Consider the following 116,444-nt stretch of genomic DNA (forward strand, 5'->3'; position numbering starts at 1 on the left):
AAAGAAGAAATGATTCCACTCGACCAGAGCAGGTTCAGCTCTCTGATGTGGTCAGGTTTGAAACGCCGGTGTTACAACCCCGAGTGTGAGCTCTGATGGCTAAGTTAGCTCTCCGGATTGCCACAATCCATTGTCTCCTTAACTCCTAATCAACAGAAAAGTTGAAAAAAATAAAAATAAATAAAAAATTGAGACCACTGCTATTCACTGGTCAAACAGAAACGTGCCCAAAAACAGAAGAGGTGGAAGCGGGCGGCGCGTTGGCCCAGCTGAAGGCTAGGAAGCCACCGATTCCAATTCTCTTTCTGACCAGTGTCCGCTCACCAGATTACAAAGTTGATTTATTTTTATGTTTTCAGCAAAAATGGTCTTTGGTCAAACAAACCTTTACAACAACCAGTGACTGGTGATTTAAAATCAGCCACAAAGTTCTCATTAGTGCATCTCTACTTCTAACCAAATTAAGTCAGCCAATGCACAAACAATAAGGATTTATTTCAAATGACTTATGAATGAAATGACAACTATGCTAAATATATTAATACTTTCACAGTGAAATATAACCCACTAAGATGAATTGCATAAAATCTAAACTATAACAAAAAATCTATAGGAAATTCAAATTCTAAAGTTCTTTATTAGTAGAGTCCAAAATTAATCAAGTCTGACATAACTTTGCATGAAGCTGATGAAGTTCTAGATTGGATACATTTGGTATTGGCAGGACAAAACTTTACAAACACACATCAAATGTGTCATTATGAATTTCTTGTTTGAAGCATATAAAGTCCGAAGAATGTTAAGTTACAACATTACATTTTTACTGTATTAAATCAAGTAAGTATAGCAACAAAATATGAAAGAATTTCACAAAAATAACTTTCTTTACAGGAGCAGAACTAATTCATGAAGATGTGAAGCTGCATATGGTTTTGTATGTAGCTAATGAAGCCTTGGTGAGTCTGAATGATGAGCAGGGGGGTTATCCTCTAACAAAGTCCCACAAACTACAGCTGCTGCTGCTCCCAGATGGTTCCTCTGGCTCCGCTGCAGCGTCACTCATCAGCGAACAACGTCTCTCCTGCTCCAAAGGAGCAGGAATCTGCAGAGATCCTCAGCTCCTCCGTCATCTGTCTCCCCAGCTCCTGGATCAGCTGCCTGCAGCCCTGTGAGTCTGAACTCACAGTGCTCGCTTTCCTGTTTACCGATGGGGAGAGCGCAGAGGAGGATAAGTGGGGGATGGGAGAGGAGGGGGAGGAGTTGGGCTGCGAGGGGCTGTCTTTACATGTTTCTCCTCCTCCCTGCTTGGATTCAGAGCAGCCCTGTTCTTCAGCTTCAGACTCTTCGCTCTCGCTGGATGAATCACTGCTGCTGCTCTCTGTAGAAGCTTGTTCTTCTTCCTCCACCACCATCCTTGCTGCACTCTCAAGTTCATCAAGCTCCAGCTCCAAATCTTTCTTCTGAAGCGGGGTGTGTTGCAACATGCTGGCCAACTCCAACATCTTCTTGGAACTGAGATTACCAAGAAAAAGAAAGAAAAAGCTTTTTAAAAGGAGAGTTTCTGCATTGACAGTGCAGATTGAGAAGAGAAAGAGACATCAAACTACAAACTGATCGGTACTGCCGCCTCACTTGGAAAGAGGCATGGCGGCTGACTTATCGACCGGCTTGGCGCACTAAAGACACAGCCACAGGATAACCATCTACAAATCTAATACTCATTAAGCAAATCCCATTCTTGTACGGATGCTAACTAGCCTGTGATTTGCAGAGGCGGTGGAGGCTCAATGAAATATGGAAATATGAATGTTTAATAATGTAAGAAGATGAGCTCTGCTGATACAAGGAGGCTGGGGACCTTTTGTTCCCCAAACCGCTGCTTTCTCGGCGAGAGGTGATAAGAGACTGCAAGGGATTACACAGAGAGGCAGATCAACCCTGCCCCCCCAACTCATCCTGCTCTGAAAAACACGTACACACATGTACCTCTGAGTACGGGGAGATTAAAGCAGATGTTCGGGGCTGTGAACAGAAAGAGACGGAACCAATCAGACTGGAGCTATGGAGGCTGATGGAATCACTTCATACTTTACAAGATGCAATTCCCTTATTTCAAAGGTTGGCGTTTGAGACAGTATTCACACAACTTGGACTGTTTAACATTTTTCTCATGCTACAATCACAAGTGTTGGTGTATTTTATTTGCATTTTTGTGTGACAGAACAAAATCGCACCTTCCCAAAGGAACCAGACTTTTTAGGCAAACGAACTAGAGACCGATTACAGAGGACTACACAGAGCTGGTGTTAATAAACCCTAATCAATCAAAGAAGAGCTTGTTGCAGTGTGTGCTTTCTGAGAATGCAGCTGGGATTGACGAACAGAGGAGATGTGGCTTAGAACTCACTGGATGCACATGCATGAGATACATGGTACATGTGTGTGGGAGATTTCTTCTTCATCTGACAATAAAACTGGTTCTTTAAATGCAAGGAAAAATGTTGTGTGCCATCCTCAGCATGTGTCTACATCACACTGCTGATTGATGTATTTCTCAGATCAAATACATAGAGTTTTCTATACGATGAAAAATTGGGTCCAATAATGTAACCAGCAACTGCAACACATGAAAGTTGATGGGGTCTCGTAAATGATTCCCCAAGACTGCGTCTGGGATTGTCAGACCAAGACATACCTCGGGTCACATACGCATCAATTTTCAGGGTTGTATTTATAAAACAATTTTAAAGCAAAATCAACTTAACATCCACTTTCCAATAATGACATCTATCACACAGAATACCAACAAAACACATAGAAGCTTGTGGTTGTGAGTGTGTGAAAACCTTGTGGAAGATCTATCACTGGCTCTCCTGAGTGTGTAATGTGTGGCAGACAGAAAAAGGCCAACCAACCATGATCGAAACAAGCCATTAGTCTGAATAGATTATGCGGAATGAAAGCTGAAAGCCAGCTGAAAAGACTGCAGTAAAGTCCAGTCTGACTGCAGTCCAGATAATAAAAGTCCAGACCACGAGTGACTCCAGGCTTCAGCCCTGCTTCCCCAGAGATTAGGATTAGAAGAATGCCCTCATTAGGTAGTACATTAAACAGCATTCTTGTCCTGTCACTTTGACTTTACAGTGGTGTCGCCATGAACTGTAGCAGACCGCTCTAGGTGTTAGACGATGTGCTGCTGATGATTGTCCTCCTGCATGGGCCCTCTTTTTGTAAAGGCACTACCTTTGTGTGGAGGAGCCCAGCTGCACATTATCTACTCTGGGAAAGTCCACTGAGCTGCCAAAACCTAAAGTGATTGCAATTTGTCCCCTGGTGCGGTTAGCCCATGTGTGCCGCCCCCATTGCCGTGGTGATTACTGAATGGAGACCTCTGTGGATCACCACCATTCAGGATGTGTCCATTCAAGATTGGAGAAAGTGTGCGAGAGCAGAGCTGGAGGGCGTGTGTGTGTGTGTGTGTGTGGAGGGACTACTGTTCTGCCATTCATATGCACACAAACTCTACCCCTCTTGCCCTCTCTGGCCCAATTAAACCACTGCTGAGTGGCTCCTCATTTTGATGCAGTCCTAATGAGAGCCCTGTTCTGGTGAATGGTGTTTGTGGAGGCTGCACATTCATTTAAGACCTAAGGAGGGGCTGTGTAAACAGATCTTATTCTACCTCTGTGTCTATTGCACACACATTCCATTTTGAAGTGTGAGAAAGAAGAAGAAAACAAACAGGCAGTGGGGGTCTGTGGGTCGGAACACTGTTTGTTCTTGCACACAAACACTTCGCAGAAAATGTGTCAGAAAAATCTGAAGACAATTTGGATGTTTAGAAGCTCGTGACAGACTTCTAGAAGAATATTTGAGCCATTCCAATTTCTATTGGTGTATATGCAGATGATATGCTTAAGATTTCAGGCCTCAGGCATACTTCATTCCATTCAGTCCATGCGTCCTTGAAGCAGACCTAAAGCGGATGTCTGCTGGACAGGTCTGCGCAGAACTACATTTTTATGACTGCATGCATAATAAACTGTCTGACAAGAAAAAGTGTTGACATCGAACACTTTTGTATGCAACACCGAGGTGATAATGTTGACAGCTGGAGCAACCAGTTACAAGAATGTGCAGCATGGCTGCCCTTCTGTGCTGCACTAACAGGTGTGTGATGGCTAACCTGCTGGAGAAGAAATGGGGCCAGGTACCCAACTAGCTTATCAAACTTTCTAGAATCCATTCGGCTTGTGGGGAATTTGTCATGAGAATTGTAGGAAATTAGTACACACAAAAATTAAATCTCAGCTGTCTGACAGTGCACATGGAATCTGCAGAGCTCACAGAATTTACACAGTACACTTGAGTAACATCATCAAACATCACACAAAAAGTCTGAAATGTACTCGTATTGGAAAGCACTATTTAGAATACAATAATTGTTGGAAAATATATTCCAAGTGTTTTAAACTTACATTTTCCATGCTAATGTAACTTTTTTCTTTAAAGGTTTTGTTGGCTCTTGTGGCCTTTATTTGAAAGTAGTTTGACAGGAAACAGGGTAATGAGAGAGGGGGAAGACATGCGGCAAATGTCGCCAGCCTGGGAATTGAGCCTGCAACCACCGCCACAAGGACTAAGGCCTCAGTATGTGGGTTGTGCTTTGCCCCTGCGCCACCACAGCAACCCCATGCAAATGTAACTTTTAGCTAGTTATATAGTTTCACTGTAGCAGATGTCCACAGAAATGACATTGTAAAAACTACTAAAGGTCGCAGAGTGATGGAAGAACAGATGAGAGAGAGGTAAGGGTTTTGTCGTCACAATATTTACTAATATTATCGCCATGAGAACATTTTGTCATATTATGCAGCCCTACCTCTCTTTAGCACAAAATGGAACACTTCCATGCAATCTTTTAATATTACTTCATTCATTACATACATTTGTAAATTTTAAATTTAATCTTCGTAGTAGGTCAAAGATGGCTCCTAACATCTTACACTGCTGCTTTCTGTTTACTCTGAACTAGTCTGACATGCATTGAAATCTCATTTCAAACTGATGCCCTCGTCTTTTCCATGTCAAAATTTCAGTTTTGAAAATTCAAATTATAATTGTCCTTTGGAGGACAGGTATTTCTTCAACAATCAGGATTCAGTGTAAAATATACCAAAAAAAAGAGAAGAAATTCAAGGAATGGAAGAATTGACAAATGGCACAGATGGATATCATATGGACAAACAGGTGGATGGATAGGAGAACAATAGAAACCCCGTAACATTCATTTGAAGCTTTACTGCCCACCATATCTGGAATTTTCTACACAACCTGGGTATCAACTGATAAAAACACCAGGAATGCCAACGGTAGGACAGAAAAACACTCCACCTCCAGTTCCTTAGCTGTCTGCTGAAAAACTGATTCACAACATGTGTAAATAAAAATCCCTCCATTCTCTGGAGACGGAGAAAATCCCTGCATCCGAGAATCTTAAACCACTGTAGTATAGGATTGTGTTTTCAAAGAGCCAATGGGAGGCGGAGGGTACACTGATATATAACGGTAACCTTTGCTGATGAGGACGAAGAGTGAGGGAGCCAATAAAATTTCTGTTTAGGTACCTGGCACTAAGAAGCCTTTGTGAGAGCATCCTGCAGTGACGATGGGCCAGAGGGGCCTCCTGCAGTAGAGCCACTTCAGTCACGGCCCTGTATTCTCTTTCCCCCCGTGGGAAGTCATTATTGAGATAGCAATGGAGAAGGGGGGTGCTTGTTTTCACTCCCCTCCCTCACTCTGTGGTGGGAGAAGCTCTGTTTGTGGTGGATACAAAGGCTCTGTCCGGAAGGAGGGAGCGATAATGTTGTACACAATCCGGTCATTACCACACTGCGGTTGTGGCTTGCCTTCATTAAACTGTGGAAGGGAGACTTTTTTATTTCTCCAAGGTTGGAAAACTTCTGCTGAGACAAAGATGCCTCCATTTGCCAAAGTATTTGGCGAGAACGGGCAGAGAGAGCGTCTCTGCGTATGTGAGCCGCCTGTGTCTGTGAAGCCAAGTTAAATTACAGTCTTGGGTTTCTCTCATCCAGTTCATGTTTGCTCAGAGAGTGGCTCATTCAGTGAGCCCATGGTCTTGAAAAACATGTCAGATAAAGCTTGTCCTCAGATGTAGAAATCTGGGTAATAGAAGCACTGGAATCCCTTGGAGAGACTTGTGGAGGCTTCATTCACTAGCTCAAGGAAGTGTGTGGGGCGGGGGGCTGACAACTAGGAGATGCAATTCTTCAGTGTGACTAAACACCGGAATGCCCCCCCAGACGCTGATAAGTATTGCAGATATAAGAAACACAGATGACTTTATCCAATAAGACATTGTTTGAGTTTGGTTTCACAGCAGCCTAAAAAAGGCTTTACTGTAGCTTTGAGACAATGAGACAGGGATCAATCAACTGTCTGATGCCAGTCTGAGGTGATGTTATGTGGAAGGATAACAGATTTGACTTTGGGAATCATTCTTGTTCAAAATAATTTTAAAGCTTGACATGTTTTTCAAATATTAGTAATGTAAACTAAAGACACTGTTTGATCTACCCACTTCCTTTCACAAGCAAATGTGTGAAGCTTTCTTTGTTGTTATAGATTCACATACAACAGGGATGGATGGATAGATGAATGGATGGATAAATGAATGGATGAGTAAATGGAAGATGGGGTTGATCCAGTCCCTATGATGTCTATTGAATAAAGCTCAACATCTGTGTTGAAGTTTTATATACTGTTTAGAATTCAACAGGTAGATAGATAGATGTTAACATTCATGCTCTTATTTTGAAGAGGTTGATGACTGTTTATGGAGCAGTTCCATTTTCCTCTCCTCATGTTCCTTCTTTTTTTCAAACAAGAAGCATACAGGAACAAAATAAAAACATAAAAACAATATCTAAGGGCATAATAGAACTAGTAAATTATAACATCAAATCTAAATCGGTGCTTGAGAATTGTAGTCTTCCAAGGGAAGAAATAATTTGAATTGAATTTAGCACATTAACTTCTGTTAAATAGACTTATTTTATTGTTGTTGCACAAAGACACAACAGAAATGTCACTGCTTGGCTCACTGGAGCACACAGAGGGAAAAAAAATAAAATTATATATATATATATATATATATATATATATATATATATATATATAACATAGCATTTTCAGACAGTAAACACCATAACACAACAAATACTGTGTTGACTGTATTTGTATGCGTTAGCTGAAATAATGTTTATCATTGGAGCTGTTGGGTTAGCACAACATACATTTTAGTGTTAAAATGAGAACAGAATTATTGACTGAGGATTTTGTTACGTTAGGTAAAACTCATCCCATCCATTTTTGTCTGATTAAGAAACACTTCATTTTTGTATTATACTGATATTTAATTCAAACATTGTAAAGATTTGGCTCTTTTCAGTTTCAAGCCTGTGATTTCTCTATGCTTCAGAAATCATGGAGATTCCTAGTTTTATAGGGCTCCTCCTCAAAACATCAGCCTGTGAAGCCACAATGACAAGAAAAAAACAACACACATAATCAGTTGTATTAACTGGAATGCTCTCCAAACATGAGAGGAACAAATTATGCAGGCTCAGTTATCTGTTTAAAATGAGCATGTGTATTCAAGACAAAATCTGGAGTGGCCCCATGCTGAGAGGAAATCTGCACTACTTATCCCTGTTAGATTAGTGACATTTGTGTCTTTCTTCTTCCCAGTGGGACCCATCAGGATCTCCATCACTCCTGAGACAGAGCAGCTCCTTAATCTCCTTTATTTTAAAGCATCCAGGATGACCATTTGACAGCTGAGTGATGCAGCCCAAAGTGATGCTCATTATTAACAAAGATCTTGATAACACGCCTGGGCCAGAGCCCACTGTTCGAGTCTTCAAAGGAGGATTTAATTTCTTGGCTGAACCTTACAGCCCCAAACACAACATCTGTATTGTTCGGGTTTTACATCTACGACTCACCATGACAGAGTCTGTAGAGATAGGTTATTTACAGGGTAGTAACCTGCAAATTTTCTTAAATACTGTCAAATTTAAGAAACACGTCATATCAGACTACAAAAAATACCATACTAAAAATATTCACACCCCACTGAGTATTTTAGCCATTTTATCATGTTAAAAGCATTAACTAAAAACTTGACCTCACAAAAAAGTAGAGATCATTTTACCAGAACCATATATAGTCGAAACCATAAGTTTACATACAAGTAATAATGAGAAGAATAAAAAGACTCATACACCTTTTTCTATGTCACAGTCCAAAGTTAAAACTTTTATTAATGTCTTCTAAATCAGAAGTTTACATAAATTTCTACTGTATTTGGTATCATTACCTTTGAACAGAATGACTCGGGTCAAACGTTTTGAGTTTTCTTCCAAAGGTTTCTCACAATACTTTGCTGAAGTTCTGGCCCATTCCTCTGGGTTGAATTATACTTCCAACTTTTACGTAGTTGGAATTATATAAAAGTCTGGTTTCAAACTGTGCTCATAGTGATCTGATCTGTGGTGTGCTGGGGAAGCAGGCTGAAGGTGGAGGACACCAACAGACTGAACCACAAGGCCAGCGAGTTTGTTGGAGAGGAGCTGGACACTGACAGTAGTGTCAGAGAGTAGGATCCTGTCTAAGACGCAGGCCGTCTTACACAAGTCTCATCCACTTCATGACGTGCTGGCCAGATACAGGAGCACCTTCAGCCATTTTTATCTAAATGCACCACAGAAAATCATTTCTGCCTGTGGCCATCAGACTTACAATGCCCAACTCTGAGTAACTTACATCTAATTTTCTCACAAGGTTTTCAATGGGGTTCAGTATAGTAGTCGCTTAATTTTTTCCAGAGTAAAATATAAATTTTATCGCTTATATTTGCATTATTAATACTTGGCACCTTTGGTGTAATAGCAAATCCCCAGCAATATCAATAAAGTATATTGATCAAAAAAGTATATTCTATTCTACTCTACTGTCCTCTTTGTTGTGCAGAATCTCTGCAGGGGAACCTTTGGCCTTCAAAATCTCATCCTGGAACTAATGAATTGAAAAGGCACTTGGTGTATTTGGAGTCTTGAGATAATGCTGATGTAAGTATGTGCCATGTGCTTTGGGCACATTCTAATCATTTTTGTCTATTTTTCTAAATTGTTTTGTTTATAGACTGACTTTCTGTTTTTTCTTAATATTTTGGAGTTTAGATAATCTCTTATTTTTGGTAATTAATTTGATTGCATTAATTTGTTGGTCCGCATATATATAGGCTGGGTTTCGACGTGATTGGGAGACCCGCCCTTCCATTACCACCACCGGGGATGTGTCCTGACGCGGTGCACGCACGTCTCCAGTAGCTGCATGCTGCAGTTAACGTCTCCAGCCTGCCATGCAGTAGTTCTGTTAGGTTTTGTTTGTTTGCTTTTTCGTTTGATGTTGGCCTGGTGGGACCAGTGGTTCTGTTTCCGATCTTTCTTTTGCAGTAGATTATTTTTGCTTTAGTCCGGTATTAGTAGGGGCTTTGACGGCCCTGTGTAGGGTTGGTCCCCTGCTGTACCATTTTGTTCTTTTTGATCGGTTCACCAGGTCCAACTTTCTGTTAATACTTTAGGGGTTTTGTTTTTTCCTCTCTTTTTTGGGACACGGGGGACTCAGGGTATTTAACTCTCTCTCTTTTTTTTCTTCACAGAAAACCAAAGCAGCTCAACCAAAAGAAAAGTTCAAGAGAGTTTTAATTTTTGAACCCTCATTCTTGCCTCCGTGTCCTCAAATACGGTGTGCCCTTTTTGGACGTAACAGTATGATCAAACAAGCTCATCAGGAGGCAATCTGAAGGGAAACTGAGGTCTGGAGCTACAAAAAAAGAAGACAAACAGAACAGCAAAAATCAGGGTTGGTGTGCAACATAATTTGCTAGGAGGTCACACAGTTAAGCGCTGCTCTCACTCACTGTGTAAGGGTAAGGAAGATCGCATACACTGGGGTCTTAAATCATGTTGAAGTCTTTGCAAGGCAGTAAATCTGAGACAGACATCCTGGCAGTCGGTGGAACTTTAGAAGGAGAAGTGCCCATGGGATGGCTGGGAGATTAGATAAATCAAACAGCCCCCCACAGTGAGTGTACATCCATTAATCGCATATCCATCATGCGAAGATGATCACTTCTGCTTTGTAGGCGGCAAGCAATGACAGGATAGAGGCGTCATATAGCCAAGAATCCATTACGTCTCATCTTGCCACGAAGAGGAGGTGAGAACTGATTTCACTCTGGGGAATGTGTCACGGTGCAGGAAACAATGCCAACAGCCAACATGATCCATCATCGAACCAAGATCCACTGAAGGAAACGACAGGAAAACCTCTGAAGAAGACAACTTCCTTCTTCCTTCTAGCAAATGTGGTGAAGCCAAGAGACATGGTAGAGTGAGGGGATGAGCAGAGGGATGGGGGTGTCATCAGGATGAAAGAAGGACTCATCAACTTATTCACTTTGTCGCTATGTTTATTGATTTTTCAATTCCTCTAGTGACTTCATTTTTTTTCAAAACAATAAATAATAATAAATTTAGCTTATTCTGTTTTGTGTAATGTATGTATATTGTGTAAAATATGAACACAGCGAGAAAAGAGTTAGCTCTAAGTTTCTGGTTTATTTAAGTTGACATAAACAAAACCAGAAGTGCTATGGCACCAACAACTGCTAACAACTGTCATGACAGTTGGGTACAAACATCAAGTATGGACATATAATAGAACAAGTACTGTGTACGCACTGTTAGCAATATATTACATGTTGTTGGAGAGTTTTATGGGGTTTTTATGGGGACAGGCTGGACTGCAGCCTGTCCTGAGCAGCATTGAAAGTGGCTATTAGCCGCTATTAGCTTCTCCTGCTTCTTCAGCACTGCAGTCAGTTTGACACAGTCATCCGTTCAACATCAAACCTTCACAGCAGAGCAGACTCATTTCACTCGGTGTCCACATTGCAAATAAATCACATATGTAAAGCTGAGTACCACTATGGATCAATGCTCGCCAGTTGCCGTGACAACCTTTACTACTTCAATTTCTGACTGGGGAGGAGGGAACAGAGGTGGGGGTGGAAGGAGCATTGGGACACCCACTGGAAGGAAACAAACTCACCCAGTATATCACTTTCATTCTATTGGCTGAGAGGTTGCCAGGTGACGGTGCTCTTTTGTTCCAAGCACTAGCAGAAAATGTTTCCAAGCGGAGATTTGATTTGAGCAGAGGCAAGTTTTGAGTGTTAGGAGAAATGTTTGAGAAAGAACAGTGAATATTGGAAAGACAGCAGAAGTTTTGAGTACAAGCATTATAAGTTTTAAAAAGACAGACATGAAACCTGCTTTAAGACTGAAAATTTAAGCACAAGTTTTGAAAGTTTTGAGAACAAAAGACATAAAATCCTGCTTTCAGACTGAGAATGTGTGCTCTCAAATTATGGCAGAAAAATTCCCCCATAGTTTGGCAGATTTTGAAAACAACTTAAACATATTTTTCATTAGACCCACATTTCTACATGAAGGTATTTTTATTGGTCTGTGATCTAATCAGAAATGTTATGTTTTCATTAGCTGTTACCAACAAATCATCATCAGTAACAAAAAGAAGCTTTAAAGCAGTTTGTAGGGAATTCATGTGATGAACTGATGAGTTTAACTTTTGAGCTGAGTTACTGAAATGGATGAACTTTTCATAGATATCCTGATGTATTGAAAATGACTTAAGGACTGCTAGAAGTCATCCGTGAAGTTCTGATGCATAGAATCACAAATCTAAATCTAAACTGTCACAGAGAGTAAACACAAAAAGCATGCTTTATCTGCAGCATTGCTCATTAAAATGGCACATTAGAGGTGTATTAAAATTAAATGTGATAGGTACACTTAATGATATTGTATTAGCCATTAGGTAATACATTCAGCAAGTACTTTTACTTTTAATACTTTAAGTATTTTAAAAAGACAGTACTTAATTACCTTTACTCAAGTAAGAATGTTAATGTGGTACTTTTACGTTTACTCGAGTACATTTTATTTGTTTATTTGCACTTCTACTCAAGTACATTGTTTGCGTACTTCCTCCACCACTGCATTTTGGAGCAATTTCCGATCGGCTTGGTGTTCACATATGCTTTTGAACTGCGCTAGAATTCACTTCAGCTGGATCTAGGTCAGATCTAGGTTTTTAGGCAGATCAGAGTTAGTTTTTTTTGTCTGCATCAAACTGCATTCACACTGAAGCGGACTAAACAGGGCTGGTATGAATGCGCCCTTAAATCACAAGAGCGGATTGTATGAAATATCCATGGAGTGTGAGCCAAAATACATATCCTACAGGAGAAAAAAGGCAGTCAGGCTTAGTGTCTCTCTCAAGTGGCTGAAGGTGACAGAAGCTCTGTAACCTGGATGTCTTTTTCCCAATGCGACGGCCTGTAAGGGCTGATAATAAAAAACGCATCTCTATCAAAGAGAGATGTAACAATAGAATCTGCGCTTGGGGCTGCCACAGAAAGGGCTAATCCATTTAATAATCGATGTAGAGCATAGCTGGAATCACCCCGTCAAGCTGACATTGAGTTCCAGAGTGCAACGAGGAGGAGCAGCAGCGCTCCGGTCGGTGCCCCTCAGCAGATAAGAGACTGATTGACTTTTCCTGTGAGCTGACAGAGCTTAAGCAGCTCTAGGGACTCGTACAGCAGCTCCGTGTGTGTGTCAAAAAGAGAGAAAAAAAGAAGGCATGTTCTTATGGCAGAATCATTATGAGGTTGTTAAATGAATGTTCATGAATGATTTAAAGATATAAATCAAGCTCAGATGCTGAGTGAAAAAAAATCTCTCAGAAATTCAATACCAGTGTTTGGGTGGAGAAGATTTAAGATTCTTATATCAGCAAAAACTCCAAGTGTTTATATGAGATAAAAAGTAAGTAAACTAATCTTTAACTTATTTTTTATCTGCTTCTGTCAGAAAGCACTGGACCGACAGAAGCACTGTTCCTGAACCCTTGTGACAGTATAATGGCCAGTGATAATCCTAAACAACAAAGGTTTTCTAATTTAACCAGGAGAACGAATAGCCTAGCTAGCAAAATAGCATCAATGGCTGCCTCCAACATGGAACCACTTGGCAAAAGTAAATGCGGAGATCTTGTTTCCGTGTCCCAACTGATCACAGAACTATCTTGGCAGTGGAACAACTTTAAAGCTGCAGTATGTAACTTTTTCAATACCATGGACTTAACCTGAAAATTTGAACAAGCTCCTACAAGCCCCGCCCCCTTGCTCACTGCTGCGTCATGCAGCCCTCCCTCAGCAGAACCTCCCACACAGAGAAAACTAGAGTGAATGCGCAGTCTAGTAAACAAAGCTCCACTACAGCAGTTAAACAGCTATAGCATTGGGTAGGTATCAACGTTATGATTTGCATTTTAAAAATAGTTGGCTCATATTTAATTTTAACATTGCACTCTTTTTAGAAGTTATAAATATCTAGTAAGCTAACATACAAGCAGCTACGACATGTACTTACTCCATGTTAGATAAGGTTTGCTAACGATCTAGGCAACATGTCAAGTTAATTAGCAACTCTTCATTTTGCAAGGTGTGACATTTCATCTATATGTTATTAGGCCTGTCGCGATAAACAATAAATCAATTAATCGTATGATAAATTAAAACTATCAACCTCATTTTAATTATCGGCTTTATCGTTTCTTCCGACCTTTTTGTCTTTCTGTTGATGACACTGAATGACAAAAGGCTCAACTCCGGTGCTCTCCACTGACAGACTCCACTGACATCTCCCATCCTCATTTTCTTACTGTAATGCCCAGTGCACACGACACGATCTTGGAGCTGTCGGCCCATTTTCAAAACCTGAGAGACCACAAACTAGCCGACAGAAATCCTAGGTATAACGGTTTGATCGGGTTCAAGCCTGCCGTGTGGTGTCCAACAATGGGCACAAAATAATTGCTATAAGTTCAGTTAACTAATTTTAAAACCAGGCATTAATCAATGCTTTACTACAATCTACCTGCAATGCATGTGGCTAGTGTCAGTCCTGACTGAATGAAAATCATGTCACGTTAACGAAGAACAGCTGAAAAGTTACCGGGTTTCTCAACTGCAGTAGCAATTTTGCTCCAACTACTTCCCTTGTCATTTCTATATTCTTTGCATGAAATGTTGAATAAACATTAATGTTGTTTCCTCATATAATCTCCAATGTCCGGGATTCCCCTCTGTAATTTCCCCTCAGAAAGCACGGAGGAGAATCCTCACTTTCTGATTGGCTACCTGTCACATTCAACAGGCTGCGTTAACTCCCAGTCGGGGAAAACCCCTGATTTAGATCAGAGCGGCCACCATGATCTACCGCAGGGTTGCTCAAACTTTTTGAGACCAAGATCTACTTTTTCTCTCACCAGCCGACTGAGATCTACCTCATGACACAAAGACATAAAAATTATGGAAAATCGATCTTGAAGATCCAATCTATGCATAATTACTAGACCTGAATGCAGTGAAGACAGCTAGGATCCTACTAAGTTAATCTCCAAGATGCTGAAGGATGTTGTGGGGGACGGCACATTCCCGTCTCCCCCGGAACTAGAGTGCGTACAGCACACAGCTGGATCCAAGCCCTAAGCAGGACGACCTTCATCCTTGCATTCCTTCGGAACTGGAGAAAGAAGTCATTATAAGATGGTCCAGGCAGCACAAACTAAAGTATCAGGGAACCACCCTGAGAATATATCCAGATCTCAGCATCACTCTTGCAAAGAAATGGTTGGCATTCAATGATGTTAAAGGGGCTCTTTACCAGAAAGGTGTGACATTTCATCTTCTTTTCCTTACCTGTCCTAAATTTACGTTTGAGAAAGCCACTTATTTGAAATGGCAGAAAAGGCCCAGGAGTTTTATGAATGCTGCATTGCAAAATAAACAACCTGCAGACTTTTTTTGACCCAGGATGAAACAGATGGGGAGAACGAAAAAAGAGGAAAAAATTATTCTAAAATAAGCAGATTATTGACTTGTATCCTATTGCACCTGTGGACTCTGCAGTGAACGACGCATTGCCGAGAAGGGGGAAGACGGATAAAGAAACCATTTGTCCCTGGTTTTAGTTTCACAGAACTTAGTGGGTAAAACAATTCAGCTTCAAGAGGATGCAGCGTTCATATGTGTTCATCCATATGTGCTCTTGGGACCAGGACATCCTAGGCCACAGTTCGATGATCGACTTTGTCTCACTGAATTTGCGGCCGTATGTCTTGGACACTCCAGTGAAGAGAGGTGTGGAGCTGTCCACTGACTACTACCTGATGGTGAGTTGGCTCCTAGGGTGGGGGAAGATGATGAGCAGACCTGACAGGCCCAAACGTATTATGAGGGTCATCTGGGAATGTCTGGCAGAGTCTCGTGTGAGACGGAGCTTTAACTCCTACCTCCGGAAGAACTTTGAACACGTTTTGGGGGAGGTGGTGGACATTGAATTTGAGTGGATCATTTTCTGTGCCTCCATTGTAGTGGCAGCTTATCAGAGCTGTGGCCGCAAGATTAGCAGTGCATGTCAAGTAAGTAACCCTAGAACCCGCTGGTGGACACCTTTGGTGAGGAATGCTGTCAGGCTGATGAAGGAATCCTACCTGGCCTTTTTGGAACCCCAGAAGCAGCTGATCAGTACCGGCAGTCTACCAAAAGACTACCACACGGCTTTGAGGCGATTCTCACCATAAAGCATCCCAGGAAAGGACAGCACCAACACTGTTTATAGTGGGAATGATGTGCCTATGACCTCGACTTGGGACATTGTGGTCTTTTGGGCAGAATACTTCAAAGTCCTCTTCAATCCTACTAACATGCCTTCCATTGAGGAAGCAGAGCCTGGGGACCCTGGGTTGAGGTCTACAATCTCTGGGAATGAGGTCGCTGAGTCAAGAGAGGCAAGGCCCCGGGGTTGGATGAGATTCGCCCAGAGTTCCTTAAGGCTGTGAATTTTGTAGGGTTGTGTTGGTGACGCGACATATTGCATGGAACACTGAACCAACTCTACACCGACGGAGTTAATTAATCAAAATAAATGCATTAAAGTTCTGGACCTTTCCATAACATATTACTGTGCAATATCAATACTCTGCTGACCGGAAATTCAGCTATTAGCATATCATAAAACTGATACAGAAACAGTCTTCTGTCAGAGGTCTTTTTAAATGAACTGACTTATATAGCACTTTTGAAGACATTAAAAGACACTTTTCATTTTTCATTCCCTTTCAGGCACACACTCACACACTGATGATGGCAAGCTACTTGATTGTAGCCAGAGATCCAACCATTCTGAACATACTTGGATGATACCAGTTACAACAACATTAAGTTTCTCTTTGAGATAAAATAATTTTTGAATTGAATTTAAATGGGGAAAAAACTTACTTATGTGTTTATGCAACTTTTCTACACATGAAAAATTGTCTTCAGCTCATTTATATGTAGGGAATTCTCAGGCAGATTTCTTTTACAGGGTGACAAAGCCATGGTTCACAGCTGTAAGTCTTTGGAAATATTCACAAATATTAATTCCCAATCCTACAGTCCAGATGACTCTTCAATTGAGGAGATAAACGCAAGCCATCAAGCTTAAACCCTGCAGCTGATTTCTTACATTCCAGCATTTGAACCGTTCTCAGAGCAGAACTTCAGATTCGGAACTGGAAAAGTCTTGACGTAGGGGGAGCGGTGGTGGTGGTGGGGTTGCACTAAATCCCCGTGGACCTGTTATTGTGTCTACATCTGGGCACAGAGCCTACAACATCAGGCACACATTTTTCAACTGGGCTTCTTTCCAGATGAGCACATCACTCAGCTGAACTTTGGCCAAGAGTAAAACAGAGCTCATTACTGAGAAATGTGCTTGCAGGCTCACATTTAAAGTGTGTGAGTAATTTTTAAATATGAACTAGGAGGAGGAGAAAGCGGATGACCTGTATCATCTGAAGAACAAAGCACAGATTCTCGATGTTAGGCTTGAAGAGCTACAGTGAATTGCACACCCTAGACTTTTTTGTCACATTACAACGCCAAACCTGAACATACAGTAGCACAGAACTGTAAAGTGGATGAAAAATTATGCAATATGAAAATGCATGGTGTGCAATCGTATTCGATCTAAGTCAATTTATTGTGGAAGCTCATAATTTTTAAGTACCGTACTACTACAACGGTACTTAAGAAGGTGGTGTATGAAGCTGAGCACGGATTTGTGTGCCTGGATGGACTTACCTGACCCTCTGGATCCAGATGCAGTAATCTGTGATGTACAAGTCGTTCAGTATGTAGGCTGGGTCGTTCTCTCTGAAGACTTTGTGAATATCCAGCAGGCATTTGAGGACACAGGCTTTCCCTTGGCACGGGAACACAGTGTGGCAGGCAAATGGAAAAACAGTGTTATTTGAAGTCTGTACAGAGGATGAGAACGTGCTGTGGCTGCTGGCAGATGCAGCATCCATCTTAAGGCTCGCACTCTTTGTTCCATACATAAAAGCCAAGGTATGAGATGAGAGGGAAATCCTAGCATGCAGCAGGGTAATTTGATCCATATGTTTCAAGAAGAGTTCCTGGGTAAGAAGGGACTCATTTGAGGCATAGGAGACAAAGAACCTGGGTGTGTGTTTAACAACCTTGACACTAGAAGCCTATTTTGGATTCGTTTTGCATTCTATTTAATGCTGGTTCTATCTGGAGTGTGTAACTTTAGTATTGAGGCTACATGATGTTGGTGTTTGTTGTGCGATGAGTTGTAAGGATTGCACTGATATAAAAATTTGGCCCAATATCAAAATCCAATATTCTCATTGCAGCTGTGGCCGATAACCGATATTTACCAATATTGTGTATATATACAGAATATATATATACACTGCTCAAAAAAATAAAGGGAACACTCAAATAACACATCCTAGATCTGAATGAAAGAAATATTCTCATTGAATACTTTGTTCTGTACAAAGTTCCATTTGCACAACAGCAGGTGAAATTGATTGTCAATCAGTGTTGCTTCCTAAGTGGACAGTTTGATTTCACAGAAGTTTGATTTACTTGGAGTTATATTGTGTTGTTTAAGTGTTCCCTTTATTTTTTGAGCAGTATATATATATATATATATATACTGTATATATACTTCCCAGTCCTTTCTACACCTTGAAAGAAAACAATCACAGTGCTGAGTTCTCTGCTTCAGTTTAACTCCCCACAATAATGCAATGCATCACTGTCACTCCAGAGACAAACAGCAACAAGATGGAAATAAATGCTGTTGTTTTGTTGTTGTTTTTAAAGGCTTTATTGCTTCTAGTGGCCTTTATTTGAGAGTAGTCTGACAGGAAAGTGTGTTAAGAGAGAGGGGGAAGAGAGGGTCATCCATATATGGGTTGTGCTTTACCCCTGTGCCACCACAGCACACCCAAATATTGATCCCATTTTTATTTATTGGACCGATATCAATAAGTTAAAAATAACTAGAATATGTGCAAATTCTCGTCTTGACACTGTTGACCTCCGGATGAAGAAGGCCCATACCAATGTATAAGTAGATGTTAGTACAAAAATATTGTGAATCCCTAAAAAAATTATTAAAGTTTGCCGCTATTAATATTAGGGCAGATATATTATGCATCCCTATAAAACAACTACAACTGACCAATGCTGATGTTAGTGCCAATATATTGTGAATCCCTATAAAAAAATCTGTAAAATAGGTCCATATTGAGGCCAACTCAGCCACCAAGTGGTAGGCCACGTAAACTGACTGAGCGGGGTTAGCGGATGCTGAAGCGCATTGTGCAAAGAGGCTAACAACTTTCTGCAGAGTCAATCACTAAAGATCTCCAAACTTCATGTGGGCCTCATATTAGCTCAAGAACAATGTGCAGAGAGCTTCATGGAATGGGTTTCCATTCCATGGCCTGAATGAGCTGCATCCAAGCCAGGATCAGGGATGCTTTACATCATCATGTGATGTAAAGCATCAGATGCAGTGGTGTAAAGCACGCGCCACTGAACTCTAGAGCAGTGGAAGCACGTCCTCTGGAGTGACAAATCGCGCTTCTCCATTTGATAGACGAGTCTAGGTTTGGCGGTTGCCAGGACAACGGTACTTTTCTGACTTTTCATTGTGCCGAGTGTAAAGTTTGGTGGAGGGGGATTATGGTGTGGAGATGTTTTTCAGGAGGTCCATAAAGACATGGAGGGGAGAGTCTAGTGTTTGTGAACTTGGCTGGCCTGAACAGAGTCCTGACCTCAACCCAATAGAACACCTTTGGAAAATCTTTCTTTTTTTAGGTTTTTCTAACACTAAGCTCTGCACACATTTCTAAAGATTCAGTTTTGATTAAGTTCATAAAGATATTTAATTTTCATGCTGTCAGGAGATACAATCCAATTAACTCACATGTCTTTCATACTTTATAATTACAAAATATCCTCACCCCACAGCTCGGGAGTTGGCATAAAGGCTTGTTAAAATACATTCAGCTGGACAGATACTGGAATGGAAGACACTTGACATATAGGATCCTACCAAATATTGCATCCAAGATAATTTGATGATAATATTGATTTCCATACAATTACACTGCGATATCAACTATAATTCAATATATTATGCAGCTCTAATTCAGCTCATTGTCTGACTGCATTGTGCCACGGGTACAAGGGCAGCCTCTAACAGCTGCTCCATCCTGACATTTGATTCCCATACAGATGAGAGATCAATATGGCTGTTAGTTCTACAGGAAAATAAAACACACTATATTCTCAAAGTATTTGCTCATCTGCCTCTACAACCTAGGTCACGTAAACTTTTAAAACACAGGAAGTCAATGAGGTGAGTGAATGCCAATTTGGATGTGATAAGTAATATTTTGGCTCATGACATATTTCAACATGGTCTTAAATTTGTGGAAAAAACTTGAAGGAAAGTGCTGCAAATGTCACACGTTGCTTCATACATGACATTTAATAATTAGTGGTTCAGCTGTTTACAAAATTGATCATTAGGTCAGCAACATAATGTAGAGGCTCTGTACAGTTCTGTGAGCTGTGCACACCAAATTAGGCCATCATTTTTCAAGGTTAGCAACGCAAAACGAGGACGCATGACGTGGTTGGGCTGCTGTTGACTTATAATCACAGTCAAAAGACCCACAACAGGTGACAGGAGTTCATCTATGTTATAAGTCAAGTGCAGTGTTGTATAAAGTACTGAAATATCAGAGTCAAGTAAAAGTATATGTACCTCTCCAAAATATGACTTTGGTAAAAGTCCAAGTCACTGACTGAAATGTTACTTGAGTTAAAGTCTTAAAGTATCTGAAACGTCTTGTACTTAAGTATGGAAATTACTGTAAAAATGGATGTACTCAAGTAATGCAATGAAAAGTACAAGTAAAAAGTAAAACAAAGCAAATGCAGTTTGAATGACATTTTTTATATTTTGGTAAACTTCTCAAATACACTTAAAATAATGTACACAACCAAGTGCAGGCAAAATTAAACCTGCTAATAGATATACCTGCAGGCATCATTTAGTTAAGAAAATGAGGTGCTTTACCTATAGCACAAGGTTAACTTAACCTGCTTTACAACTGAACCAGCTTCTTAGTAAACCCTCCAGGACAGAAAATACAAAGTTTTTGTAAGCCTTAAGTTTTCCATTCAAGTAAGGTCAGTGCTGAAAATGAGAAAAATAAATAGTACAGAAAATGCGGCCAACATGAAGAAAAAAAAGCTGATACGATTACTCTACTTCACAAATCAGTGAATCAGTCAATCCTACAATCAGTAGGTGGTGTCAAAACACTTTGTTTCTCTCTCGCTTTTTTGTAACGAGTAACTAAACCACACATTGAAAATGTATCGGAGTAAAAGTACGCAATTAAGTTCGGAAATATAGTGAAGTAAAAGTGAAAGTTATCAAAAATTTTCCATACTCGAGGAAAGTATGAAGTACTCCAAAATATACTTAAGTAAAGTAGTGTTTTTACTTCGTTACTTTACAACACTGGTCAAGTGCAATGAACTTGTACATGTCTGATTTGTGAACTGGATTTTGTTTTATGACATTACATTAAGAAGGTTTTTGAAATGGCAAATTTCCTAGAAACCAAAAAATAGTCATTGTATGCCATTTTAGAAGTCTTAATAATCTTTTACTATTTTATTAAAATGGCAAAATACCCTTAAAAAAATAAGGGTAGTTTTATTAAGTGCTTGGGTTGTTTTCAGAAGCAGTAGCGACTCAAATGGAAGTACAAAACATGTAAATTATTAATTTTGCATAACATGTCCCCTTTAATAAGCAGTTGTAAAACAGCAGCCTTTTACAGGTTATTTCATGCATAAACTTTTTAACTGAAGAAAATTAACTAAAGTTTAAAAAGTGAATATAGAATAGAATAGAATAGAATAGAAGTACTTTATTCATCCCAGCAGGGAAATTACTTTGCAGTTACAGCATAGAGACAAGACACAATAACAACTACCACTGAGTAGTAGTTGTAGATAAAATAAAAATAAAATATAAAATGCTATAAATTGTAAAAATATGAAATGCTGTTAACATAAAAGCAACTTAAGAGCAGTCCTTGCAAAGATAAAAAAAAAAATGTAGATGTATATGTAAATACGTATATGTACAGCAAGTGTGCCACAGTGCAGTTGTGCAAAATCGGACTGATTAGTGCAGAACAATGATTTAGCTTTTATTGTATAAGAAAAGATTTTGCATTAAAATGTTTAGAAACTACAAAAGCCATTTGCTGTAAGTGCAAAGTTTCCCCACACATGCAGTGGGGCAGGTGAAATGGTGAAATGGTTCGGGTTTTTACCTCAGGTTTGCAGAACCACAAAACATCTGCTCCTACCATTCTGACATATGCCTTTTCCAAAAATGATCCAACAAAGCGAACTGCTCCAGCCTCCTTTCCAATCAACCATTTAAATAGCTTAATGGTGTGGCCAACATCTCCATGAGGGTCAGAGAATCAGCTTTTCCCAACCTCCTCTGAACTGGTTGGCATTCTCCTCTGGCATTCCGGACCAATCCAACTAAACAGCACACGAACAGTGAGGAAAAGCTTAAAGTAACATTTGGTTCTCATTTAAAACATGGGGTTATACATGGGGAGCTGTGCCCTAAGACGAATTTGGATCATATGAGGCAAAAGCACATATGCTTGCAAGACTTGGCCTTTTTTTTCTCAACAGGAAGACTGTGTCATTTTCTCAGCTTGTGGAAAACTAGAGCAAAGGTTACACTTTGATTCTAGCTAAATAGAAGTAATCAAACTTTTTAAATAAGTAAAATTCAGGTAAGCTAAATCTCTTTACCAGCTGAGCAGATCTACAAGCATATTTGCCTATTTTTATTTGCAGAATTGAAAAACATCTGTCTGGCACTTTAAGTTGACTGAGCCATTCTAACACAACCCAACCATTCTATCTTTGGCAGGATGTTTTGGTGCTTCTGTCCTGCCTGTAGGTGAATCTCTACACAAGTCTTAAGTGTTCTGCAGACGCTAACAGGTTTTCTTGAGGATTCCTCTCCAGCAACCAAAAGCCTAACACAATGTTTCCCAACCCTGGTCCTCAAGGCACACTGCTCTGCATGTTTTAGATGTTCCCTTCCTTCAGCCCAGATCATATGTTTTCTGATTGGCCAAAAATTCATCCTGAGAAATCCAGCTCTATGACACAAAACACAGATGGAGAACTGAATGGCGATGACAATTGATCAGAATTGTGTAGGAAGACAATGGCCAGGCTTCCAGGGTTGAGGAGCACATGAATAAGAGATGTGCTGTTGATGGAGTCTCATACTGGAGCAAAATTTCCACAGTAGTCTTAAGTATTAGAGAAAGGTGATGTTTTGAAGCTTATCTCACTTTGGTCAGGGCAGATTCAGTTTGTGGCCTCCACAGTTTGTTGAGATTTTGAGGTGAAAAATCATTGGATCATGGAGGGAACATGAAACCTTCATTTTTCTTTGTAAGAGCTTCAGTGATGAAATGTTATTTCAAATGAACATCAATAAAAAAAAGGTTTTTTTACACTATTTTGCCAATGTTCAATGCCTAAAGGGTATAGAAAGTTCACTCCCTTGGATGCTTTAACCCTTTTTATTGTTTTTACAAATCCGTCATGATCAACAAACCTTTTTTTTTTTTAAAAGAAGCTATAAAAACATTCCAAGTGGTGAAACTTTTTACTGGCACTAAGAGCAGCAGCAGGTTTTGTACAAACCTGCACAAAGTGTTCTGCGTTTGTCAGATTTTTTCCAGTATAATGAAAGCTTGGAAGGTCTGACAGACACAGCTTCCACCAGGTCAGGAACATTTTATCTGTGACGGAACTATTGGTAAAAACAATCCATCCATCTTCTTCCGCTTATCCGAGGTCGGGTCGCGGGGGTAGCAGCTTCAGAAGGGAGGCCCAGACTTCCCTCTCCCCGGCCACTTCTTCCAGCTCTTCCGGGGGAATCCCGAGGCGTTCCCAGGCCAGCCAAGAGACATAGTCTCTCCAGCGTGTCCTGGGTCTTCCCCGGGGCCTCCTCCCGGTGGGACGTGCCCGGAACACCTCACCAGGGAGGCGTCCAGGAGGCATCCTGACCAGATGCCCAAGCCACCTCAACTGGCTCCTCTCAATGTGAAGGAGCAGCGGCTCTACTCTGAGTCCCTCCCGGATGACTGAGCTTCTCACCCTATCTCTAAGGGAGAGCCCAGCCACCCTACGGAGAAAACCCATTTCGGCCGCTTGTATCCGCGATCTCGTTCTTTCGGTCATGACCCAAAGCTCATGACCATAGATGAGGGTGGGAACGTAGATCGACCGGTAAATCGAGAGCTTCGCTTTTTGGCTCAGCTCTCTCTTCACCACGACGGACCGGTACAGCGCCCGCTTGACAGCAGACGCTGCGCCAATCCGCCTGTCGATCTCCCGCTCCCTTCTTCCCCCATTCGTGGAGGAGTTTAAGTATCTCGGGATCTTGTTCACGAATGGTAAAAACAAATTTAAAAAAAATCACTACCCTGAGCACACTCAGACTCTGTTATACACTTTTTTGACTTTTCAATGACTATTATACAAGTAGGTCAGAGTTGTTTAACTTCTCTCTGATCAGATGCCTCAGCTTTCCCAGCCTTCTCAACATTCAGGAGACTACAGCATCTTCTGTAAAATATCTGGATGCATGAACAAAGACGTCTGTTGACTGGATCCTGCTGCAGGTAACATTTAGTTTTCCTATCATGTTGGTAAAAGAATGACAGCACTATTATCCTGATGCTGGCCTCCATACCTCCTAACTCCAGTGTCCCCTATGCTCCCTGCTCCTCCCTGCATTTCTGATGGCTCTTGATTTACACTTCCGATACAGGTGGAGGGCCTTGTTGGGAATACTTGCCATCATGCCTCAGGGCTGCTTAAATATTTACCACTGGATAGCATTTCCTCTGCAGCCCTAACCTGTCTACCATTGTTGAAAGGTTAGTTTTGCTAATACCTATGAGTGATTGTTTAAGCAGCCTTGTAAACAGAGTGGCTAAAACTGGACTGTGCATTAGAGTTTCCCTCACTATGACAAATTAATGAGGATGCAGTGTAATTCTGGGAGGAAACACTCTCAGACACAAGCAAGGCCAAATTTCAGTTCATTAGGGAAGAGCCACATTACTCATTTGAGCATAATGCTTGAACTATGAAGGGGTACAGCAAGAAACATGAATAAACAGAGTTCTTAAACAATTCTATGTTGACTGGCATGTTTGCTTGCTTGTTTGTTTGTTGCCTGGCTGGTTTATGGATGGACAGATCAACAGGTTGATGGATGGATCCAAAAGCTAGACTTTTATTTGCACCAACAGTCACAATTATTTAACAATGGAAATGAATAAATTCAAAAAGTATTTTTGCATACTTGTTCCTTTTATTCAATTTCCAGACTTTACGAGGAACCCAGAACAAAGCAGTAACTCTTACCAAAAGCTGGGCTTGAGTATTAGATTTTATGAAATATTAGGTTGAAAACGGAAGTAGATGTTCGAACATAAGAAAAAGACAGTGCGGGGAAAAAGTGACTGTCTTTTCTCTCACACTCCTGAACACTAATCTTCCTACTCGGTGAGTTGATGAAATGCTAATTAGGGGTTTAAAAGGCCTCTAATTTGCTGTCATTTACCAGTGTTAGAATTGTCCCCAGCAGGACAATCTCAGCCTTTACATGTACCAAGTGTGTTTACATTGTTGACTCTTCACAGTCTGCAGGGGCTTTTCCCTTAAAGACTAAAGATATCAAAGTCAACAGCTAATCCTTTCAGCTAATCCATGTTTCCCTCCATGGGCCAGGTGAAAATAAATATACTAAGTATATAATATTTTAGATTAGTCAGACTAATGTTGAGTATGCTTCAAGTTCGCTTAGGATTAGCTAACTTGAAGTGTGTCATTTTGGAACAACTAATTTTGTGCTTAGTGTATTGTAATAGTAATCAACTTGTAGAAAAGAACAATTTAAAGTGTACTAAGTGTACTATCACATGCTTTTTTGGAACAAATATTTCACCAAGGACAGAGTATTATACAATTTATTAAAACAATTTATTCTCCTTTAGGAAGGAGAAACTGACATTTCTCCTTCCTAAGAACATAATATATATTAATATAGTTTTCTTCATTAACTTAACCTGGTTTTAATTAAGCTCAGTATGCCAAAGAGACTTTGATATTGTGAGGCTGTTATAACTCGTTCATCATTGTTTTTATCTTCAACATATTTTTGCAGTCTAAGCAAATGAAGATGAAAGAGGAAGCCAGGGATCAGGAATTAGAAAACCTAAAGACTTTCCTGTCTCAGAAGAGGCTCTGGCTCGACCAGATCACCAACCAGTTCTGAGGATGAACCTCCACATCATCTTCATGGTGGAAGGCTTTACTCCATGAGTACTAAGCAGCTGGCTACATTTTTAACAACAGCGTAAAAACTGTTGTGTTTCCAACACTAAGTGCTTAATAAACATGATTTGATTTTAAAATATTTATTCCCCTTGTTAATCTACATTTCTCTTTCATATATTTTATTCTTTGTTAGCTTTGAGGGCCCTGTGATGGACTGGTGACCTGTCCAGGGTGAACCCCGCCTCTCATCTGATGACAGCTGGAGATGGGCACTGCCAGTCCCCTCACCACTCTGCAAGGGTCAGCATATTCAGATCATGTATGGAAAGATTTTAAGGTAGTTTGTGAGTTTTGTTTATTTTTCCTGCACCACTCTGACAAATTCCACTCCTCAACGCTAACCACCTTCCTGCTTCTGGTCTCTCTCTAAGGACTAAGAGTTCTTCGTATCCGAGCCCTCCTCCCCGGCTTCATGGCTCTTCTTCTTTTTATGGCACTTTTTAAAAAAATTGAAAGTGTGCATTACCGCCACCATCTGGTCTGGAGTGTGAACTGGAGCTAATGCAGTTCACTAATAGATAAATCTTACATCATACATCTGAAAATGAACTCGGTAAAGACAGCTTCTGTGTTTTAGTTAAAAAACTAGGGGCGTGCCGTGGTGGCGTAGTGCGACCCGTATTTGGCAGTGGTGGAGAAAGTACTCATACAATGTACTTAAGTAAAAGTACAAATACACAGACAAAAATTTACTCAAGTAAAAGTCAAAGTACCACATTATTATTTTACTTAAGTAAAAGTAAGAAAGTACAAGCTTTTAAAACTACTTAAGTATTAAAAGTAAAAGTACTTGCCGACCATAATACCTAAAGGCTTATATAATGTCATTAAGTGTACCTATCGTATTTAGTTTTAATAAATCAGTAATGTACCATTTTAATGAGCAATGCTGCAGATAAAGCATGTTTTTATTGTGTTTACCCCCTGTGACAGTTTAGATTTAGATATTTTATTCTATGCATCAGAATTCCAGGGATGACCTGCAGGGTTACATGTAATTAGGCAAAATGAGAGAAATTATTATACCTTTGAAATGTTTTATTTAATTCAAAATAAACACGTTCAAAAGAAAATTGTTTCCCTGAAAAAAGGGACTTTAAACTGACCTAACAAACATCAAGCGATTTGGAAACATCTAGTCTTTCGTCCTAACAAAACATGAACTTAACTTTTCATCTTCTTGAGGGAGGGCCTAATGGTTATTTCCCGCTTTGGATTGGTTCAGCGGACTGATTCTGCTCTCGCCATTGGATACTTTCAAACTAACGAACAAATCAAAAAACTGAAATGCGTCTTGGATGTAACGAGTAACGAAACGCTATATAGAAATGTAGTGAAGTAGAAAGTACAGATACTTACTGTTAAATGTAGTGGAGTAAAAGTAGAAAGTACCCATTATTAAATCTACTTAAGTAAAGTACAGATACACGAAAATTGTACTTAAGTACAGTAACGAAGTACTTGTACTTCGTTACTTCCCACCACTGGTATTTGGAGGCCTTGAGTCCTCGACGCGGCCGTCGCGGGTTCGACTCCCGGACCCGACGATATTTGCCGCATGTCTTCCCCCCTCTCCTTCCCTATTTCCTGTCGGCCCACTATCATATAAGGGACACTAGAGCCCACAAAAAAGACCCCCTGGAGGGGTAAAAAAAAAAAAAAAACTGAAAACAACAGATCAAATTCAGAGAGATGTAGAACTGAAGATATCTGCTACATTTAGTGTTATGTGTTGTTTTTGTTGTAGAACCTCTGTCACTAAACTGTCAATGTTTGATGTTTTGAAGCATGAACACATTATTTACTACTTTGTTAAACAACATTACGTCAAGTTCCATTTTAAGGGTTGTTTTTTTTTTTATTCTTTGCCATTTTAAGAAAATAAGAAAATATTATTAAGGCTCCTAAAATTGCATACTTTATTAGCCTAGAGTATACACTGAGAGTATACACTTTTTTGAGTATGACCCAAGAGAAATAGTATTTCATTTTAATGTCTGCTGTCTAGAAGATGCACCAAAACTAGCTGTGTTTCCATGATAAATGTGCACAAAACTTTATCGGTATTCGGCTAACATAGAAAAACCACAATTTTGCAATTTACAATAAATAAGAAACACAATTAAAATCACACATAAATAAGTTTGTTCATGCTATATAACATTAAAAAACATGTTGCACCATCATCCTCCTTCCACTTCCTGTTGCCTTCTTTGATTTTTCTACCAGTAGTAACATCCGTTGATCACAACTCATTCAATAATACAGCTAATTTCAATACAGCTGAAAAACTAACTCCTTCTATTTAGAATGAGTAGCTAACTCATTCTACTTACTCATTCTGGTTTTTGATAAAAGCACCAAAACCTTTTATCAACAAATTAAACATTTTTTGAAATTGCCATGTTTCCATTAAGCAAATGTTTTTGTAATTTCAAATTTCACATTTCACATTTACATGGTCAATGGAAACCAGTGGCGTGCCATGGGGTTTCAGTCAGGGCCTTCAGTAGGCGTTAACTATATCTGAACAATACACACATTGTGAAGGACAATGCAAAAACTATTCACCACACCAAGCTACAGCCATCTAATAATAGGCAAATAAATAAACATACTCCAAGTTAAGCAAATATATATAACTGTATACTTTAACAAAATACACAGGCAACACCGCACATAATTGAACAGTCAGCAATTTAGCAAAACCTTTCTATGTTCCCCAGTTAAGCTCAACATTAATCCAAATTGCTCAAATAGCACATGTAAACAATTAAAAGAAATAATGTTTTGTAAAGTCTGTATGGGAAAATAATAGAAAAGTAACACTCACTCATTACTTGTAAATAAAATCCATGCATCTGTGTTAGTTTTTAGCCACTCGTAGCACTCATAGGTAGTCTTTAAAATGCCTTACAAAGTTCAACAAAGTATGTAAATTTTGATTGGCTGATAATTCTGTCAGTAATGCCAACTATGGTGTATTTCATGGCATTTTTGTCAAAAGGGTAGCTGAATTTGTACAGAAGGTTCTGAGGCAGAGCAGCTAAGGCACTTTTTAAAGAAGGAATTATAGTGAATATTTAATAATACCAATAAGCAACATGTTTGTAAAATAAGAGAATTAAGTTATAGATACAATTAAATATGAATAAGACATTTTACACTTTTTCTTTTCAATTTTCTAGGGCTAGCAGAGAAGGCCCTGCTGGCCCTGACTGATGGAAACATAGATACTGATTGCTACTGGCTTTCTAAAGGTAACAGGTGCATTACTAGTCCCTTTTAAACTTTTATGTTGTGTGGTGCTCTTTGGTGACTCACCTGATTGTAAAATCTTAGCTGCGTCACAAACTGACGAGGCCACTAAAGCAAAGTGTCTGTAGAGGGGGTAGCACAAAACCCTTCGTCCAAAGGACACCAGGACGTCTCGTGAGCAGCTGTAGGTCTGCAGGAAACAGAACATGACTTTGTAAAAATGTATCCCACCTTAAAGTTAATATCTACTAACAATTCAGCTGACAATTGGAATCAGAGCTGGCATCCTGATCGGTCACTAGTATGGAAGTTGTTACTGAGAGAAGAGGACTTAAATGTGAAGTTAGATCTCAATGTCCAAAGTGAAGTCACCATTATTCCCTTTGTTTGTCTGTTTCAAAGTGTCCAGCAGGTGGCACTGTGGAGTAATTCTAAGCGTTAAGTAGCATATTTGTGCCGACATATCTGCGGAACAGCCGTTGATCCCGATCTGAAGCTGTAAAGATAACAGTAAAAGAACTTCATAAGTTGGTAAGATGACCTAGGTATAATCTGTAATGTTAGTATACAAATAATAAATATAAGCTTCATACTGTAAAATGTACTGGTCGATTTTCTTGTTTTTGTAGAGATGAGATTTTATTTAGATTGCTTTACGCCCATGACCAGTGAGTTCTGGCTGTTGTAACCGTTGAGGGATAGTACATGGCTCTGTGACAGCGTGAGTGTTTAATATAAAATGTAAACAGACTTCTGAGGTTGTGACCTCAGTATATTGTTTGTTTGACCTGTTTTGTGTATTTGTGTTGTTCAGAGGGGAGATAAATCGTATAGTGTTCAGGGCGAGAATCTGCTTCATTCTGGACAGGCTGTTGGCCGTTTTGAAGTGAGTTTGAGTTTGTTGATTTCTTTGAGGTACTTAAATGTTATACATGTTTAAAGCAATGCTTCTTGCAAAATTTTATTTTTTTATTTTTATAAATGTATATAGAATGCTTATGTAGTGGTGCTTTTCTGTATTTTTATTGAAGGATCCATTTAAGAAGCCCACTACAGTTGTCTTTTCTGGTGTCAAAGTTTTATTTGTAATTATAAATTTAAGGAGATTGTATTTTTTTTATTTTAAAGCTGTTTGAATTAATTGTTTTAATAACACATTTCACAAGTTTCTTTCTTTTGTTTATGCCAAATCAAACCCAAATTAATGCGGTTCCATTTGAGGACAGTCGGGATATAAAACCCACCTATGTAGGCCTGTCACGATAACAAATTTTGCTGAACGATTAATTGTCTCAAAAATTATTGCGATAAACGATAATATTGTTTGAAGACCTTTTTACACTGATGTAATGGAAATGACGTAATAATGCATGCGATTTTCTGCCAAAGATAGATACACTTTATTTTCAAAAGAACACTAAACACTGGAACTGATAAACAAAATAAACAAAACAACCAAAAACAAAAATAAAATGGATTCTCAGTCTCCATTAACAAAAAATTTACTTGAATAAAGACTAAACAACATAAAGCCAAATTGGAAATAAATACTGCATTCAACCAAAACAGTGCAGATTATGAAGTCTGTATACTATGTTGCCCTTCAGTAATAATTAGATTTAAATAGAGAAAATGGGCACATCGACTACCTGATGCAATAGTTCACACTACATGATTTTTTGCTCCTATTTTTCCCCTTAAGACAATCTTAGAACGCCAGCCGTTCTAAGATTGTCGCTTACGATTTCGGTTTTGAGTTGATCTCGGCAGTAGGTGACAAACTGAACGCCGACAGAACAATGAGAGCAGCACTTCCTCTTCTGACAGGCTTATCAAAATATTCACTAAGATCCTAAACGTTTGTAGCTTCATTAAAGAATTATATATATATATATATATATATGTAACCCTGTCCGTGTGAGACGACACCTCGCTGTTCCTTAGACTCTGCGTTGTGTTTTCTTTAATGGTGGTTGCCGGAAGGAAACTTGAGGCATAAATCGGACACACACGGCGGTTGAGATCGTGGTTCAGACCGTTTATTCGGACCAACCGACAGCGCAGCGGCTTCACCTTCAGAATTCACAGCAAATACTGCGTGTCAATATAAGTCTCATTAACGCAGTTATTATTATCATTCTTTTCTTTTTTTTTTTGTTTAACAGATACAGCATATATTAAAAAAAAGAGAAGAAAAAGACAAAACGATACAAAACTAACTACTTGGACATTAAAAGTAACATTTGGCTACATTGAGGAGCTGGCGGTCAGCTTTGCTTACCTTCAGAATTCACAGCAAATACTGACCGTTGTACTGCCAGCGCACCGTAACAGACGCCAAGTACGGTGTCCTTCAACGGACACACTTCACCGACTTCCACAACTCAAAGAACAAATCTAACATTTTGGTGGCATCTGCTGACATATTTAAGCCACTGCCCTACATCTACCCGTTGTTTCTTTGATGGCGTCCCAGTCATCAGACTAGACCCAAAACAACAATGAACATATAAATAAAAAAATAAAAAAACATGACTGTGTGCTGTGTCAGTGTAATGGCCAGCATGTACTCCATTAAGTGGAATTTCCTAAGTGTTTTACTGCTTTTCTGGCTTTAGCTTTCTCCCACAGCTTTCGTCCTCTTATTATCTTCTGTTGAGTGTCTTCACTTTCCACTACTTGTGACTCACAGGAAAATCTCTTTGGGGGTTGTCGATTCCTCTGCATGTTCCTTCTAAGAGCACTGGGTGCAGGGGCTGCAGTGATACCTCCATCTGTTATATGTTCCGTCCATCCATTGAATTTTCTGTCTGGTATATTCACTCCTTCCATTTCAGGCTGCTCAACCTGTTTATTTGTTGTCTCGCCTTCAACCTCCTCCACAATTTCCTCCAACGTTTCGGGCTCCAAGTGCTCCATCCCCTGCACGGTCACTCCAGAGGCTTGTCTTGTCATATCCTCTGTGTTCTCCACTATCTCTTCTGCCTGCTCTACTGGGAGGAACATACATTGTGTCAGAAGGTTCTGGTGGACCACCCTCTCAGTATCGCTGTTTTCTGGTCGCACCACGTACACAGGTATGTTGGGTTGCTTTTTCACCACTATGTAAGGTTGCGACTCCCACTTGTCCCCTAGTTTTTGCCGTCCCTCTACATGGCAGACTTTAACTAAGACTCTGTCCCCTTGGTTGAAAATTTGACCCTTTGCCTTCTGGTCATAGTACTTTTTCTGTTGACTTTTTGCCTGGTGAGAGGTCTGGTTTGCTTGGGCGTATGCCTGTGACAGACAGTCATGAAGTCTCTGAACATATGCACTGTATTCTCCTGGTTTATTAGCAGTCTGGAGCCCAAAGATGAGGTCAACTGGGAGTCTAGGATGTCTGCCAAACATCAGAAAGTATGGCGTATACCCGGTAGAGTCATGGCGTGAACAGTTATATGCATTTGTCATTGCATCTAAGTGCTCGTGCCACCGAGGTTTCAGATGTGGCTCTAATGTCCCGAGCATATTCATGAGTGTCCGGTTGAACCGCTCAGTGATGCCATTGCCTTGTGGGTGGTAGGGGGTTGTGTGGGTTTTGGTGATGCCCATACATTTGCACAGCTCCTTCACTACAGCACTTTCAAAGTTGCGCCCCTGGTCAGTGTGCAACTTAGCAGGAAGCCCAAACCGGCAGAAGAAGTTTCTCCATAGCACCCTGGCCACTGTGTTGGCCTTTTGATCTTTAGTGGGATATGCCTGTGCGTAGCGTGAGAAATGATCCGTGACCACAAGGACATTTTCCATTCCACCCTTTGACTTTTCCAAAGTCAAAAAGTCTACGCACACTAGTTCCATGGGGGCATTACTGTGAATACTGACCAAAGGGGTCTTGACTCCCGATGTTGGCGTTTTCCTGAGGCAGCATCTCTCATACTGCTCACACCAGATCTTGATCTCCTGGAACATCTGAGGCCAATGAAATCTCTCTTTTAACATCTGAACTGTTCTCTCAAAACCCAAGTGTCCGGAGTCATTGTGAAGAGCCTTCATAGCTCCCTCACGCAGCTTCTCTGGTAGCACTAGCTGTTCCACCACTCCTCTTTGATGATCGCGGCTGCGACGGTACATGATACCGTCTCTGATCACTAGCCTCTTCCACTCTTTTAGGAGAAGACAGACCTGTCGGCCACCACTGACCCTCTCACTCCGACTGGGTGTCACATTCCGACTTTTGTAGTGCCAGACAGGGCCAATAACAGGATCATCCTTTTGTCCTGCGCGGATCTCTTGCTTTGTCATGGCGGGAAGTGACTCCATACCTATGTCTCTGTATTGGTCATTAGGTCCTGGTGATTCTGGGTCCAAGTTGGCTGAGGTCATTGTGTTCTGGTTCGAAGAGTTGCCTGGATCTTGTATTGACTGATCAGCACCCTGTTCGGGCTTTTTAATGCATACCCGCAGAGGGCATGAGTGCAGAGTCTCTGTGACCTCTTGATTGGACATACGGGACAGGGCATCAGCATTTGCATTGCTTTGTCCTCTCCGGTACTGGACATCAAAGTCAAAAGCAGCCAAACGGGAGACCCACCGTTGCCCCGTGGCATCCAACTTTGCAGAGCTCATGATGTACTTGAGGGGGTTATTGTCTGTTTGGACAGAGAACTTACGCCCATAGACGTGGTCGTAGAATTTGTCTGTTACTGCCCACTTTAAGGCAAGGAACTCTAGCTTGTGGGCGGGATACCTTGCCTCTGTTGTACTCAACCCTCGGCTGGCAAAGGCTATGACTCTCTCTATGCCATCTTGAACCTGGACCAGGACAGCACCTAGTCCTTCCCCTGATGCATCTGTCTGAAGCACAAACGGTAGGTTGTAGTCCGGGTATCCCAACACTGGCGCAGTCGTAAGTCTGTGCTTTAAGGCCAGGAATGCCTCCTCACATTCCTCTGTCCATAAGAATGGTGGGTCAGATGCCAGGCCTTTTTTTCCCCTTCTTTTCTTCATTCTTGGGTCACCACCCGTGAGCCGGTATAAGGGAGCTGCCAGGACAGAGTACCCACTGACATAGCGCCTGTAGTAGCCAGCAAACCCTAGAAATTGCAGTACCTCCCTGCGGTTTGTTGGCCTGGTCCAGTCTTTGACTCTACGAATCTTCTCTGGGTCAGTCTGGATTCCCTCAGCAGATACCAGGTGGCCTAGGTACTGCACTTCTTTTCTCATCAACTGGCATTTAGAGGGTTTAAGTTTTAGACCGTGTTCCCGGAGCCGATCGAACACCAACTGCAGTCTGTTTAGATGCTCATCAAAGGTTTTAGAAAAGATGATAAGGTCATCCAGATATATTAAAAGTTGGGTGAAGTTCAGGTCTCCAAAACAGCAAGTCATGAGTCTCTGGAAGGTTGATGGAGCATTCTGTAACCCAAAAGGCATTCGGTTGGCCTCAAACAGGCCCATTGGTGTACTGAATGCTGTTTTGTGCTTGTCCTGCTCCGCCACCTCCACCTGCCAATAGCCTGAAGTGAGGTCGAGCGTGGAGAAAAACTTGGCCTGACCCAATGCTTCCAGAGCCTCTTCTATTCTTGGCAGGGGAAATGCATCTCTTGTGCTACAGGAGTTCAATTTACGGTAATCGATACACAACCGTAGTGAGCCGTCTTTTTTTGTCACCACCACTACAGGTGAAGCATATGGACTCTTACTGGGCCTTATTACCCCTGCCACCTCCATCTCAATCAACATCTTCCTGACATCTTGCCACTGTGATGGGGGAATCTTGCGATAGGGGAGCCTGAATGGCTTAGAGTCCACTAGTGGAATTTCATGTTGCACTGTCTTTGTGTGACCATAATCTAGAGGATGTTGGGAGAATACATCAGCATTCCTCTCTACCAGCTTTTTAAGAATGGAGCGCTGGTTCTCATCCTCGACTGCAGCTTTACTCAGGTTAACACAACAACTCGATATTACCTGAGTCAGACTCAGACATGTGTCTTTGGAGCTGCCTTCATAGCTTTGGCCCTGCTTTTTGTCTGAGAAGTCCAGGACACCATCCACTAGGGACACATTGGCTAGTTGTGTGTGCGGCTTGATGGTGACTGGATGTTGAGACAGATTCATCACTCTGACAGGGGTGCATCCTCGTTTCACATTAGCAAGGACCTTGGCAACCAGAAGGTCTTGAGGAAGCTTCAGGGAATGGTGGCCCTCAATCAGTGCTGTATAAGTCCTTCTCTGTGGGCCAGCTGTCACCTTGCACATTAAATCCATTTCTTTTCCCCCAGGGATGTGTATTTTGTGACCTGTATACACAGCCGGACCCACTCTGTCCTCCACATTATAATGTCCTGTGTCACCCACCTCCAAGAGGGAGGTGTACCATTCTGGATGGCTCTCTTTGACATGCTGGAGAAATTGTTGGCCATAAGTTGCTTGCAGATGGGTTCTGGAGGCCCGAAGAACATTAGTTCCTATCAACAGAGGGACAGACAGGCGATATTCTGAGTCCTAAACCACAAAAGCTGGCACATTTTTAAACTCTTTTTCCAACACTTTCAGGTTAATGCGTAGAACACCATGGTGGGTTACACTTTGACCGGCTGCACCTTCTATAGGTATCCGAGGGGGCTGTAACTTCTGTTTTTGAAGGATAGGGTGGCTGCACCAGTAGCTGTGGGTAATACTGGTTACCTGAGAACCAGAGTCAATGAGCGCTTTGCACTTCATTCCACTGATTTCCACCTCACCTTCGTTTCTAGGGCCCACTAGTGGAGTGCTCTCCCCTCCGTCAGTTATCTTTATGTCTTGTGGCTGGGGGTCTGGCTGCTCTCCCGTGGTTGCCCCGGTGACCATGGGCTCTACTCGTTTAAAGCCTGAGCAGGGTGGGAGTTGTTCCCATTCACCTTACTGGGATCTGGTAACACTGCCCTGCAGACTCTGGCTATGTGCCCTTGTTTACCACATCTGTGGCATGTCACAGTTGAGATTTGGGCTCGGATTGGAGGCCCTATGGGTGCCTGGACTTGTGGAGCAGGCAATGGAGCAGTAACTCTTGCTTCAAGGTAGGTCAATTTAGTCATTTGCTCTGCTTGGCAAAGAGCTAACTTTTTAACCAGTTCAGTAAGCTCTGACAACTCTGACACATGGGTGGTCTCTTCCACATTCACAGTTGGGCTGCTGCCAGATGCAGTCTGAATCTGGGTGTGAGCTCGCTTTGATTTGTGGAATGACTGGAACTGTTAGGTTTCTTTGGTCATGTCTCTGAGCTCAGCCTGCAGCTCTCGAAAGCTTAAGAACCTGGGCTTAAGTGGAGCGATCCTCATGTATACCTCCTCATCATTAAGACCCCTTAAAAACTGCCGGGTGAGTTTGCAGTCCCGGTCTGGAAATGGCTTGCCTCCTCTTTGACTGTCCTCTACCGCTCTCAGATTAGCTTCCAGCGATATGGCATATGAGCAGGCAGACTCCCCTGGTCTTTGGCTGCGCTCATAGAAGTCAGCCAGTGGATCTAGGGAGCTCTGTGTGTCCCCATACTCAGCCCTCAGTTCTTCAAAAGCCATCTCAGGGGTTTGGTTATGCAGAGGTAGGTTCAGGACTAATTTCCTGGCCTCGCCACTCAGATGACGCACCACAGTGGAAAATTGCAGGTGTGGCGGGAGCTCAATCGCTTCCAGGAGATATTGCATGTCCCGAATCCAATCCTCCACCAGCATCCTACTATCAGCATTACCGGTAAATATAGGAACACTTCTCACCTGGTGGGTCTGCAGGAATCCGCCGTACGCAGCCCGGCCGTGTCCGTAGAACGGATCTGTATGGTTGTGAGCTGCGTGATTCATAATTTGAGGGTTGGGCCTGTTTGAATGAACGCCCCATCGACCACTGACCGATGAATACAATGGAGCTTGGGGCACAGTGGGAGAGCCAGCATAACCGGCGGGGTGCTGGCTCACTGGCTGATAAAGGTCTGCTGGGTGTGGATAGATGGTTGCAGCAGCAGGTTGCTGCATAATCCGACTTCCTGTCATAGCCTGAGGTGGTAGGGAAGCTGCAATCATATGTATGCCAGTCCAAGGTGTAGAAGTATACTGATCCACATAGGGTGACCGAATTGGGGTTGCGGGGGTGTGCTGTGTGTTTACTCCTCCATCATTGGCCTGGGGAACTGGGGTGTGGTACTGTAGCTGCTGGCCATAAAGTCCTGTGGGTTGACTGGTTGGCTCTGGCCTCGCTGCTGGTGGCTGGTTGCTGGCATCAGCTGTTGCTCCTCCTCCAGGTAGGTAGGTGTGTGGCACCCCTGGGGAGTCGAATCTGTGGCTCAGTACTGGTTCAGGGGTAAGTAGGTGGCTAGATGTTACTGCAGAGGGCATCTGCCTCATTGGGGTAACTGCATAGTCATTCATTATTTTCAAGGATCTCTTTTTTTTTGTAGACTGCCAAAATGTATGTTTGTATGTGTACGTCCCCTTTTTAAGTGTTTATGAATAAATAAATAAATAAATACACAAATAATTGTGTGGCACAGTTATTTTGAATCACTCCCCAAAATTCCAGTTAAACTTATATAAATGATCAGAACAGAATCACAATATAATAAATATTTCAAACAAAATGTAATTATTTACTCTTTTTTTTTCGCTATGAATTAAAGATAAATAAATAATTAAATTATCTTAACGCACTCCCAAAATTCTAACTAGACAAAGAAAGGATATGATCACAATAGAATAAATATTTCAAACAAAATGTAGTTCACAAACAATTTTTTTTTTTTTTGACTACCTTAAACAGTGCAATAAAAGTGACACTAAAATAATATGTTGCAGCTTTAGCTTCACACGCTAACTCAGATTGCCATACACTCAACAAACTACCAGAACGAAACCGTTGGGTAACCGGGCTGCTGGCGTTGTTGCCTGGGTGATCTTGAAGCACCACGATCCGGGTCACGGCACCAAAGATGTAACCCTGTCCGTGTGAGACGACACCTCGCTGTTCCTTAGACTCTGCGTTGTGTTTTCTTTAATGGTGGTTGCCGGAAGGAAACTTGAGGCATAAATCGGACACACACGGCGGTTGAGATCGTGGTTCAGACCGTTTATTCGGACCAACCGACAGCGCAGCGGCTTCACCTTCAGAATTCACAGCAAATACTGCGTGTCAATATAAGTCTCATTAACGCAGTTATTATTATCATTCTTTTCTTTTTTTTTTTGTTTAACAGATACAGCATATATTAAAAAAAAGAGAAGAAAAAGACAAAACGATACAAAACTAACTACTTGGACATTAAAAGTAACATTTGGCTACATTGAGGAGCTGGCGGTCAGCTTTGCTTACCTTCAGAATTCACAGCAAATACTGACCGTTGTACTGCCAGCGCACCGTAACAGACGCCAAGTACGGTGTCCTTCAACGGACACACTTCACCGACTTCCACAACTCAAAGAACAAATCTAACATTTTGGTGGCATCTGCTGACATATTTAAGCCACTGCCCTACATATATATATATATATATATATATATATATATATATATATATATATATAAATCAACAAAACCTGTTAAAATTTATTCTCAGTAATTATTGTTTCAACAAGGTGTTGCGCAATTCAGTGCGTTTCAGCTCCATTAACAAAAAAAAAGGCGACAAAGACAGACTGACTAGCAGAGCAGGAGTTTAAATTAGCTAATCAACCAATAATCGAGAAATAAATATCAAGTCTGGAAACTTGACATCGTAACGGACTGAATGTTATGTTTTTAACGTAATCGCTGTTCCGCTTGCGGGGCGCAGGCGGTTGCCACGGCAACGGCTGTGCTTAACGACAAAAAGAGAGTGTAAAACGGTAGGAGAATCTCACTGAGGAAGAAATATACTGCATTATGTTTTCTATCACTTTATTATTTCTGCTATAACTGATGTATATTCGCATATAAAATAAGTCAATAGAGTTTAATTTACAATTTTTATGTCTTCGTGTCATGAGGTAGATCTCAACCGGCTGGTGAGAGAAAAAGTAGATCTTGGTCTCAAAAAGTTTGAGCAACCCTGCGGTAGATCATGGTGGCCGCTCTGATCTAAATCAGGGGTTTTCCCCGACTGGGATCGTTAACGCAGCCTGTTGAATGTGACAGGTAGCCAATCAGAAAGCTGGATTCTCCTCAGTGCTTTCTGAGGGGAAATTACAGAGAGGAACAGCTGACACTGCAACCCGAAGTCCAGCGGACATTGGAGATGATATGTGGAAACAACATTAATGTTTATTCAACATGCAAAGAATATAGAAATGACAAGAGGAGGAGTTGGAGCGAAATTGCTACCGTAGTTGATAAACCCAGTAACTTTTCAGCTGTTCTTCGTTAATGTGACATAAATAGGTTCTAATGATTTTCATTCAGTCAGAACTGACACTAGCCACATGCATTGCAGGTAGATTGTAGCAAAGCATTGATGAATGCCTGGTTTTAAAATTAGGTAACTGGACTTATAGCAATTATTTTGTGCCCATTGTTGGACACCACAGGGCATCTGTCATCACACACATTGCCATCTCAATAATTTTCAATTGATGAATAAAAACAAAATTATCGAAGCCTGTTTCCACCACTCTGTTAAAAAAATAAAAATAAATTATCTCAATATAATGAGATAGTATCTCATTATTTTTGAGATACTATCTCATTATAATGAGACACCTACATACGTTTTTCATAGTTGGGTGTGTTTGGCTCATTCATCTACACTTGGCCACATAAAGTTAGCCCCTCTGACTTTAGTTTAAACTTGAAGTCATAGGGACTTTCGAAAAAGGTAACTGTATTGTCTATATATCCAGACATGTCTGCGGTTCATCTAGTCTGTGAATGAGCAAAAGAGATCAATTATTTTATCAGATACTACAAAGGATTAATTGTCTTTTTTGTACTTTAAATCTTCCTGTGATGGTTTGTGTTAAATTTGGAAATGCTGTCAGTGCTTTGTAAATCTCAGAGTTGAGTGAAGGGTCCAGGTGAACTCATGGAGTGGAGACAAACAACACATTTTGCATATATTAAAAATAATAATACAAACAAATATAGATTTCCTAAAACATCTTCTTAAAGTAAAGCTTTCAGTGAAAAATTGGAATCAGCAGGTCAAAGCTTTCCAAAAGTTGGAGACTAGAAATTTAGATTCTGTAGGCAGACATCTAATAAAAATACACAAATAAAAATGACAAGAACTTTCTTCTGCCACACATTTAGCTCCTTGCATTTTTTTTTACATTCCCCAGTTCCTCGGGTTAAATATGAAGGTGATGAAGCTCTAATTACTCCTAACAACTACTCCTTTATAGAGTGAACCAAAAAGGGGACTCGTAGTTCTTAAACACTTCTGCGACCCTGGTCTCTTAATCGCTGCCTCTCGTTAATCACCGCATGCTGTCCCTGCTTTAAAGAGCTCACAGTCAGAAGAGAGAAACACACATTTATCCAGGCTTCCCGCTCCCTTCTCCTCTTGTAAAGGATGCACCGCTAGCTTGCAGAAAGTGTGTCGGGGGGATCGTACCCTTCCCAGGGACTTGTTTAGCAGAAGTGTAAATAAGGTCTGTTGCTGCTGCTCTCCGGGGGACTCGGGAACACCAGCTCAGTCAAATGAGGACAAGTAAACATGAAGTATAGCACTGTAGAGGAAGGAGAGTGTGAGGCACCAAGTAAGACCTAAAAAAATAGATATGGGAGTGAGAAAACTGTGATGGTGACTCACAAACTGGCTGCCAGTCAAAGACAGAGCTGGCTATTGTTGAGATTAAGGAGGGAGGAGAAGATGGAGCTGGCGGGGGATGGGAGATGCTACGCTGATGGAGGCAGACAGCCCTGCCGACTGCCTGATGAGCATTAAGGGAGCTGCCAGGCAGGCGAAGACCGTTCTCTCCCTCAATGCCGCCGCTATCGACATGAAAAAAAAATGTCCACCTCTCAATCTGTAGTCACAGTCTCCTCCAGGAACCCTCGCCCGATCACATGAGCATATCCAACACCCATTAAAATATTCAAATAGGCTCTGGGAGGCAGCCTCCGACACGCCTCCCTAGTGTTAATGACAAGATGAGCCGTGTCATAGATGTAGACAGACTATTGTAATTCAACTGTATATTTAAAATGTGCATATTGAGCGAAATGTCTTTGCAAAGCTCCAATAGTAATCAAATAAATAAGTAAAAGTATCAATATAAGTAAAGATGATCAGCAGTGGACGTGTCCACTGTTAGTTCAGAGGAAACCTGACTTTTTTCATCACTATAGTGATTTAGTGATATAAATATAAGTACTCTGCAGCTGCTTTTCAAGTGGTTATAAACTCTTTTATGCCCACTATCTCAACCTGTGCCGTACGAATGTACAACACTCACAAAAATCAAGACCATCAGACAGGAGGCTGGAAAACACCATCCTATCCAAGATGCTGGACTCAGATAATGCAACTAGATCTCTGAATACTAGGATTCAAGCTATGATGGACAGACTGAGAAATAACATTTAGACTAAAGTGGATATTGTTGCTGAAGGTTTGCACTCTGAGATCGCATCTGTTAGAGGGGAACTAATGCCCCACTGGTTCTAATGAGTCAGGCACCACTCTACTCGGCTTGCTTTGCGAGTCTTCCCACTGGCATTTTTTCGAGGCCGGTCCCTGCTTTTTCGGGCCCTGCTTTGGAGTAGGGCCAGTCAGGCCAGCCCAACTTGTGTGAATGATGCAAGCTCAGCTCCAGTTCACTGATTGGCTGTGGGCGTGGTCAGATGTTGCAGTAAAGACAGAAGAAAAACAAACGGCGCAAAATTACAACCTCGCTGCAACACAGAAGCGATGGAGTTCTTTTCAACTAATCTTTACCATTTACAATCCATATTTGAATGCACCGCATTAAAAAGTTCATATCAATCATACCTGCACATTTTAAAGTCATAATTACAAAAACAAGTCATAATTGTGTCTGCCCAATTTATAATTATGAGACACAAAGTCATAACTATGGGATATAAAGTCAAATTTTGACTTTCAAAGTCATATTTATGAAATATAAAGTCTGAATCAGAGAGTTGTAAAAAATTAACTCAAGTGGGCGTGGGAAATAACATCTTTACTAAAGTAACATCTTTTCTGGATGAAGTAAGAGAAGCACTACATCAACATATTTTTACTCAAGTAAAAGTAAAAGTAGCTCAAGTAGGAGTAAAAAACGTATTTGGTAAAAAGTCCAAGTACTGAGAAACTAATCAAATTATTAATTATCTAATACAGTATATATAAAATGACATCACCAGACAGACCAGTTAAGTAGAAATTTTGGTATTTTAAGGACAAGCAACAAAAACAAAATCAGGCAGAAGAAAATCTGATTTTTCCAAATCCAATTTTGTTTAATAAAAAAAACTTATGAAACTTTAACAAAAACTGCAGGTGTGAGTCTGTGTCTGGTGAATATTTGGCTAAAACATATTTGTTTTTCACTTAGTGTAGCGAATTCCGAAATTTTTCTTAAGTCATGATACTTCATAATAAAATTGCTGAAGTAAAAGTGAAAAGTACAGCATAGTAAAAATACACCTGAAAGTAATTTTTTTCAAAAGAAGTTACTCTAGTAAATGTAATTGAGTAAATGTAACTAGTTACTACCCAACTTTAGTCATAATTATGAAATTCAAAGTCCTAATTTTGATATAGAAAGTCATAATTTCAACTTTCAAAGTATTAATTATCAGATATAAATCTATAAGTCATAATTTTGAGATGGGAAGTCGAAATTGACTTTCTTATTTAGAATTTTGATTTTCTACATCATAATTATGAGATTCAAAGTCATGATTATGAAATATGAGCTTCCATAGGATCAAGCATCCTTAGAGAAATGGAAAGTCATTATGAAATGTCTTTCCATTTCATTATTATGACTTAGAACATCAAAATTAGGGCTTTTTCTCATAATTATGACTTCCTGCTGGATTTTTGTTTTTTCTATCATGGCTGAAATGAGAACCAGTTACAGCACCTTGAAGCTCCAAGAGTTATTTATCTGCCAATAAATAAATAACATTAAAATTAAGCTTGGGAACATGAATGCATATGAACTGGAACATTTATTCAAAATTACTTTTGCAGTCAGCTTAAATATAATTGTTCAGTATTAAAAAAAAAAAGTAGCCTCACCTCCAGCCAGCACAGAGTACCACTGAGTTTTCTGATAGTCCATGGTGACTCTACCTGCCAGGGAGAAATGAACAATTCTTTGACGCTTTAAAAACAGAGGAGGAACATTTAGAGAAGTTTTGATACAGTCTGTCTCTATTTTACAATTTCCCAAACAGAAAGAAAGTTAATCTACTACTGATGCACCAATTTATCAACCAACCGATTTATCTGCGCTGACTTACTTCATTTTGGGAGATTGGCCGATGCTTGGCCGAAGTTGATCTTATTCCCTGATCTTAACCACATCAAAGGTTTAAAAATCAACCATTGCTCTCTTCTGCTATACAGCGACAGAGACTTGACTGACAAACCGGCCCACCAGGTCAAGCCTGCAGTAATCACCCCACTAATGCCAGTACTCTGGAATCTGACAATCCTGTCTGATGCCAACTCAGTGACTTTTTTGCTATTTTTAGCAACATTTCAGACTAAAAATCAATTGGTATTGGCCAAAATCAGAAACAGCAGGTAGGCTTTGGTAATCTGTGATCAGCCACAAGACGGTAATCGGTGCATCTCTATTATCTACAAAGGTCGTGGCTTAAAAGTTAAAGATTAATTCTCAGTATCTGGTATCAAACACTTCAGCCATGTTTTGAAGCATATTTCACAACACAATTAGTCTGTACCACTGATGGCTAGTGTGAGAACTTGGATCTGTTTGTAATCTCAGAGCTTCCAGAAAGAATGGAAATTATTATTTAGGTAATTCTAACTGACCCAAAGAGAAGTTTGGTCTGATTTGATTTCAGACAGGTGTGTCTTTATCTGGTGTATGTAAACTTCTGGTTTTAATTGGAATTGTTGCTCAACAGTGCATAGTTGGTAGCACTGTTGCCTTGCAGCAAGAAGGTCTTGGGTTTGATTCCTGGCCTAGGGCCTTTCTGTCTGTAGAGTCTGCATGCATGGGTTCTCTCCGGCTTCCTCCCACAATCCAAAAACATGACTGTCAGGTTAATTGGCCTCTCTAAATTCTCCTTAGGTGTGAGTGTGCGTGATTGTTTGTCCTGTCTGTCTCTGTGTTGCCCTGTGATGGAGTGTCCAGGTTGAACCTCCTTCCCGTTGACTGCTTGATATAGGCACCAGCATCCCTCGCGACCCCACTAGGGAAAACATGTAAGATAATGAATGGATGGATGCTGCTCACCAGAAGTTGCCTTCACACTTACATTGTGTTCCCCCTCTGCAGAACGCACTTCATAGGAGTACGCCAGCAGGATGTCAAGAAGGCTGAGCCATGCTTGGCAACGAGATGTCTTGTCCAGCAGGAAGGAGCGGTTTGTGAATTTTCTCAGCTGCTCTTTCTCTTCATCACTAAAAGAAACAGCTACAGAAAAAAGGGATAAAATCATAAAATTGACTCTAAATGCTGGGTATGAAAGTAAGTTTTAGCTCTGCTTTACTGTTCCACACCAAAAAAGAATGTGTGTTTCAGTGTATTCACAACCTTGAACTTTCTCACAATTTTATAACCTTAATTTTTTTGTACTTCAGAGTTTTTATGCAACAAATCAAAACAAAAAAGTGGAAAGAAAATGTTTTCTAAAATCTAATTCTGAAAAGTGTTGGTGGACCTTTATACTAAATCCTCTTATTCAATACTTGTAGAACACCTTTTTGCTGCAGGCACAACATCAAGTCTTTAGGGGTCTCTGCTAGGGAAGAAATCCCATTTCATATTTAGGGGGGACAATAAACAGGGAAATTTCTTAAGAGCAATTTGGGGGGGAGGGGGGGTCGGCAAAGTCACAGTGAAATGTAACGTAAAATGTGATTTAAAAATGTGTTCAAGCTGCTGGAACAAAAATGACTAGTAAATGGCTCTGCATATCAGATGTGTGTTTTTCTCAGTGAATAAATTGTTGAGACCTATAGAAGTCAAATGTTTAGATATGAGTTTGGTTCAGTGTCACTAATCTAATCTCTGCTATACCTTTAACAAATGCAAGGCTCTGAATAAAACCAAGTTTTAATGAGTAACTCCACTTAATAAAATTCTTCATAAATATTTATTTATTGTAGTGGCTCTCAATACAATGAATTATTATTATGCATAATTTAAATTAAACTTAAGTTGTTTTATTTTGAAACCTTTTTTGGACTTGCCATGTCCTGAATGACTGTGAACAAGTAGGTAAAAATAACACATATCTGGGGAATATAACTTAAACTGGTTTTTCTAGAAAAATATTCAGATTTTATTTTGTAGATTTAAAAATGGTAAGAAGCAAAGACATACTTTCTTCCAGGTTTGACCTCTATTTAGCTCTGCTAATCTTCTCATAAATAAGCTGGCAATTTGCAAGAGTGCACCTAAAATCAATGCTTCATGTATCGCTTTTAAGTCTTAACTGAACAAATTAAAAGTGGGGTTTGCTTATGGAAAGTAAAACTTAAGACAGCGTTCATAACAGGTATTGCAAGTAATAGCTACACTAGGGTTTACATGTTGAAATCCTGACATTTCAGACTATGCTAATGGTCTGCTGCGTAGGTTTCATTGAGTGGATTGCTCTTTAATGTTCTTGGGGTATTGTTTTTCTTCCACTTAATAATCTGCAATTCTATGCTGGCAGATGTTCAGAAAACAGTCATTGAGACTCTCCACAAGGAGGTGAAGCTACAAAAGGTCATTGCTACAGAAGCTTGTTGTTCATAGAGTTGTGGTAGCACACAAGAGAGACAGAGGTGAGGAAAATGTGGATTCATCCCAACTGATGTGGTGATCACAGTATTTGTTAATAGTGATATAATTTATATTTATGGAAATGCTATTTTGTCACTATTTAGCAATAGTGACATAATTTTCTGATATCGTTCAGGCCTCATTTGAGTGTATTCACACCAAGAAAGTCCTTTGGTCGACTTGTTTGGTCTGGACCAAAAGAGCACTTTTTTTCCATTTGGTGTGGTTTCTTTAACGTTGTGTTTTCTTTTTTACATGTAAAAAACGTAAAATGTACAACTATAATTTGTAGTAGTTATGCATTACAATTTGTAAAGTGCCTTAATACAATTTGTAAGTAAAGCCACGTGGGTGACAATCATTACTCCCAGTTTCCAGAAATGAAAAATAAACTTTGAAAGTCCTGCTTGCTGCATTTGTCTGTGCGCATTTATACTATTATTAGAACTGTGACAGCATTTGGGATGTCAAGACCAGCTCATAAAATTCAATGTGATATTTTACATTTTTGAACGGCATCGGCAAATGCTGAATGAGATGAGACAATCTACATGTCATAACCCACAACATGCTACCAGCAACATCACTAAGCAGAAGGCATTGAATCAAGTACAATTTCAGTGCAATCAGTACACGTAGTAAAAGCGTTAGCAATACTGAATGCCTCATTTTAATTATAATGCCATGCAACGGTAACTCGTAAAGTTCAGAAAGATGTGCAGTTACTTTATTTGGTCTGGATCGATGCCAGACTATATTCACACCAGAGGTGAACCGTACCAGAGTTTGTTGGAGTGCATTCACACGTGAACATAACGTCTGGACCAACTCTCTCGTTATGTCTGGTCTGATACCTTAAGCATATTATTAAGTCTGTAGGCTTTAGGGCTGTATGATATAGCTAAAAAATGTATCACAATATAAGCATTCAATAACAGTCGATATCAATACATATTAATTAGCTTTTTGTTTCAAGTAACTGAAATACTGACCCTTCTTGTTTTATAAACAGTTTTCACTCCAAGCTGTTGTTTATTATTTTTAAGTAGTCATGAGGCACGATGGCAAAACCAGATAGTGATGCTGCACCAGTTACTCAATAGGTTGTTGCTAGGTCACCAAAACGTGAGTGAGTTAGTTGATGCTGGCTGTGAGATGTTGAGCAGCTAAAGCCTACATCTCCCAGAATACTGTGCAGTTCTTGATCAGAGTTCAGTGAAGTTATTGAAAATTCTAACGGATGTATTTTCTCTTTGTATTTATTAATAAAAAAATATGCACTATATACCGTTAATGATTTATTGCCCTGACCTGGTAGGTATAATTTTAATCTGTATGAATTAGATAAAATGTTGACAGTAAATTCACACTTTGCAAGTCAAATCAATTTGAGGAAGACCCAAGTTGTAATATTTCTATTCATGCCCATGATGAGTGTATGTAAGCGTGCTAATGGGTCGGTTCATGTAAATGGAATATCCACTGGGTTGAAGGTTTCAGATAAATGACCTCAACGAAACTCATAATCAAGTTAATACCGCTGGCAGGCACTGATATAGCTTTCAAGGACAACATGACTCCATGAGTCTTTCAAGAGGCGGAGCAAAGAGAACCAAAACTGACTCGCTATGAAGATTGTCCTCCACCTCCTGATCGAGAAGTTCAGCAGACAAGTCAATGTTAAGCGCCGCAAGCACATCTGACAACGCTGCAGTGTATTTAGACAGGTCAGGCGAGAATGTCCAAGTGTGAACAGAAGGTCCAGAGTGAGCCGTCTACACATCCTACAGATCTAGGAAGGTTTTGCTCCAACATACAGCATCAGACAACAACGGGTTAGACAGGAGGAAAATGTATTCAAATTTCTTACATTGCCGCTCATGGTTTATAATGTTTTTGTGACGCCTTTTAGCAGTGAAGTTAGAAAAACAAGTAGAGGCGAAAATTATTTTCACACATTAACAGTTTATGGGTCTAAACAATGTGGCTTTTTCTTCGCCTCGTTACGTCATATTAATAAAAACCTGACAAATTCACACAACGCTAAACTGGCTGTCGGGCAGTAAAGTCTGTCTGCTGCAGCTGCTGACTGAGTTTGTCGCTGTGGTGCAAGAAAATCGTATTAAAGTGAGTAAAATGTGCAATATCAATATGTCTGATAGCTTAGCCTGGAGAAAAATACAGATGTTCTGCATGTGACAGTGTTTTTGAAGACTTCTGAAAATTCATTAACCAGTTCCTTTTGAAAGAAACATCTGCTTAATGGGGATCTGCAGCAAGCCTAATGGGGCGATGGAAACAGACTTCAATCCCATTTTAGCAATCTGCGTCATTTAGCACTGAAAGGCATGTTGGATGTCTGCGGCGGCAGAGAGCTCCCAGCTTGCCCTGCTCTTTATTCCCGTCCCAGCTCCGTAGGAAACAGCTGAAAGCAATTCCTTGCTCTGCGTGAGGATGAAGAGTCCCTGCTCTCGATCTCTGATGTGTATACTGTGTTGGCTAAAGCAAACAGACAAACACACACACTCAATATCTCTCTGGCTGCACTGGGAATTTGGCTCTGCTGCAAAGGAGATTCCTGCTGCATTACGTCAGTTCTCTGCGGACGTTACCTGAGTCTCTCGTTGGATGTGCAGCATCAAAGGGGAGAGCACAGCCAAGTGGACATAAAAGCCCACATGGAGGAGAACATTTGCTGCACACATGCACTGAAGATGGGCTCAAGATGCAAAATGAAAAAAAAACAAGAAGTGACTGGAGGAGTTAGTTGACACAGGTTGAATGCACTTCAGCAGCACAAATTTCAACCTATGTAGGAAGTTTATGATTGAAATGATACAATGCCTTGCAAAAGTTTTCATACCATGATGGAAATAGCATTTGATCTAATCCTGTTTCTCTTGAAATCAACAATCATCTACTTTCTTTTGTTCACATTCAAGATAAGATGATTGTTCCCACACCATGACACAAAGCGCTCCACCAGTGCTCTGTACTCAGCCTCTTGTCCATCACTGATAAACCCGACAACTGCAGAGTCATCTGAGCATTTCTGGAGATGACAAAAGTCAGACTTGTGCTGGAAGTCTGAAGTGTAAAGAGAGAAAAGGAATGGTGAGAGTAAACAGTCAAACAATCTGATTGACAGCTGACCGCATTCATTGATTGGATTGTGATTTACGCCACTGAAAACTGCAAACAGCATTTAGCTTTTAGCAGTTAACGTTCAGCTGTGGACTATACGGGGCAGTTTAATTATGAGTTTAATCAGGAGCAGCAACAAGAACACATGCGGTAACTTTTGCAGCAGAATGACCGTGAATTAGCAGCAGTGCTAGCAGCTTGTTTCTCTGAAACATGGATAATAAAGAAGAGAGAAATGGTGCACCTGTGGTCAGTTTTCTGACAAAGCTGCTATTTGTGAAACACCAGAACCACATGATATTAACGTGTGATTTGAATTTTATTTTTCATTTCGATTAAAAAATAATAATAATAATAATAAAGCTTATGATTGGCTATTGGTGATGATTGTTAAACCTAAGTCCAAAAGGTTGCACATATTAAAAGATAAAGTGCCAGAATGTAATTATATGTACAGCAAAAATAATCAGCTGATATGAGCTTTAATCATTATGGTTGGGCCAGCAATGGATTTCTATAAAACAAAATGAAATATCTGGATTTACTTTGGTCTATCAGAACTAGAACCTCAAGGTTCTCCATTACGAGTGTTGCTGCAAACATCAGTGGAGAGTTGGCCACAACTGCTGCAGCTCACATCCTGCCCACCATAGTGAGGAAGGAATCGGATAATGGAAAAGCTCACAACCTGAGGTAAAACTGAACAGCACATTAATCGGTTAGTGCACAACTTGCCAGTGGAAAAGCACCTTTTGTCAGATAGTCATACATCCAGATGATTGCTAAAGTGTCCACCTGTGTCTCCTGGGTTTCTGCAGATAATAGTGGGTTTGTTGAACGTGTATGATGGTGTCTCTGTCTCCATGGTGAGAAGCAAACTGCAAGTGGTCCTGATTGCTTACTGAGGTGGGCCAGCACAAGTCTCTCCAAGACCTTCATGATGTGGGTTGTCAGGGCAACAGATTTATAGTTATTGATGACTGATGGGTGAGTTTTCTTCTGTACTGGAACCAAGCAGGATATCTTCCATAACGGAACCTTCTCTTGGGTCAAGCTAAGTTTGAAGAGATGTTGCTCTGCAGCTTCTGAACTTCAGGACTCTGGGGCTGACACCACCTGAACCTGCAGCCTTGTACTGGTTCAGCCTCTCCAGCTGTGGTGCAATTCTAGAAGTAATCATTTTTTTTAGGTAGAGAAGCTTGATTTTTTCATGGTTTATCTGTCTCATATTATACAGTCGGGACATAGTGACACTTTAGTTTTTCTGTGGACTCCAGTAGCCAATAAGTGATATTTTGTTGCCAAATTCACCGTTGTGTCTTTGTGCAATGACAATAAATTAAGTCCAAATCTAATTTATTGAGTGGATCTGTAAAACCCAATGAAGTTTGGAGCTCAAAATGTAAAAGTTCACTGGGTGTGAATACATTTGCAAGGCAATATAGACATATCTTGCATCAATTTAAAAAAATACAAGCATGGATTTCTCATGCTTGTATAGAAGTTGGTCTGAGCTATATCCTGCTGAGCATGCTGGGATTGAAGATGTACATGCCGGCGTTTGATCTTGTGATGATGCTCCACCACAACTCATAAAAACCTAATATTTAAATCCACACAGCAGCGATATGAAGCCAAAGGATTTTCTATCAATTCTGCAGAGCCAGTATTACTCACCGCTATGGTCATTCATCATTACCATGAAGCCTGTCAATTCTATTGGGCATTAACCATGAATGCGTTTTGGAGAGCAGAATGATTGGAAATTAATTTCTGACCTAATTCCTCCAGTTGGAAACGGCAGCCTGGCTCGTTGCTGCTCTCTCCAGTTCCAGATGGCACGACGGCATGAATCAAAATATGCTTCAAAAAATGCTGCTGAGAGTTGGAAAGCTCTCCTGGGCTAAACTCTAAAAGCCAGAGGTCAAATTGCCACTTGATCTGGGCCCTATGACTGAGTCCAGTATCAAATCAAAGGGGGCGTGTGACGAAGGGACTCTAAACACTGGCGCTTCATGTCAACAGATGGCCCATTCCCTAATCTGATCCCTGGTTAGGGATCAGATTTGTTTACACATCCAAAATGAAAGTGCAAGAGATACAAAGAGTTTGAGCTGTCAGGACCACTTATACCAGATTGGTGGGTAAATACAGACTCCCAAGCTACCTGGAAGACAGCTGTGGCCCGTCATTGGGCTGGACAGGACAGCACAAAGAAGTTTCTTTCTACTTCATTAGCACCAGTGTTGTGCGGTGAGGTTCATAGCTGGTGAGGCACTGACATAATCATAATCAGATTTACAAATATAGACTCCCTGCATGTTATTGTTTACATACGGAGATTTTGTGCAAGTGGACACCACTGGAGGGCAAAAAGACTTACATTCTTTTACATGTCATCCATAGCTGCACTGCTGTCTAGAATAATTCCGTTAACTCAATGAAACTTAGACATGTAGGTATTATTAATTTAGTGTTATGCTACACAGTAAAGGGAAAACCCATTGAAGTACAACTCAAAACCACTTCTTTCTAACTTTCTCTAGCGGCCAAGCTACAAGAAGACTCGTGGCCATAGCAACTGACACCAACGCAACTTTATGTTTCAGGATTCAACACCAAAAACACTCAAATATTTCCAACATAACATTTCCAACAGAACATTCAGTCTGTTGCAGTAGCTTGTTTATAGACTTAAAGTTTATTTTGCGATTATTAATAAGTGATTCCTGTGATAGATTATAGCTACCGTTGCTACAAGCTGACCTGGTTTGCAGGTTATGTTTCTTTTCTGTGTCTTTTTACACGTAGTCTCTGCAAATCGCACATTTCATCAAAAAACAACAAAAAAAAGTATTGCCATCTTACCTTAACTTAAAAATGAAGTCCATGCTCTGCTCATTCTCCACAAAAATATCAGTTCATCCAAAACCAAGTCTATCCTCGACACAAGTTGAGAAAAGATGGCAAAGAAAGCAGAAAAGGCATTTCTAGCAGGACTTCCACAAAGCCTATCTTTCCTTGTATACCACTTTGTTTGAAAAGAGCGGCTACCCTTCTGTCTCGTAGTTTGAAGCAAACCTTTCAGCTCTGCCTCACCTGTCACTCCTGACCACATGTCACTGATTACCACCCATGTCTACAGCCATCTGTCAGGTGACATATATATCAGATTTAGTAGACAGTAAGAAAGGAGGTTGTGGAGAAAAAAAACTAAAACTCACACACAAGAATTCTAACTCATCAATTGAAATATATGGCTAACTGTTAAAATCATAAGCACGCCATTTACGATTTGATGGAGAGTCACTTAAACCTTCTGACTGATGCCATTCTTCATTCTCAGCCAAGACTAATGCTGTTCGAGCTGTCAATCAAGCCATTAAGTTTAATTTGGCCCATTTATCTACAACTGCGCTCCAGACTGAGATGCTCTGTCTCAGAAAGCAGAGCAAGGAAGGGGAAGAAGAGGACGAGGAGCATAAAAGGCCTGAAAGTCAACCAGTCAAAAAGGAAAAAAAAAGAGTGTGGCAGTGGAACCAGGGTAAAGAGTGAGACCCATATACTGAGACATTAGTTTTAGTACTCAACCGTCACTGGTTCGAGTCCCGGCCAGATTATCTTTGGTCCCCCTGCTCTCACAACCCGCTTTCTTGTCTGACCACTGTCAATTAAAGGCCAAAAAAGACTTTTTTAAAAAAAACGACCAGTCCGCTGCTGTGGCACAGAGGTGGAGCATGGACACACATGGAGGACTCGATCCTTGACGAGGCTGTCGAGGGTTCGAGTCCTGGCCGTTGACCTTTGTCACAGCCTACTTTTCTGCCGACTCGCTATCAAATGGATGCCACAAGAACCAATAAAATCGTTTAAAAAAACACACACAAAAGAACATGACCAACTGCCAATTCCTCCTGCAAAATTGCGCAATCTGTTTAATCTAAATCTGCTCTTAATCTGATGACATTGGAGTTCTGCACTTCCGCTGTAACAGTGAACACCGTGCCACAGCCTTACAGCTTAAACAGAGGATGTTCAGGAAGTAGCAGGCCATTATGAGACCCGGATGGCACAATTAAACACACTGGCAGGAGCAAGAGTTCACAAGTTATCACCTTTGTGTGGAGAAAATGCTACAAAGGCCTCTGGCTATTGGCACCACAAAAATTGAGCAGAGATTGGATAAGAATGGGAAGTGACTGCAAAAAGAGAAGCTGAATTAAAAGCAGAATGAAGATGGTGGGCGAAGACGAGCTGCATTCCAACTCGCCACTCGCTGCACCACGAATGCTGGTGTTTAAACTGGCCAAGAGGCAGAGCAGAGATGAAGCGATTAGAGAAGGTCCAAGTTCAATCCCTGATAATGGTAAGTGTCTTTTCTGCTAAAGAGCCCTAAGGCACTTTAACAAAGAGTGCAGCTCACTAACAAATGAGCTGATGTCTCACTCTCCCAGAGGAGGACAGCAGGGGGAAAAAAGCCCAAGTGTCCTTTTGAGTATTAATGTGTTGTTAGACAACCATGACGGTGTCAGGGGCATACAAAAGCTGGCTGTATGGTTTCTGTTTACAGCTCTGCATATGAACTGTTTCAAATGTGTCTAGGGAAAATTTTAAGTGGTAGTCCTGGCAACAGAAAAATGGTGAAAACACAGACGGGCAACTGTGGCTCTGTGGGTAGTCGTCTTCCTCCTGTCACATGTCGATGTGCCCCTGGGCAAGGCACTTAACTGGTCGGTAGGCAACTTGCCTACCGATCTGCGTATTGGTGGATAAATGTGTGTGCGTTCGGGAGTGCGAATGGGTGAATGTGTCTCCAGTGTAAAGCGCTTTGAGTGGCAAGGCAAGGTAAGTTTATTTATATAGCACTTTAAAACAGTACCACTGACCAAAGTGCTGTACAATCACAAGATTAAACAAATAAAGATCAAAATTAAAATTAAAACACATAAAAACCAACAGTGCAGTGACATAAAACACTCTATATAATACATAAACATACCCAGATAATTACAGAAAAGCAGCATCTCAAACTGAATCAAAGGCCAACCGAAAAAGGTAAGTCTTAAGAGCAGATTTAAAAATTGCTAAAGAGGGGGCCTGTTTTACCAACATAGGTAAAGAATTCCAAAGTTTGGGAGCTGCAACAGCAAACGCCCTGTCTCCTCTCTGCCTCCTGGAAGTCCTCGGCACCTCCAGGTTCATTTGACTCGCTGATCTAAGAGCTCGAGGAGGACAGTGTATATGTAGCAGCTCAGAGAGATAGGAGGGAGCAAGGCCATTTAAAGATTTAAATACAAATAAAAGAATCTTAAAATGCACTCTGAAATGTACCGGCAGCCAATGCAGAGAATATAAAATTGGGGTAACATGTTCTCTCTTCCGCGATCCAGTTAAGAGCCGAGCAGCCGCATTCTGGACCAGCTGAAGACGGGACAAAGAAGACTGGCTGACACCCACATATAAGGAGTTACAGTAATCCAGTCGTGTTGTGATAAAAGCATGGATTAATATTTCAAAATAATCCACTGGTACAATATTCCTAATCTTAGCAAGCCGTCTCAAATGGAAAAAGCTCGTTTTCACAACGGCACTGATTTGTTTATCCAACTTAAAATTTGCGTCCATTACAAAGCCCAAATTTGTAACAAATGGCTTTACGTAATGCGATAGCGGACCCAAATCCACAGGAGTGGACTTGCAGGTAGTACCAGGGTCAAAAATAATAACTTCCGTCTTTCTTTCATTAAAATTCAAAAAGAGTGGTCAAAAATAATTGTAAAAGCGCCTTATAAGATCAGTCCATTTACCGTACTTCTTTTAGTTGTACAACTAAGAAAAAAATCCTTCTAGATCTTGCAAAAAAAAAAAAAGCAAAAAACAAACTCAACTGTTTAAATAGTTTTCCTACTAATGTCTGCAAGGGGCATTTGGGGATATAAAAGCAAAATGTACTTTTAGGTGATGCTTGAATTGCTTGCAAAATCTTGCACAAAGCAAACTTGGGCTGTGTATCCTACGTGCATAAAGGAGTATTATCAAAGATCCTTCCTTTCAGCAGGTATTAAGACGCAATAACCAGGGTTTTCCCTGGTATACTAAAAGCCCAGTGAAGCCCCACCAGGCTAAAACTTTATTGATTTTTTTTTTTTAATTGTATAAAATATTTTTTCTTTAATACACCAGTAACCCCGGACTGCAGAGCAGAATCATTCCGCAAAGGGTTTATAGTTGATGCACTGAACATGGCATAAAGCTGGCCGTGTGTAGAAATCACACCATTGGAGCCTCTGCACATTGGCTGCTGTTGCGGCTGGCTCTCTGAAATTTACCTCAGTATGGTTAACGCCCCATTTCTCACTCAAACTGGACAATTTGGAAGGTGTTCTTTTAGAGAAGCTTCACCTGCATTTATATTTACCCCCTGTGAGAAAACATGTTTCTTCAATAAGGTATGAGTGAAGTTTAAAAGCCACCTCATTTGATCTGCTTGTGCAAATCGCAAATATTACCTATACCTATGCTTGTGCTTTCAGGGTGCGCATTGTGCGTGCCGTGCAGTGAAGATCTATATTTGTGAACAAAGAATTATGTGTAGCATGTACTTTGACACCTCACATACGCTGCCCAGTGCGTGGTTCTGTGTCTGCGGTGCAGCTTGATAAATGTCTACTCATGTGTTCCCGGTCAGACAGTGCATTAATGGGCGATGGTTCAGCCCATGGAAGAGCTGTCGTGCTCTCCTCACAGTCACGCAGAATGTTGGGGGTTTTTTGTGTTCATGTTTTGTTTTTTGCAGTGCCATACATTGCTTCAAACTGCGTCATATCAAATGTCACTCCAGTCAGACATAGTTGCTACGCACAGCCGCTCAGAGTACAGAGAAATTTGGTCCATAATGCCATGACTACCAAACAAATGTTCTCTGTTTGCTAACATTTTAGCCGCCATATTTAACACAAAACTCTATAGACACAAAATGGAACAGTTTGGTCTCTACTAGTGCAACATAAATGAAATCTCCTTGTTTGTCCCTCTGTATCCAGCAGAGAGATGTGCAGTGCAGCAGGTCTAGCTAGTCATGCAGGGCCAGTCCAATGTCGTATGAGGACCATGAGCAGAATTTGATTTACGGACCCCTGTTGCTAAGAACATCAGCACCACTTACTGCGTTTCACCATAGATTTAATAGAATCTGGGAGAGGGAGTCTTGTTAAATTGGCCGAGTCTAAAAGCAATCAGTGATAATTGTAGTTTACTGAGATATATGTGTGAGCAAACAGAACTCAAACTCAGAAATTAAACTCAAATCATCAGACTGTTGCTATGGTAACAAAAAAATATATGAAAATTGTTCTTTGCATTTTTACAAAGCAAAGTTGCCAGATCTTTAAAATCTTCAATTTAAATGTTACACAATTTAAAATCTTTTTTTTAATTTATGCTGAAACCATTAAATCAAATTTAGCAGCATAGTCTCACTAAATGTTAACTTTCTATATACTGTATGTGGTCTGTGTTAAAATGTTAGCATTTTAACACAGACCTGTGTTAGGTCTGAAGGCCTGAGGTGCCTTAAGCAGCTGCTGAATTAATTTGGATTTAACAGAAGTGCAAATCATTGATATTTGTTTTAATTGCATTTTTTTATTTGTTGGTTTTAAGACTATAGTTGTGTGTTTAAATAGCATTTCACTGACAATTTTTCGTAACATAATTACCCAGTAATATTTTTATATTTCTTGTCAACATCTTTTAATATTAAAAGTTTTTTCTTATGCTGAAAAAAATTTTTCTTACTGTGTTATTCTTACTTTTGTTTTGTATTTGTGTTTGTTTTGTACATGCTTCTACTTGCCAGTCACTTTGCTGCTGGTACACCTGAATTTCCCCACTAAGGAAAAATATAGGTCTATTCTATTTCAGCATAAGTTACATTATCCAACAAAGGTTTCTCGAGATTCTAAGTAGCCTATTGTGAGAGCCATTTTTTTTTACAATACCCAGCAAAAATGTAGCAAGCTCCAGTGTTACTTTTTTAAGTCTGCCACTATTTTTGAAATATTCCAAATAATTTTCAGCTATCCAGCAAACATTTTAAAAGACGGAAGATCTGTCTTTGCTCCACCACTAAAAAGCAAAAAATTTCCACTAATTGAAGTTTGTATTGTTCTTGCGATTAAGCAATGAATTATTCAAGCTCATCTCTCCTGACACCTAAATAACAGGAGCATGGACAACAATTTTGATAGAAAATAACTGTAAATTGTGTAGATTTCTTCTTTGTATATTTTCAAGAGAATTGCATACAGAGCCCCAAATCCATGTTAAAATTATTACAAAATGGCACATTGGTGTGTATCCCATATGGTGCTGACTAGGGGTTGTAAATAATGATGATGTTTCCTTCTCCACAACAAGGAGGTGCAAAAGTCTCCTACATGGCAATAAAAAAAAAACTCCTGCTTTTCTGTAAAATGTTTTTGTGCTAAGATGAGGTGGTTTTTGGGTGTATCAAAATTTGTATATTTAGCAGTATGTGATTATATTTGTTGTATAGGTAGATTTCACGCAAACACCATAAAGTCAACTAAGCAAATATGGGAAGAAATGCTCATACAACAACCATATTTTAAGCACTTTTCAGGAGAATAAGTAGCTCTCTTTATTTACTTTTTATAAAGTAGGTCTACCGTTAGCCCTTACTCCACATAAGATAGAATAAATAAACTCACCAGATTCCCCTTTCTGCTCCATAGAAGGACTCAGCATAGACCACCATGGTGTAAACTTCAGCAAGCGATTTATCTCATCGTCTTCAAACAAGTCAGCTCTGGAAAGACAGAGATGTTATCAGCCCCAAACAACAGAGAAAATAAGGTTGGGGATTAATAATCTTTACTCACAAATAATGGTCAGAAGAGAAAGCCAATGTCTCTGCCTCCAGCCGAGCCCGACGTCTCTCGGATGCCATTGTTTCCTCTGGTTTCTTGACTTCAATCACGTCACCGAGTTCCTCCTTCAAGGTATTCAGCATCACAGAAATATATTTGTATAAAACCTCCAAATTTAAAATTTAGGAATGTTTCTCCGCAAAACCAACCTGCAACCGCGCAAACACTCCGGACCTTTGATTAGCGAAGCCGTATTTCTGCATGGCTCCCAGCTCCTCTTCAGATCGATCTGTGTAAAGTTCCTGTTCCAGCTGCCAGTCAAACTCTTCTTCATCCTCCTCCTCATCATCTCCTGTGGTTTCACTGCCTGTTTCCAGAGATCAAGGAGTCAAGTTCAAACCCTCAACAATCAAATGTTGCAACATTTACCTAAGTTCAAAAGTGACTTCTTTAACACAGCAAACCTATAGAATAATTCTGGGACTCACCAGCACTCAAATCTTCCACCAGAGGTTTTGCTGATCGGGAGCCTTTTGGTGCGAGGAGACTAGTGAGCATTTGAAGCCCTCCAAAGTGCTCCCCTCTTGTTTCCTTAGGGACCTTAAGTGTGAAAACACCTACAGCAAAGAAAACATGGAAGGTGAATTATAACCCTTTCAGAACTCCAGAGAAATAAGATCCAAACATCCAGGATACATTTATGTAAGCACACTTCCAGAAAGATTGCTTGTTAATAGGCCTGTCATGATAGCAAATTTTGCTGAGCGATTAATTGTCTCAAAAATTATTGCGATAAACGATAATATTGTTTGAAGATCTTTTTACACTGATTTAATGGAAATGACGTAATAATGCATGCGATTTCCTGCCAAAGATAGATACACTTTATTTTCAAAAGAATATTTAACACTGGAACTGATAAACAAAACAACCAAAAACAAGAATAAAATGGATTCTCAGTCTCCATTAACAAAAAACTCACTTGAAAAAAAAAAACTAAACAGCATAAAGCCAAAGTGGAAATAAATACTGCATTCAACCAAAAGAGTGCAGATTATGAAGTCTGTATACTATGTTGCCCTTCAGTAATAATTAGATTTAAATAGAGAAAATGGGCACATCCACTACCTGATGCAATAGTTCACACTACATGATTTTTTGCTCCTTACAACAATCTTAAAACGTTGGTCTTTCTAAGATTGTGTGGTGTGTTGGTAGATCGTCATTGCCGCTCCGATCTAAATTAGGGGTTTTCCCCGACTGGGCGCTTTAACTCAGCCTGTTGAATGTGACAGGCAGCCAATCAGAAAGCGAGGATTCTCCTCCGTGTTTTCTGAGGGGAAATTACAGAGAGGAATCCCAAACAGCTGACACTGCAACCCGAAGTCCAGCGGACATTGGAGATGATATGTGGAAACAACATTAATGTTTATTCAACATGCAAAGAATATAGAAATGACATGGAGCGAAATTGCTACTGCAGTTGATAAACCCGGTAACTTTTCAGCTGTTCTTCGTTAACGTGACGTAAATATAATGATTTTCATTCAGTCAGAACTGACACTAGCAACATGCATTGCAGGTAGATTGTAGTAAAGCCTTGATTAATGCCTGGTTTTAAAATTAGTTCACTGAACTTGTAGCCATTATTTTGTGCCCATTGTTGGACACCATGCGGCAGGAACGAACCCGATCGAACCGTTATACCTAGGATTTCTGTCGGCTAATGTGTTGTCTGTCAGGTTTTGAAAATGGGCCGACGGTCATGTAGTGTTCGCTGGGCTTTACAAAGAAACAAACAAATGAGGAAAAGAGGAGTCGGTGGAGAGCACTGGAGTTGAGCCCTTTTTCATTCAGTCTCATTAGTTGAAAGAGAAAAAGGCGGAAGAGATGATAGTGCCGATGATTAAAATGACGTCAATAGCTTTAATTTATCGTACGATTAATCGATTTATCGTTTATCGCGACAGGCCTACTTGTTAATTAAATATAGCACAAAATGATCATCTCTTGGTAGAGATACGGGGTGGTTTTATAAAAGAGAGGATTTCCAGCTTGACAATATAAAGTGCGGCCAAGTTGCCCTCCCACCAACACTCTTTGGTGTGGATGCAATTGCTGAAGGAAGACAATATATTTTAGTTTCTATAAAGTGTTTAAAAATGACAGCAGAGGAAGCCCAGATATGTAGGGATCTGCTTACATTTGAACTATATTTACTATTATATATTGACATGTCTGCCGTTGATTCAGGCTGCAACAAACTGAGAAAGAGACAGACGTTCAGCAGATAAAGTTAGGTTTAAGCCATCATCATTGCATGCATTCATTATGCTGGATGGATGCAGGTTGGCAAGATTTTGTGGAATTTTGTTTGATTAAGGATAAAGACAAATGGCTATTGCTGTTTTACTACCGAAATAGTATCGGCACTAATTACAAATATAGAATAGAAATTAAAGCTGAAGTAGGTAACTTTTTTAATTGTATTTTTGACATATTTGTTAAAACTGCCACTATGTCATGACAGTACGCAATATGAGACAGATAAAATGAGAAGAAAATCCAGCTCCTCTGCCTCCTCCCTGTGACCCAACTACCATTTGCAGAAATACACCCAGTCAGAGCCAACAAATCAGAGCCAGGAAGACTGTCTAAGCGCTGTCAATCTTGCTCGTATACACAGTGCTCACACCCTAGTTCTCTGCTAACCTACAGCTCCTCCCCCCACAGGGGTGAGAATGACTACCGATGAGTAAACAGTTTTCTGTGACATTAAGTTGATTTTCCAGCACCAGTTTTGCAATGTTCAGGTAAAGTCCATCATTTCCGAAAGTTGAATATGCATAAAACATATGTAACTTTGCAAATAGAAGCTACAATTTTTACATACCGTACATTTTTTAGAAATTACAAAAATTGCACAATTACAATACTTTTGAGGATCTGTTTTTTCTTTTTGTATGTAAAATTTAAGAATCCTATGGAGTAGCTACTTTTACTGACTTTAAAACACACTAGCTCATTTGAAGTAGACTGCTTATATAACTAAAAAGGTCAAACATGACTGATGAGTTCAACAATGTAGCCACACCACAGAGATGGTCGCTTTAAAGATCTCGTAAAATTTCAATGCACTCAAGTGTTGGAGCTTGAACCAATTTGCAAGAGAAGGTGACTAATTGCTTAAGAATGGAGAGCCTTCGAAGCGGGACGTTAATGATTGCTCATTAGAAGACTAAACAAGGACACTCATTAGCAGAAGCTTTATTAGCAAACATTGCAGGCTCATACTGACATTTTGTTAGCTGCAGATATGCTGACACTTGGGTAAAAGACATGTCACTGATGAAGAAGGCAGACACTACTATACAAATGTCAGAAATAATTATATCACACTAAAATTCAAATACATATTATATAAAAAAAGAAAAATAAATAAATACATATCTGATAAAAAAGAAAAAGAAAAGTCACATATGATCTGAGTCACAGATTGCCCCCAGCTAGTAACCATTGTAGCATCACAGACGGTTCCAGTGGGTATTTAAATGAGTGGAATAACATGATCAGTTAAGTCAATTAAGAATGGCTGATTTACCAAATCAGTGATTCAGCCTTGGGACGAAATAGTGATGCCCCAAGGACCAATCATTAAAAGCAGCCAAAGCCCTGTCCCAGAATCTTGTTGGAATGTAACAAATAACAACAACAGTGGTTAAACAAAAGCTTTGAACTTGGGCTGTGCATTAAAGCTTTTCTTTACTCTGCCCCAATGCACTAACCAGCCTTGTTTAGTCTCAAACTCTAGTTTGTTTCCCTAGAAACTCCAGTTCTTTTGGGGAGGTATGAATGCTCTGGCACGGTTCGAATGCATATGTGAACGCCCAGCGGACTGGAGACCGCTCCAAAAGCAGGAAGTTGACAGAGCATTCTGGGTAAATACAACCAAAACAAACATGTGTTACTGGTAGCAGGAGAAATTATTTGTGGTCTTTTGCCAAAGACAAAGGAGAAGTCCTACAACCGCTAAAATTTGACACCACTCCATTTTACAAAGAAGGAAATCAAGCTCAGTGTCTTCTTCAGAGGTTTTTGTGTTGTTTCCCTCAGTTGTTCTTGGTGCAGCACCACCACAGGTGAGGGGGGGAGCAGGTTTTTCATTTGGTTTATTTGACAGTGCAGTGAGAAAGCGAACTAAAAATGTAACAAATGTAGAAATTCATGTTTGGTTTTTGAAATAATCTGAGCAGAGAGGTTTTGAACAAACAAGAAATTTGCAAGTCTTTCATGATTGAAACGTATTATTTCAATAATGACCCGACTCACCTTTATCAATGTCAAACGTAGCTTTTTCTGTTCCATCTTCAACAACTCTTCCAGGAAGACTTAATCTAATAGTAATAAAAGTTTGTATATTAGAACCAAAATCGGCAAAACACACAAGAAAAAAACTTAAAATCAATCACAGCTGACATTACATGCAAGTTATATTTGAAGCCTTTTTGCACTACAGGGCCCGGCCTGGCCCGGTCCCATTGTACTCTGGCCCTGGTTGTTTTGCATTGAGCAGAGTACGATGTCAAAGGCGGACAGGACCTTCATGTTAATCAAATTCCTGATAAAGCTGCAGAGGCAATCTACCCAGAGACCGTGGAGCAGTTTTGATCTTGGTTGTCCCATCCAGCTGATTCGGTAAACGCTTGTCAGTGAAGAATCTGAAGGAAGCATTTATCTTATCCTACTAATAAAAAAGAAAAAAAAAATCCTCTGAGTGTTCTGTCTGGTCCTGCTGAACTACTGCTGTTGCTTGTGGGATTCCCCTCCTGGAGGAGGAGTTACTTCTTTTTGTTAGAAAAATGAATAATCCAAAAAAAAACAAACATTTTTTTTTAAATTATTATTATTTTTTGTCATTAATTTAATCTGGATTGCAAGCGTCTCTGTTGCTCTGAGCATTTCACTGGCGGAGCAAATTTATTCCTAAAAGATAGGTTTATAGTTTATGCATTTAAAGCCGGGAGAGCAGACCAATCACATCGCTGGTGCCTCTGCGCGTTGAAGCCCGTGCTACCACTGCTTCATCTCTTAAGCGTGCCTCCTTTCACTCAGACTGGACACAGGCTGACCTATATGGATATTTACATCAACCCCCTGTGAGGAATTATTTTTCTTTGGCGAACTCCACATTGAGGTACGAGTTTAAAACCCACTGCATTAGCTCTGGTTGCGCAGCTCTCTGTGAACCACAGGAATAACCTGTAGTTGCACTATCAGATGTGCGCATTGAGCGATTGGTGAGAATGATTTATCTTTATGAACAAACAATTATGCGTCGTTTACATCTCAATACGTTGCCCAGCGTGTGGCTCTGTCTACATTTTAATTGTATTTTTTGATTTATTGCTTTTAAGACTTGTGGGGTTGTGGGATTAGACAGCATTTCACTGGGGATGCTTTCCCGTAACATAATTACCCAGTAATATTTTTACTTTTCTGTCTACCTAACATCTTTTAATACAAAACCACGGTGGACTGCCTTGGTGCCCCGACTACTGGGCTTAGCAAGTTTTCTGCAGTCATTATTATAATTTACAAACTTACAGGTAAGAATAGATTATGACAGGAATTTTTTGATGCCTCATGTTAAAATAGTAGACTTTGAGAAAGTCTAAACGCAAAATAAACGCTCCTCTGACCCAGAGATCCGGAAGAGGACTCGTCTCTGTCCTGCCCCTGCAGCCAATGCACCCATCAACAGCTGACTCCAAACCAGCCTAGTCTGGCCAGCCTGATTGGAACCACAGCTCTCTGGTTCCAGGTGCAAGTGGGACGGGGCTGGAAGTGCTAATGCAGAAATGCTTGCCAGGCCAGCTCAGGCCAGCCCGGGTCAACTGTGCAGTGCAAATGGGACTTTAGTAAGAGTACATTAGTCAACTCACCTAAGGAAGTAGGGCTTTGCATAGAACTTGAAATCTGTCCCATCGATGAACAGGTCAAACGCTGATGTTCTGGTGTAAGGCACTCTGATGCAGATGGTTAGATAATCTGGATCCTGACTCAGGTCAAACGCAGGAGTGATCATGATGTAATACCGACCTGCAGCGGGAAGACAGCAAGAATCATCAGTTCACTTACTGCATTCCAACTAAAGGCACCAAGCTTTTAATATAGCACCCAGCTCGCCACCTGGTGGATGACTTAGATGTTGACAATTTGGTTATATTGCAGAAGACACGTGTTTCTAACAGGGAAGATTGTAAACAAAACCTTATGTGTAGCACAACAGCACAATAGATAAAAATGGTATGGTTTCTAAAGAGAATTGTTTACTTATTAGACGTTCTTCCCAATACCGAAAGCATAATGGTAACTTCCAAAACGCATATGAAAGGAGGTTTTATGTACTGACAAAGGTTTGAGCCGAATAATTTGTTTTTGGACAAGTATTCCAGTGTATAATATCCCAACACATTTCCCGGGCATTAGCTTTATCATTAAAAGCACAAAATTTCCCTGATACAGATAGTTCACTTGGCAAACCTGAAACTGAAGGCTTAAAATTACTTTTTAGCGTTGAGTATCTATAAATAAATAGTTTAATTCGTTTATAAGTAGCCCGAAATTAAACATAGGCCACCAGCATCATAAATTATTAGATGTTTGTCCAAGAAACAAAACATTTTGCCGCGGACATAAATCTTATGGTAATTCCAATGGTTTTTAAAGGGAGTTAAACAGGCGCTACAGCTAGCCGCTGTAGCGTACAGGAAGCTAACACGTGATGTATTTCCTCGTGACTTTCAGTGTAACAGCTGAAAGAAGATTTTTGCTCTGTCCCACGCGCTGCAGGCGAACTGTTTCAGGACACTGTTACGATACTTAAAGATATACAGGAACATAAATAACTCACCCCAAACAAGCTGGGCTATACCAAAAAGCTCTCACTGCCGTTTAATCTCGAGTCCATATTTTACCGTAATATGAAGTGTTAAACGGCAGTTCAAATGAGTCTGAGGTAAAAACAGGAAGCAAGCATCTTTTTCGTGAACGCTGTCAACACACTGAATACTAAAAATATACGCACGGAGTATAAAATAGTAAGTCTTATTTATAATAGTAAGGCATATTTCAAACTACAATGTCTTTTCCTCACTCACTTTTGCACAGTGAGTAAATTTGTTTCTGGATATTTTCAAATCTGTATTATCAAAAAATGACTGCATAAATTTAGTTCCACAGGTTGAAGTTTCAGCTTGAAGTGTACTCTGCCTAATTCCTAACCTGTCATAAATATAGAAAAACTAGATAATATAGATTTTTTTTCCCCGGAGTTTTGTAAAGAAAAACATTTTAGAAATGTTCTCTTTATAACGATATGCAAACTTGTTTAAAATAAGAATGTTTCTTGTTATAAAAATAATCTATGTTGTTATAACAAGATATAAAACTTGTCATAACAAGATTTATAGCTCATTAAAACCAAAATGTTATTGTTTAAACATATAGCGATACTTTGCAGGATGTTTGACATCTGGCAGAAACAGAGTGGCTACGCAAGTGTTTAACTGCCAAGCTTAGGAAATAAATTCAGGAGAAATATCTCATGATGAGCAATGTTCTCTTTTTAACAAGATACAAAACTCGTTTAAACAGGAACGTTTCTTCTTGTAGCAAGAAACTTGTTTTATCGTTTTTTGTCTAAATGAGAAAACTTGTCATTTTAATGAGTTTTGCAGTAATGTTTCTTTGTGTAACGATTTTGGCATCAAAATTTCTTGTTTTCATCTCATTGTAACAAGAATATTTCTTGTTATAGTGAGATACTCATCCTGAATCTCTGGCACCCATGATCTAAAACTATGGGTAGCCTATATGTGGAAGTCCAAAAGTACCACCAAATGTGGCAAGATCAATACTTCAGGCTCACAATTGCTCTTTAAATTTTACTTCTATTTTTTTTATTAGTCTCGCAACCCTAGCTCAAAAGAGTTTTTGGTTTTAATTTGCTCTCAAACAATATTTTGCACTTTCTGTAGGAAGAAATGCAATTACATGTGTAATTAAAATATTTTGTAGACACCTATAAACTTTACCCAAATCCTGTCCTAAAATTTAGCAAAACAATTAAAAGGAAAAACCACAAAAACACCGTAAGGTAAGAAGTTTCATTCTAGATCACATAAGTAATAGTAATGTAATAGTAATAAGTAATGCCAATATATTGGCATTGATATCTGCAACCCTGGCCCTGTATTTGGTATGGCATCGATACCAAAATATGCAGTACCGCACAGCTCTGGTGTCTGGATGTGCCAACTGGTAACTCCCCAGAGTTGCAGCTGTTTTTATAGCAAAGAAGTACTGATGCAAAGTATTATAATAAATCCTGAAGCAATCCATCAAATAATTTCACAAATATGCACTACTTTGTTTTGGGAAATCACATTAAATCCCAATAAAATACTCAGAAGTTTGTGGTATTACAGCCTAACAAAATGTGGCATGACTGTGGAGAGGAAATAGTCTCAAAATACCTGTGCGTGTGTAATACTGGATTTATAATCGGTTTAAGCGTCTTTGTGTGTAACTTTGGATAGCTGTATCTGTGAAACATGATTTGTAAACCGTTAAAAAATGTGCGTAACTCCGGGTACTTGTAAACATGTGGTCATGTGGTCACATAAGAAATTGTGAATACAAGTACACGACTACTTTTGCAATGTATGTGCAACTTTAGCTGTCCGTGCATCATTACGGTAAAGCTGTAGAAACCCCTCCTCCGCCGTCTGAAACCCTCCGTGGACTGAGAAACTGCTCTCCGCTCTCCATCATCATCTGCCGAAAATTGCGAGCGGGGTGCGGTGACAAAAATGTCAACTTGGGCCACTCGCCCTCCGCCGTAGACATGAGCTCGGCCGTGGCCGTCGCTTCTTCCACCCGCAACAAGTCGTTCTCACCATGCGAATCCACTGCAAAGTAATTGCGATCGCCGTGGGTTTCGGAGTTTTTCTACTTCTGTACTTCTTCGGGTGGCCGAAGGAAGTTGGAGGGGATCGGGAGTTGGAGGAGGTCGGCAGATCCCCACCTTCGCTTCTCTCCGATTATGTGGGAGGTGATGCCGTGGCGAAGTTGGCCAGAAAATCAGCCACTGGAGTCGGCGAGCGTGTGGGGCGAAAAGAGGGCAAGGCGACTGGAAGAGAGGGCAGCGTGAATGCAAAAAGGTAAAAGGACAGTTTGTGCCTCTCTTTGCTTAGGATCCAACGTTCTCATCATTCTTTCTTTAGTCTCTTTTTTAGTCATATTTTAAACTGAATTCCTCTATTTCAAAAATTTGTTATCAAGGGCGAAGCTTCATCTACAAAGATTCTCCCTTGTGTACATTTAACATAATGTATTGTATTTGGCTGAAAATATGTATGTACTGTGTGCATAGGCACTACAGGAGGCAATAAATGTCAGTATGTTCATCATTTAATCTCATTTTGTAGGAACTAGGCCATCATCTCATTCTTCTAATTGACTTAAAGCTGCAAAAGTGACCATAATAGACAGGTTTTGCATTAATAATAATAAAAAAGGAATTGCACATGTGTACAAACTGACTCAGTGAGATATTATTAGAAGCAGCATATAAAGGAAGCCCATCCTGTTCATCTGAAAATTATCTGATCTATATTTTATTTTATTATTACTATTATTTCTTTTGCTGTTCTTTTTCTCTCTTTTTGGGGAGTTACAGAAAATCTCTGATCAGGCTTGGAACGTCACTTTCACTTTCTGCTATACAGGATGGACCCAGTTTTTTATGTTCTCGAGCCTCATACATCCCTTGTGCTTTCACCTTCAGTCTGACTGACAGCGTCACAAGTGGAGACACCCTCCTCTACCGTAATATGTATTCAGCACCGACGCCGGGGCTGGAGCCCCCAGACGCCGCTCGCTAGATAAAGAGCCATCAAGGCATTTCACTGAAGAAAAGTCCTTTGCGTCCTTGCAGAAGGCACGCCGCTGTTGCGTGTGCTCAGTGTTGATAAGAGAGATGGGTGGAAAGGGGTCACCGGTGGGCCTGCTTAGAGAAAAAAAGGAGAGGAAATAAGAGACTTAACCAGATGAAAAATGTTCCAGAGTGACTGCTAAGAATAGAGGAGGTAGTGAAGAAAAGGTTCAGGTTTTTTGTTTGCTACAGACGATCAATGTGAAAATGTTTGGATGGGACCGTTCATGCAGTGCCAGATTGATATTATGGGATATAAATTACTCATGGTTGTCCTTTTCAATCCCTGTTCTGTGGTGAATCCGCTGTTCTGTTTGTCTATAAGTCAGAACGCCAGACAGATTTCCTGCAAGACTTACCAGATGAACACATGTCCAAGTTTTAATCTTTAAATTTCCTCTGGACACATCACATCACTTCCTGCAGCCAAAAATAGAGAAAAAATGGCTCCAGTTTATCCCCTCATCCTCACAATTTAAACTGTTGTCACAGTTTTGCTCAAAGTACAGACATTTTTCTTACTTTTAAAACAATTGTTTAGTCATATTTACTAGATATTCAATCTGCAGTTTTTGTAAAGCTTTGGGTTGTAAATAAACAAGCAGTAAATAAACACACAGCTTCAGACCCCTCTTTAGAAATCATGTTGACCTTTCACATTGTTGAAGTTGATCCATGAGGTCACCAGCTGTGTGTTCTTACACAGTACACAGTGACTGTCTGCATTCAGGGACTGCACCTATAATTCCAGTGGTGTACCATCACAGGAAACTAAGGAATCTCTATTTGTCTGCAAAAAGTAGATGTTTTACACACAGATAGAAAACTAATTGTCTTCTTTCTCAAGTGCAGTCCACTTACTTAGACAGTTTGACCCTCTGCAGTCAGGAGACCCACACCAGTGTGATCCTCCAGAGGGTGGTTGGAGAAGTTCTGTGGCCTCCTTCATGATAGGGAAATGTGTGGGCTTCTGTAAATGTGGTCTCTCTGGTATCCTCCTTGCCTCCACAGAGGCTGTACGCCTTCATGACATACAGTACAGACCAAAAGTTTGGACACACCTTCTAATTCAATGGGTTTTCTTTATTTTCATGACTATTTATAAGGCAAGAAATCCCACTTATTAACCTGACAGGGCAGGTTGACCTATGAAGTGAAAACCATTTCAGGTGACGACCTCTTGAAGCTCATCAAGAAAATGCAGAGTGTGTGCAAAGCAGTAATCACAGCAAAAGGTTGCTACTTTGAAGAAACTAGAATATAAGGAGTATTTTCAGTTGTTTTACACTTTTTTGTTTAGTGCATATTTCCACATGTTATTCATAGTTTTGATGCCTTCAGTGTGAATCTACAATGTCAATAGTCATGAAAATAAAGGAAACTCATTGAATTAAAAGGTGTGTCCAAACTTTTGGTCTGTACTGTTGTTCTCTCCTGCAAATACTTGTGAAGCATCTTCCTCAGACAGCGTTATCATGGCAACACTAAGCACATCCCTGATGTTTTTCATGTTTTCATGATTTTTGCCCTTTGCAATATGATATTGTATGAGTTTGTTTAGATGATGATACTAAGCTTTTCACAATAAGCAATTAATCAGTTACTTGCGTGATAAATTTAGATGAGCTCAATTTCCATTTTGACTATAATATTCACATTTCTGTGGGAATGTCACTATATCACTTAAATGGTCTCAAAACAACATTATTGTTCACAATCACGGGGCAACTTATTGCCCCGTGATTGTGATAAATCGGCAATTTATTGCCAATAACATTTATTTGTTATCTGTTTACAATAACAAATAAAATTTGTTATTGTGACAGGCCTAATCACAATATGATATTATATCAATGTGTTTAGATGACGATATGTCTCTTGATATGACAAAGACTGTCATGATACAAATTTCGATTCAGTTCGATTCTCAAGTCTGCGATTGATATGACACAATATAATATGCTGACCTAAAATCTAAATCTAAAATGGGGAATCCACCTGATTTCTCTTTGTATCCCAAATCTTTAGTCAATCGTAAGTCAAAAAGTTATCAGTGGTGTGTAAAAACTTCTTTGCAACACTTCCTTAAAAGATTCACTTTATGACTGCATGCTTTTTAAAACACTGTCATTTCCTTGAAGTCTGTGGCTGTTTGTTGCAACATCTCTTCTTTACATGCCCTTCTTTCCTTTGCATATCTAATAAACCTTGCTGTGGTGCTGCTTTGCAGACAGAGAGTTCATGTCCTGCTGTCAATTTGTGACTGAGATGTTGTATTTGACCTGGCCAGTGAAACACTTTCACACTGGATGCTAGAATACTTTGGTATACAGAGGAGTACTGAGTATTTTCAAGAACCTTGGTGAATGACCCAGTGGCTCTACTAGCCCAAACCATTAAACTTCTACCACCATGCGTCACAGTCAACAGGAGGTGACAAGCATTCATGATTTCAAGTAGTACTTATTCATCTCCGCTTTGGTGTCGGGGAAACAAAATAGTCTTTCTCCTGACATCCATTGAGTTACCACAGCATTTGGTTTGAGACACTGCCTTCTTTCCTGCATATGTTAATGTGCAGGATTATATTTCTGTTGATGTTTTGTGTTAAAACAAATCTCTTGCCCTGTCACTTCAACTATAGTTAAGCAGCGTTTCTGGCAGTAAAGAAGTCACTCTCTCACCGCAGCATTACGCAGAGTCATAAAAATGTCGTCTTGCATGACTGAGCGCTCTCTCTGCTCTGGGTGTTATGAGATCTCCCTGCTGGCCTGAGTAGCCTGATGTGCTGATGAGATTCTCATGGTGAGTGAGAAGTCAGGAGAAGTCTGCTGTATATGTGTGTTCAGAAATTACAGCTAAATGAGTCATTAGGAGCAAAGGAAACACTCATTCAAAGTGAAATGCAGGTTGCATTAAAATAAAAAATTCTAGTGCAAAACTGCCTGTGAGCATGGCTAACAGTTTGTGCTGCATCTGTACCTGGAGAAGGCAGAGGAGCTCAATTTATTTTCATAGATTATCTATCTCATGTTTGGACAGCAAAAGTTTGAATATGTTTTTTTTTTATAGTTACATGCTACAGCTTTAAGGAGATGTTAGATGTGAAACTCCACTATCTGGTAGAGCTCCAATACATCTGTAAAATATTATGTCTCAGTAGGGCAAAGTGGCGATCCAGCAGCCAGAGCAGAACCCAGCGCCTTGCACTGCTAACCATGACTTAAAATATTTTTTAGGTTTTGTGCTTAGCTTTCTCACAGTCATGCTCATCTGGGTGATTATTGACAATTATGTGCTGCTTTCCACCACTTCTGATTTTGACATTAGAAGAGAAGAAATTGTGCTGTAATAAAGAAGTTCCAAGACTATTGCTATTTAATATACTGCATGTTCCCAACCTTGATCTGATTTTTATTGAACTCAGAAAAGTGAAACAAATTACAGTACATATATAACAGCAAACAGTAGCAGTTCTTCATTCAGACTTTCCCGTGGCAAATAATGCCACTTCCATTCCTTCGGCGATTGATTAGGGAATCACCTTTATGAAAGAACTCTGCTTTGTTCCTTCCTCAGATGTTCAGAGAACGTCTTTGATTCCTGCATCCTCAGAGTCCATTAAATGACCCAGTTCCATTCTAATAGCTAAAAAGCCCTGAAGTTGTGCTTTGGTACAGCTGTTGCTCTGGTTGTTCCCTCTGCATGTCTCAGTTTTTCTTCCACATTATTGTTAATTGTGCTGTAAAATTTTGCCCTTCTTTCCTTTGCATATCTAATAAACCTTGCTGTGGTGCTGCTTTGCAGACAGAGAGTTCATGTCCTGCTGTCTCTCTGGCGACTGCAATGGCTTCAATTGACTGCTTCCAGATGTGGGGAGCAGTCCTTCAACATGGTCCACTGTGCACGGCATGCCACATTTGCCAAACAAGGACACATTTCTGTTTGGTCTCTTTTTTTTAGAACTTTATTTGTCTATTTTTTCAATTTAACATACAGAAGTACAGTATATTCAGATAACATGCTCACAAAACATAAACAAAGCACCCCAAGTAAGAGAGAGAAAGTAAATAAATGTGTATATAAAATAAAATTAGATAATAAGACAATAATACTTTATTGATTCCCTAAGAGGGAGATATTTTGTTTGTCCCAGCATAGTACACAATGAAAATTAAAATAAATAAAGTAATAAGAATAAACATACAACAACGATAAATAACAATATATATATATAAATACATACACACATGAATGTATATACAAAGAAAAAAAGAGCATTGGGGGGGACCTTGGAAGGATCCTGGGGACTCTGGGTCGGCCTCTCCAATCTCTGGGGATGAGGTTGCCGACATGGTTACAAAGCTCCTTGGTGGCAAGGCCCCAGGTGTGGTTGAGATTCGCCCAGAATTCCTTAAGGCTCTGGATGTTATAGGGTGACGCGACTCTGCAATATCGCATAGACATCGGGGGAAGTCCCCCTGGATTGGCAGACTGGGGTGGTGGTCTCCCTGTTCAAAAAGGGGGACCGGAGGGCGTGCTCCAATTACAGAGGGGTCACACTGTTAAGCCTCCCTGGCAAGGTCTATTCAGGGGTCCTGGAGAGGAGGGTCTATCGGATAATCGAACCATGGATTCAGGAAGAGCAGTGTAGTTTCCGTCCTGGTCGTAGAACACTGGACCAGCTCTACACCCTCAGATGGGTCCTGAAGGGTATGTGGAAGTTTGCCTAACCAGTCTACATGTGTTTTGTGGACTTGGGGAAAGCGTTTGACTGTGTCCCTCGGGGAACCCTGTGGAGGGTTCTCCGGGAAAATGGGGTAATGGGCCTTTTTCGGGCTGTTAGGTCCCTGTATGACCGGTGTCAGAGTCTGGTCCACATTGCCGGCAGTAAGTCTGGCTCGTTTCCGGTGAGAGTTGGACTCTGCCAAGGCCTTTGTCACCGATTCTCTTCTTTACTTTCATGGACAGAATTTGTAAGCGCAGCCAAGGTGTGGAGGGTATCTGTTTTGGTGGCCTTAGGATCGCATCTCTGCTTTTTGCAGATGACGTGGCCCTACTGACTTCATCAGGTCGTGATCTACAGCTTTCACTGGAGCGGTTCGCAGCCGAGTGTGAAGCAGCCGGGATGAGGATCAGTGCCTCCGAGGATCAGTAAATCCGAGGCCATGGTCTTGAGCCAGAAAAGCATAGAATGCCTTCTCTTCTTCGGGGACAGATGTCCTGCCCCAAGTGGAGGAGTTTAAGTATCCTGCTATCTTGCTCACAAATGAGAGAAAAATGGAATGGGAGATTGACAGATGGATGGTGCAGCGTCTGCAGTGAAGCGGGCGCTGTAATGGTCTGCCGTGGTGAAGAGAGAGCTGAGTCAAAAAGCTAGGGCGTAGTGATGGGCATTTATTGTTTATTGGAAAAATTTCACATCGTGATAAGGGTTTTGATTTATTCTGACAATGATAAATTTCAATTAATGGTGTCTGATAACTCCAAATACCAAAAATATTGTTGGTATTGTTAATTTTACTACTTTCTCCAATGTTGGTTCGTGAGAGCATCAATAAAAATCAATAAATCTTCTAATTTATTAAAAATCAATAAATTAGAAAATCTAATTATACATAATTTGGAGTTTAGCCACAAAATCTCACATCTTTATGTAGCTGGTGTCCCGAAGCTGCCTATTTTGACGCTGGATTTGTCTTTTTTTTGGTATTATCATTTTATTCTTACTTTAGTGCACATTCAGCCTATAGATCATTGTGATTTTCTGTTTAAAGTGTTCTCTTCCTTACGTGTGTATGGAGGTCACTGCTGTCGGTTCAACTTTACACACCTCCTAATTTAGTAACTACCTGTGAACAGTCGTATTTTGTTTTATTGACAGTACTGACCGAGATTTGAACCGGGCTCAGACCTTTGATCAGATATCACATCTGGAACTGGGTTGTTAGATGTTTGGGTTAGAAGCTTTACGACCTCTGTTGTTTTCCTGACTGCCCCCTTGCCTGTTCTTCTTTGACAATAAAAACAGCAGCTCATGTGAGAGCAGAGCAGAACGCTCTGTAAAACTGCTCGGAGGAGAAGTTTGGCAGAGCCTTCCCTTTTGCAAAAGCTCCACGTAATATTCATATACGTTGTCTGTGGTTCTTTCTTTTATTTAGGTTCGAAAGGAAAAATACCTATCAATTTGTATGCAGTAAGAGCCATAAAAAAAGACTGCAGGGACATTGTAAATACTTTTTTATCCTCACTTTGGTCATTGTTGCAATAAATACCTCAAAATATCTTAATACAATTTTAAGTCCATATTGCACATCCCTATTAGAGTGTCAGTTGATCCAATCAATAGAATACCCCATCCTGATGCAGAGAAACACTTTGGATTCTATACTTTTGTGTGTATGGTGCCAAAATGATGAAAGTTTAAAATGAACATGAAAATAAATTTTGGTATTGAAAACTCTATTTGGGCTGCACAGTGGCGCAGTTGGTAGCACTGTTGCCTTGCAGCAAGAAGGTCCTGGGTTCGATTCCCGGCCGGGGTCTTTCTGCATGGAGTTTGCATGTTCTCCCTGTGTATGCGTGGGTTCTCTCCGGGTACTCCGGCTTCCTCCCACAGTCCAAAAACATGACTGTTAGGTTAATTGGTCTATCTAAATTCTCCCTAGGTGTGTGTGTGTGTGTGAATGGTTGTTTGTCCTGTATGTCTTTGTGTTGCCCTGCGACAGACTGGCGACCTGTCCAGGGCGTACCCCGCCTCCCGCCTGGAACGTAGCTGGAGATGGGCACCAGCAACCCTCCCGACCCCATTAGGGACAAGGGTGAACAGACAATGGATGGATGGATGGAAAACTCTATTTCTAACTTTAAAAAATATAACATTGGTTGAAGTAAGTCAAACAAGGCCTTATGTTTTTTTCAAATATCTAAATGTATTTTCCTGAGTGTAGGTTTCTAATTGCAACCTAACTTTGGTTTCTTTTGTAATATATTTTTAGAAAAAGATATGGCTTTATGCCATACATTTTGTGTAGTAGTATTAAAGTCTTGCAGCATATAAACTATTCAACAACCAAACAGGAAATGATCATCTTTCTCATTCCTGATATCCACACACACATGTAGGTTTAAAAACTCGACACCCCAAATGGATTCTGGCAGTAATTTCTTCATATCTGGATTCTTATTGTTGTTATGTCCCCCCTCTATATGTTATTGATCATTCATCTGTTTTTCATATCTGAAGCTTTTTTTTTCTTGTGTATTCCAGTAAATTTCTGGGCAACGCGATCCGACCTGTGACCAGGCGCAGGCGGCCTGAGGAAGTCATGCACTTAGCTGTGGTGGCTTGTGGGAAACGTCTGGACGAGACCCTGACAATGCTCAAGTCGGCCTTGCTATTCAGCTTGAAGAAGATCAAGTTTCACATTTTTGCTGAGGACTCCTTGGCCCCTCAGTTTGAAGAAAGGGTAAAAGACCTTCATCATGCAAATTCTAGGAGTATGTGTACAAGTTGTTAAATGGCTCAATAATGTCACACAGAGAATCAATGCACACAATGATTCCATGAAAAGACCTTAGGTTTTTATATCTCTGGTGTGTCTTTTCCCTGGAAATAGATTACATACGTACATACCACTTCTTCTCACTGCTTACAGATATTGATGTTTTGTCTCAAAACAGGAACATATTACGTAACTGAGATTTTTAGATCAACCTTTCATGGTGTGGGATCTTTCCAGTAATGTTATAAGTCACCAGCTACATAAACAATTCAAATTAATGAACCTCAAGCTGAACTCTAAACCATTCATTCAAATGTTGAGTTTACAAACCTGCCTTCGTGCATGCTGAATCAGTGCTGCGTGTTGACTGTTGTTTGGGAGGAAAAAGGGGAATTATGGTAGTCTGGGCTTGGATAGTGTTGCACATATGCTGGCTTTGAACAGGGAGGAGTGTAGGAGCAGCCACAGTGCTGAGAGACTCAAGGTAGGTGCTTGCCAAGTCCTTGTGGCTCTCAAAGCCAGTTCTGGACCAAAATTCACTGATTAGCAAAGACATATTCACTGACCTTCAGCTATTTTTATCTATTCTTTATTTAGGCTGTAGCTTCTGTAAAATGTATTTCTAGTAGTGTGCTGATTGATCAGCCACCAATTATAATGGTCATTTAGGATTCATAAGGACACTTATTGACTTAGACTTAGACTTGTACTTTATTGATCCCTTGGGAAGACTCCCTCAGGAAATTGAAGTTACCAGCAGCTCCCAGGCAAAAAACAAAGATAACACACAGTAAGCAAAAGTGCAAAAGAATACAAAAATACAAATTAAATACTAAGGTACACACTAAATGTGAGTAACCAAAACCTTAAATTATGCAAGAAAAACCTTAAATTATGTAAGAAACAAGGAATAAGAATATAGAATATAAGAATTTGGCGGATAGATTGACCAGTGATATCGTATTGTACTATGTGGTTTGACCTGATAAGTATGGAGAAAAATACAAGGGGTCACTACTCCTTCTACCCTCTGTCCTGTGCCCCCCCCCCCCCCCCCCCAATGAGGAATTGTACAGTCTGAAGGCATGGGGGACAAAAGAGTTCTTAAATCTATTGGTCCGGCACTTGGGAAGCAGCAGTCTGTCACTGAACAGGCTCCTCTGGCTGCTGATGACGGCGTGTAGAGGGTGGCTGCTATCGTTCATGATGTCCAGCAGTTTGTTCAGTGTCCTCGCCTCTGCCACCGTCACCAGAGAGTCCAGCTTCATGCCGACCACAGAGCCGGCACGCCTGGTCAGTTTGTCCAGTCTGGACGTGTCCTTCTTGGATATGCTGCCTCCCCAACACACCACGGTGTAGAAGAGGACACTGGCAATCACAGACTGGTAGAACATCCAGAGCAGTTTGCTGCAGATGTTAAAGGACCGCAGTCTCCTCAGGAAGTACATCCTGCTCTGCACTTTCCCATACAGGTGGCTAGTGTGTTTTGACCAATCCAGTTTACTGTCCAGCCATAGCCCGAGGTATTTGTAGGAGTCCACGACCTCAACCTCAGTTCCCTCTAATGCGACTGGTCTCGGCTTTGGTCTGGACCTCCCAAAGTCTATAACCAGCTCCTTCGTCTTAGCGGTGTTGAGTTCCAGGTGGTTTGTGTGGCACCAGAGAGCAAAGTCCCTCACCAGACAGCAATACTCCTCCTCTCTGTCGTCCCTGATACATCCGACTATGGCTGTGTCATCAGCATACTTCTGTATGTGACACAGCTCCGAGTTGTAGTGGAAGTCAGAGGAGTACAGGGTGAAGAGAAGAGGGGCCAGCACTGTGCCCTGGGGGGCTCCTGTGCTGCTGACCACAGTGTCAGACACGGTGTCCTTCAGCCTGACATACTGATGGTGAAATCAAACCCTCAGGCTGTTAAATAGGCAAATAAACACAAGTGAATAAAGAAAACCAATATGATATCACTCTCTTGAAAACTCCCCCGCTCCACCATGATGGACTCGAAACAACCTATGCGCTCCTGTAAAGCCTGTCATAAAGCATGTGTGTTGATAACTACAGGGAAAATAAAATCTTTCATAGCACCCTAAATAAAACGCTTATCCATCCCTTAGCACCTGCAGAAAAACATTTCTGGAGCTGCCACTACACAGAAAGCCTTATACTCTTACTTTGTTTTGTATACGAAGCTAAAGTTGGCTTCTGAATGTAGCTTCTGATTCTGTAAATGGCTAAAGGGCTAGTCCACCCAATTTTTCACAACTTTGAGAGTCGTTTCTGCTCTAGCTTAAAAACTACAATTTGAGATGCTCAGACCACAACCAGAACATTCTGCCAGTCATTCAAACCCTATAGTTTTTTGTTTAAGTTTTTTCTTTCTGAATAGCATTAGCTTGGCAATTATAATCCCTTATGTCATGAGCCAGCATGAAGAAAAATATAATAAAAATATACAAAATATACAAAGTATACAATAAAAATGTAGCTATCTCCCAAATTTACCAAGTAGGGAGTATTTGAAATATTGTGCCAATGTTAGTAAATCATTAAAATGTTTACTAAATAAATACTTACCTGCGGAAGGGGATTAGGGTTACGGGAAAAAAAAATTCTGACTTTAATCTCAGTGTCCTGAGATCAAAGTGACAATTTAACCTTAAATTCTGACTTTTGAAGTTAAATTTATTGGAATATTTTTTTTTTTTTCAATGACGTATCTTCAAAAATAAGTTAGTTAAAAAAAAAATCCAAATCACAGAGCTCAGAGCTGCAACTCCCAGCTCTGTAGCTAAGAGTTACAGTGCTGTCTTCTCTACATAACTGAAAACTACAGGTATAGCAAAAGCCTCCATGTTATTATTGGACAGAGGGATTAAAAAAAACTGCCAGAAGCTGGTTTTACATTTATTTCAAAAAATAGAAAATTATGTCAGTTAACATTTTGTCTTGTCTAAACTCCAGCATCTCTCAATTTGCACGATTAGCTCGATTAGCATCGTCAGCAACCTAAACAGCATCCTGTTTGTTTCCAAACAAACAATTCAAAACAATTTCCAAAATGGCAATAAAATTTTAAAATGCATTTGTCATCTTCTGGGACAAATCAAATTGTTCCTTTTAAATTGACAAAAAAAAGTAACTTTGCTGCACTGCTGCCTTCCTGTTACATGACGACGTTGCATCATGTTTAAAACTACAGTACAGTTTCCTTTCTAGATATTTTCTTTAGCTTTTGTGCCTTCTCTGAGTGATTTTTGAAAATCAGTAATAAAGAAAGTAACTAACTCAGTCTTCTCTCAATATTATCTTCAATACTGAAGAGTGTTGTGAGCATGAAGTACTGGCATTTAAGCATGGTGCATTCACTGATTGGAAAACATGATCAACCTTTTAAGTTGTGTTTCCATTAGAAATGTGTGCAAAACTTTGTTGATTTTCTTCTAATGTCCAAAAAACACAATTTTGCAAACTTGTGCCGTTTTTCTATTAAATAAGAAATGCAATTAAAATTACACATGGGTTCACACAATAAGTGATAAGTGAAAAACGTGCTGCACCATCATCCTCCAACTCTTTTGGATCATCTCCTCCTCGTGGTTTGCGCAAGTGGCAACATCTGGTTGTTCATCAGATGACTCTAGTGATGTGAAGAAAATGTTTCCATTGCAGTTTTGCAAAATAATCCAATTTCAATATGGCCTAAAGAGCTATCTCAACTAACTACTTATTCTTAAACATGGGTTATACTTTTTGTTTTCTTTTTTCCTTCCTTTGGTTTCTTATTTTCTTAGTATGTCCTTCTAATTTATGTGAAGCACTTTGAATTGCCTTGTTGCTGAAAATGTGCTATATAAATAAAATTATGTTGCCTTACTTTAACTCAAACTTTTTATTGAAAAACTATTTTTTTCTGAATTGGTGTATTTCCATTAAGCGAACTTATTTTTTACATTTCAAATTGCGCAATGATAGGGTCAATGGAAACGCAGCTACTATCTGTGATTATCAAATCCTCAATCATTAAGCGTATTTTTGCTCTGTACTGGTCACCAACCAATTTCCTGGTGCATCGCTTTCATCTCTTACTTCCTTTTTGCCTTTATTTAAAATATATTTTCATGAGATGTGTATATCTTCCCATGCAGCTGAACCAGTGGCCTCAGTCGGTCTCAGCTAGGTTCCAGTACAGCATCTATCCCATCTCTTTCTCTGTGGGCGACGCTGAGGAGTGGAAGAAGCTCTTCAAACCCTGTGCTGCTCAGAGACTCTTCCTACCTGTAAGACCACAGCACAGTTTCTCATCTTATATCCTCAATATGCTTAATGTCACTAGTAGGCTAGCAAGCAAATATTTTTTTTCTCTTTTAGAGAAACATATTGTTTTTCCCGCTCCTGCAGTTAATTCTAGGTGTAGTTTATGGATATAATTAGTTACAAGGGTGACTTCTCACATTTGTCTGCAGTGCGCACTCAAAGAAACAGACTTGTCTCTAGAGACGGAAACCAATGATTTCATTAAGCGGAGCTTGTGCTCTGGTATTGATTTTTCTTTTCAGACCGTTGTCCATTGAAATAGCAGTTGGCTTTCTAGCAATAAAAGGGACATAATGCTGGTGCAGCAGATTTGTAATGTTCTCCTCTCACTGCAAAGCAATCAGTCACTATTAACCCCAAAACAAGTAGGTAAAGTTTAACAAGTCAGAGTTAACATATTACAGTTTCAAGTGCAAAAGAAAAAAAAAAAACGGGTGAGGAATGAAATCCTGACAAAAGCTTCATCTGGCTCCGGAAACTGGAAATTATACTGAGGTCTTTTGGAATAAGATCTTAATTTCTATTGTGATTTGGATTTTTCTTTTAAAACTAACTGCTGTTTTTGAAGATATTTCATAGAAAAAAAACTTTCAATAAATTAAGTGAAAACCCACTGTAAATACACATTTAAAAGTGTGTTTTGTTGTTGTTGATGTTTTTTTTAAGAAAACCTTTGACTAGTTGTTGCAGCTGGCTAATTAATAGGAAACATGACCCCAACAAGAGAGCTGCTGGTGGAAAACAATGGAAAGTTATAGTGGAAGTTGGAACAAAAAAAGCATGCAGTTCCAGGCTCCATCCTGCAAACTTGCTGTGTCAGCTGCAAAAGAAAAAAGAACTGCAAGCTGACTTAAAATTATATCAGTGTGGGAATTGCTTATTATTTGTAAGCAGTACCTTTTAGCCTTATGAATATTGTATATGCAAAATATTGTATGTTGTAAAGAAGAATACTCCAATAACGTCAGGTTTTATCTCAACATTGTCTCTTCTGACAGTATGGCTCCACACTGCAGCTCCCAACCTTTACAGTTCCACTACACTGCTTCACTCTTGCATAACATTGTTTTGTGTGCAGGCGTGTGCGTGTATGTGGGCGTGTGTGTGTGTTTGTGGGCGGGGGTGTGCATGCGTGTGTGTGTTTTTCCAAAGTAAAAATGTCACTAACAAATATCCCTAAAATCAGAGTGGCTCCTCTTCAAAGAGCAACAATACAATCCAGTGTCCAGTGATAGCAGAATCAGAGAATGGAAAGCTTATTTAGGATTATTTAAATGTATTGTAAAAACTGTTTTCTATGAAATGTGCTTAAAGATGCTAGACTTTTTATATTATAGCATGTTATTACTCTATTAAAACATAACTTAAAAAACCACCTAAAAATGATATGCTAATTTTAAATTCTAAAAGTTTTTAAAAGTGTGTTTGCACCCAACGGCAAACACACCAATGAGTTTTTTTGTCACAGTCAGAAGTTTCACAATGTCAAACATATCCTGAATACATACGGAAAGTTTTAAGATCATGATTTAATTAATTAAAGAAGTAGAACATTTGGAAAAAAAAAGTTTGTCTTCTCTTGTTAAATCATAAAATTATTTTGACAGCCCTGTTTTATTAGAAAGCTAAGTTCATTATATCTCATAGCCAAGCCTGAGTACTGCCGGACTCTTAGCCTCCAGAAGTCACTTCAGTTGAACCTGTCGCACAACGTGAAGTAGGCTGAAAAATTTCAAAAAGCAACTCATCTTACTTTGATCTGAATAAGTTCAACAACAGCTGATAATATAATCTATATGAAAAAGGATGCCAATTTCTCAGTCTTCATTACTGTCATTATTCCTTAATAGACAAAAACACAGAAAGATATAAGGGTTGTATTTTTATTGGTCAAACTACAATACTAAATGAATTTCTAAGCTGATGTTAATTAGTCCTTAGTTAATCGATTGGAACAAACTTTAATCTAATAAACCATTAATTGTCAATGGTAAGTTGATTAATTGTTTGGATCCCTGTTATGTACTACTGTTGCCTCCAGATAATCCTGAAAGATGTGGACTCATTGCTTTACGTGGACACCGATGTTCTGTTTCTGCGGCCTATGGACGATATCTGGATGTTCCTCAAGTCCTTTAATGAGTCCCAGCTGGCGGCCATGGCTCCAGAGCACGAGGTGCCCAAGATCGGCTGGTACAGCCGCTTTGCCCGGCACCCTTTCTACGGCGTGACGGGGGTCAACTCTGGCGTGATGCTGATGAACCTGACAAGGATCCGCAGAACATTGTTTAAGGTGAGCTCCGAACACAGCCCCCCCCGTCACTCCACACTGTGATAAACACACTAAAGTGGCCTGTAATTTCTCCCCCCACCCCTGATTGCTCAGAGTGGCTCTGAACAAGACTTTTCAGATCACCACACAGACATCATGCCTCAGAGCTCAATTTAGCATCTCTACTGGCAGTACTTGGAAAGCGGAATGCAAATGTCCCACAGCTTTGATGACTTTCTTTCTCCTGCTTGTCTTGCTCTTGCAGAGTAGCCTGATTGCTGGTGGTCTGTTGTGGGAAGATCTTCTTCATCCGCTTCACCAGAAGTACAAGAACCACATAACGTGGGGAGACCAGGATCTCCTCAATATTATCTTCCACTATAACCCAGGTGCAGTGTTTGTTTCACTTTATTCATCACATCTAATGTGGATAAAGAAACCAAAACTACTCTGAAACGTTCTATATTAAAGGTTGAAAAGCATACCCTGCTCTGCTCACTAATCCTGTAGTGTTTTAAAGCGGTCCTTGTCATGGCTGCGGCTGCAGACCGAGTTTCTGCTGCAACTGTCAGATATGGGCATTAACTTCTCAGATGCAGCGGCAGTACGCTGGCTGCCAACCAGCGAAGCCAAAACAAGCTCCGCTCCGATGTCTTCGGATGAATCCTTTACGTTTTTCTATAGACAAGAGTCCAATTCTTTACTCTGAAATCAGAAGCAACTTTTAGAGACTGAGATGTGAGACAAGAGAGATGATTCGTAGATGAGATCTAAAAAGAAAGGCAAAGGAATTAGCATTTCAATTTGCTATTTTTTGGTGAAAGACTGCACCCTCTCTGTTTGTGCAGTTCTACACAAAGATTTTAAATCAGACAGATGGATATGGAATCTAGATAATATAATCTAGATTCCATATAAATTATATTATCTTTTAGAAAGCAATAGAAATATCTTGAGGTTGCAAACATCTACGTTCTTTCCCAGCATCTGTTACCTATTATTCACCAACTCTTGAGCCAATGTATTGCAGCAACTGGAGGACATTTTACTTTGACAGAAACACTTTGTTCTACCTGCCTTGTGTGGCTGGCAGGTCGTAGACACCATGTAAAGCATAAAACTGATCGTTTTCCTGATCCTAGGTTTCTTTTATAGACAACTCTACCTCCATTTCTCCAATTTTCATTTTCAAGATGCATCTATACAATTTTCTTTAAAATGTCCTTTTTTGGCGCGATTATTATTTTTTGCATAAATTGCATTTTAAAATAAATTTAAAAACAATCCACAATCCACAGCCATACACAAATAACTAAATTCTTTGAATCCTTGATACCTCCTTCAAAACTGCTTATAACTGCCCCACTTTAATAGTTCAAACACCAAAAATACCTTAATATGCATTGATATGCACAGTGAAAACTGTCTTAGAACTACCACAGAAGCTAACATCTACAGTCTTCCTTATCTCCACTCTTAGGTGTTCAGCCAGTCAGTGCCAAGAAAAGTTAACGGCACTCCAGGATTACCTGCTTTACAAACTCCAGTCAGTGTGAAGTAGCATTGTGTTTAGGTGTTTTAGCTTCCAAGCTGCATTTTCTATCAAATAGTTCACAAATTTGATAGAAAATATTTGTACATTTAATAGGGATGCATCAGATTTTTCCTGCAGATCACTGATACGGAGCACATGGATTAGCTGTTACTTTTTCTCCGTAGAGACCAGAGAAAAAGTAGAGATCACTATGTGATCTAGCAAAATGGAACCATAAAATCACCTAACGTAGACAAAAATATGCAAAATATTTGTAGGCACAATGCAGCAGGTATTCAGTCAAAATGACAACAGAAAAACCTGCAGTCAGTAAAACAATATTTCACAGTAAGGCCTAAAATTATAAATGAAGTCTAATAAATCTCCCAACACTGTCTATATCAAATATTGTCAAGTAAAAAAAGGAAACAATCATTCAAAGTCAAATGCAGGTTGCATTAAAATAAACAATCCTGAGTTACTAAATCAAAACTGTCGTCTGGTTAGTGCTGGTTCTGATGGGTTATAATTCTGTAGAACACCTGCAGGAGGTAGATCAGCTCAATTTTTTTCACAGATTATCTGTCTCATGTTAGGACCTTGGAAGTTTTAATATATATGTTAAATGTTGTCTGGTATGTCAGATGTTCAATGTGAGAGACGACTGTCTGGTTGAGCAAAGTTCCCCTTCACTTTCAGAGAGTTAAAGTTCCACACAACATTGCTTATTTGCTGGTGCGAGCCGGCATAGTCGAGGGGTGAAACGATTAATCGGATTCATTTAGATTAACTAATTGTTCATTAATTAATCTAACTGATTAATTAATTGTAATTAATTAACTGGAATATACACACTCAGAAAAAGACCATCTGCTGAAAGAACACAATCAGAGCTGAAATTAAGCCAAAACACCACAAAATATATACATTTTGCATTTAAGATATCAAAAAATATTTTTCTGAAAACATTTCCTGCCAAGGTTTCATTTGTAGACCATAGTACATTTCAGCAGCAGGATAGCCCGAAGTGCCCCATGTCACGACAGAAACGTTACATCTCTCAAAGTACTGTCATTACCCGTCAAATGCTGGTTAATGATTCATAGATTATGCGACAAAGCGGCTATAAAAGGTGGGTTTAAACTATATTTAAAGGATTTCTGATTCAGCTGTTTTACAGTATTTTCAGAAATGTTCTGGGATTGTAGTGCACGAGGCTGAAAACTGCTTTTGGGGAGGCAGAGCAGATCAGAACCAGAAGACCGAATGACCAGAAGGATGATAGGACAGCAGATGTTTAATGCGTCGAGGTGCTAGACCGTTCAGAGATTTATGAACCAACAGCGTTTTAGGTCTGTTCTCTAAGCTGTGATGGCCGATGAGAGGACTTTAGAACTGGGGTGATGTGCTGCGTCTCCCTAGTTTTAATTAAGATGCTGCTGCAGTAATCAATGTGACTACAGATAAATGCATCGTTAAGTTTCTCGAGATCTTGAAATATTTTCATTTTGTACTGAGGGCGATGAGATTAAGTTTGGATCGCTACGAGATGAGCATGACTTCGTGGAATGCGGAGCACCTAGATAATAGGGACCTTCATCTGTCCTGTAAAACCCCCCAAAAATGAATTATTCTGAAAAAGTGGAAAGAGGGGTAGAATAAGACAGGATTCTTGCTGAAGCGGAAACCAGAGCGCGGTACGCAAGACCAGAATGAGTCAACATCGGGGGCTGGTGGTGTTAGGACGCCGAATGACTGATCGCCATACGCCTGGCACAAACGGATGGCTGCAACTTACAGAAAGGGATTACCAAAAACACTTTTTAAACTTTCCTAATAATTGATACCTTTACAGTAAGGATCATTTAGATAATTTGTAGCTTAATTATAGACTATCGCCACAGCTAAAGGCTGTAAAATGAATAAATGCCAAGAAATGTACTACTAAGTCAGCTTAATTAACTAGATTTGTTTGTTTTTTAGTTTAATTGTACAGAATGTATGTCACATTAAGGTGGAAATAGTTTTAAAATATATTTTTTTCCCCTGAAAAAAGCAGGTTCTGTATCAGGGGTGTTTACACTTTAGTAAATATATTAAATTTGAACATGTGACGACATGTTCTTTTTTTTTCTTCTGTTGCAGAGAATCTCTATGTCTTTCCCTGCCAGTGGAACTACAGGCCTGACCACTGCATGTACGGGAGTAACTGTAAAGGAGCTGAACAGGAAGGCGTGTCTATTCTCCATGGCAACCGTGGAGTTTATCATGACGACAAGCAGCCTGCGTTTAAAGTAGTCTATGATGCAATACGTAATGTAAGTACAGGGGGGAAAAAAACTAAATATTTATATTTTTGGACAAAAATTTCTCTCAAATGAAAACGAATCTCAATTAAAAAAATAAGTTGTGGTCAAATCTTTGAATTGTAATGAAATTTTTTGTTTTGTAATGGAATATTTAATTTTGCAAGAAACAAATTGTGTAAAAAACTATTTTTTTAATTCAAATCACTTATTTAGGTCTCATGAAGAGAAAAAGTTATTTGCAAAATATAAACTTTTATTTGCGCATGTCAGAAATCTTTGGTTGCAATTCTCAAACTTTTGGTTTTGATGCTCACTTTTTTTTGGTTGAACTCAAAGAGTTTGGATTGCTGGAAACATGAACATCGTGGGCGGGGCCTAAGATCCCTATTGGTTAGCACTGATTAAAGCGGAAAACTCTGACTCCCTCCCACCTCAGAACTGATCCCCAAACTGCAGGGTTTACTGCTCCGCTTCAGTGACAGGACACAAAATGTGAATGGCAAGTAATCTGCACAAAATTATACCGTTTAACAGCTAGTAAAGTGTCCACGCTTTTTTCAAAGAAGAAATTTTACGCAACTTGTGATGACAGTCATATATTTTGTGTGCTGTGGTCCCAGTTAGCATCAGTGTTGTATAAAGTACTGAAATCTCAGAGTCAAGTAAAAGTATATGTACCTCTCCAAAATAAGACTTTGGTAAAAGTCCAAGTCACTGACTGAAATGTTACTTGAGTTAAAGTCTTAAAGTATCTGAAACTTCTTGTACTTAAGTATGGAAATTGCTGTAAAAATGGATGTACTCAAGTAATGTAATGAAAAGTATAAGTAAAGTAAAACAAGGCAAATGTAGTTTGAATGACTTTTTTTATATTTTGGTAAACTTGTCAAATACACTTAAAATAATGTACACAACCAAGTGCAGGCAAAATTAAACCTGCTAATAGATATACCTGCAGGCATCATTTAGTTAAGAAAATTAGGTGCTTTACCTATAGCACAAGGTTAACTTAACCTGCTTTACAACTGATTATTATTCGTTAAATTTAGTCTAAATTGCTATCGCTATGGCTTCTGTCCCCCCTTGAACAGAGGAGTCTAGGTAGCCTGCTACAGTCAACATTAGGCCTAAGCTAAATACACCACGTATGGAACTGAAACAATGCCAAACAAAGTTCATTTATACAGGTAACGTTATGCTCACGATTTCTCAATAGTGTCTAGTGACCAAGCTATAGTTACTGAAACAGGAGGATTATAACCATTTCATAAGACATTACCTCGATGTGTTTCTTCAAGTTGGACGGGGAGTTTTTGTAAGATAGAATTTCCACATCTTTGGGCAGGAATAACATAAACTGCATGCGGTACGACGAATCTTTAACACCCACGAAAGAGTATATTGTGTTTAAATAAGGCCATGGGCTCTCATCACCAGCTGGTGGTTCCCCTGGAGCCGTGTCCGACGTAGTCGCAGTCGTTGTGGTCTCCGTCTCCTCCTCCATGTGGCTGTTGCTGACTGCGAGACTTGCTTTGTGTTTAATGGGAGAAGCGAAACAGGTGTATCCTATTGGTGGTGATGAACAAGCCCAGGCAAGTAGGCTACGGACTTTGTTGCAGTCAATCAGTAGGTGGGGTCAAAACACTTGCGTTTCTCTCTCTCGCTTTTTTGTAACGAGTAACTAAACCACACATTGAAAATGTATCGGAGTAAAAGTACGCAATTAAGTTTGGAAATATAGTGAAGTAAAAGTTATCAAAAATTTTCATACTCGAGGAAAGTATGAAGTACTCCAAAATATACTTAAGTAAAGTAGTAAAGTGCTTTTACTTCGTTACTTTACAACACTGGTTAGCATATCATGCTAGCTAATGTTAGCATCAGGTAAAGTGCCTAAACTAGGCTTGTGTAATATTTGCTTGTCTTTATGTTGGATTCGTTAACCAGCGCACTTTTGACGAATTGCATTAAGTATGGCAAAATACCAAATATATGTTACAAAACTATTATGCAAGGCCTCTGTGTGTGTATTAACTAGCAGCAAAGTTAAAGTGGGAAAACTCACCAGACCCAGTGTGTCATTAGGTCCACGTTAACCTACAACACACATGCAGGGGTGGAGCTGTAGGGGGGACTGGGAGGGCGGAATCGCTATGGCTAGGCTGCTTTAAATTTGTGTTGTTTTTTTCATTAGTGACCATGTAGCCTGATGTTTTTGTGGTTTTTTCATGTCTTTTCTTCATGTCTGTTTGATGAACTTTCTCTCTCTGTGGTTCCAAAGCTTGTAAGTCCTGCTGTTGCAGGGATGTGTATGCTGTAAAATGATGTTATCATGAGCTTTGTCCTGCCCCGGGCCCAACTCTGATTTATTCCACTAGTGCACACATGTGTGCAATCAGATTATTTATTTACCAAGCACATAGTCAATGCTGTGGATGAGGAGAGACAATGTAACTCCTAAATATATATTTACTTCCAGTTGCAAAATGGAAAACCAAGTTGGTAGATCACGAGCTGAGGTAGGATATTCACATAATTTCTGTATTTCTTATTAGTGTTACAGTGTATGTGTCTTGTATTTAGTTTTATTTTGAATTGTGTTATTTTGAATGCCTTTTGCCTTGTTATGCTATGAGATTATTCATTAAGCTTTGTTGCTACAGGACTATCAGGAGTGACAGCTGCTAATCAGACAAGTCTCACATTAAAGATATTTGATTCCTGCCAGTTTAATAAGGTCATTATTCAGGGACAGAAATATGATAATTGGTTAAGATGCTGTGGCAAACTTGGTTTTGACAAGACAAATATAAATGAGCATGCATATGTGTTGATAATGTCATTTTTTGCAAGAAAAATAAAAAGTTACCAACAACATCCTGGCAGAAGTCTGAAACAGGTTTATATCTGAACTTTTTTTTGCATCTGGAACACATTAGAACCGAATGATCAAATTTCCTTTATTTCATGTTATTTTAGCTTTCTGTTTTCCCTCTTTTCATCTTCATTGTAGCTGAAGCTGGACTGGAGTTCTGTTTGGCTTTGGTGGCTTTCTGAAGGGAGACATCGGCTGAGCTAATACTGCTAAGAACTTAACATGTTCCCTCTCCTGTCATTATCTTGTATTGCTTTACTTTGACATATAAAGTAATAACCTCTAGTTTGAAACGGTGTGTGGCTGTTCATGAGACAAAAATGAAAGACATTTTTCAAAATGTTGTCAATCATTCATGATGTTCGACTGGTTGGAAAGCTGAAAAGGTCTTTGGAAATACTGCATCAGTAGCCATGTTTCCATGCAATTATGATGTAAATTTTTAGCAAATTTTTTAAATCTTGCAAAGAAGAAAATGTGAATTAGACGTGCTTCCCTCTACTGGTTTGAAGTGAATCAACCAGACCACGCAAAGTGATTTCAGCAGATGTTGACGTTACTCATGGCTGCAAAAAAAAAAAAAAAAAGATGTAGTAAGACGTAGATACTTTTGCTCACATGTAGCACATACTGTACATGTAGGTTGCATTCAAATTATGAACGTCGGTATAAATTGTTCACCCACTTGTCAATCAAATTCCTCAGGGCTTTGACATGGAGGCTGAATCCACACTGCAGCTGCACTGGATTGGAATTACAAGCGGCAGCTAAAGTTTTGTGTAAACCATTGTACTATATGGTTGGACATTAGTATCTGTTTGTTATCCAAAAACTGATAGAAAAACATCTCTCACTTCACAACAGTTGGCTGAAAAGGATGGGACTGCTTCTTTAGCTTACAAGAAAGGGCTCACTGAAAAAATCTCACAGGCTGGCTGTCGACTGTGATGTTAATTCTCTTGAGCTCACATTAAACAATCTGAGTCAGTTTTTTAATTTCAGACGGCAGTTTCGCTGTCAGCGAAGATAAACCTCTTAAAGACGAGGCGGGACGCAATTTATGATTAATACACAAACCATACCCCACCCTGCTGACAGAATTTGTAAATGCCGTTTACAGACTGTGGTGAATTATTTTTTTAAAATACTCTTCATCTAACCTTTTTCATTATTACAGTAATTCAATCTGGAGAGACTCAGACGGAGATGAGAAGACAATTAGAAGAGTTTATTGACAAACAGAATTTAAAGTCTTTGGCGCTCGGGCCCCGGCTGGGGATAACGGTTATCGCAGCGTTAGCGATAGGCTTCAGATGAGCATCCCGATGCTGTTAGGAACGTCATCCCCCAAAAAGAGGCCGAGGCCGAGGCCGTGAATATAAGGCATAAAGTAAAAAGGGGAAAGAAGTTGCGCTGACTTTGGCTACCGAGTTAATAACGTAAAGGAAGTGACGTGACGCTAAAGGAGAGGGAGAGTAGGACGGGAAAGTGAAGACCAGCTGGGAATGCTGCAGGGCAAGAGATGGAAGAATACACAAAACACAGGGCATGGGGACGTGGTGTGAGAGCCGGCTGGGGATATGGCAGTACGAGGGAGGAAGGGATGTTGGAAGGTGACGGCCGGCTGAGGACACAACGGGGCATAGAGTAGCAGAACGCAGGGTATGGGGATGCTGGAGGATAAGCCGGCTGGAAATGCTGCGGGGCTAGTGGAATGGACGTGGGCGGGCGATAGCCGGCTGAGGACACGGCAGGGCATGATGATAGGAAAGCCGGCGGGGAATGCGTGGGGCGAGAATGAAGGGATACAAGCGGGGCTTAGAAGAGGGGATGCTGGTTTAAATAACGCCAGCATTAACTAATGCAGGGTATAGGATGGAGGGAGCAGGGCATAGGATGGAGGGGATGCTGGTTGAAAAACGCCAGCATTAACTAATGCAAGGTATAGGATAGAGCAGTGGTTCTCAAACTTTTTTCAGTGATGTACCCCCTTAAAAATATATTTTTAGTCAAGTACCCCCTGACACGGGCAAAACATTTTTGGAATAAAAAAGAGGTACAGTGCTATAAAATCACTGTCTGGTTTATTAAAGCCAAACAACTTATATCAGTGAACCTGACAAATACATCCATATTACAAACATTGCATGGTTAAACAAAAAAGAAACACAGAAGACGGTGACCACCAGGAAGGTATAAAACCAGTCAAAACTGAAATATGCAAAACGCTGCTAATTTATATTGGTCTCTGTAATGGTACAAAATTAAATGTATACATAAATAATAATTCAGTGCATGAACACACATTTATATTTTATCGAACGTTTTACAAACTAATTTTTCCTAAGACTTATTATGAGGAGAATACTGATTTTTTAAAGATATTTTGAAAAGCTTCACGTACCCCCTGCAGTACCTCCACGTACCCCCAGGGGTACGCGTACCCCCATTTGAGAACCACTGGGATAGAGGGAGCAGGGCATAAGATGAGGGGATGCTGGTTTAAAAAACGCCAGCATTAACTAATGCAGGGTATAGGATGGAGGGAGCAGGGCATAGGATGAGGGGATGCTGGTTGAAAAACACCAGCATTAACTAATGCAGGGTATAGGATGGAAGGAGCAGGGCATATGATGAGGGGATGCTGGTTGAAAAACGCCAGCATTAACTAATGCAGGGTATAGGATGGAGGGAGCAGGGTATAGGATGGAGGGAGCAGGGCATAAGATGAGGGGATGCTGGTTGAAAAACGCCAGCATTAACTAATGCAGGGTATAGGATGGAGGGAGCAGGGCATAAGATACGGGGCAGCTGGCTAGAAAAAGAAGCCAGCTGGTAGCGGCAGGGCTTAGGAGGTAACAATGACATGGAAGGGACCAGCAGAGGAAGGAACAGGACAAGGGATGAGGGGCAGCTGGTTAGAAAAAGAAGCGAGCTGGAAGCGCAGCGAGGCATTAGAGGAGAGAGGCAGATGGCTGAAGGACAGCTGGGAATGGTTCGAGGCATAGGGAGAAGTGACGCTGGGAGAAGGGTGATTGCTATGGGTGAGTGGGGACGCAGCGGGGCAAGAGAAGGTGGAATGCTGATAGGTGAAGGCCAGCGGAGGTGAAATAATGATACTACTGATAGAGAATGAAATCCCCCCAAAAAGAGCTGAAAGCTCAGAATTAGAGGCGGGAGGAGCTAGGCTAACTAGGGGCTTACAGGCTGTGTCTCGAGGAGTAATTAGAAGATAATTGCAGAGATAGAGGTAAGAGATGAGAAGATGGTAGATGAAGGTGAACAAAGGTAAAGTGGATGCTATGGAAAGATATGTTGGCTGGTGGAAGGAAGCTAGCTGTGGGATATTGAGATAGCGAAAAGAGGATGGGAGAATGGATAGACTAGAGTGAGAAAATAACTGCCTGCTACTGGAGATGGGATGCTGATGCTAGGATCAGACTCACAGGGTGACATTAGAGGAAACGGGCGAAAGGCAAGATCATTCTAGAATGAACCTGAAGATAAAGGTGTGGAGGACGATGAGGGGAAGGACATGCATCACGTTTGCTGCATAAGAGTGTGCACTTTTGCCTGAGGTTGACCAACCACCACCAGTGGATCGTGCAGTGCTCATCTGGCACTGAGGGAAGCTGCGAACACGGAGGAGAGATACTTATTACGTGAAAAGAATGCTGAAGATGAACTGGGGATTTTTATATATATGCCCATATATAAATTATGTAAAACTTTTGCACTTATTGGATTAAAGAGCAATGACTCGCCAGATCTAGATCATCATCCGTGTGTTTATCTTCAGTTGCATTGGTTACTGCCACGCGACTTCGCGGGTCTTTCCAACAAATCAATCGAACGCTGCAGCTGATCAGAAATGCTACTGATCGCGTTCTCGCTAAAACCAGGAAGATGGAGCACAAAACGGCAGTTTTAAGATCCCGACACTGGCTCCCTGTTGCCCAAAGAATTGACTTTGAAATACCATTGTTAGTTTGCAAATCACTGAACGACTTGGCACCACGAAACAATGAAGATCTGCCGTAAAGCATCAACCTCCCAGGCTCATAAGGTCTTTCGGTTTGAGCCTGCTCTACGACCCCGGGACCAGACCAGAAAGAGAAGCAGCATTCAGCATCTAAACCCCGCAGACTGGATCAACTCCCGGGAGACCTTAAAACAGCTGAAACGCGACTTTGATTAATCTCGACTAAAACCCGCCTGTTTAGAATGTATTAGAAACATACTCAATTACAAAGTTAATGATGGAACTTGACTTGATATCATATTTTGTTTGTTGCTTCCCTATGCATGACCTTGGTTCTTGAGCTGTTATGATGTAAAAGCACTTGCGCTGAAAACACCTTGCTGCTGAAAAGCTTTGTTGAGTTAGATCTTTAAATACTACAGCCGCCACGAGCATCCGGTAAGGGATGAGAGGAGAGATTTCTGGTTCGAAATATATTAAATAGAGCTGAGAGTGGTCTACGAGAAATACAGAAGCTGAGACAAATGAAGCTATAATTTTCACTCGCTATGGAGTAAGATTTTTTATTTTTTTGTACCAGCAGATGGCAGCGAGACGACAAATAAACCGCAACAACGTTATCCTGATGATAACTCTTTAGATTGTCATACCTGGATTTAAGTTGCTCGGATATACGAATCCTGCTTGAATGCGGAGAAAACTTACTTTTAGTCGTTGACCCGCTCCCGGTCTCTTGAACAAACAGCTCTGCACGGCCTCTAACGATTACTTCGAAACGCTGAACGTGAGCTCTTACAACAACGGCTGATGCAGCTTGAGAGTACAAGGAACCAATCAAGGTAAACATTAATCGGATGGTTTCCTGAGCTCTTAAAGCGTAGTTATGTTAATTCATTTACGACATGCTATACAATAAGAATTTGATTGATTGATTTGGCTGGCTAGTTGAAAAGTGCCGTGCAACTACGTGACTTGGACCCAGGCGATGATGAGGGGGTTTGGTTCCTTTATAAAGCCGTGGCTTCAGGGCGGCTTGTAAGTGCTGATGGCCGTGTTAACGAATCCGTAAGGGAAACCGGAGGGTGCTTTATGATGATTAGTTCAGAGGCGAGACGGAACGAAGGCGTCCAAGCCTGGAACTTGAGTGAGCTAGAGAACAAGCTGCGTGAACCAGGAAGTGGCAGGATAATCTGAGAAATAATGGTATGCAGATTTCAGATGAGAAATGAAGCGTAAAAGCACTGGATGGGACATGAGCTTGAAATATGAGAAAATGGGACAGCTTGCTTATTAGCGAAGAACAGCCCTGGCTCAGGATAAAATTTAACGGGTAGGGCGAAATGAATCTACGAGGCTGAACATGTACCACGACATTGGTAGCCTGCAGGCTACTTGTTAACAAGCTCAACTTTTGGCCATCTGTATTACTAGAGTCGACTTTTGGCCATCTGGATTACTAGAGTCGACTTTTGGCCATCTGGATTACTAGAGTCGACTTTTGGCCATCTGGATTACTAGAGTCGACTTTTGGCCATCTGCATTACTAGAGTCGACTTTTGGCCATCTGCATTACTAGAGTCGACTTTTGGCCATCTGCATTACTAGAGTCGACTTTTAGCCATCTGCATTACTAGAGTCGACTTTTAGCCATCTGTATTACTAGAGTCGACTTTTAGCCATCTGTATTACTAGAGTCGACTTTTAGCTATCTGTATTACTAGAGTCGACTTTTAGCTAACTGTATTACTAGAGTCGACTTTTAGCTAACTGAATTACTAGAGTCGACTTTTAGCTAACTGAATTACTAGAGTCGACTTTTAGCTAACTGAATTACTAGAGTCACCTTTTAGCTAAATGAATTACTAGAGTCACGTTTTGGCCATCTGTAGTACTAGAGTCACCTTTTAGCTAACTGAATTACTAGAGTCACCTTTTAGCTAACTGAATTACTAGAGTCACGTTTTGGCCATCTTTAGTACTAGAGTCAACTTTTAGCTATCTGTATTATGAGAGTGAACTTTTAGCTATGATTGCCTGTATCAAACAGCCCTATTCGCCTCAGTCGGTTGGTTTGGGGAAACATTTTGCACGGTTCTTTGCGTTTGCTGATTGTTGCCGAGGTTCTGACGCGCCTGCGCTCTCCTTCGCTGCGCTCGGGGTAACCCAGCGCGAGAGTCTCAGCACTCATGGTGCGTTTAAGATGGCTTGGAGAAAAAAGGCCACGACATGAAAACATCACATAAGCAGTTTTAACTAAGAAAAAGAGCGAGAACACATGCATGGGAAGTGCGGAAGCCCCCAATGCAACAAATTGATGTAAGAATGATGAAGTTTGGAACGCAACCTGAAAGGCGCGTGCAAGTAGGGCCTGCGAGTTCAGGAAGAGGATAAACTAATAAAGTTCCTACGTTTTGTCGCGTTGTAAAGAGTGAATGAGGCACGTGAAGGCTACATCTTACCCCCGAAGCCCGAGGCGGGCGTGGCGTGGGAAGTCCGATGGGAGGTGCTGATGAGCGGGCTGACAGCGGCCATGCGGATTTGAGCCAGAGCGGGGAACCAGTGGGAAGGCGGTGCGATGAATGCTGGCGGTGGAATGGAAGATGGTGGACGATGAGCTGGGAGGGAACGGCAGCGTAGATCGAAGCAGCGAGACCTTGGCGGCCCGGCCGGGGCAGAGAAAGGCTGCCGGGGGATGTATGCGATGAAGACGGTGGGATTATGTGTCCACTTGCCAGAGACGGATCGTGAAGTGGGTGGCATAGGAGCGAGGGCCAGATCGGCAAGAGAGCGGCGGGAGAAGCTGTTTGGAATGAATGAGGCCTGGACCGGGAGGAACTCTTCTTTCATCTGAGAAGCGTCTGAAGGAAAAGAAGGAGCCGAGCCCGCGGCTAAGCGACTTTTAAGACGGACATCAGATGTGGAAGGACGAGCAATCACGAAGAAAAGGATCTGGTGAGATAGCTGACTGAGAGCTGAGGGTGCAGCTGAACAGGTTGAGCTCGGCTGGAGAGCGAAGGACGCCATGAATGAAGGTCCTTATCAGCTGGGACTTGGTCGATGATTGGACGTGACGTGGCTTGGTCCGGCGTTGATAGGTCGACGATTGTGGGCAGGTCGCTTCAATTAACGGGTCCCGGTGGGGATAAAAGAGTCTTCCAGTTTGAATTTGCGCCTAGGCTTCATAACATACAAAGCACACAGAACTTGGGGCACTGCGTCCTGATCCACACTCCATACCAGTAGGTGGCGGTAATGCACACCATTAAGTTGCTTGCCAACCGCCATTAAAACCAAAAAGAAGAAGAAGAAGAAGAACTTGGGGCACGGATTTGTAGTTTAGTGGGAGAAAAACAATATTGCAAAATGTTAGATCTTATGATTCCGTTGCTCTTATATGTAAACCATTTACACCAATGTTTGTTGAAAGAGTGTCCTTTGATACATAGAAGATATACCAGCGTTTCCATAGAGGGAATCTCCTCCACGAATTGCCAATGGGGAGGGTGTTTCTTTAGCCAAGACCAGGTTACAGTTTTTTTGTGGCTACCGATAGAATTTTAAATAGATAAATGTATTCTTTTTGATGCACCTTTCCAGATATTATTACCCAAAAGGGGAATGCTGGGGTTCGTGGGGATGACATATCCCAGTATTGAATAGTAGAAAGGTGCTACTTTGGACAGGACCAAAATAAGAGAGTAATTGTTGTTCTCATGGCCAGACACATTCTCTCCAACATTGCTATTTGAAAACTAATAAGTGCCCACATAGTGATGGTACAACATGTTCAGGGAGGAGCTTTCCCCTGTCCTCCTCGAGTCTCTTAGCTGGACTCTGGAATAGGGCAGAGATGCCACCATCTTGGAGAAAAGCTGTAATATCTGTCCTCCCTAAAGAAGGGAAAAACATTGAGTACTGTGAATCATATTGAATAATCTCAATTCTGAATGTTGATTCTAAACTTTTTACATCAATAATCTCAATGGGAATAGAGCATTATTTGACAGATTCATGAAGACCAAATGGGGTTCATTAAAGGCCAGCAAATTTATGACACCACAATACAAACACTACATATAATAGACCACGCTAAGAAGCAGCTGCAGCACTGCGGGGGGTGGAGAAGAGAGCACGGTGATCTGAGAAACACTAAAGGAATCTTAGTGTGTGGAATATGCACTAACCTGGTCTGCCGATTAGATACTGTACTGATCAACGAAGAAGGGAGCAGGGGGTGCACTGATGGGAGGCTCAGGGGTGAGAACCCGGGGAGGAGGAGTGTTGATGCGGGGTGGGGCTCCTGCTTTCTGCTTCGGTCTCCTACATGTTCAGCAAAATCACAATTCCTAATCCAAATTCCTGGATCAGACGGGCTACAGTCATACATGAAGAGGCAGTGAACAGAATATTTATCCACAGGAGGATATAGAGTGGGTGGGAATCTGTAATACAGGCGTGTGCCGAGATCCAGATAGACAACCAGCAACAATCCGACCAGGGCAAAGCCAGGGGGCAAATCCAGGGAACAAGAGAGCACAACAATGATGGTGAGATGAAGAGTGCTGGAAACCTACTTGCATAATACATTCGATAATATTGCAGCATGAGTGTGAATGAGAAAGGAAAAAACAAAAGAAAAAGAGAAAGAAGGGAAACAATCAGGGAGTAGCACAAGTGCAAGAAATAATGATAATGAGGAACATAAAATGGATTGGCTCAAAACAAAAGCTACAAATCACCATCGCAGTTCCATATTTGGAACAGGTTGAAGTCACGATCAACCTATTGGATCTCACGTTCTCACGATCAGCTTTTGGATATAAACATTTTGGTAAATGCTTATATCAAATAGCTTTATTTTTTTCCCAATAGCTGTATAAATTTTTTTTGTGCAATGGGTTGCAGCTGGCTTCTCAAAAGCATCTCAATAAATTGTATGACAGAGTTACCCTCCTGTCCTTCTGGGACCCCAAAGATACACACGTTTCTTCTGGAGTGGGACTCTAAATAAAGTACTTAGACTGGAGTTTCCTCTGCTGCTCGATGCAGGAGCCCAGCACCTCGATTGCTACCTTCGCCCAGTTGTAGGCTCTGTACATCGGTGACAATACTGTCCAGCTTACCGTTAATCTCATGTCCCAAATGGTCAATGTCTAGTTTTGGTTTTCCATTGTTCCCCTTTAAGGCCATCTTCAAATCATCGATACCCTTAAGTATTCCATCCGAGTCCATGATTGTTCCGCGGTTCTCAACTCCTGGCTCAGCCACGTTGTTGCTAGCTTCATTCGGACGCTTGTTAGTTTTTTGCGGCCGGAGTACTTTTATCCTAAGCTCTGAGCATCTTTATCAATTTTTTATGGCTCAACGTGCTTCTCCTTCCGTTCATAAATTACGTTGTCAAGGTAGCAAGCAGATTAATGAATGGAAGTTTTTGATATTAAGGTAGGAGAGAGGTTCTGGTGCGGCCATTATTCCATATGCTTCATGAAATCCAAAACTTGATGACTTCCCTTTTTTCAAAAATAAAAAATAAAAAAAGAAGCTAATTACACTGAAATAACTTTGGTGTTGGATGCTGATGACTGACTGTTTCTCCACAGTTCCCCTTTGAGGACAACATGTTCCAGTCACTCTTCTATCCCATCCAGAACAAGTTCTTGGACACTGTCAACACTCTGTGTGGTCGGATTCCCCAGGTCTTCCTCAAGCAGATAGAAAAGGCGATGAAGACGGTGTTTGAGGCGAATGTAGTGCGCCATGTCAGACCACACAAGTGACTGAGGTTGGAGAGCTGGACTTTCTATGGATTGTGAGCAGCAATGGGATATGTTGAAGCAAACTGGAGGTTGTGTGGGTTGGTAGTGCTGGACACTATGAACCTCCTAGAATGGGTTACTTTACAAGACAATGGACTGCGATGATTTGGTGGAATGAACAGACAGTGCCTTGCTAAAGTTTTTCCACCCCCTTTAACTGGAGTTTCATATTTTACTACGTTGCAATGCCAAGCTTTAATGTGTTTTATTAGGGTGGACCAACACAAAGGAGTTTGATTAAGCCCCCTAGTCAATACTTTTTCCAAACAAATTTTTGCCCATTCCTCTCACACTGCAGAGCGTTCCTTAAACTAACGATGCACCGATTCACTTTTTTCACTTTCGATACTGATACCAATATATGAGGTTTAGTATCAGCTGATACAGTACAGAAAAACAATGCTGAATTGACGTAGGTAGTATCTTATTTTAAACACAGATATAAATGTACTGTATCAAATTACAAATTTGATAACTGCACCAGTACAGCTCATTTAAATACAGAACAGCTTAACAAGGTTGGTCAAACGTATGAAAACAGTACAGCATTAATTTAAGTCAGTGCAATTAGGAATATCACAGCCAATGTAAAATAATGAATAAACTAAAACTGACAAAAATAACAGGTTGACTGCCTTGGTCAAACATGTAAAAAATAAACTACAAGAAAACATATTGATCTTATTTCTGGCTTATTTAAAAAGATTTTAGCCGATACCAATTTTTTTAGTAACAAAGATGCTAAGTTGAGAACAATGGGGTGACTATTTTAACCACACATGCAGACGTGACCCGTCAGCCTTCCCTCCCCAAAGAACAAAAGGTTGATTTTCAGACTTGTCGAGGTAGATAAGATCTGTGGATGAATTTTTTTTCTCATGTAAGTATTGGCTGATCGCCAGTCTCCCAAAATAAAGGAAATTGGGGGCAATTTATCAGTGCACTCATATTTATAGTGCTTTCATTAGCAACACAACTACAATTCTTGATATTTTTAATAGAATAATAGGTGCTATAAAATATAGCATTTTTTAAAATAAATATGCAAAACTCCATTGTAAATTACTTACACCTTGCAATTCAAATTAAATGTTGAAAAATTTAACATTTTTGCACTGGATAAAAAAGTAGAAAACTGGTTATCTATTATTAGCTCAGTTCTTTTGTTTCACTTTAAATATGCACTGTTTTGTGTTGGTCTGTCATAAAAAATCATATCAGGCCGCATTGTGGTTGTAATTTGACAAAATATGTGCAGTTCAAGGAGTATGAATATTTAAGTAAAGGCACAATGCTGATCAATGATGCAACAAAATATTTTTGCCTTTTTTTCGATCCTGTGGTTCTACAAAAATAAGAATGTATCACATAAATTGCCATGGGTAAAGAAAATAATGAAGGTAGCACCTCATCAAAAGCGCAGAAGAATATTTTTAGGTATTTTTTTTTTAATGCGTTTTCCAAATTGATATTTTTTCTCACTTTTCATGCAATATTTAATAACAAACGAGTAACTTTCAGAAATTTGAACCTTTTAGCAGTATTTTGAATCATAGGCATGTAAATGAGAACAATCCAATAATTTTGGGTCTGTTTTGCAATTATGCCACTATCAGTACAACACAATAAATTAAATATTATATTTTATGTTGAAGACAGATCCTTAAAATGCACTTTGTGACATTAAAATAGGTTTTTATTATTATTCTTTTAAAGTGAATGTACACATTTTAAGCAACTTTGCTTGACTTAAATCAAACCAAATGTGCAAGGTTTTTTATGGACTTAGTATGGTTGAGAATGTGCCATAAAAATATTATTGTGTGCCATGTTTACTATCAGAAGATTTGGAAGTGTGCGTGTGTTTGAAAAAGTGTCTCTGCTTGAAGATTTGTTGTGTGCCTGAGTTGTTTTTTTTATGTGTTATAATAGTGTAATTGTGTCACATATCTCGACTTGCAAATTTAAAATATAGTCCACATGTTTCTAAATAAAACAATGTAATGTTTTGAAGCTGCTTCAGTCCAATTTTTCTTACACTATATTCAATTAAAAAAACTTGTTTGTCCTGAGGGGCAAAAAGTTGTCCCTGGGGGGTAATTTTAAAAATGCTGCAAGTATGGTTCTATTTAAATATTAAATACGCTCATCTTGAGGATGCATTTAAGACAAATGCCTTCTGGGAGAAAAATATGGTCTTGGGAGACAATAAATATATTTAAAGGAAATGTTTGCACATTCTATTCCAAAAAGTATGTAAGCAGAGCTCCAAGCTTAAGTCACAGAAGTTTCCCTTTCAAAAAGATTTAGGATTTATAAGAAAAATAACACAGATTAATAAGAAATTACATGACATAGGTCATCATTTTCTACATGTTTCTGAACTGATCCTGACTTTAGATAAAAAAAATAGTGAGTTATTCCAACTAATTTAAATAAACGTTATATTCTGGAGGCAAATATTCAGTCACAAGTATGCCAAAAGCTTGTTGAGTTCTATAGACAGTGCATAACTGACACATAAGGAACTTTTAACCAAAAAATGTGGGGAGTGTAAGTACAGTCGTATTCAATAAATTACAATGTGCATTCAAATGAGGCCAGTTTGTCAGATTAAATGTACCTTTTGAAAATAACATTTATTTTTTAAATAAATGTTACTTATTAGAAGTACTACGCCATTTTCATGAAGTCCACATTTCTGTTTTTAAATATAGTTTTTTATTGGTGTGATTTAATATTATAATTTTAAATGTCTTGATCTTATTACTTGCACGTAAAAAAATAAATAAATAACAGATATACAGGCTTTCAAACATTCTTCTGTGTGTAATTAACTTATATAATGGGTTTCACTTTAGTGATAAAGTTCCTGACATAAATGTGATTTTCAGTAATATTCTAATTTATTGAATGGGTCTGTATAAATTTGACCGTGCATTTGTAAGTAACTATTAAAAGGATTTTAGCTGTTATATTGAACAAACCCTCTATCATGGAAAAAGAGTTCAGACGAAGTATAATATTTTTACCAGAACTTTATAGAATGACATAATGCAATTTAGAATCTTGAATTACTTAAATAATAAGAAAGAAAATAGGATGTTTTTGTAAATAAGAAATTGTGCCTTCTCGGGTTGTGTCTAATGTAGGACAGACACCATAAGTAACAAACAATACTATCTAATAACTGGACAATATTGGGATACAAAATTTCGTTTTGTTCTTCTACAAAGTTTTTCTTTTATATATTTGTAAAACGTCCTCCCAGTGATATTTTAAAGGCTGTGGGGATAGAGTGTGGTCCACTCTACATGAAGTTGTGTCTGCTGCTAAACAGCCGGTGACCTCACGGCGCCATATTAAAATGCTCCCTCCTGTCTGCCTGTCTGTGAGCTTGTAGCTTAGCAGCAGCGGCTAGCCACCACTCTGCCTTTTACATCCTCAAGCCTGACAAGAGGGGAACGACGTGATGGAAATTGACTCGCTTGAAGAGGCGCTCAGAGGTCGCAAATAGAATTTCGATTTCTTCGTTTTCATTAAGAACGCCTCGTAAAACAGATGTTTCGAAATAGTTGTTTTTCTAAAAGAAAAACGTGTTGCTAGCTAGCTACCTGTTTAGCTTTAGCTGATGCTAACATAACAAGTGCTTTTACGGAACTGTTAGCCGTGTGCTCACGGTGTTCGCTACAATAAGCCAACATGTTAAAATGATTAACCAGTACATTTAAACGCTAATACTGTTTTCCTATTTTAAGTAGTTGGCTTAGACTGACTTTTAGGCCACTGCTTTCAGGTTTTGTGTAGAACCGTTTAGCGGTCGCCTTGTTCGGACTAACTTAGCATTCCAAGCTATTCGGGTAACTTGTGCCAGTTTTAGCTAGAAAGCGCTCTGAACTAGATTGATTATGTAAATAAACTAGGCGAATCAAATGTTCCGACGGCTTGACTGAGACAGGTGTAACCGACCACCTGCTAACTGATAGCATATTTGGTTGAAGTAGATGATAAATGAAGGAAATTAAACATCCAGTTTTACGTCACAGAGTTACCACAATTGATCATTATGCCAGGATAAATGAAAACCCCTTCTTCTAAACAACAGTGTCAAAAGTTTACGTTTGTTGACACTACTGTCTCTTCCTTTTTGACCTCATTACAGATTTTGATAAGAAAGCGAAGAAGGAGCCTATCCCCCTTTTGGAACAATTTTTATGCCATGTTGCCAAGACTGGACAGACCATGTAAGTGAAATCCACAGGCCCCATTTTTGCTATTCAATCGTGCTTATATGCAAAGAAAAGTGGCTGATCAATGTACATTTCATAGCTGTTCAGTACAAGTTAAAAGAATGTTTAGGTTCAAGACAGACTTTTTTTCTTTTGTCTGGTGTGTGTGTGTGGGGAGCGGGGGGTGTTTGGATATTTCACAACTCTTAAGCATACACATAAATGTATGCTAGGCAGAAAAAAAATAAAAGAATTGCCATTCCTATTGAAGACATGAGTGTATCAATGATGTTCTGTTCAAACTGAGAAATACGATTATTTTTCAGCAAGTGTGAAAGGACCTTCTGTGCTGTAAAAAATTGGGAGACGTTATCATCTTGCATAGATGAGCCAAGATATGTGTAACTACTAAAATCATGATCGAATGAGTCAGATTTATAAGGGATTATAAATAATCCCAAAACTTTATGTAGTTATTGGTTGTTCTGGTTAAAGATTAATGTAGCTTTATGGATAGCGTATGCTATACTTGGGTGTAAGCTATAGGTCAGGGGTCACCAACTTTTTTGAGACTGGGAGTTACTTCATGGGTACAGAGGAACAAGAAGGGCTACTTGTTTAATACAGACATCAATTATATTTTCTCAGCCTTTATGACAATAATACATATATGATTACATGCTGCCTGATTATATTAATGTTAGGGACTACTCACAATAGGTATCAGTAAGGATTTACCGTTGCAGATATGGTTAATCGTTATTATGTAATCAGAAGTTCTTAGTTCACAGAGGTTTAAGTTTGATTTCTTTTTGAAGCTCTTCTATGTGATTCTAAATTGCCCACAAGTGTGACTGAGGATTGTTGCAGTAGCACCTGCTGCTATACGCACTGTGCCTATATTGAGATTTTCCTTTAAATTAAAAAACAAAAAGAATAGTTATTGTATTTTTTATTATCCAACCCTCTTTACTATTAACAAAATTGTGGAGAAAAAAAGATCTTTTGTGTCAAAACATCTTGTATGTAGCGCAGATCAGTTGTATGTAGCGCAGTGGGTGGGTGCCCTATGTGGGTGCCCACACGTGCCCTATATGGGTGGGCACGCCGAAGCCTAAATCTTATTGGTCAGTTTGCTTTTGTTTATTTTTCAGCTTGGCGCCTTTTCTGTAAGCTAAAAATGAATGAGTGGCGTTTTATCCTCCCGTAGTTCTAAGAGCTTTTGTTTGGATCGCGGCTGAGCTTTCTACAGTGTCCGCGGTTCTGGTGAGGTAGCAGGTTTATTAGCCTTTTTGTGGTTTCGCGAACAGAAAAGCTGACTTGTCACCTGTTGTCTTGGGGGGGGGGGGGGGAGTCAGACGGATCGGAGGGTACACACAAAACGATCACTGCACCTGACCTGCAAGAGCACAACCACCTCTCCAACACGCATCATGTGCACGTCACACAAAACCAGCACAAACCTAAACCACAAAAGCAGCGCACCTTTTTTTTTTTTTTTACAAACGATGCTAAGTAATAAAGACATGGAAGTGAAACCTACCCATGTGATCCATGGAAAGAGGATGATGTTGATTCCCAGGTTGAAGTCCAGACGTCCAGAGGAGGAGAAGGTGAAGCAACAATATTTGCTTAATGTCTTTCTACTCTTTTGGGGAACGTTTGGACTAGATTAAATTATTTAACCCACAGTCTGAGATGCTCAGTAAGAGCGGCAGATGTCAGCCAAATGGTGACCCATCGGCTCTTCAGTTCAAGAAACATCAAAGAAGCTCATAAACTGGTGACCCACCAGAACCGCGCACAAGGTATAAAACTCAGCCGGGATCCAAACAACCGCTCTTAGAACTACGGGGGGATCAAACTCTGCTCATTCGTCTTTAGCTTGCAGAAAAAGCACCAAGCTGCCAAATAAGCAAAAGCAAACTGACCTATAAGATTTAGGCTTTGGCGTGCCCACCCACATAGACAAGATGTTTTGACACAAAAGATCAGTTTTTCTCCACAATTTTATTAATAGTAAAGAGGGTTGAATAATACAAATTCCAGAAATTATTCTTTTTTTTTTTTTTTCTTTTTACTTAAAGGAAAATCTGAAAGTACTCTGAATGGGTCCAGCCGTATAGCTGCAGGCGCTACTGCCCTCCGATAATATCCTGCAGGCATCTGCGCATAATTCTGAACTTTAACCCTAGAAAAGACTTTTATACATAAAGCAATTTATTTTAAATGTTTTCATAATTGACTTTTTAAAATCTAAATATAAACAAATGTTATTACTTAAATGTAGAAACATTTAATTAAATATATTTAAAAAATTGTTTACAGTGCTCCCCAATGACAATGGCTATTTTTAGAACTTGCTCTGCGGGTGACTGACAATGTCCCCTCGGCGATTGGGTGCCTGCAGGCACAGTGTTGGTGACTCATATTATAGACAATGAATTAATTTAGGTAATAAGTATTTTTTCTCAATGTGGAAAGTATTTAGACTGAAATGCACAATGTGTATACTGCATGAGTCAAATGGGAGTTGGAATTTATAATGGTTGACTTATCTCTGCTCTTAAGTAAAATATGAAGGTTTTATTTTATGTTTGATTTCTATATCAAATCACACTGTTATGCCAAGTAGTTATTTGCAAACACAAATAACTACTTGGATTCAATATTTGGTAGGATATCATATTTTAAGTGAGATTCTAATAGTATATTGGGCCAGCTTGATGGTCTGTAATCCCTTGAGACAGTCGATATTTATATTTCCAGTGTGAATTGTTAAATTGTCGGATGTTGAGATGGAAAAGAAAATAGTCAAACATGTGAGTTAGTTGTACTCTAATTCAGTGTTTTCACAGTTGGAGAGAAGATAAGAAAAAAACAAGCAAAAAAAATGAATCTATAAATTTTTTCTAATCACATTTTCAATTAAATTGATTTCTGATTAAAATTAATTTCTTTTCCAATTTAATAATGTATTGTATTAAATACGATACAATAGCTGTATGACACCATTAGCTCACTGCAGATGAAGCACCCAGAGATGTTTTACTTGTTTGTGGGAGACTTTATTCACATAAAACTGCCCATTTTTTACCAGCATGTCACCTTTTCTACATGGGGAAGCAACACTGTGTGTACACTAACATTCACTCTGCATACAGAGCTTTTCTTTGCCAACATTTTGGCCTCTCTGACCACATCTCTATTCTGCTGGCGTCAGCATATCATCCGCTGATGATACTGATTAGTTACTGTGTGGCCCAGGGATGCAGCCTGTGTTCTCCAAGACTGTTTTCAGTCTTGGAATTCACAGACTGGCAGGTCTTCAGAGAGGGAGAGGTAGACCCGGAGGAATACACCTCATCTGTTCTTGGCTTCATTTCCAAGTGTGATGATAATGTCACCAACACTAAGACAGTAACCTGTCACCCGAACCAGAAACTCTGACTGAAGGCTAAGGTGAGATCTCTGCTGAAATCTAGGGATGCTGCATTCAGGACTGGTGAGGCATCAGCACTCTGAGAGGTGAGGAAAGGACTGACTGTTGGCATTCTGAGGGCCAAAGCCACACATGCCCAGAAAATTCAAGGTTACTTCACCACCAACGACCCCCAGCGCATGTGGAAGGGCATCAAGTGCATCAGAGATTACAATATCAGGGATGCAGAATGCAGAAACCCCTCATTGCCAGGTGTACTCAGTAAGTTCTTTGCCCGCTTTGAGGATCCTGACACCCCCTCAGCACCAGACTCATGCCACCACCTGGTGACGCACTCCTCTGTAAGACCACATCAGATGTGAGGAAGTCCCTTCGGGAAACCAATCCCCATAAAGCTGCAGGCCCTGACAACATCCCAGGGTGGATACTGAGGGATTGTGCACATCAGCTGTCTGAGGTGTCGGCAATAGTGATGGGCAGATAAGGCTTCATCGGGTGTATGGCACATTTCCCAAACTGTGTCAATACTGTGTTGAAACTGTGTTACTATATCACTTGATGGTGACATCTGCTGGATTTTAAAAGCCATTCCAGGCAAATGCAATGAAGACTGGAAACAGACTGAACAGGGTTCATTCATGTATTTAAAAACATCAGCTGCTGTAACAACTTTGGGTCGAGGCGATTGCACCATTTCTCCTGCTTTTGAGAACACCCTTTCACAGGGCACTAATGATGACGGTGTACAGAGAAATTTAATTGCAAGTTTGTATAACGTAGGGTAATGTAGTCATTGCGTTTCCCAGTAGTGGATCTTGTGATCTTGGCGTGTTCGCCTCAGAGATGCGTCTTTGAACCTCGATAATGGCATCGGTGGTGACATTTGAATTAGCCTTGTTCTCTTCAGCTTCCATGTCCAGCTGCTGCCACAAGTTATCATCTGAGGAAAAAAATAAAATGCATAAATTACACTCCATGTAATTCGTTGTAATTACATGGAGTGATTTGCAAGAACATTATAATACACATTTAACAATCATGACAAACTTGAACTGGGAGCAGATGGTTGAGTTGAAGGTCCAGATTTGGGCATCTTCCATTTGTCCGTCCAGTGTTTCTCATTTCTGCTGCACACTCTAATTTGAGTCTTTTCATTGCATCATTGGCTTTTGAAGCACCTAAGAATCCCATCGTCTTGTACCAAGGGTCCAGTAATGTTGGTATAGTCATTCCACTTAATGACTCCAGGTTGCACAGTGTTTCTAGTGTTCTTCTCTTAAGGTTTTCCACAAGATTAATTGCGGTTTTCATGGTTACATTTAATGCATTGTGTGGCAGTGAGTGATGCACCATTTTAAGCATTGGAATTACACTTTCCACTCCCCCCAGACCCAACAGCTTGGTTAAATAGAGCAAGCACACGGAATGTGTTCTCTATGATTTTGTTATCATCTGTAGTTAGCTGAGGTATGTCGCTTTTTAAAGAGGCCAGGGACACCAACACTGACTCCTTCTGTTCCACCATGCGTTCCAGCATTAAATACATGCTGTTCCATCTAGTTGATACCTCATTCATTAATTTCTTCACTGGTCCTCTAGTCTGTAGCTGGACTTCTTCTCTTTCTTCTTTTCTCTCTGCCAGCTCCTCTTTGGCTGTAGTACTGGTTCTAATGTATGCAACGATCTGCCTTGTTTTATTTCTGATATCAGTGAGAGTCTCAATTTGGTAACATGATTTTAGAACTGTTGAATTTAAAGAATGCGCTATGCAAATCGTGTGCCTGATTAGGAACTTTCTGACACATCCAATCATGTTTGCAGTCACATCTGTGACCAGACATGTCACTTTCTCTGATATGGCCTACTTCTCCATTATTTATTTATTTTTTCCTTGGGCCAGATTTTCAGCAGTGTTCCACTCCCAACATTTACTTACAAAAATGTATGGTTCTCATTGTTGACATAGTGACAGATCACAGCCAAGTAAGTTTCCATGGATGTTGATGGATGTTCACATGTCAGTTGTTAGGCTAACTGCAACTGCAAATACATTTCTACGATTTCTGGCTACATAGTTAACATGAATTTACATAAAAGCTACTTTTTCTGATTTAAAAACCTCAGAAAAAGGTTTTCCGAACCTGTTCTGAATGCAGAACCTCTGTTTTGGTTTTTGTATTTCACCTCATGATTTTATTTATTTTTTTATTCCTCCAGGGTTCCATGGTCACAATTCAAGAACTACTTCCTGTTTAAATTGGAAAATGTGATGGATGACTTCAAAGCCTCCACACCTGAGCAAAGAGCTTCGGCGAACCCAAACGTGGAGTCAGTTCCGTTTGAGGATATGAAGGAGAGAATCTTGAAGATAGTGAAGGGATACAATGGGTAGGTGCCTCCGAGAAATGTTACATCCGGTAAATTATCTTAAAAGAGGTGTGTCCAAAGTGCAGCCCATGTGCCATTTGTGGCCATTGGAGTGATGTCTTGTAGCCCACAACTGCAGTTCAAGAATGATACAAATTTGTTTCTTGAATTTTTTATTATCAGAAATTAATACGGACAATTTTCAACATTAATGCTGCTAAATTTGATGCAGCTGCGCGCATTAACTCTAAGTGGACAAAGCAATTGATTTGGTTCGATGCACCATGTAAACGTAAAAATAATAAAATATAGTCACGCATCCTGCTGGTTTTGAGGTGAGCGCGAAAGCTCCATCGCAGGCTGATGAGTGGTTAACACTAGTTTGTTAACCACTGGCCAACCGGGAACACATGCAAACACTTTAAATTGCAGACAGAACCACACACTGGGCAGCATGTTGAGATGTAAACTCATACGCTGCTCTTAATTCTTTGTTCACAGATATAAATCATTCTCACCGCTTGCTCAACACGCACCTCTGAAATGCGACTACGGGTTATACCTGTCTTTCACATAGATCTGCGCAACCAGAGCTAACGTGGTGGGTTTTCTTGACTCCTACATTGATCAAAAACTCTGGAAGGAAACATACGGGGTTGATGTAAATATCCATACAGGTCAGCCCTTGTCCAGTTTGAGTGAAAGGAGGGACACTGAGGGTAAACGTCAGAGATCAAGCAGTGGGAGCGCACGAGGCAACGCGTAGAGGCGCTAACGTTGTGATTGGTTGCTCTCCTGGCTTTGTACCATTTAAATGCATCAACTATAAACCTTTCTTTTAGGAATAATTCTGCTCTGCAAGTAAAATGCTCAGCACAACTGAGACGCTTGCAGTGGCGTGCTGTGGTGGCGCAGCGGGTTAGCACACCCCACGTTTGGAGGCCTTAGACCCGCACGTCGCGGGTTCGACTCCCGGTCCCGACGACCTCTGCCGCATGTCCTCCTTCAAAAATGGCGCCGGCTCAGCTGGCTGCCTGCAGACACAGCTCCTGTCGTGTGCTGTAACTGCGAAATAATTTCCCTGCTGGGATGACTAAAGTAAAAATTAATTAATTAAATTCAAATTAAATTATTATTTAAAGAAAAATAATTAAAAACTAGGCAATTTTTTTTCTTTTCCCTAAAAACATAAACATGTAACGCTTAGCTTGGTGGGGAGTCAAGCAAAGCATGGGGGTGCTGCCAGGCTTTTAATACACTGAGGAGAATCCTGCTTCAGATATTTCACAATTTTATTCCAGCAGTGTGATTAATAAATCTTTTCTTTTAAAAAGACCCACCTTCCAGCCTGAATGGAAACATTTAAATCGCACTTTATTCACTTTATACTTTATTTTTAATGACCAACCCATGTTGAGTTTAAACCTAAATCTAAATGAGTCTATAACTGACGCATTTCACTGTTTTTATTTGTAAAACATTGAAAAAAAACCTTATGTAAAAGGCAACAATTCTGCATTGTTTGATTTTTAGGTGACAAACTTATGTTAGAAACTGTAAAAAAAAAAGTTTTTTTTTTTTTTTTTTCTTAGAATCCCCTTCACAATCCAGCGATTGTGTGAGCTGCTCACAGAGCCCAAAAGGAACTACACTGGAACAGATAAGTTCCTTCGAGGCGTGGAGAAGGTTGGTTCTAATCGGTGTCTGTGATTGTGCCTCTAAACTTTTCAAATGGTTGTTTTGTTCTAAATTGAGCTTTGTTGTTTCTGTTTTAGAATGTGTTGGTGGTAAGCTGTGTCCATCCAACTTCAGAGTAAGTGTATGGTGTACGCTAAAGAATCACTGTATTTTTAGAGGCACCAGTGGGACAATCACATTTTTAATCTTGTTTTAATCTTTTTTTCTTTTTCTTCCAGGAAAAACGGATGCAGCACTGTTAACCGAATGAATGGAGTGATGCTTCCAGGAAATGCATCTGCTTTTATAGAGAGGTAGAAAACTGAAATCAATCGTCTTTTTTTTGTAACTCTTGAGTCCTTGTTCTTAAAAAGTCTTATATTAATGTGTCTAAATTCAAGGCCTTAAAATATCTTACAGGGTTTCCCCTAGAAAACTTGCTAAGCCCGGTGGTCGGGGCACCAGGGCAAAAATTTGAGTCGCACACAAATATTTTTATTGCATTTTGTGACTCAAGGTGGTACCTTTGCTAGCGACCTGGCCAGGTAGTTGTGACTGTATCATTGGTGCAGTTTTTGCTATGGTTGATTATAGTGGAACAAGTTCCGTCAACCATCCCCTCTAGTTATAGATTTTTCAATTTTAAATTTCATTAAAGATTGCATTAAAAAAGTCTTATAGTCTTAAATTTGGCTTATTGAAAAATGCAGATACTCTGTAACTATTTTTTTAATGTCTGTCAGGAAAGTAAATGGTCCAGGAACCCCTCGACCGTTGAACAGACCAAAGGTGTCACTGGCCAACTCACTAGCAGCCAATGGTCTACCAGACAGCACAGACAACAAAGACCTCAACACAGAGCAAGATGACAACCAAGACACCAGGTAGGACAGGATCTATAGAAAACACGTCTGCCCTCTTCAACACAACCAGCAGTCGGAATCTGTTTCTGTCATTTGTCTCCATTCCTCGTTAGCAACGTTTTGCCTTCAGAAGGCTCCCCGGGGAGCGCTGTGAAGAACAAACACTCGGACGAAGAGGAGGAGGAAGAGGACATGGAGGCTGAACACCAAGAGGTGAAGAGACTGAAGTTCTGTAAAGACGAGGAGGAAGAAGAGCAGGAAGTGGAGACGCCGAGGTCCTCAGACAGCAGCCACCACTCTAAAGAAGCAGAAGCCATGGTTCAAGAGGAGGAGGAGGAGGAGAAGAAGGAGGCGTTCAGCACTGAAGCTGCCACTGAGGAGCTAGGTGGGTTCTGATTGGATTCATTTCTTTTTTAATGTTCTCCCCATCAGGCTTACAGACAAGGGTTCTACTCCAAACTGCCCAGAGTTTTTGGCTTGCTGTCAAAGTTGGCTTTAAATTGTTTATCTACTTCAAAATGTGCATTACACAAAATAATTAGCTGAATAATAGACTACTGGGAGTGCTATGGAGAATACTGAGGCATAAATTTGCTGCTCCACCAGACCCACTAATAAATAGCCAACAACGTAATGAAAAGTGATAACAGAGTACCAAACTGAAGAGAGAGCTCAAGAGGATGGGGTTCTGTGTGGATATATATATATAAAATACAAAATTATTTTTTTAACTGTCCTGCCTACTGATTTAAAAAAAAAAAGGAAAAAAAGTTTCTGGGAGGGTGATGACCAGCCTGGTTTGTGGTGTATCTCTAGCTGTTGACAACTGCTTTATAAAAACAGATACGTGTATTTAAATGTAGCCGTATACTTAGGCCTGTCGCGATAAACGGCAAAAGCAATTAATCGTACGATAAATTAAAACTATCAAAGTCATTTTAATTATTGGCATTATCGTCTCTTCCGGCCTTTTTCTCTTTCTGTTGATGACACCGAATGAAAAAGGCTAAACTCCGGTGCTCTCCACTGACCCTCCCTTCCTCATTTCCTTAGTGTAAAGCCCAGCGCACACGACAGAATCTTAGAGCTGTCGGCCCATTTTCAAAACCTGACAGACAACACATTAGCCGACAGAAATCCTAGGTATAACGGTTCTATCGGTTCGGTCCTGCCCTGTGGTGTCCAACAATGGGCACAAAATAATTGCTACAAGTTCAGTGAACTAATTTTAAAACCAGGCATTAATCAATGCTTTACTACAATCTACCTGCAATGCATGTTGCTAGTGTCAGTTCTGACTGAATGAAAATCATTAGAACCTATTTACGTCACGTTAACGAAGAACAGCTGAAAAGTTACTGGGTTTATCAACTACGGTAGCAATTTCGCTCCAACTCCTCCTCTTGTCATTTCTATATTCTTTGCATGTTGAATAAACATTAATGTTGTTTCCACATATCATCTCCAATGTCCGCTGGACTTCGGGTTGCAGTGTCAGCTGTTTGGGATTCCTCTCTGTAATTTCCCCTCAGAAAGCGTGGAGGAGAATCCTCGCTTTCTGATTGGCTACCTGTCACATTCAACAGGCTGCATTAAGATCCCAGTTGGGGAAAACCCCTGATTTAGATCAGAGCCTAGGATCTGTAACACACCACACAATCTTAGAAAGACCAACGTTTTAAGATTGTCATAAGGGGAAAAATAAGAGCAAAAAATCATGTAGTGTGAACTATTGCATCAGGTAGTGGATGTGCCCATTTTCTCTATTTAAATTTAATTATTACTGAAGGGCAACATAGTATACAGACTTCATAATCTGCACTCTTTTGATTGAATGCAGTATTTATTTCCACTTTGGCTTTATGTTGTTTAGTTTTTTTTTTCAAGTACGTTTTTTGTTAATGGAGACTGAGAATCCATTTTATTTTTGTTTGTGGTTGTTTTGTTTATTAGTTCCAGTGTTTAGTATTCTTTTGAAAATAAAGTGTATCTATCTTTGGCAGGAAATCACATGCATTATTACGTCATTTCCATTACATCAGTGTAAAAAGGTCTTCAAACAATGTTATCGTTTATCGCAATAATTTTTTGAGACAATCGTTCAGCAAAGTTTGTTATAGTGACAGGCCTACGTATATTGTACAATTATAAAAACTTGTTGTACCCCCTTCTTGTTGTTTAGAACCAACTAGCGGCACGGTGTCTGAGAGTTGCGAAGGATCCAAGCAGGATGGGGGTGATCCGGCTGAGAGGGAGGTACCATGCGCTTCAGAAGAGGAGGGTAGTGACATGGACCAGACAGACCAGCAGGCCCCCACTAGCGTCCAGGAGAACCAGGAGAGCAGCCGGGACGGAGAGGAGAGAAGCAGCGACCCGGTCATCAGCAGCAGCAGCAGCAGCAGTACAGAGGAGGGGGCAGAGGCAGCCCAAGAGGAGGCTGCTGTCGCTCCCTCCTTCAGTACAACTGAACCTCCTACAGAGGGCGCCACCTTAAACACTGAGACCACCGAGGAGCCTATGGAGCAGGATTAGACTGAAGGCCACCCCTTCTTCCTGCAGTCGCATGTGACCGTAAACCAGCTCGTTCTTTCCATCAGTGGTCGCCAAGACAACAGATGAACACCTCGCCCCGTCTCTGGACACTCCTCCAAAATAGCTACTATTTTGGAGGAGTGCATTTTCTGGGCTCCAGAAAATATTTTTTCTTTTTATTGGAATATTTTACAGGTTTTTGTTTTAAAATCCAGCAGGGTTGATTTTATTAGCCTTGGAATTTTTTTCCTCTAATTATTTTGATGATCAGTGAGTTTATTTTGACCTCTGTGGTTTATGGCTCAAGTTTTGGACCATTTACTCCAACTTGTAACAGGAAGTAACTTGCCATTCTACAGACTATTATCATTTAGGAGACTTTTCATAAGAAGTAAAACCACTTCTGAGTTTTTAAGTGTTGATTTATCTTTAATCCACCAGGCTCCATCAACCATCAGCTCCATCAATTTTACAATTGATTTCTCAGTTCCTGTGAGATGAGAAGCTTTTATTTTTACCACTTGCTATCCTCATATTTGAAGCGTCTTTCCACAGTGATACACTACCAGTTCCACTGAACTATACAGACATGCTCCCTTTTGTAGTAGCATCCTCTGTAAACTGACGTTTTCTTGGATGCATACAACCATAATTTATTATGATTTCAGTTCACTGACTTCTTCTGGAGTACGTTTTTGGGGGTGTTTTATGTCTGCCGGTTGTAGTTCCTGAAAAAACCAGCTGTAAGTACAAAGATGGAGCGCTTTCTTTGTATCGTGATGTCACCACGTTGTTTCACCGACTGACCGATATCCAGTTTTTGGTTACAGTTCTACACCTGTTTCTGCAGCTGTACTTTTTTGATATTTAGAATTTTAAATTTCTGTAAAGTAGATTTTTTTGTAGATTGTAATACAGTATGTGTTCACTGCCTTTGTGAAACAATATATTATTGTATAATTTCTGTGTATACTCTGAATGCTTTTGCTTTCAGCGCGGTATTCAGAAATAGCAATAAATGTTAACATTTTTAAGTGTGGTGGTCGTGCTTATTTATAGGGCTCAGAACTGTTACAGCAGAGCACAGTTGTGAAAGAGAAAGAGAATATTCTAGGTTTAGACCTCTGAAAAGTGCTGTGCGTTTCCATCCATCTGTTTTCTTACACTCTTCTTCTATTGAGGTTAAGAGGTGCTGGTGCCTGTCTCCAGCTGTCAATGGGTGAGAGGTGGGGTCACCCTGGACAGGTCACCAGTCCATTGCTGGACAAGCAACCAGGCACACACACTCTCACCTAAGGAGAATTTATACAGACAAATTATGTATTTACAGTCATGTATTTGAACTGTGGGAGGAACCCAGAGAGAACCCACACACAAACAGGGAGAACATGCAAAAAGACCCCGGGTCGGGAATCGAACCCAGGATCATCTAGTTGCAAGGCAACAGTTCTACCAACCGCACTGTGTTGTGCATTTGTAATCAACTTTTTTACTTTGATACTCATAAATTCTATTGCAACCAGTAACCTTTAACTTTAGTGACATTTTTTCTCCCTTTTAAAAATTTTTTTTATGGAAGCAAGAAGAACAAGCATTTTTGCAAAATTAATAAATGTTTACTTTTATTAATTTGAAGGTAATTTATCATAAATGACCTTCAGGATGGTTTGCACCACAGTGGAAAAAGTTCTAGGCAAACGACCAGAGCATAACACGTGAAAAGTTGTGGCAAGGCTTGATTGGTTGGTGTAGAGCTGATCTAGCTGTAATTTCAAGCAAATGTTATGTTGAAGTAGGGTGGAGGAGGTAAGGCAGGAAATGATGGTGAGAGGATAGTAAAGGGGAAAAGATGGAGACCTCTAAAATATGCAGGGCACTGTGCCTGGAAGACCAGGGTTGGGAAACACTCTTAACTTATCTTTTCTGAGTTCACGTAAACAATTCATTCCTTCACTTTAGCCCGTGCCCTTACGGTTTGTTTTGATAATTGACTTGCAGGCAAGCCACTGGAAAAAGTTCATTAATGATTCCAACAATAGATAAAGGAATAACTAAATCAAAGTGTTTGTTTTCTTAAACTCTTCTTATTACCCGCTCAGTGTACACTCACGTGTGATTTTCTGTGTCTGGAGGACATTTTGAGCTGGCCTGGATTTGTTTTGCTGAGAAATGGTGGACAGTACACCTGGCACTTCACACAGAGATGAGGAATTCTTTGTCTAGCACTATGACCATGTCTTCAGTACGCAGGCTAGCCAACTCTGACCTCATAAAGAGTTGTTTTATCATTTATTGACCCCTGAGAGTGAAGAAACAAAGGTCACCTCAACCAGTGGCGCAAAAAATGGGTATGCAGTGTATGCAACGCTGCATACAGAGGGGGCGCAAAAAGTTCAGGAAATCTGTTGAAGCAGCTGCAGATCTGCTAGAGCCATGGCTGAACA

The 116,444-nt window shown here is 40.2% G+C and overlaps 3 protein-coding genes across 4 annotated transcripts; 2 read left to right on the forward strand and 1 right to left on the reverse strand.

Annotated features, from left to right (window-relative positions):
• Positions 1–617: 617 nt before the first annotated feature.
• On the reverse strand, positions 618–65,329 carry shq1 (SHQ1, H/ACA ribonucleoprotein assembly factor). Its single transcript, XM_028022817.1, has 12 exons — positions 65,200–65,329; positions 64,229–64,385; positions 62,616–62,680; positions 58,775–58,903; positions 58,496–58,653; positions 58,299–58,411; positions 58,128–58,225; positions 44,735–44,892; positions 43,524–43,577; positions 29,417–29,540; positions 17,366–17,486; positions 618–1,512 (listed from the first exon to the last, which is right to left on the reverse strand). The coding sequence occupies exons 2-12, from the start codon at positions 64,369–64,371 to the stop codon at positions 1,056–1,058; spliced, it is 1,620 nt and encodes a 539-aa protein (XP_027878618.1). The 5' UTR covers positions 64,372–64,385; positions 65,200–65,329; the 3' UTR covers positions 618–1,055.
• Positions 65,330–67,055: 1,726 nt separating this feature from the next.
• Positions 67,056–100,903, forward strand: gxylt2 (glucoside xylosyltransferase 2). Of its 2 annotated transcripts, none has more exons than XM_028022909.1 (7): positions 67,056–67,510; positions 75,554–75,752; positions 79,934–80,065; positions 82,144–82,395; positions 82,640–82,763; positions 86,054–86,226; positions 88,697–89,383. In XM_028022909.1, the coding sequence occupies exons 1-7, from the start codon at positions 67,248–67,250 to the stop codon at positions 88,721–88,723; spliced, it is 1,170 nt and encodes a 389-aa protein (XP_027878710.1). In that variant the 5' UTR covers positions 67,056–67,247; the 3' UTR covers positions 88,724–89,383. The 2 variants fall into 2 exon arrangements, with proteins under 2 accessions (XP_027878710.1, XP_027878709.1); XM_028022908.1 differs by lacking the exon at positions 88,697–89,383 and adding an exon at positions 98,675–100,903 and having other exon boundaries at positions 67,059–67,510.
• A 1,342-nt stretch (positions 100,904–102,245) lies between these two features.
• Positions 102,246–115,034, forward strand: ppp4r2b (protein phosphatase 4, regulatory subunit 2b). The gene is made up of 9 exons (XM_028022910.1): positions 102,246–102,396; positions 103,053–103,134; positions 108,779–108,949; positions 110,521–110,614; positions 110,704–110,741; positions 110,845–110,919; positions 111,349–111,489; positions 111,582–111,853; positions 113,651–115,034. Exons 1-9 carry the CDS (start codon positions 102,363–102,365, stop codon positions 113,998–114,000), a joined length of 1,257 nt encoding a protein of 418 aa, XP_027878711.1. The 5' UTR covers positions 102,246–102,362; the 3' UTR covers positions 114,001–115,034.
• Positions 115,035–116,444: the final 1,410 nt, after the last annotated feature.

The sequence above is a fragment of the Xiphophorus couchianus genome, chromosome 7 (assembly GCF_001444195.1).
Source record: "Xiphophorus couchianus chromosome 7, X_couchianus-1.0, whole genome shotgun sequence".
In the NCBI taxonomy this organism is placed as follows: Eukaryota; Metazoa; Chordata; class Actinopteri; order Cyprinodontiformes; family Poeciliidae; genus Xiphophorus; species Xiphophorus couchianus.

Excerpts from the sequence above, each read along its gene's own strand:
- gxylt2 (XM_028022908.1), top strand. The coding sequence starts at position 67,248 with ATGCGAATCCACTGCAAAGTAATTGCGATCGCCGTGGGTTTCGGAGTT. Across the intron at positions 82,764-86,053 it reads TATCTTCCACTATAACCCAG|AGAATCTCTATGTCTTTCCC; the intron begins GTGCAGTGTTTG and ends CTTCTGTTGCAG. Across the intron at positions 86,227-98,674 it reads TCTATGATGCAATACGTAAT|TTCCCCTTTGAGGACAACAT; the intron begins GTAAGTACAGGG and ends GTTTCTCCACAG.
- shq1 (XM_028022817.1), bottom strand. The coding sequence starts at position 64,371 with ATGATCACTCCTGCGTTTGACCTGAGTCAGGATCCAGATTATCTAACC. Across the intron at positions 58,412-58,495 it reads GAGTGTTTGCGCGGTTGCAG|GAGGAACTCGGTGACGTGAT; the intron begins GTTGGTTTTGCG and ends AATACCTTGAAG. Across the intron at positions 1,513-17,365 it reads ATCTGGATCCAGAGGGTCAG|TTCCAAGAAGATGTTGGAGT; the intron begins GTAAGTCCATCC and ends TGGTAATCTCAG.
- ppp4r2b (XM_028022910.1), top strand. The coding sequence starts at position 102,363 with ATGGAAATTGACTCGCTTGAAGAGGCGCTCAGAG. Across the intron at positions 102,397-103,052 it reads GCTTGAAGAGGCGCTCAGAG|ATTTTGATAAGAAAGCGAAG; the intron begins GTCGCAAATAGA and ends ACCTCATTACAG. Across the intron at positions 110,615-110,703 it reads TCCTTCGAGGCGTGGAGAAG|AATGTGTTGGTGGTAAGCTG; the intron begins GTTGGTTCTAAT and ends TTTCTGTTTTAG.